This window comes from Oncorhynchus mykiss, chromosome Y, assembly GCF_013265735.2.
Source record: "Oncorhynchus mykiss isolate Arlee chromosome Y, USDA_OmykA_1.1, whole genome shotgun sequence".
NCBI classification, from domain to species: Eukaryota; Metazoa; Chordata; class Actinopteri; order Salmoniformes; family Salmonidae; genus Oncorhynchus; species Oncorhynchus mykiss.
Window position 1 is genome coordinate 6,962,922 of NC_048593.1, and position 121,896 is coordinate 7,084,817.

The 121,896-nt window shown below is 42.1% G+C and overlaps 1 protein-coding gene and 1 long non-coding RNA gene across 3 annotated transcripts; both read right to left on the reverse strand.

Moving 5' to 3' along the window:
* Positions 1–36,718: 36,718 nt before the first annotated feature.
* On the reverse strand, positions 36,719–109,694 carry LOC110509568 (electrogenic sodium bicarbonate cotransporter 1). 2 transcript variants are annotated; one of them, XM_036967513.1, is made up of 26 exons: positions 108,854–109,694; positions 92,541–92,614; positions 90,211–90,387; positions 84,678–84,813; positions 80,922–81,082; positions 80,535–80,717; positions 76,474–76,550; positions 75,246–75,403; positions 74,728–74,815; positions 70,361–70,515; positions 70,008–70,136; positions 69,334–69,508; positions 58,998–59,131; positions 57,126–57,400; positions 55,781–55,836; positions 55,247–55,432; positions 48,390–48,503; positions 47,214–47,375; positions 45,608–45,786; positions 45,168–45,240; positions 43,794–43,862; positions 43,402–43,575; positions 42,920–43,084; positions 42,229–42,331; positions 39,548–39,618; positions 36,719–39,359 (listed from the first exon to the last, which is right to left on the reverse strand). In XM_036967513.1, exons 1-25 carry the CDS (start codon positions 108,871–108,873, stop codon positions 39,578–39,580), a joined length of 3,264 nt encoding a protein of 1,087 aa, XP_036823408.1. In that variant the 5' UTR covers positions 108,874–109,694; the 3' UTR covers positions 36,719–39,359; positions 39,548–39,577. The 2 variants fall into 2 exon arrangements, with proteins under 2 accessions (XP_036823408.1, XP_036823409.1); XM_036967514.1 differs by having other exon boundaries at positions 39,540–39,618.
* Positions 109,695–118,229: 8,535 nt separating this feature from the next.
* LOC110509569 lies at positions 118,230–121,553 on the reverse strand. The gene is made up of 4 exons (XR_002471447.2): positions 119,858–121,553; positions 119,441–119,631; positions 119,044–119,142; positions 118,230–118,514 (listed from the first exon to the last, which is right to left on the reverse strand). It is a non-coding gene; the product is annotated as an uncharacterized LOC110509569 (long non-coding RNA).
* Positions 121,554–121,896: the final 343 nt, after the last annotated feature.

The following is a 121,896-nucleotide window of genomic DNA, read 5'->3' on the forward strand; positions in this document are numbered from 1 at the left end:
GATCTTTGTGGTCTATACTCGGCCTTGTCTCAGGATGGTAAGTTGGTGGTTGAAGGTATCCCTCTAGTCGTGTGGGGGCTGTGCTTTGGCAAAGTGGGTGGGGGTATAGCCTGCCTGTTTGGCCCTTTCCGGGGGTATCATCGGATGGGGCCAAAGTGTCTCCTGACCCTTCCTGTCTCAGCCTCCAGTATTTATGCTGCAGTAGTTTGTGTCGGGGGCTAGGGTCAGTCTGTTATATCTGGAGTATTTCTCCTGTCTTATCCGGTGTTCTGTGTGAATTTAAGTATGCTCTCTCTAATTCTCTCATTCTCTCTTTGTTCCTTTCTCTCTCTCGGAGGACCTGAGCCCTAGGACCATGTATTAGGACTACCTGACATGATGACTTCTTGCTGTCCCCAGTCCACCTGGCCGTGCTGCTGCTCCAGTTTCAACTCTTCTGCCTGCGGCTATGGAACACTGACCTGTTCACCGGACGTGCTACCTGTCCCAGACCTGCTGTTTTCAACTCTCTAGAGACATCAGGAGCGGTAGAGATACTCTCAATGATCGGCCATGAAAAGCCAACTGACATTTACTTCTGAGGTGCACCCTCGACAACTACTGTCATTATTATTATTTGACCCTGCTGGTCATTTATGAACATTTGAAGATCTTGGCCATGTTCTGTTATAATCTCCACTCGTCACAGCCAGAAGAGGACTGGCCACCCCTCATAGCCTGGTTCCTCTCTAGGTTTCTTCCTAGGTTTTAGCCTTTCTAGGGAGTTTTTCCTAGCCACCGTGCTTCTACACCTGCATTGCTTGCTGTTTGGGGTTTTAGGCTGGGTTTCTGTAAAAATAAATTAAACAAACCATTGGTGACAGAATATAACCTATAACATCAGTACATTGTTCCAGCGTTCATGACTTCGGTCATTTAATATGACCTCAGGAGAACCGTGGGTGTTGAAGATGTCCGCTATCGCCTTGGAAGTGGCCTCGCCAGTCTTGTCCTTGATGGGCATCATACAAAACAAAAATCATTTTTTGGTTCCAAGCACGCATTTTAATGGGTTACAGAAGGTAATTTAGAGTTTAACACTTCCTTTACTGACCTTAATGGGTATTGCCTCCACCCAGTGATTGGTCTCTGTCAGACACCAGCTGTTGCCATTCCTGGATTTCGTGAAGGGTCCGATGAGGTCCATCCCTAACATTTAAAGTGTTAGAGAGAAGATGACTTTATTCTTACCTATATCTGTGTCATACAGTATGCATATTTTCATATTTGTAAGGATACTGAAACACACACTCACATACCTCCTTGAACTCTGCTGTGGTCAAATAAAGTAACCATTACAAAACAACTTATCAGTGCAAAATTTGAATTGGGACACTTACTGATCATGTGCCATGGTGAAACAACTTTGATGGGCTTCAACTCCTGCGCCAGTCTTCACCGTCTCAAACTTCTGGCAGGCTTGACAGGTTACTGACCTTAAAGCAAAAAGTGACAAATGGAAACATTGTGTGCTCTCTGATATGACATTCACTGAAACCATAATCATTTCAGATATAAAAGAACATGATTGATAAACAAAAGGTTATTTAATTTGCCCAGTTGTCCACCTCCTAGACAATTCCCTGTCAGAAGAAGTGTAGGTTGATTTTGGCAATCATGCCAAAACTTGTCTGTATCATAGCCTAAGAGTGTATTGACACACCTGTGTGTCAGTCTAAGTAATATAATAGCATAATCTGCCAGTTTAAGATAGAGATATCAGGTTTTTTGCTCTACGACCCCCACAAGTGTCACGAGACTAATCAGAAGGTAACCCATACAAACTATTAGAAGTATGGAGGTAGTTTTGTGCCAGCAAGAATAAGGGGGTAAATATGTGTCCAAAGAAGGAAAAATATTTAAGTGTTCTCATATCACCTAGATATAGGACAGACACTTTAAAACCTTATTCCTTATGATTTATTTTTTTGCCACTTATGAATGTGTTAGTATAGGCCAAATTCAATATTCTGTCAGTTTCTAAATGTAAAATGTAAAATCAAGTAGCTAAATGATCCATGGTATGACCATCTTAAAACAATTCCATATGTTAGCTTAGTACCCCCACAACGGCTTTGACTTTTAGAGGCTAAAGCACATCACACCTTGCACACAGTGTTGGAGTGGTGCCTGGAGAAGTGGGTATACTCTAATACTGCTCAAAATTTCCCAAACGGCCCGCCCAGCGAAAGAAAGGCGCCCTGTCTGAAAAATGATATGTAAAAAAGTTGCTAACAAATACAACTTTTATATTACTGTGTAGTTTACCAATAAAATGATCTGACGGTGAAGTGGACATGCTAGATATTCATATCCTGGCAGAAAGAAATTCTCATTACAATACATTTGAATAGAAAGTTAGCAAAACAGGTAAGCTCTTATTTTTGGTCACAGGTTGAAGAATTACAACATTTACCTGGAGCTAACTCTGTAACATGGAAAGGAAAATACCCGTCTATTTGTGAAAAATCACACTGATTAACTCTTTAGGCATTTTCCAGTTTACCTATTTGCTTATGGCCCTGCCCACACCTAATGACTTATGGCCCTGCCTACACCTAATTACTTTTTAAAATTATATGAAGAAAATATATGCCATTTTATTTAGAACGTTAAGCCAGACAAAAGGAAACGGGCCTATTTATATAAGGAATATGAATTCGGAGGGCAGAAATGATTAAAAAAATAAAAAAATATACTTAAATTCAAACGGGTTCTCTACCAGATTAGTAAGAATGGCTCACCCCGTGTTCAAGAACGGCCTTTTCCCCTTTATTCTTATTATAACCTCTCACTTTAGGTTATTTGAAAATGAAATCATTTCCAAAATATTGTTATTTTTAAAAGAAGCCATAGAAAGTTGGTTGCTATTTCAGTTTAATCGACCAGAAAAAAAGAACAAATATTACAACAAATATTTTGGTTAAACTCAAATACACTGCTCAAAAAAATAAAGGGAACACTTAAACAACACAATGTAACTCCAAGTCAATCACACTTCTGTGAAATCAAACTGTCCACTAAGAAAGCAACACTGATTGACAATAAATTTCACATGCTGTTGTGCAAATGGAATAGATAACAGGTGGAAATTATAGCCAATTAGTAAGACACCCCCAATAAAGGAGTGGTTCTGCAGGTGGTGACCACAGACCACTTCTCAGTTCCTATGCTTGCTGGCTGATGTTTTGGTCACTTTTGAATGCTGGCGGTGCTTTCACTCTAGTGGTAGCATGAGACGGAGTCTACAACCCACACAAGTGGCTCAGGTAGTGCAGCTCATCCAGGAGGGCACATCAATGCGAGCTGTGGCAAGAAGGTTTGCTGTGTCTGTCAGCGTAGTGTCCAGAGCATGGAGGCGCTACCAGGAGACAGGCCAGTACATCAGGAGACGTGGAGGAGGCCGTAGGAGGGCAACAACCCAGCAGCAGGACCGCTACCTCCGCCTTTGTGCAAGGAGGAGCAGGAGGAGCACTGCCAGAGCCCTGCAAAATGACCTCCAACAGGCCACAAATGTGCATGTGTCTGCTCAAACGGTCAGAAACAGACTCCATGAGGGTGTTATGAGGGAACGACGTCCACAGGTGGGGGTTGTGCTTACAGCCCAACACCGTGCAGGACGTTTGGCATTTGCCAGAGAACACCAAGATTGGCAAATTCGCCACTGGCGCCCTGTGCTCTTCACAGATGAAAGCAGGTTCACACTGAGCACATGTGACAGAGTCTGGAGACGCCATGGAGAACGTTCTGCTGCCTGCAACATCCTCCAGCATGACCGGTTTGGCGGTGGGTCAGTCATGGTGTGGGGTGGCATTTCTTTGGGTGGCCGCACAGCTCTCCATGTGCTCGCCAGAGGTAACCTGACTGCCATTAGGTACCGAGATGAGATCCTCAGACCCCTTGTGAGACCATACGCATAATGCTAGACCTCATGTGGCTGGAGTGTGTCAGCAGTTCCTGCAAGAGGAAGGCATTGACGCTATGGACTGGCCCGCCCGTTCCCCAGACCTGAATCCAATTGAGCACATCTGGGACATCCTGTCTCGCTCCATCCACCAAGTCTGTTGCACCACAGACTGTCCAGGAGTTGGCGGATGCTTTAGTCCAGGTCTGGGAGGAGATCCCTCAGGAGACCATCCGCCACCTCATCAGGAGCATGCCCAGGCATTGTGGGGAGGTCATACAGGCACGTGGAGGCCACACACACTACTGAGCCTAATTTTGACTTGTTTTAAGGACATTACATCAAAGTTGGATCAGCTTGTAGTTTGGTTTTCCACTTTAATTTTGAGTGTGACTCCAAATCCAGACCTCCATGGGTTGATAAATTTGATTTCCATTGATAATTTTTGTGTGATTTTGTTGTCAGCACATTCAACTATATAAAGAAAAAAGTATTTAATAAGAATATTTCATTCATTCAGATCTAGGATGTGTTATTTTAGTGTTCCCTTTATTTTTTTGAGCAGTGTATATTATATATTATTTTACGGTATAACCTTTGTAAATTATCTTTTTATGGCTGCAGGGGCAGTATTGAGTAGTTTGGATGAAAGGTGCCCATATCAAAGGCCTGCTCCTCAGTCATAGTTGTTAATATTTGCATATTATTATTAGTATTGGATGGAAAACACTCTGAAGTTTCTAAAACTGTTTGAATTATGTCTGTGAGTATAACAGAACTAGCAGGCAAAAAGCTGAGAAATTCCACTTCCTGTTTTTTTTTCTGGAGGTGGCAGATTTTCAACCAAGGTCTCATTGAGATTACAGTGAGAAATTTATGAGTTTTCACTTCCTACGTCTTCCACTAGATGTCAGCAGTCAATAGAACTTTGTCTGTGAAGGGAGGTCAATTGACACAGGAAATAGTCTCCACAGCCATGAGTGGACCATGCTTTCACCAGGCACGTTCACAGATGAAGGACCTGCGTTCCATCGCTCATCTGAAGTCATTCCAATTCTCCGGTTGGAACGTTATTCAAGATATATGTAAACAACATTCTAAAGATTGATTCAGGACATCGTTTGACATGTTTCTACTGACTGTTACGGAACTTTTGGACATTTCGTCACGTTATAGTGGACATTTGGAATTGTTTACCAAACGCGCTAACCAAAGCCAACTCAGATTATTGCATGGGTTGCTTTTTCGGGAAACTTTAAAAAAAATCTGACACAGCAGTTGCATTAAGGAGAGGTATATCTATAATTCCATGTGTATAACTTGTATTATCATCTACATTTATGATGAGTATTTCTGTTGAAACAATGTGGAAAATCACTTGATGTTTTTGGAACTAGTGAATCTAACGCGCCAATGTAAACTCAGATTTTCTGAAATAAATATGAACTTGATCAAACAAAACATGCTATGAGTGTCACCTGATGAAGATAAGTCTAGGTTAGTGATTAATTTTATCTTTATTTCTGGTTTTTGTGAATGCTATATTTTGCTGGAAAATGGCTGTGCTTATTGTGGTTTGGTGGAGACCTAACATAATCGTTTGTAGTGCTTTCGCTGAAAAGCCTATTTGAAATCGGACACTTTGGTGGGATTAACAATGAGAATAGCTTTAAAATGATATAAGACACATGTATGTTTTAGGAATTGTAATTATGAGATTTCTGTGGTTTGAATTTGGCACCCTCTATTTTCGCTGGTAGTTGTCATATCGATCCCGATATCGGGATTGCAGCCATAATAGGTTATATCATAAATAGGACTGGTGGAGTTGTCACACATGCAGCTAACAAAAATATTTAGAAATGTCTGCTCTATTCAAAACTAACTAATGTTAGGGAAGATTCAGAATTTGTTGGTAACATATGTAAGATGTTTTTATATTCATCAAATGTGTGTAAGTTACTTCTCATCAAGAATGTTATTTTTGTATAATACTGTGGCAGGGTTGCAGTATCTGTTCTATGTCAAGACTAAGTTGCATGGGCCGCTGAGAGGGGAGAGGTCAAAGTATCATCATGTGTAAACATATCTTTTGCTCCACTGTGTGTGTGCCAGTTCACTCCCTAGTTTTCCCATCGGAGATGGCAGTGTCTGGAATCATTCTCATGCTCCCTTTTATCTTAACCTATAGCCTCACTCTCCTCTCCGTGAGTTTGTATTTAGAGTTGGTTGTATCTAAATGACAATTTGATATATGCCTGTTGATATGGAGGATTGGTTTATGGTTCTGGGGTTTGGGAAAGGAGACAAAGCTGAACGATGAATTATGTCTATGCTGTCTGACTATGTGTGATCTATGCTATAAAGGATCCCATTTTGCCATTGTGTGGGAACTCTCAACTTTTCATTAGAGATACTGAACTGTTGAAAGTCAAAATGCTATAGAGCTTATATAATTGAAGATGAACTCTGACTTGTGTGTGTGGTTTGCTCCCATGATTTGGTAAATAGAGGAAATTTCCACGACATTAATTAAAGCATTACCGCAAAAATGGAAGAGGCAAGTTGAAGGTGGAGAAGGTAAGGAACTTGTCTGTCAGCCCTGCATTAAAGACCAAAATTGGTTAAAAACAAATGTGATAAATACACAATTATAAACTGGGTGGTTCGAGCCCTGAATGCTAATTGGCTGACAGTCGTGGTATATCAGAGCTGGGTATACCACGGTACGGCAAAACATTCATTTTTACTGCTCTAATTACGTTGGTAACCAGTTTATAATAGCAATTAGGCACCTCAGGAATTTGTGGTAAATGGCCAATATACCATGGCTAAGGGCTGTGTCCAGGCACTCTGTGATGCGTCGTGCCTAAGAACAGCCCTTAGCCGTGGTATATTGGCCATATACCACACCCTCTCGTGCCTTATTGCTTAAGTATACCAGTTTCATTTAAGGACCAAAAAAATGACAGCTGTGCCATACAGATTGTAAAATAGTTGGGAAGATATTTTTGATGTACCGATTCCATGGCACATTTTTTATGAACTGATGCACAAAACAACGCCGGAATCAAAACTTAGAGTTTTTCAATTTAAATGATTATACAAAATTCTTGCAACCAATAGAATGTTATATATATATAGGGGAGACAACCATCCCAGCTCTGCGTATTTTGCTGCGGCGAGAAAGAATCATTAGATTACTTGTTTTGGTACTGCACATACGTAGATTGTTTTTGGTCACAGGTTGAAGAATTACAACATTTACCTGGAGCTAACTCTGTAAATAGCACTGCTGGGTGATTTGAAAAGTCATAATCAATCAATCAATAATATAATAATACTCTTAGAAAAACATTTATCTTTAAATTCTTAGGGCTAGGCCCCCTTTTTCTCCACTTCCTGTCTGAATGACGTGCCCAAAGTAAACTGCCAGTAGCTCATTTATATATGCATATAATTGGTAAGAAAACACTTTGAAGTTGGTAGAAAAAAATGTAATGTAGGAGAATATAACACAATAGATATGATAGCAGAACATCCAAAGAAAACCAACCAGAATAAATTATTTTGAGGGACCATCCTCTTAGAATTGCAAGAGAAAGAAAACATTTGCTCCCTGGATGCAATTCCTGTGGCTTCCACAGGGTGTCAACAGACTATGTTCAAGGTTTCAGGCTTGTAACTTCAAAAACAAATAAGAAATATCCGTTTTAGTAGAGGGACACAGTCTTGGAAATTCGTGTTTGCCCGCACCATGAAGACATTTACGCACCTGCTAAAATCGCTTTCCTATTGAACATACATCTTTCCGAACAAAATATTATAGTTTGATTGAGTAAATAGTAACATATTTTGACTTGTTGAAACAAAGTTTAGGGGTAGATTTTTGGATTCCTTTCTCTGCATGTTGAACGAGTGGATTACTCAAATCGATGGTGCCAACTATTTGGGATATAAAGACTGATTTTATCTAACAAAACGACACTACATGTTATAGCTGGGACCCTTTGGATGACAAACCAGAGGAAGATTTTCAAAAAGTAAGTGAATATTTAATCGTAATTTGTGAATGTATGAAACCTGTGCCGGTGGAAAAATATTTTGATGTGGTGCACCATCCTCAAACGATCGCATGGCATGTTTTCGCTGTAATAGCTACTGCAAATCGGACGAAATATCTAATGTAAAATATACTGTGTCCATAAAATGTAAATAGTAGGTATAAACTGGAAATGGAAGCCTTAGTATTGTTGTCCATTAGTTTACTCCAATTAGGGGAGGGATGATAGGCTTAGGAGAAATTAATAAAGAAGGAAAATATATATAAAAAATATATATACTGAACAAAAATATAAACTCAACATGTAAAGTGTTGGTCCCATTTTTTATGAGCTGAAATATAAGATCCCAGAAATGTTCCATACGCACAAAAAGTGTATTTCTCTCAAATTTTGTCCACAAATTTGTTTACATCCCTGTTAGTGAACATTTATCCTTTGCCAAGATAATCTATCCACCTGAAATGTGTGGCATATCAAGACGCTGATTAAACAGCATGAACATTAAACAGGTGCACCTTGTGCTGGGGACAATAAAAGGCCACTCTAAAATGTGTAGATTTGACACACAACACGATGCCTCAGATGTCTGAAGTTTTGAGGGAGCGTGCAATTGGCATGCTGACTGCAAGAATGTCCAACAGAGCTTTTATCATAGAATTGAATGTTAATTTATCTACCATAAGCCGGATCCAACGTAGTTTAGAGTATTTGGCAGTACATCCAACCGGCCTCACAACCACAGACCATCCATAGCTGCGCCCCTGATTTCATGCGATGTCCATAGATTAAGGCCTGATTAATTTATTTAAATTGACTGATTTCCTTCTAAAAACTGTAACTAAGTAAAATTGTTGCATGTTGCATTTATATTTTTGTTCAGTATATTTACCAAATAATATATATTGAAAATGACACAGACAATTACATTGATAGAAGCCACAATCTGCAATATTAAAGCTGATCTACCCCTTAAATTATTAAAATAAAATAATAATAATACAATAATAATACAAAAAAAAATACTTGGTACTATACACTGCGTGCACAATTATTAGGCAAATTGTATTCTTTAGGATTCCTTTTATTATTAAACAATGCTCTCTGTCAATCCAAAATGTTATTGAACCTCAAACCTGAATGTTTAACAAAGGACAAGTGAGTTTTGTGTTTCTCAGGGAAATATATAAGTGTGCACAATTATTAGGCAACTATTAGTGTGCAGAATTATTAGGCAACTAAATTACAAAAATAATTAAAATTTTTAGAGTAAGTGTAACAAATAAGTAATACAAAATGACAATTATTTAGCATTTTTGGCCTTTCAAAAATATTCAGTGACCAATATAGCCACCCTTATTTTCAATAACTGCCATGAGCCTTCCATCCAGGGAGTCTGTCAGTTTCTTGATCTGTTCACGATCAACTTTCGCTGAAGCAGCAACCACAGCCTCCCAAATGCTGTTCAAAGAGGTGTATTGTCTTCCCTCACTGTAAATCTCACGTTTGAGAAGGGCCCACAAGTTCTCAATAGGATTTAAGTCAGGTGAGGAAGGGGGCCAGGGCAGTATTCAAGCATCTTTGAGGCCCTTGCTGGCTAGTCAAGCAGTGGAGTACTTGGATGCATGTGATGGAGCATTGTCCTGCATAAAGATCATGGCCTTCTAGAATGCTGAGGACTTCTTCCTGTAACACTGCTTGACGAAAGAATCTTCCAGAAACTGGCAGTAGGTTTGAGAGTTGAGTCTCAGTCCATCTTCAACCCGAAAAGGTCCAACTACCTCATCCTCAATGATAGCGGCCCATACCAGTAACCCTCCTTCGTCTTGCTGGCGCCTGACTCAAAGTGGTGCCCTGTGTCCATTACTGATCCAGCCACGGGCCCTTCCATTTGGTCCATCAAGAGTCACTTTCATTTCATCTGTCCATAAAACCTTTGAAAAAATCTGTCTTCAGGTATTTCTTTGCCCAATCTTGACGCTTCAACTTGTGAATCTTATTCAGTGTTCGTCTTGTTTCAGTCTTCTTGACCATGGCCATGTCTCTGAGCACTTGACACCTTGTACTTCTGAACACTCCAGGTAGGTTGCAGTTCTGGAATATGGTGGCACTGGAGGATAATGGGATCCTGGTAGTTTGACGTTTAATTCTTCTAAAGTCTTTTGCAGTTAATTTGCGCCTTCCCCATGTGTTTTTTGCGCCCCAATTGACTATTGGCAACAAAACGTTTGACTGTCCGGTGGTCACGCCTCAATAATTTAGCTATTTAAAGAGTGTTGCATCCTTCTGAAAGGCATTTTACATTTTGGGCTTTTCAGTGTCAGTTAAAACTCTTTTGTGGCCCATTTTACCTGAGGTAATGAGGCTGCCTAATAATTATGGACACCTTGATATAGGGTGTATTAACTTTTGCCACACCCTTCCTCATTACACAAATACATATCACCTGAAAATGATTAAATCCAATAAGCATTCAAGTTTATATGGTTTGGAGTTTGAAAATGTGAATAGAAATAATGATAAGAACAGAATACTCACTTGCCTAATAATTGTGCACGCAGTGTATTAATTTAACAATAAATCTCCTCAAAATATGATGTCCAATACATTTATTATTGGGGCGGCAGGTAGCCTAGTGGTTCGAGCGTTGGGTCAGTAACCGGAAGGTTGCAAGATCGCATCCCTGAGCTGACTAGGTAAAAATCTGTCGTTCTGCTCCTGAACAAGGCAATTAACCCACTGTTCCTAGGCTGTCATTGTAAACAAGAATTTGCTCATAACTGACTTGCCTAGTTAAAAAATACACTATCCACAAGTCAGTAGGCACATCAAATTAATTGATTACTGTAGCCCCAACTACTGTCCTTAGTTCATCCTCTTTCATAGCATCTTAAATATGTTATTTTCCTGTTATCATTGATATGCCCTGAATTGCCCCCCCCGGAGTGCACATCGATGGAATTGATCAAAAGGGGATTTTTGAAGTATTTATAAGAATCTGAAAGATTCATAAGGATATGATGATAAGGATGTATAAGGGCATGATGATAAAGAACAGTGGGGGTGAGAGTGTGTGAATACTGTGCCCCAGTTTCACAGACACACTCATACACTATGCATTATGTAATGCATAATTATAGTGGAACTGTACTGTAGCAATCAACTGTATTGTGGAATAGCTCATGTTCAGCCATTAAAACTGCTTTGAAGGCCCAGTGCAGTCAGAAATGTGATTTTCCTGTGTTTTACAGTTGAAGTCGGAAGTTTACATACACCTTAGCCAAATACATTTAAACTCAGTTTTTCACAATTCCTGACATTTAATCCAAGTAAAAATTCCCTGTTTTAGGTCAGTAAGGATCACCACTTTATTTTAAGAATGTGAAATGCCAGAATAATAGTAGAGAGAATGATTTATTGCAGCTTTTATTTCTTTCATCACATTCCCAGTGGGTCAGAAGTTTATATATACTAATTGAGTGTTTGGTAGCCTGACCTGCAATTGTTTAACTTGGGTCAAATGTTTTGGGTAGCCTTCCACAAGCTTTCCACAATAAGTTGGGTGAATTTTGGCCCATTCCTCCCAACAGAGCTGGTGTAACTGAGTCATGTTTGTAGGCCTCCTTGCTCGCACATGCTTTTTCAGTTCTGCCCACAAATGTTCTATAGGAATGAGGTCAGGGCTTTGTGATGGCCACTCCAATACCTTGACTTTGTTGTCCTTGAGCCATTTTGCCACAACTTTGGAAGTATGCTTGGGGTCATTGTCCATTTGGAAGACCCATTTGCGACCAAGCTTTAACTTCCTGACTGATGTCCTGAGATGTTGCTTCAATATATCCACGTAATTTTCAATTCCTCATGATGCCATCTATTTTGTGAAGTGCACCAGTCCCTCCTGCAGCAAAGCACTGCCACAACATGATGCTGCCACCCCGTGCTTCACGTTTGGGATGGTGTTCTTCGGCTTGCAAGCCTCCCTTTTTCCTCCAAACATAACGATGGTCATTATGGCCAAACAGTTGTTTGTTTTGTTTCATCAGACCAAAGGACATTTCTCCAAATACTACAATCTTTGTGCTCATGTGCAGTTGCAATCCGTAGTCTGGATTTTTTAGGGCGGTTTTGGAGCAGTGGCTTCTTCCTTGCTGAGTGGCCTTTCAGGTTATGTCGATATAGTGGATTTTACTGTGGATAAAGATACTTTTGTACTTGTTTCTTCCAGCATCTTCACACGGTCCTTTGCTGTTGTTCTGGGATTGATTTGCACTTTTTGTACCAAAGTACGTTCATCTCTAGGAGACAGAATGCGTCTCCTTCCTGAGCGGGATGACGGCTGCGGGGTCCCATGGTGTTTATTCTTGTGTACTATTGTTTGTACAGATGAACGTGGTACCTTCATGAATTTGGAAATTTGTCCCAAGGTTGAACCATCAAAATCTTTGGATTTTCCCATGATGTCAAGTAAAGAGGCACTGAGTTTGAAGGTAGGCCTTGAAATACATCCACAGGTACACCTTCAATTTACACAATGATGTCAATTAGCCTCAGAAGCTTCTCAAGCCATGACATCATTTTCTGAAATTTTCCAAGCTGTTTAAAGGCAGTCTTCTTAGTGTATGTAAAATTCTGACCACTGGAATTGTGATACAGTGAATTATAAGTGAAATAATCTGTAAACAATTGTTGGAAATATGACTTGTGTCATCTAACTGACATGCCAAAACTATAGTTTGTTAACATGAAATATGTGGAGTGGTTGAAAAATGAGTTTTAATGACTCCAGTCTAAGTGTATGTAAACTTTAGACTTCAACTGTGTATCATATTGTACAACAGCTGATGAAACTAACATTGTAAATATGTGAGAAAATTTTATCAGTGATTTCCTGATATTTCCTGGTTGAAAATACTATCTACATACATCTTCTAATCAGCAGGTTTGCATGTGCGGGAGTTTCTTTTTTCCATGGTGACATCACCATGCGGTAAATTGGTTAATAGACCAACAACAAAGAGTTCCAAACTTCTCTGCCAATAACAGCTAGTTTTCAGTTTTCCCAGGCATAGAGCCCAAAGTGAATTATCCTTTTTATACCATGGCTATAATTTAACACATTTGCTGGTAGAAATGTGTTTATTTTCCATTAGAATTGTGTTCAACATCCACTGAAGTAGCTAGCAAGTTTACTAGATAGCTATAATAGTTGCCTTATTAACAAACATACTTGCTAGTTTATCTAACCAAACCAACAGTCCTAGTTTGCCATTATGAAAATTGAATTTGACAATGCCAATAACGTTTTCAATTTGACTTTTGCTTTCAATACCAGATCAAACATAGAACAAGTAAGAATGAACTATAGACATTGAATTTTACTGTGCGGATATACTGTGTGTTATAGAGAAATAATGCACGCTCTAGAATGCCCTTCAAGCCAGTATGAGTATTCAACACTGCAATGGTATAAAGTAAAGTATTTAATTGTACCCAGAAAGGATTTGATATTGATATCAAAATGACCTTTAACATATGGAGGAGGTCCATGAAAACACAACCATGTACACGACAAAAGTACAAGACAGTTTCTGTGTGGTAGCTCTGTGAAGTGTGTGACCCCAAAAGCCCACAAGATGTGTTCAAGTCTGTTGCATGATTTGTTTTCCTCAGCAGACTGCATGAGTTTAGAGGTCAAGTGAAAACTCCACCTTAAATAAATACATTGGATTCATGTGCAGATAGAAGCTTGAATCAGACATGGGTTACTTTCAAAGACATTTTAAAGTAAGTAGTTGAATATTGGATTCTATTTGGAAATACATCTGTAAAGTTTGCGGTTTTCTTCCGTCGAAGAAATGCAGCGTTTTTATTTCGATACATGTTTAATAAAATATAAACATGTACAATACAAAACGTGAAAACCTAAACAGCCTTATCTGGTGCAAACAAACACTGAGACAGGAACAATCCCCCACAAAACACTCAGAGAATATGGCTGCCTAAATATGGTTCCCAAGCAGAGACAACGATAAACACCTGCCTCTGATTGAGAGCCACTCCTGGAAACCATAGACTTTTCTAGACAACCCCACTAACCACAATCCCATACCTACAAAAAACCCTAGACAAAACACACCACATAAAATAACCCATGTCACACCCTGGCCTGATCAAAAATAATAAAGAAAACACAAAATACTAAGACCAGGGCGTGACAAATACACAAACAAGTGTATTTTCAAAGACAAATATTTAAATAATACATGCATTTGAACCCAGGTCTGTTTAGTCCTAGGGGTATTTGAAATAATGTATTTGAAAATCGTTTTGGCTATTTATAGGAAGTTATTTGAAAATAATTGTAAATAGTTCAAATAGAAGTAGCTGATTTGACCACATTATTTTAAAATACTCAAATACACAGAAAGCAAGTATTTAAATAACATAATGAAATACCCATGTATTTGAACCCAGTTCTGGCTTGAATACTGTCCAACTGCATGCATGCACAGGCCTATTGGGCACAGCAACATAGAGAAACAGACCAGATAGAATCTCAACTACTCACTGGTATGTGAAGATTATAGACCCGAGGCAGAGCTCTCAGTTTAAACAAAGAACAATAATTATGGGGCTCCTCTTACCCTAAAGAGAAAATAGATGCAGAACAGAACAATGTGAGATTGCTCGGCTGCATTTGTGATTCATTATTAAATAGTCTCAAGCGTCCTGCTTTTCCAACTCATTTCCATAATGCTTTACATATTGTTAGGAATGGGTTGGCTTTTGGCTGTCTATTATAGTATTTGGCCAAATGTCATCCTCAAATTCATATATCTTTCACATTCCCCAGCAATCATATGTTTTCTGTGACAGATGTATATTTCATTATTTACAGTGCCTTGCGAAAGTATTCGGCCCCCTTGAACTTTGTGACCTTTTGCCACATTTCAGGCTTCAAACATAAAGATATAAAACTGTATTTTTTTGTGAAGAATCAACAACAAGTGGGACACAATCATGAAGTGGAACGACATTTATTGGATATTTCAAACTTTTTTAACATTTCAAAAACTGAAAAATTGGGCGTGCAAAATTATTCAGCCCCCTTAAGTTAATACTTTGTAGCGCCACCTTTTGCTGCGATTACAGCTGTAAGTCGCTTGGGGTATGTCTCTATCAGTTTTGCACATCGAGAGACTGACATTTTTTCCCATTCCTCCTTGCAAAACAGCTTGAACTCAGTGAGTTTGGATGGAGAGCATTTGTGAACAGCAGTTTTCAGTTCTTTCCACAGATTCTCGATTGGATTCAGGTCTGGACTTTGACTTGGCCATTCTAACACCTGGATATGTTTATTTTTGAACCATTCCATTGTAGATTTTGCTTTATGTTTTGGATCATTGTCTTGTTGGAAGACAAATCTCCGTCCCAGTCTCAGGTCTTTTGCAGACTCCATCAGGTTTTCTTCCAGAATGGTCCTGTATTTGGCTCCACCCATCTTCCCATCAATTTTAACCATCTTCCCTGTCCCTGCTGAAGAAAAGCAGGCCCAAACCATGATGCTGCCACCACCATGTTTGACAGTGGGGATGGTGTGTTCAGCTGTGTTGCTTTTACGCCAAACGTAACGTTTTGCATTGTTGCCAAAAAGTTCAATTTTGGTTTCATCTGACCAGAGCACCTTCTTCCACATGTTTGGTGTGTCTCCCAGGTGGCTTGTGGCAAACTTTAAACGACACTTTTTATGGATATCTTTAAGAAATGGCTTTCTTCTTGCCACTCTTCCATAAAGGCCAGATTTGTGCAATATACGACTGATTGTTGTCCTATGGACAGAGTCTCCCACCTCAGCTGTAGATCTCTGCAGTTCATCCAGAGTGATCATGGGCCTCTTGGCTGCATCTCTGATCAGTCTTCTCCTTGTAGGAGCTGAAAGTCTAGAGGGACGGCCAGGTCTTGGTAGATTTGCAGTGGTCTGATACTCCTTCTATTTCAATATTATCGCTTCCACAGTGCTCCTTGGGATGTTTAAAGCTTGGGAAATCTTTTTGTATCCAAATCCGGCTTTAAACTTCTTCACAACAGTATCTCGGACCTGCCTGGTGCCTTGTTCTTCATGATGCTCTCTGCGCTTTTAACAGACCTCTGAGACTATCACAGTGCAGGTGCATTTATACGGAGACTTGATTACACACAGGTGGATTGTATTTATCATCATTAGTCATTTAGGTCAACATTGGATCATTCAGAGATCCTCACTGAACTTCTGGAGAGAGTTTGCTGCACTGAAAGTAAAGGGGCTGAATAATTTTGCACGCCCAATTTTTCAGTTTTTGATTTGTTAAAAAAGATTCAAATATCCAATAAATGTCGTTCCACTTCATGATTGTGTCCCACTTGTTGTTGATTCTTCACAAAAAAATACAGTTTTATATCTTTATGTTTGAAGCCTGAAATGTGGCAAAAGGTCGCAAAGTTCAAGGGGGCCGAATACTTTCGCAAGGCACTGTATATGAAATATACAGGTGTGCCAAGCTTATAGCGTCATACCCAAAAAGGCTCGAGGCTATAAGGCTGCCAAAGGTGATTCAACAAAGTACTGAATCAAGGGTCTGGATAAATATGTAAATGTGATATTTGACTTGCTTCCATTCAGCCACAAGAGCAAGTGAAGTCGGGCAGTGATTTGGTAAGATTAGGCCTGGCTCCCAGTTGGCGTTCCAATTCATCCCAAAGGTGTCCGATGGGGTTGAGGTCAGGGCTCTGTGTAAGCCAATCAAGTTCTTCTATGCCGAGCTCAACAAACCATTTCTGTATGGACCTCGCTTTGTGCACTGGGGAATTGTCATGCTGAAACAGAAAAAGGACCTTACCCAAACTGTTGCCACAAAGTTGGAAGCACAGAATCGTCTAGAATGTCTTGGTTTGTTGTAGCATTAAGATTTCCCTTCACTGGAACTAAGGGGCCTAGTCTGAACCATGAAAAACAGCCCCAGACTATTACTCCTCCTCCACCAAACTTTACAGTTGGCAGGCACGTTCTCCTGGCATCCGCCAAACCCAGATTAGTCCGTCAGACTTCCAGATGGTGAAGCATGATTCATCACTCCAGAGAATGCGTTTCCATTGCTCCAGATTCCAATGGGGGCGAGCTTTACACCACTCCAGTCGATGCTAGGCATTGCACATGGTGATCTTAGGCTTGTGTGCAGCTGCTCAGCCATGGAAACCCATTTCATGAAGCTCCCGACGAACAGTTATTGTGCTGACGTTGCTTCTAGAGGCAGTTTGAAACTCGGTAGTGAGTGTTGCAACCGAGGACAGACAATTTTTACACACTATGCGCTATGCACAAGCTCACAGAACGGTCCCGTTCTGTGAGCTTGTGTGGCCTACAACTTCGCGGCTGAGCTGTTGTTTCTCCTAGATGTTTCCACTTCACTATAACAACACTTACAGTTGACCGGGGCAGCTCTAGCAGGGCAGAAATATGCCGAACTGACTTATTGGAAAGGTGGCATCCTATGACGGTGCCACGTTGAAAGTCACTGAGCTCTTCAGTAAGGCCATTCTACTGCCAATGTTTGTCTATGGTGATTGCATGGCTGTCTGGTCAATTGTATGCACCTGTCAGCAACCCGTGTGGCTGAAATAGCCAAATCCACAAATTCTAGGCTGTCTCTGCCTGGCCGGTTCCCCTCTTTCCACTGGGATTCTCTGCCTCTAACCCTATTACAGGGGCTGAGTCAATTGGCTAACTAGGGCTCTTTCATACCGTCCCTAGGGAGGGGTGCGTCACTTGAGTTTGTTGAGTCACTGATGTGATCTTCCTGTCTGGGTTGGCGCCCCCGCTTGGGTTGTGCCGTGGCGGAGATCTTTGTGGGCTATACTCGGCCTTGTCTCAGGATGGTAAGTTGGTGGTTGAAGTATCCCTCTAGTGGTGTGGGGGCTGTGCTTTGGCAAAGTGGGTGGGGTTATATCCTTCCTGTTTGGCCCTGTCCGGGGGTGTCATCGGATGGGGCCACAGTGTCTCCTGACCCCTCCTGTCTCAGCCTCCAGGATTTATGCTGCAGTAATTTTTGTTGTGGGGGGCTAGGGTCAGTTTGTTATATTTGGAGTACTTCTCCTGTCCTATCCGGTGTCCTGTGTGAATTTAAGTATGCTCTCTCTAATTCTCTCTTTCTCTCTTTCTTTCTTTCTCTCTCTTGGAGGACCTGAGCCCTAGGACCATGCCTCAGGACTACCTGACATGATGACTCCTTGCTGTCCCCAGTCCACCTGGCCATGCTGCTGCTCCAGTTTCAACTGTTCTGCCTGTGATTATTATTATTTGACCATGCTGGTTATTTATGAACATTTCAACATCTTGACCATGTTCTGTTATAATCTCCACCCGGCACAGCCAGAAGAGGACTGGCCACCCCACATAGCCTGGTTCCTCTCTAGGTTTCTTCCTAGGTTTTGGCCTTTCTAGGGAGTTTTTCCTAGCCACCGTGCTTCTACACCTGCATTGCTTGCTGTTTGGGGTTTTAGTCTGGGTTTCTGTACAGCACTTTGAGATGTCAGCTGATGTACGAAGAGAAAACATTTTATTAGTGTATGTAAAGTGACTTTGGGTCATGAAAAAAGTCATTTCATGAAAAGAACTTAAAATTTAATGTATTTTTATTATTATTATTATATGCAGAGCACAATAAAATGGGATATGGGATAGAACAACAACTCAACACTCCAGTGATGCAGTCAGACATTGTTTTGGCTTTGTCTTCTCTCTCTCTCTTCATCGGAACAGTACAGCCACACTGTTTTGGAATAGAGTGCCTTACAACTCACTCCCTTACTGGATGACCTCACCACTTCATCAGTGTGGATTAAGTCAATTGTCTCCACCGTAGCTCTGTTCCAAGTTCCAGGAGGAGGGAGTTCAGGAAGGCTCTCTCCCTAAGAAAATACTGGCTGTCCCCTATGGGCCCTGGTAAAAAATAGTGCACTATAAAGGGACTTGGGTGCCATTTGTGACATAGACACTGTCTACCTTCCTACATCCTCACCACTCTAGTCTGCCAGTCTAACAAGAGAACGCACTGGGCTTGGGGGGAAAGACCGTGTGTAAGTAGAATTTGGAAGTTTCCACAGAGCAAATACTGATAAGCATCTGACAGATGACCAGGCTCAATTCAAGTGGGATTGGCTAACAAGGACTCTGTGTGAAGAGAGTGAGAGTGAGAGTTTGTGTTTGCGTGTGTGTATGCCTTGTTTGCCTGCCTGCCTGCCTGTCTACAAACAGCAGTATACTTTTTTATTTATTTTATTTATTTATCTATCGTCTGCTTCAGCCCTTATTGAGGACCCATCTCACAGCCTTACAGTCTCACCCTGACCTTTCAGCCTCAGTCTCAGCCTTCCTCCCTGCCCGTTTCAGACAAGCTCCAAGGACAATAAACTTGGACAAAGGCGAGAGGGGGGAGGTGTACAAAAGGCAAGAATCACACAGCGATGGCATATTTATCCAGTAAAAAGAAGAGGAAAGAGAGAATTAGAAGTAAAAACAGAACCAGATGAAGGAGAGAGAATATCTGAGGGCGACATCTGACCTGATTATAATCTGGTTCCTCTCCATACAGTTCAACGTAAAAGAGAGAAAGAAAAGAGAATAGAAAAAAAGACAGGTCTGGAAATAGACCCTGATTTACATGCAGATAAATACTCAGTCTCTCGTTCTGAATTTCTCTCATTTCTGTTGGCAGACATGCCAGAGTGTCTATCTGTGTGTCTATCTTGCCTGAAAAAGGTGGGTGGACGAAACTATAACCATACAGTAATGCAGCAGGACAACAAAATACATTTTTCTACAGATGTAGGATCTTAATTTGAGTTTGCTAAAGCAGGAAAATAGTCCTGCCGCAACAGGAAATGTGAATTATTATGTGGATTATAATTATGGCAAATCAAGTGGAAATTAGAAACTTTAGAAGCCTTTTTAAAATTCAAATACTCTACAAGTTTGCATTTTCTACCTTGCAGGAAAATTCTCAGCAACAAAAAGAGCAGCACAACACACTGTACCGCACACACTAACCCACACACAAAAAACATAAAACACAACACTCATATATTGTGCTTACACACACACACACACACACAATATAACACCCTGGCTTGATTAGGCCTTACAGAGCACACTGAACAGCATTCTCCTCACGACACTCTGTTATTACCACCATTCATCACAGGAAAAAAATCATTACAAATCGACCGCATGCCAAGTGTGTAAAACTTACATAAATAACTAATGGATAGTCAACTGACAATAGATAAAGAGGGAATGCGTTGTGTGTGTGTGTGTGTGTGTGTGTGTGTGTGTGTGTGTGTGTGTGTGTGTGTGTGTGTGTGTGTGTGTGTGTGTGTGTGTGTGTGTGTGTGTGTGTGTGTGTGTGTGTGTGTGTGTGTGTGTGTAATCAAGGCATGACTATGTATTCTGCATGTTCTACTGGACATGGCCCCCATGCCATGCCTCTTTTATGGCATGATCTTTCTTCTCTGGGCTCAGGGTGCCACCATGGTCCGCCGTAGGAGAATGACAGCATGACAGCTCAGTTCATTGATTATAGGGTAGATTGTACATTAGTTTGGGGCGGCAGGAAGCCTAGTGTTTAGAGCGTTGGGCCATTAACCGAAAGATGGCTGGATTGAATCCCCGAGCTGACAAGGTAAAAATCTGTCATTCTGCCCATGAACAAGGCAGTTAACCCACTGTTTCCCGGTAGGCCGTCATTGTAAATAAGAATTTGTTCTTAACTGACTTGCCTAGTTAAATAAGGGTTAAATAAATACATTTTTTTTATCAATTCTCCATCTAGGCTCACTCTATATCTATCTCTATCTCTTTCTCCCCATTCCCAATTTTTGGGGTTGCCATGACACCCGATAACGGGCTATATTTTAACAAACCTAATGCAATGGGAGATCTTAGTGCTGGCGGTAGCGCTATGCTGTCAAAATATTTTAGCTATTTTCATAATCGGAAATATGGGTGTAGTGGCTGGCGGTGGTGCAACAAAAATATGAAATTAACTATTGATGAGGCTTAAAAGAGAGTGAAACAATAGCTTGTTTTAAATAGGCTATACAGTTACATGCACCATCATTTCTCCCCGTGGGCATATAATATTGCAGTCTTTTGGAGCTGGAGTTGGACCCTGAAAGTGACGAATTCCACAGGTGTGAAGACTTCTTTGTTTTGCCATCAAAACAAAAGGCATACAGTACATTATGCATCTTAATTTGTTATATCATTGTTGTACTGTTTTCAATAGGTCACCAGAAGATGCAGGACCAGAACAGCCTGTTTGCATAGTGGACCAATAATGTTTGTGCTGCTACCATGTTGTGCTGCTGCCATGTTCTGTTGCTACTACCATGTTGTTGTCATGTTGTGTTGCTACCATGCTGTGTTGTCATGTGTTGCTGCCATGCTGTGTTGTTGTCTTACGTCTCTTTATATAGTGTTGTGTTGTCTCGCTTGTCATGATGTGTGTTTTGTCCTATATTTTTTTATTTTTTTTATTAATCCCAGCCCCCGTCCCCGCAGGAGGCCTTTTACCTTTGGTAGGCCGTCATTGTAAATAAGAATTTGTTCTTAACTGACTTGCCTAGTTAAATAAAGATTAAAGATTAAATAAAATGTACAAAATAAAACCATCTTGGCCTATACCCTGTCTGCCATCTAGTCATTGCAGAATGCCAAGATTATATACAGGGCTTCTGTGTCTCAGAGGCAAAACACATACTTAGTATTACTTTCTGTGTTATGCCTCTGAGACGCAATGGCCCATGGTATAATCTTCAGCACTATCACAAAGTCTATATTTCATAATTTTGTGAAATAGATTTTGAGATGATACTGGAGATTATAACTTATTTCAATCTATTGAGTAAACACTGTTGAAAGTAAATAAAGAAACCAGACTGCAATGAAATATTGTTGTCATTCTTCATACATTTTTGTCAGTTATTCACATAGCATAACAAACAGACGCACTGCAATTCGGTTTTCTTTATCGTTAACTGCCAAAGTGCTCCAATGTGGCACTTGCATTTGTGTAAATCGTATCAAAACGTATCAATCTCAGATCGTAAGGTTATAATCAAAGTCAAAATCATGGCATGTATTGTTACAAGTTATGGTTTTACAATGTATAACTAATTCACACTAAATGGTATATCTATTCTGATCCTTACAAAATAAGAAACACCTGTTTTAGTGACTGGTGGCACTTTATTGATAAAAAAAATTGTTATTCATCCCAACAATACAGAGAGAGAGGAAATAGAGAAATAATAGAAAAGTAATAATACGTAATAATAAAAGTTATAATAAATACACAATGAGTAACGATAACTTGGCTATATTTTCAGGGTACCAGTACTGAAATGATGTGCAGGGGTATGAGGTAATTTAGGTAGATACATATAACTAGGAATAAAGTGACTAGGCAACAGGATAGATAATCAACAGTAGCAGAAGCGTATGTGATGAGTCATAAAAGTTAGGGCAAATAGGGTCAATGCAGATAGTCCGGGTAGCTATTTAACAAACGTTTTAGCAGACTTATGGCTTGGGAGTAGAAGCTGTTCAGGGTCCTGTTGGTTCCGGACTTTCTGCATCGAAATCGCTTGCCGTGCGGTAGCAGAGGTAACAGCTTATAACTTGGGTGTCTGGAGTCTTTAAACATTTTTAGGGCCTTCCTCTGGTGTAGAGGTCCTGGATGGCAGGGAGCTCGGCCCCAGTGATGTACTGGGCCATATGCACTACCCTCTGTAGCGCCTTGCGGTTGGATGCCAAGCAGTTGCCATACCAAGCAGGGATGCAGCCAGTCAAGATGCTCTCAATGGTGCAGCTGTAGAACTTTTTGGGGATCTGAGGGCCTGTGCCAAATCTTTTCAGCCTCCTGAGAGGGAAGAGTCATTGTCGTGCCCTCTTCACAACTTTCTTTGTGAAACATGAAAGATCCTTAGTGATGTGGACACCGAGGAACTTGAAGCTCTCGTAGCGTGCGAGACGGAACGGCTCATAGGGTAGGAGCCTATCTCTTGTTTCTGTAGCATCAGGCAGCTTGATGTACAAGTACAACCCCCTGGACAGGACACTAGTCTATCGCAGGGCTTTACCCCCGATCTATCTCCTTAATGATGAGTGCCAAGCAAAGACCCATCAGGTCCCATTTTTCCAGTCTTTGGTATGACTCGGCCAGGAATGGAACTCACAACCTTCCAATCTCAGGGTGGACCCTAAACGCCACTGTAAGTAATGTGCTAAAAATATACATTTTTATAAGCGCGCAGGCATAGAAGTTGGTCGAATTTACCAGAAAGTCTACTAAACTTTGTCTTTGTCCTGTGTTTCTTGGCTATTTACATTGTTTTGTTCAACGTTAGTTTGAGCTCATTGCAACTGCTAGCGAAGAGAGACTTCTGCTACTAGACGAATATGCAAACCAACGTTCGCGTTTGACACTTGTGCCTCCTTATCGTCAGACCAGCGTCCATGGCCATCTTCCGAAAATGTCTGAAACCCCATCTCTTCAAAAAGTATCTTTGAAGAAAAAATGTAAATACATCTAACACCCTTGCCTTGTATGAACTAACACTCGCACTTGTCTTTTCTGATAGTTACTTTTATTGAGGAAAAATGTACTATGACTGTGAAATGAAGTTGTCTCACCTAACTATCTTAAGATGGATGCACTAACTGTAAGTCACTTTGGATAAATTACAAAAATGTAAATGTAAAATGTGTGAGTGGCACTAATGCCACAAAAGCCATGAGATGGACCCTTTTTCCACTACTCTCCTGCGCGAGCATGAATTTTAAGCCCGAGCCCTACTGCAACGTTTAGGTCCTACCTTACCCAAGCCCGATTGCTTCTGCCAAATTTAAGGCCCGACCCTGCCCGAAACCTGAAATCAGAAACAACTTCCTGTTAGTAAATCCATTAGCGGCTCCTCTATGTCTGTCACTTGATTGCTCTCTGAGCAGGCAGCTCGCTATGCATGCACTCTGCTCATGGCAGCTATGATTCTATGTATCCATACAAGCAAGTTATTTGCTTGGGGAGCTCTGCCAGAGATATTAGAGAAAGGAGATAGGAATCCCATTGGGCAATGAATGGAGGAACGTATAACACCCCACCCAGCAGACTATGGACCAATTGCATTCACGTTGTCATGCTGCGTCACGTGGTTTCTAAGCTAATCGTCACGCAATCCCTTCTCAAAGTCAGGGTATGAGTCGGGTCGGGTAGCAGAGCTCTAACTCTCCTTAGCCCACCTCAATGACCAGGCTCCAAACAATAGTCAATAATGTTTCTTTTCATTGTAGTACATGTTAATAGTTACGCCTCACGGAACAACATGGAGTGGCCCAGCCCTCTAACATTTAAGCACTTCGGGAATTTTATTGAAGACCACTCTTGGAGAAGACGCTTTAAAGGAGAAGACACTCCTCATCTAAACCCATCCCAGGTCAGGGATAGATTCTATAAGATCTCTGGTAGCTGATACCTACATAAATCAAATCAAATCAAATTTATTTATATAGCCCTTCGTACATCAGCTGATATCTCAAAGTGCTGTACAGAAACCCAGCCTAAAACCCCAAACAGCAAGCAATGCAGGTGTAGAAGCATGGTGGCTAGGAAAAACTCCCTAGAAAGGCCAAAACCTAGGAAGAAACCTAGAGAGGAACCAGGCTATGTGGGGTGGCCAGTCCTCTTCTGGCTGTGCCGGGTGGAGATTAAAACAGAACATGGTCAAGATGTTGAAATGTTCATAAATAACCAGCATGGTCAAATAATAATAATCACAGGCAGAACAGTTGAAACTGGAGCAGCAGCACGGCCAGGTAGACTGGGGACAGCAAGGAGTCATAATGTCAGGTAGTCCTGAGGCATGGTCCTAGGGCTCAGGTCCTCCAAGAGAGAGAAAGAAAGAAAGAGAGAAAAAGAGAATTAGAGAGAGCATACTTAAATTCACACAGGACACCGGATAGGACAGGAGAAGTACTCCAAATATAACAAACTGACCCTAGCCCCCCGACACATAAACTACTGCAGCATAAATACTGGAGGCTGAGACAGGAGGGGTCAGGAGACACTGTGGCCCCATCTGAGGACACCCCCGGACAGGGCCAAACAGGAAGGATATCTATATAACATAGAGGTTGATTTGGCGGTGTCAGAAGTGGACCTGCATTAGAGCTGTCAAATCCACAAGCGGCTCCCAGCATTATACATAAGGCGGACATTGCCATTGGCTGCACAGAGTTGCATTAAGATAAATTCCATACAGCCTTGTTTACAAGTTCAAACATTGCGGTGCGTTCATAAATTCACTCTGGCCATCTACTCCAATTTCAGAGCACTCTCGTCTGAGTGTGCCATAGCGCAGAATAACTGATGAATTTACGAACGCTCAACACCCTTTGAATATGGCCGGTGTCGGTAGACATCAGCAAAAAAAAAGTAATTAAATTGTTGCCAGCAGCACAGTTACAGTCACCAACGCTTTAGATAACATGAAAACAGCCTAACCAGCTCTGCAAGGGCGAGTAAAATGGTCAGAGTGAGATGTTCTCTCATTTGTGTCTGGAAGTAGCTAGCAAGCTAGCCAGTTAGCCAGTTAGCTTGGGTGCTTGACTGCCATTGTGAAGTCAGAATGCTTGGATCAACAGTACTCCTCAGCCAGAGGTGTGTGAGCTCTGTACGCTCCATGACAATGCTCTGAATTTAAAACACCCAGAGCGCACTCCAGATTGAATTTACGAACACCTAAATTAGGTTTAAAGAAATCCTCATTATTTTGTTTAATGATTTTCAATTTGAGTGTCATTGTTCCTATATAGCAGTGACATGCAGTCGGTGCTTACCCTGTGATCTTTTTGTTTTGTTTAAAGCTGTTATGAAAAGCACTGTAAAAAAAAATTAATCACATAAAATAAAATAAAATGTTATCTATTTTTCTGAATGTTTCTGGTGGTCTTTATGCTCCAAATCTCAAAATGTGATAAAACTGCATCCTAATGTAAGGTGCCAGGGTATGCATGCCTTCCTCACCATCCATTCAAATTTTTGATGCGCACGGCCGTTCCTGACTACAGTCACTGTAAATGGACAGGATCAATAGGCTTCGCTGCTTCCTAGCTAAAATTCATTGCATTGAGCCAATTTCACATTTTGTACATGGATATTGCTTACACATGTTGTGTGGGTAAATAATTTGGCTTGTTCATCCCTTAATACATATCATGATAACCAAATGCATCCTACTAACGGCTGAATATAGAGAGAAAGCATGCAAACTCATAGGCCCTGTGTCACGTTCTGATCTTAGTTCTGTTGTTATGTCTTTGTTTTAGTATGGTCAGGGCGTGAGTTGGGTTGGTTGTCTATGTTCCCTTTTCTATGTTTTGGGATTTCTGTGTTTGGCCTGGTATGTCTCAATCAGAGGCAGCTGTCAATCGTTGTCCCTGATTGAGAACCATACTTAGGTAGCCTGGTTTTACTTTTGAGTTGTGTGTTATTGTTTCCTGTTGGATGTTTGTTTCACATTTCAGGACTGTTTTCGTTTGTATCAGTCACTTTGTTATTTTGTGTTCAGTTTTAATAAACTAAAATGGACACTTACCACGCTGCACATTGGTCCGACATCTCTTACTCCTCGTCAGAAGAAGAGGAGAACCGTTACACCCTGCGTGACCCCAATGCATTTAATAACCACACCATGTCAGGGCTAGTAGAAATTCTGTTCGGGCCAGTAGATTTTTGCCTTTGAGAATAAAAGTTAACCTTGGACCCTGGCATGTTTCACTTGCAGCCACGAAGTGGTGGCGCATTGGCTATTTACTGTGCTTTGATTGACAAACAGCAAGCTTGACTAGTTTTATGAAAGGTGTCAAACTGAATGAATAAAGTCAATCTCATATAACTTGCCATTCATAAATCATACAACATAGTTATATGTCCATGTTATCACATTCGAACAAGTAAACTAAGATCCCGTTTGTATTTTTGATATGAAGTCCATCAGGACTTGCCAAACAGTAATGTTATAACGTAGGTGAGTCTACCGAGTAGCCTACTGAATTGCATCGTTAAGAAAGCTGTTCATTTGGCTGCCTACTTTGCATAATTGTAGGCTTTTTGGCTATTATCTGCAGATAAATTATGAAAACTGTCACGACTTCCGCAGTCGGTTCCTCTCCTTGTTCGGGCGGCGTTCGGCGGTCGGCATCGCCGGTCTTCTAGCCATCATCGATCCACTTTTCATTTTCAATTTTTTTTGTCTTCTCACACACCTGGTTTCAATTCCCTCATTACCTGTTGTGTATTTAACCCTCTGTTCACCCCATGTCCTTGTCTGGAATTGTTTATTGTAAGTGCTTGTGCACGGTTAGCTGGTGTGCGACGGGTTTTGTATCCATTGATTGTTTGTTCTGGATGCCGGTGGTTTTATGTATTAAACTGCTCCGTTGTAAACCCAGTTTTTGCTTTCCTGCGCCTGACTTCCCTGCCGCCAGTCCGCACCCCTGACAAAAACATTTTATGAAAATTGTGAATCCTCCTCACTGCAGGAACAATAGGTAGGCTAATGGAGAGCGAGTGTCACTCTGGTCCAAAATATTACAAAAGAAAACAGATTGAATTGTTTTTAAAGCTAATCATATTCATATGGCATTATTAAAGATATTGATTTAGGTCTACTGATTTAATCAAAGTGTTGACAATGGAGTAATAAACTGCTGCTTTCTGTGTCATAAAGCCCATGTTTAACACCTGCTTCATTGTACAATCATACCTGTTTTGCAGATAGCTGAGAAAATGGCTCTTAAAAAGAAGCTTAAAGCCTGTGGAAGTCAGCAGACTTACAGGACTTGTTAAAGGCCCAGTGCACTCAACATTACGTTTTCCTGTGTGCTTTATCATATTGTCACAGCTGATGAAACTAACACTGTAAAAGTGGGGGGAAAAAATGTGTCAGTGTTATTTCCTAGTAGTTGCTGGTTGAAAATACAATCTAGCATTAGAATGTACCAGAGGCCACCAAAATAGAGCTTTTGGAATAAATAAATATGATTTCCCTCCCTTCTTCCCGGGGGAGCCTGGCTGGCTACTATTTCTATTTGGCTGGCTATTCCATGTGCTTGTGGAAAACACTGAGACTTCCACCATGTTTTCAGGTACATCAAAACGAATACAGAATGATTTGATTGAAACAGTCAGTGATGTGATTCGAAAGGACAATGAGATGAATGCAGCCCCATTTGTTGCAGTAGAAGTAGATGAGACCACAGATGTTACAAATGAAGACCAGATCTCTATGAATTTGGCATTGTGTGGTTAAAAGCAAAGTCAATGTGGCAGTTTGGGGATTTAATGATTTGAGGGATGACAATGAGCTGTGGCTTTGGCGGATTATGTATTGGGAGTGTTGGGGAACTACAACTGAGTTGAAAAGCTGGAGCTCTAACCTATAATGGGGCCTCAGTGGGGTTTATTGTCGGACACAAAAGACTGTAACAAAACCAGTAAATCAGCTCCAGGTGATTTAAATGTTGGAAATCTGTTCCCATGTATTCCCACTTGATTATATACAAATGTAAGCAAGGTTTGAAATTATTATGTTTTAGGAAAATATTATATCTGTTTGGGCTTCTTGCGGTCAGTTTGCAGTCTACAAATGATTTGTAATTACAGTATGTTCCGGCCCCCCGACCATCCGCTCAAGAAGAAATTGTCCCACGGCTGAATGTAGTTGATGATCCCCGCTGTAGGATATCATATGATTTTCCTTTGTTGCTTATTTCCTCATTTTCATCATTGTCTGTACTTTAGTGGCTTTAATGTGTAATCCATTTCCTAAAGCAGTCTAGCTGTTTATGGTTTGGATTTATGAACAAGCATCACTTTGATCAGTGGTGTAAAGTACTTAAGTAAAAATACTTTAAAGTACTACTTAAGTAGTTTTTCAGGTATCTTTACCTTATTTACTATTTATAATTTTGACAACTTACTTCACTACATTCCTAAAGAAAATAATATACTTTTTACTCCATACATTTTACATGAAACCCAAAAGCACTTTAAATGCTCAGCAGGATAGGGAAATGATCCAATTCACACAATTATCAAGAGAACATCCCATGTCATCCCAACAACCTCTGATCTGGCCGATTATGTGTTGGAGTGTGCCCCTGGCAATGGTGAAATTAAAAAATGGTGCCATCTGATTTGATTTAGACTTCTACTTTCGAGACTTAAGTATAATTTAGCAATTACATATACTTTTGATGCTTAAGTATATTTAAAAACAAATACTTTTAGTAGTAATTTTATTTTTACTGGTTGACTTTCACTTTTACTTGAGTCATTTGTTTTGTTGATGGTGGTGGAAAACACTGTCTCAGGTGCTGCTCCAGAATCTCCCATAAGTGCTCAATTGGGTTGAGATCTGGTGACTGAGAATGCCATGGCATGTGGTTTACATCATTGTCATGCTCATCAAACCATTCAGTGACCACTTGCGCCCTATGGATGGGGGAATTGTTTGCTTATTGGGGCATAGCTGGGCGGCAGGGTAGCCTAGTGGTTAGAGCGTTGGGCTAGTTACCGAAAGGTTGCAAGTTTGAATCCCCGAGCTGACAAGGTACAAATCTGTCGTTCTGCCCCTGAACAAGGCAGTTAACCCACAGTTCCTAGGCCGTCATTGAAAATAAGAATTTGTTCTTAACTGACTTGCCTAGTTAAATGAAGGTAAAATGTTAAAAAAATGCCATGGTAGCCAAAATAATGACCTGCCCAGCATTTTATACATGATGGCATGTTAAATGCTTCATTAACAAAGAAACCACACCTGTGTGGAAGGACCTGCTTTCAATATACTTTGTATACCTCATTTACAGAATTGTTTCCATTATTTTGGCAGTTACCTGTATATGTGTATAATAATAGTATTATGCACGTGCGTGTGTACATACTAGCATGCTAGCAGATACCCATAGACTTTCAGTCATTGCGCTAATGCTAATCAGCATTAGCTCGCAAAACTAACTCTTCCTTCATACTGGACACAGAGACATAAAAATGGCATCCAAGAATTAATCTGACTCTGGGGAAGTGCCAAAATCCCAAAGTATCCCTTTAATCTGTGTCCTGACAGCAAGGTTACAGTGCCCCAGGAGTGGAGAACTCAAGATTGAACAAATTACACACACAGCAGGGTGCAGGCTTTCGGGTAATGCACAGCAGTGATTCCGCTGCAATCATTTAGCTGTGGCACTGGAAATATTCTGCTGAAGCGCACTTTGAAGATTCTTGTTTGTATTGTTGGGAATTGGGCAGGGGAAAAAATACATGTCATCTATCCACTTAAATAGCGAATGGAGGGTGCTTTTCCCATGGTTCATTTTTATGCCAACCAGGTAGGCTAAACTCCTGTTGTAAAGATAAGCAATGTGCTTAATATTAGGAAAGTTGAGAAATAAATATAGTAGGCCTAGCCTATAGAAAGCTGATGGGATCCTCCTCTTTTTAATAGAGGCCATCACTGTTTTAAACGCGCAATTGCGTAGCCAGTAGAAATGTTGCGCAACATGAGCTCATGGGCCCTCGTGAAGTGTTTCATTAGATTTTCTATCACATTTGCATTGATGTCAGAGTGATTAGAGGGACAAACGCGTGCTGAGTACCAGACAGTTAGCAAGTTTGGTAGGCTACTATTGACCATCAGCAGCGTCAGAACTTTGAGGAGCCTAATTACTGTGACTAAACGGTTACGTGGAATTTGACTGCCTTCATGACTCATGACCGCCGGTGTGGTGGTTATACGGTCACGTAACAGCCCCACTCTTAATGAACAACTTTCCTATACTGATTATATCGCTTACCCGCTCCATAACAATCTACTCTATCCACACTGATTGGTGAAGTAATTTGATTGTTGAGCTAAATGTATATATTTTTTTATGATTTCAGACTATTAAAAAGGAACAGAAAGGACCATTATAAACCATTTCGAATGGTTCAGAACTTTATTTTGATGGTCAGAATAGTAGAACGGAATGAAAAGAATAAGGGTTATGTTCAAACTGTAAGAATGATTGGAAAATAATTTAGGTTCCAACCCTGGTATAAACTAATGTATAGAATGTATTATACAAGAGACACAATTCACAAATCCTACAACACAATGACAGAGTCATGTCGTTAAGAATAAAACTAACAATTACTAAATAATCCATACCTTCTGGGAAGTCTATAAAGTCCAAAAATGATGCACAGAGTAAGAAAGCTGGCTGTCATAAGTATTACATTTAAAATGTACTTTAAATCGGTCTGTCTGCATATTTCAAGATGTCATGTGAGGGGGCAGTGAGTTACCCCGATGGGTTGGATGATTCTCTTCTCGTCAGTTGTCTTGACGAAATGTATACCTAACTGGAAATCAACCAATCATCCAACGTTAAGACAATAGAAAAATCATATGCTTCATTTTCTGAATATTGAAAGAGTGTGGGCGATGGAGAGGAACAAAATGGCACAATTTGAGTAGTGCAGGCACTGGAGATAGGGGTGAGAACGGGTGGGTCTCTATGTTGTTTGTGTGCGTCTGTCTTTTGTATATGTACAGTATGTTTCATATAATTTATTTTAGTCATTAATATATATATTTTTAATCAAACAACCCCATGGTAGAATAGTTTATCTATTTAACTAGTCTGCTTGTTGTGTGTTCTGTGCCAGATAAATATTATTCTCGAGGTACATTCATGTTACTAGTGCCATAGGGAGGAAAACATTCTGTCAAGCAGTCAATGTTAAAAAATTATTGCCATCGTGGGGAAAACAGCAGTTTTAATGGCCTTTGTTAAAAAAAACACCCTCTGTGACCTTTTCCCTAGACATTTTTCAACAGGAAACACTGATGCAGTTTGAGTACCGGTTTGGTGGGTTTGTTCTCTACATCAGGGGTCTTCAAACATCTCTTTCCAAGGGACCCCCACCCAGGCAAACTGGCGTCCCTTCTAAAATCAGCATAAGCTAATTTCCTGCAATTCTACACATTTTGCCATGATATCTTAGTGAGAGTGACTAACAGAATCAAGGGGGCCTCACTGGAGGTCAGGGCCCTTGTGCACGTGCCCTGCATTCCTGGTCGGTAAGCTATGATTACTACCACGTTTAGATTGCTAGGTAAGTTAGTCTAGCCAGCTGTCTAAAAATGTTAGCTGACATGAGCTAATTGAGTGACTGTCAGTGGCTGACATAATAATAGGAACAAGTAATTTTTTTGTTGGTCTGTAGCCCCCTAGCAGCCGTAGGGCCCTAAGCATTATATTGCATTTTGTCTGGGCCAGTCTTGCTCTCTCTCGGGTGCTTTTTCAAAAGCCCATGTCAGATACTCCAGTGAGTGTAATTTGCATTTGGAAATAAGAAATAAAGTTGGCATCATAAGAAAGACATTCTCCTCTTTTCTATGTATTTTTGTATGAGTATTTTTGCGGACCACTTGCATTACCTCAGTGATCCCCAGATTGAATATCCATGCTCTAGCGTCTAACCACTCTGTGAGAGTTTGATTGAAGAACACTCTTGGAGAAGACGCTTAAGACATCCACATCTAAACCCATCCCAGTTTAATCTCTGTCCTCACATTGAGGTAACAGGGCCCCAGGAGTGGAGAACTCCAGATCGAACAAATGACACACACAGCAGGGTGCAGGCCTTCGGGTAATGCACAGTTTGAGCACAGAACCAGAGAGAGACCAGAGAGACCAAAGAGCAGCCTCATTGAGGTTTGGTCGGGTTGATCTCTACAGGGCCCAATTCAGTTATGCCAATTATGCTTTTCCTATGGGTTTATATTATTTAGGATTAGGTACGCATTTAGGAATCTCCCTACATAAAACAAGTTTGGAGAGCCTTTACACACTACATATATTGTAGTGGGTGTCCCCCCTTCCTGCCATGCTACTGATAGGAAGCTAACGTAGATAGCTTTCTATCATACAAGCTTAATTGTTAATATACGGTTATTTTAACCTATTCGTTTACCAACGGTTCAGTTAATGTATAGTGCTTCTACGCCTGCATTGCTTGCTGTTTGGAGTTTTAGGCTGGGTTTCTGTACAGCACTTTGTGACATCCGCTGATGTAAGAAGGGCTTTATAAATACATTTGATTGAATGATTGATTGATTGATATTGGTGAATCAAAAATACAGTGGTTTGATTAATCCTGAAGGCCATTCAGTTGTTCAATCCGTTAAATATTGGAAGGGGAGAAAACTTTAACAATACGGGTTGACCAATAGTCCTATACATCTACCCCAATCCTCACTGATCATGAAACTGATATGTCAACGGTCCAGTTGTCATAAACCATGTGCCAGGCTCCAGGTTTAAACTTCCAGGCCTGGTCTGCGTTCCATGATGATTCCATGAAATGGGCTATGTGTTGAACAACTTAATAAGTGAAATGTTATCCACTATTGCTAAAGGATCAACTGAGGATCAACCACACGGACGTGACAGTGGAAAGAAAGGGAATGATGCCAAATATAGGCTACAAATTCAAGAGAGTTAACACTAAAGTGACAGGTAAAAATATTTGTTTGTTACTGAAGGTGGCTATCAATAGTTGCTAATATTTAACATGATACAAATTGTGAAATAAAAAACATAGTAAAGTCTAGAGCACACAAAGGTTACATTTGACCGACTGTTACTGGGCACGGATTTAGCTTACTATCACATTGGCTTGCGTCTCCAAGATTCATCCCTGCAAAGTCATAAAGTCCATACAATTTAAATTCTGCATTTCATATCCTTCACTGTGGGAAAAGGGCCCACATACTGTACCTGTCAAGTTGATATGCTTCTGTTTGTTGCCATATGAGTGGTTTCACATTTGTCTCCAGGTAAAATAGATCTAAAACAATTGTCATTTATATTTACAATCCCCTTATCCAAACAGCTTACTCATTTACCTAGCTCTTATCAATAGCTCTTTTCAATCTTTGAATACAGTGCATGGAGAATGGTGTTATTTATATTGGGGAAAATGAATTATATGTTCACAACAAGTTGCTCAACCTTATTCGCTGTTTCCTCACATGTAAAGCTGGTTGAATTAATTCTGCATTCATAAACAAGTGGGAAGGTGGTAATTAGCAGATGTGAAGTCATAAATACCAGTTGGATGCATTCACATGCTTTGAACTCGTTGAGAAACGGCTATTGGCTAACAGCGAACAAGCTGCGTCAACCATAAACTAAAAGTACAGCTATCATGCTTGTAAACAAATTCAAAAACCATATTAATTGACTGCTTTATATATAAAATACTGTTTTGTTGTTGCATTTAACTGCCGAAAATGCTGTTATCTAGGTAATTTCCTTTGTACGGTAGGTGACGTCATAGGTCTGCATGTGGGAGAAGTCGGAGTTCAGGGATGATAAATGAGTTTCCCTCTAGTAATTACCAGTCATATGTGGTAAATGCCAACTTCCCACTTGATTATGAACACAGCATAAGCCAAGGTCAGAATACGGTGTAGACACAGCTCCGCCACACATCTCTTTGACCACCACCCCAAAAGCGTGGCTTTTCCCCATGCGTAAGTTCAAGGACAGAATAGGCATAGAGAGAAAGTTGCATAAATGTACATGTACGTAACTCAGGTCAGAATTCCCCCCTACATGAATTCCCCCCCTACATGAATTCCCCCCCTTCAAGAGTTCAATGTTATTTCAAGGAATAATGACATTGTTTTCTCTCCAAGAGCACAAGAGATCTAGAATATGCTGGACAAACATAAATACCTGTATTAGGTCTCTGAACATCAGGGCAGAGGATACAAGAAGTTAAAACCCCCACTGCTGTCTTTGGTCAATAAAACTTTAGTTTTGCCTAGTGTCCATCCTTGTCTATACTGCCACTCAGTGGTCATCCCAGGGACTGGAGGCTCAAAGCCCTCTAGGTGTGTTTACACAGGCAGCTCAATTCAGATTTTCACATCAGATCTTTTCACATCAGATATTTTTAGAGCTTAACTGATTGGTCAACAAATATCATAATTTGGCTGCCTGTGTAAACACAGCCTAGGTGGCTCTCACAGGCCAGAATCGACTTCCCACTTCTCCTCTTATCGTATCTGATCTACCTTTGATGTTTTCAGTCAATATGAAATGTTGAAACAAGTCTTCAGGGTGCAGATTAACTCTAGCCTACTTCTAGTACTGGCCACTATTTAGGTCTCTTATCTCAGTTCTTTCAAGGCAATGAGGCATTGCAAATATGGATCTGACGTGAAAATGTTCTTTGTGCTCACGTCAATAATGTATCTTCAAAACATTGTATTGTCTCTATCAATTAAAACCAACATTCAGGTAGACCTATATGTCACACCCAATGGGAAGGCGTATGGACGACATAAGTAGTAACCTAGGGAGTAATATATTGTAATCCCCGTTTTGGCATAGCATCATCCTTCACCCTCCGTGAAAGAGACACCTGTAATCTCAAATCAGGTTTACGGATGCCTGAAATCCGTGGGAACATGCTATGGAAACCCCTATTTGAACCACCATGCTTTGGGCAGCACGTAGCCTCATGGTTACAGTGTTGGGCCAGTAACTGAAAAGTTGGTATGAACACCTGAGCCAACAAGTTGAAAAATCGGTTGATGTGCCCTTGAGCACGGCGCTTAACCCTATTTTTATCCAGGGGCGCCGTACTACTATGGCTGACCCTGTAAAAACTACACTTTTTAACTGCAACTGTATGTAACAATAAAAATATTTTTTATGTCACGTGGCCCTCAAGATCAAAGTAACGGGTAACCTCAAGTGATCGTCTTTTCCCCTGGAAACCATGACAATAGTGTCCGGCACACCATACAAGATAGTTACAGATTTGAGCTCATTAGGCGTTTGTTCCGTTCCCGTGATTCAGTTCGCTACGGCAATGGAAACTATGCAGCAGCCATCACTTGTGGTTATCTTTGCTGTTAGACTCAATGCTGTGACAGGAGGTCATTTTGATAATGCTTGAGCGGACGTCTTTATATTGGCCTGTTAGGTGGACACAAAACACAGCTTATCCACCTACAACATGTGTGGACGGAGACCTTGTGTGCCCTGCTCTAGGTCTTTCTATCGGACAGGAGATTGAGCTAGGCCTAATGGTCTTTAAGTAGCTCACTTTGATCGCATCAGCTCACTTTTCTCCAGGGTTATGTTTCTCATCCCAGTTAAATTGTTGACCCTATGGTTGACCCCTATAGATTGCTCTGGCTCATTCAACTTCAACATATTATGACGTCTATGGTAACGCAGTCTATCTGATAAGGTGGTCAATCTCACATCAGTTATTTTGCAAAGAGACCAGGAAAATGGCAGTTCAGAAGACATTTCTTAAGAAGGATTTGTAAATCCGGCCCCTGAATGTTTGGCAAGGTTATATTAGATCACATATAATTTCTTACATGGAGAGACTAACACAATCATTTTCAAAGTGAGTTTATTGCTGTCAATATACGTCATTTGAAAAATGTATATGCCAAATCAATCATTTTATAAGTAACATACTCATTCATGTTAGTCTATACAGATGAAGGACATACTGATGAAGTCTTACAAGTACTGTAGGCTTAATTGATCGTAATTATAGTTTTATTGCTTGAATATTTTGTTCTACCACGTTTTACAATAAACTGCTCGACACCTGTATCTAAGTGCTTATTTAATATGAACCATGTTTGTAGATAGAAATATTGCATCAAATGTGTCAACAATATTAAAAACATACGTTTTCATTCAATTAGCCCGCTGAATCAACACATTTTACAGCAAAACATAGACTCATCCTAAAATTAGAATCCCAGAAAATGAGCATACTGTACAGACGATTAACATTTGTCCCAAGACTGATTAAGATGGGATGCTGGCATTATTTGGGATAGAAAATATGACATCAAAAGTGACCCTGATTAAGAGTGTACCATCATTTCAACATCCGCTGCAGTCCTCTCACACTTCCGATACACCTACAAAACAATCTTGTTTGATTATACCTCTCAAGATTACAACAAATACAATGTTGGTATTTTATCACTACAGTATCTTTTATCATTTATAAACCCAGTAATCACTAAGACCACAAAATCAATTTTGCTCAAGTGAATAATTTAAGCCTTAATTTGTACACTGTATCTAAAAAATAATACATTCTATAAAGGGCTGCAATGTATCCGTTTATCAGTAAAATGGCAGCTCTGAAATTTTGAACAGCCTCATCCCCAGGTTCAACTGCTACTGAGCGAATCGGCTCGTGGAAGAGATTAAATAAATGTTTTTTGAATTCATATTTTCTCTTGGTATGGAACTTCGTGAAAAGCTGCAAACTATACACAGCATTAGTTTTTGCAGAAATGCAACTGCAAGACACGTCAACATTGCATTGTCTCACAGTGATTATTCAATGATTGATCAGTTCATAATCAGTTTAATATAATAAAAAAAACAACACTAAATCATCACTTTGTTAAAAAAAGGTAATAATACAAATGTCACTCCACAGACAACTGTAAAAATGCTGTCATCTCATTAACGGCTTAATAGTAAATACACTTAATTATTTTACTTATTCTCTCAGCAATATAATATACGTCACTGTTATTGCATTTTCATTTCATTTCAATATGATACAAATAAAAATCTTTGAATGAATTAGTTACAGAACAAAAGGAACTCAGAAAGTGATTAGATAGGATCTCTATGCTGTGCCCTTTCATAAAAATAATTCAGTATGATGACAGATAATTTCATATTAACAATGTGTTCATCATACTGTACTTACAAATACCTGGCGCCTACATTAATTAAGTCAGAGGTAGAGCCAAAAATACAAGTATATACATGTATTTCAATCCCTACTACAGATAAGTGTGGTTGAAGTCCTCCTGTCCCTTATAAAGCTGATAGAAACAACAGACATTCTTAGGAAAACAGTTCAATCAGAAAAGTTTCACACACAATGGGAAGGAAAATACTCAAATCAACATTTTGAATCATGAGCATTTATGTTTTTTTTTTTGCATAGATAGAGATTAAATAAATAATACAAGTGTGAAGGAATAAGATAAAAGACGGAAGAATATTAATATACATGAACAATAAAACTATAATAGGCCTATGCTGGACAGTAGGACATGAAAAAATAATGGGATTTGAAGGTTTGATCTGTTCTGGCCGGCAAAAATAGGACAGTCCAGTTTAATGTCACATCTCCATAAGATCTGTATAAGAAAGTATATTGAACTTAATGATCTAACAGGCATGTACTATGAATACATAAAGCATTGCATTAGTTTGTGAATGCTTTATAAATCATGAATACCTTACTCATGAATTAGCCATAAATGGCTAACAATGAACTTCAAAGTTTTCCTTGGTACAGAGCATTAGGGCGATTCCAAGCCAGCGGGAGCAGAAAATATTTTCAGGCTACGCTGCCGCGGAATCGGCCATTACTGTTTTCATACAGCAAATGAAGAATCACATCTCCCCTATCACAAGGGTCCCTCCTATACGTCTCACTCTCAAAACAAAGAATTCTGTCCGTTTTTTTAAATTACAAATATGTACTTATGCAGGACATTAAAAGTAGGAGTATACAACAGTGCTACAGTATAAAAGAGGCTGCTGTAGGAGTCTGTGGTTACATCCACAATGGCACCCTATTCCCTACCAGACCTGGGTTCAAATACATGTGTACTTGAGTATTTTCAAATACACAGCCCCAAACAAGTACTTTTATTTTTGTATTCAAATGGTTATGCAAAAAAAAAGGAAATAGTTGACCATATTGTATTTGAAAGTATATTTTCATATAGCTGGGTTAAATGCATGGGAGTGTATTTCAGTCCATGTATTTTAGTATTTTCAAATACTTACCAAGTGTGTTTCCAAATACATTCCAATATTCAACTGCTTGTTTTTTCAAATAAAGGTTTTCTGAATACATGTTTTGAATATTTGAACCCAGGTCTGTTCCCTATATAGTGCACTGCTTTTGACCAGGGCCCTATGGGATTTCAACACCCTGTGTTGTGCTGAGTAGTGGTGTGCAGGTAATGCTGCTGGTTCAGTTGGGTTGTTTGGACATTAGGACAGGTTGTTGTTAGACTAAAGGGACGTTTCAGAACCCGGAGCCTGTTTTTTCCAGAAGAAGCTTTTGTCCTCCTGCTCCAGTTCTATCCTAATCTGAGGCGCTGCTTTTTTTAATGGATTCAGACTGAAAGAGAAAGAGAGTGGAGGTGGAGACAGAGAGAAGTATGAGAGAGTGAACAACCAGGGACAGCAAACGTTCAACATTAATATGACAAGCTGTACTCTAGAATAGATTGTCACCACATGTGATATTGGTGTGAGTGTCTGTGGGTATAAAATAAGGCATGCAAGCAGGCACACTCACATAGTTACCTTGCAATAGTAGTGGGCTTAAAGTAGCCCTCAGCATGCTGAGTGTGGGTCAAGGAAAGACGGCGGGGGTCCTACGGGAGAAGACCAAATATGCACAACATTAACAAAATGTTTTAGCCACTTAAATATTCCCCCAAAATATTCTCCCAATTCAAGACGGGTATAGCAAAAGAGGAAAGTTAGCGCAAGCTTTGCAAAGCCAGGATGTTTCACAGTCGAAGTAGCTGTTAAAGACCGAGTGCAGTCAAAAAGTGATTTTCCTGTGTACATACACTACCGGTCAAAAGTTTTAGAACACCTACTCATTCAAGGGTTGTTCTTAATTTGTAAAATGTTCTACATTGTAAAATAATAGTGAAGACATCAAAACTATGAAATAACACATACAGAATCATGTTGTAACCAAAAAAAGTGTTAAACAAATCAAAATACCCTTTGCCTTTGACAGCTTTGCACACTCTTGGCATTCTCTCAACCAGCTTCATGAGGTAGTCACCTGGAATGCATTTCAATTAACAGGTGTGCCTTCTTAAAAGTTAATTTGTGGAATTTCTTTCCGTCTTAATGCGTTTGAGCCAATCAGCTGTATTGTGACAAGGTAGGGGTGGTATACAGAAGATAGCCCTATTTGGTAAAAGACCAAGTCCATATTATGGCAAGAACAGCTCAAATAAGCAAAGAGAAACAACAGTCCATCATTATTTTAAGACATGAAGGTCAGTCAATACGGAACATTTCTTCAAGAGCAATCGCAAAAACCATCAAGCGATGAAACTGGCTCTCATGAGGACCGCCACAGGAAAGGAAGTTCTCAGGAAAGAGTTCTCTCTGCTGCAGAGAATAAGTTCATTAGAGTTACCAGTCTCAGAAATTGCCGCCCAAATAAATGCTTCAGAGTTCAAGAAACAGACATCTCAACAGCAACTGTTCAGAGAAGACTGTGTGAATCAGGCCTTTGCGGTCAAATCGCTGCAAAGAAACCACTACTAAAGGACACCAATAAGAAGGAACAGACTTGCTTGGGCCAAGAAACACGAGCAATGGACATTAGACCGATGGAAATTTGTCCTTTGGCGTGGAGTCCAAATTGAAGATTTTTGGTTCCAACTGCCGTTTCTTTGTGAGACATGGTGTGGGTGAACGGATGATATCCACATGTGTATTTCCCACTGTTAAGCATGGAGGAAGTGTTATGGTGTGGGGGTGCTTTGCTGGTGACACTGTGATTTATTTAGAATTCAAAGGCACACTTAAACAGCATGGCTACCACAGCATTCTGCACCAATATGCGATCCCATCTGGTTTGTGCGTAGTGGGACTATCATTTGTTTTTCAACAGGACAATGACCCAACACACCTCCAGGCTGTGTTGGTTTGGGATGAGTCGAACTGCGGACTTAAGGAAAAGCAGCCAACAAGTGCTCAGCATTTGTGGGAACTCCTTCACAACAGTTGGAAAAGCATTCCAGGTGAAGCTGGTTGAGAGAATGCCAAGACTGTGCAAGTCTGATATCAAGGCAAAGGGTGGCTATTTGAAGATTACTACATGATTCCATGTGTGTTATTTCATAGTTTTGATGTCTTCACTATTATTCTACAATGTAGAAAATAGTAAAAATAAAGAAAAACCCTTTTGACCGGTAGTGTATATCACACTATGAGATTGAAATAATACTGTGAAATTGTGAACATTAAGAGCTGTTTGAAAAGATGGCCTGATTTGGTGGGATGGAGTTTTGGCCTTCCATGGTGACATCACCATGTGGTAAATTATTTAGTAGACCAATAAGAAAGAGAGTTCCAAACCTCTCTGCCAATAACAGCACATTTTCAGTTTCCCACTCAGACAGTCCTAGCAAAAATACTGCGAAATTCTTGTTTTTTTTATTTTCCTTGTTGACTTTTTTAATTGAAAACAATCACATTAAGGTGCTTAATCGTTACCCCAAAAATAATTTGATTCTGAGATTTTAAAAAATGGCTGCATTGGCCCTTTAATTAAGCATTCGAAAGCAGCTGAAAATAAAACAGTAAGAAAGAATTAGAAAAGTAAGGTCATCTGCATTAGTTTCTCAAAATGTGGATGTCTGCTAAATCAGAGAAAAGCATGGGATTTGATGAAGCCCCAAAGATGAGGTTACTGCTTTGTGGCGAGAGAGGGAGGGAGGGAAAGAGATTGATTTTCAAATGGGCATAATTCGTTAGTGTGCTGACCGGAGGAGTACGCTCCGTTACGCGATTACCTAGGTCGTTAGAGGATGCACAAGAGTATTCTCCTGGCAGCAAGTGCGGAAGTGTTTTTAAAATCCACCACATCCCCTTTGAAATCAGCTGTTCTTTTCTCAAAGAAGAAAAGCCTGCCAACATTTAAAAACCATACGCCACTTATCCTTTTTTCTATAAAATGTCTTGCACAACCAGCTAAATTTGTTTTTAGCACTTTACACATTGATGGTGGGATTTGTTGTGTTTCCATGTTTCCTCTCCTTGCCTCCACTCCCTCGATGGAAAACAGGACGCGAGGAGTCGAGCAAAACCAAATTAGATTCTCCCAGAGGAAAAGAAGGGAAGCGGGCAAGAAGGTAAGAGAGAAACAATTCCAAGGCATTCATTAGCAGCACTAAGTAGTAAGCCCAGTGCGGTTGTGGGTAAGAGACCCCACGCAATCCTGTTGTACTCACTGTCTGAGGTCTTATCCTTATTCCCCAACATGGGCTCCGTCTCCATTATATCCATGGAGATTTTAATACTGGGGATATTGTCATTGTAGGGGTACTCAGAGGGCTGGAGGGAGAGACAATAACAACGGCTATATTTTTTTGCATATTGGCAACTAATTAACTGGGTCGTATTAATTTGGGCACACAGTAGCAAAAAATCATTTTGCAATGGAAAACCAAAACGTGTGTTTCTCATTGAACAAGTTCAAGTAGTCCTTACCTGTTTCATTGCGTTTTACTTTGTTTGGTAAATAATGACTACGACACATGCGTTTACTGTGATGGTGTCTAGTGGCGCTCGTCTTAAAACAAAGTAATTCATACTGTCATTCTTGCTGTGTTATTAATGATTTTAACAATGTAGTTTCTATACAAATACCTGGTCATTTCTGTGCTCAGACAGACAGACAGTATTCATTTCAGAGAGATAGTATTGGACAGCGGGTGAACACAGGTGACAAAATTGAGGATTGGAGAAGTGAGGGACGACAGGTCATGAGTTAAGGGTGTCAGTGTTCTACAAAAAGTAACATAATTGTGCTACATGAGTACTATTACTACTTTTATCATCATCACGAGGTAGAACCTTTGGGAAAAACACATTAAATTAAACAAACTGTTCCGTTTCCAATAAAGCCTCAAAATAACGTACAAAATCGATTTCACTGTCGATGCTTCCTTTCTTCTGCTTCTTCTTCCTCTTCTCGTCCTCCTTCTTCTTCTTGTCTTTCTCCGGGATGACGTCGTCCAGGTAGCTGAGGTCGTGCTGGGAGAAGATGTAGTCCATGGCCCTTCTGACTGCCACCAGGGCCAAGATCTGGAGAGACGGACACAGACACACATCAATGGAGATAGATAATGGTTCTACTATATACTGTGTTGGTGGGTATGTGGCTGGATTCATTGTACGGTATATGTGTGTTTGTGTCAGCTAGTAATGGATTCCACACTGAGTGGATGTGTCACAACCATATTTTACCCATCTGTATGTGTAGGAATGGTTTATTATTGGTTAATTGGTACATTTCATCTTGTAGGTGTACTTACTTGTCTGACTGCTGCACACATACCTGGGAGTGCGTGTGTCTGTGCGTGCATTTGTATGTGCGTGTGTGTTGCATGCGTATGGCTCACCATGACAGGGAAGATGATGGCAGCGACAGTGGACTTAAGGACCCAGAGGAGGGCGAGACAGAGAGCCTGTATGAAGGTAAACAGGTGGATGCGACGCTGGGGAACGTGGCGCAGGTAGATCAGGTCAGGCTGGTGCTTGGCAGGCATCAGGAGAAGCTGCAGGCGATCCATGAACTGATGGACAGACAGTCGCACAGAAGTAAGGCTAGGATACATGGGCTGGGGGTGCGACTGGCATCACAGACACTATTGTTGATGGACTAATATAACTAACAGGCACAGAGTTTCAGATTCCATTTTGACTCGGTGTTCTCTGACTGACATTTGTACAGCGCTAAGGCCCAGATACATGGAAGCGACTGGTGTACCAGGTTTGGGTCAGAGCCACTCACCTGGACACCGTTGAGAGATGCCACGCCCATGTAGAGGAACACGCCATAGAGCACGGGCATAGGGATGAACTGGGGAGACAGAACAGGACTGGGTGAATGAGACAACGGTAGAGGCTGTTTTCCACAGAAATACAATCAAAAAACATATTCCTTCCTTTAAATTTTTTTTGTTTAGGGCTGATATGAAGATAACAACAGTGATAACTTTTGATTATATGTTGTTTTGTTCACTCTCAAATAAATAAATGTACTTTTTACCCCTTTTTCTCCCTAATTGGTAGTTCCAGTCTTGTCCCATCGCTGTAACTCCCATACAAACTCGGGAGAGGCGAAGGTCGAGAGCCATGCATCCTCCGAAACATGACTCTGCCAAGCTGCACTGCTCCTTGACACACTGCTCGCTTAACCCGGAAGCCAGCCGCACCAAAAAAACACAGTACAGCTGGTGACCGAAGTCAGCGTGCATGCCCGCCACAAGGAGTTGCTAGAGCACAATGGGACAAGCACATCTTGGCCGGCAAAACCCTCCCCTAACCCGGACGACGCTGGGCCAATTGTGTCCCGCCACATGGGCACCACACGGTCACGAACGACTGCGACACAGCCTGGGATCGAACCCGGGTCTGTAGTGACGCCTTAGACTGCTGCACCCCTCAGGAGGCCTCCACGTTAACCTTTTTTGCTGTCTTCAGCTCCTTCTTATTTAGAAGTTGTAGAACAAAACAAAACACTAATTTATTCTGAATAGAAGGAGATCAATGTGTTTAGAGTAAGACCACCCCTCCACACAAACACACTAAATGGCTCGGGGTGCTGAGGGATGTGAAGAGGCTACAGTAGACTACACTAGAAAAGACACCATCTCAGAGATGGAGATGTAACTACTCTAAACGGCCCACAAGGGGGAGGACCATTCCCACTCACAGCACTGTAAAGTCATTTATGATGGTCAGATTAACGAGAGAACAGGTAACCGGAGAAGTCATAGTCACTGAGCTGCAACCTGACCCTAAGCCCCGATGATGAACATGCTTATTTCACATCACATCACCTCAACTAGGCCCCTCACTAATTGGATGACCACAATAATTCACATTATTTACAATTGGAATGAGTGATGGGATTTCCCACTAAAAGGGGAGGACAGTAATCCAGTAATAGATTTAAATGAATGAACAGGTAGAACAGGCTCAGCTAGTGGCAGGATTGTGGGTTTGATTCCAGCTAAGGCCACTCATATGAAAAGTGTTTGCTAAATGGCATATATTATTGTAGATTTAAAGGGAATAAATTAGATGGATTTAGAGAATGGACAGGTACAGAGCCGGTAGATTTAAAGGGAATTGGGGAATGAACACGTGTATGAAGCGCTACCTTGAGGATGGGAGCCATGAAGACAGACAGTCCAGTCAGAATGAAGACAATGACACCGGTCACTCTCTGCTCCCTGCGGTAAGAAGGGACAGTTCATCCCACATCAAATCATACAAACACACACTGCACAGACACCACATCAACCACAGTCAATTTTCAAACTATTCTGTCCAAACTATTGACCACTGTTCTGATGTGACAATCAAATAACTTCATCATGTTCATGTACTGCTACGAGATTGTAAAATGTATTCTATTCAAACAAAAACAAAAATGTGACTGTGTGGGAATGGCGACAAAGTGAAACTCAAGTCCATTGTACTGTAGGCTACATGTAAAGGAGCCAGGAGTCTTTCTGCTCTGATAGCTCTCTTCGCTTCACTGACTCTTTCTCCATTCCTCCCTTCTCACCTCCCTCCCTTCCCTCCCTGCTCACCCACCTGACACCCAGGAACTTGGGCTGCTCCCCAGGAGCCGAGCACTGGGTCTCCATCTTCAGAGAGTCGATGTGGGCGATGGAGATGACAGTGGCAGCCACGTACCAGGGCAGGCCCATGAAGGAACACACAATGAGTAGTACTGCTACCCAGAACAAGTCCAAGTGGTAGCCTGCCCCTTTCTGTGTGGAGGAGGAAAGAGAGAAGAGAAGGAAATGGAGATGTGCGTGTCAGTAACCACTAACCAACCACAAGGAATCAAATGAGTTGCCATGGACTTAACATCCAATGCAAAGTGGAGCCGCCCCTCTGTTTTTTCCAGTTCATTATCCTTATCTTTAGATACACTACATCACCAAAAGTATGTGGATACACCTTCAAGTTAGTGGTTTCGGTTATTTCAGTCACACCCGTTGCTGACAGGTGTATAAAATTGAGCACACAGCCATGCAATCTACATAGACAAACATTGCCAGTAGAATGGCCCATAGTGAAGAGCTCAGTGAATTTTAATGTGGCACCGTCATAGGATGCCACCTTTCATACAAGTCAGTTCATCAAATTTCTGCCCTGCTCGAGCTGCCCCGGTCAACTGTAAGTGCTGTTATTGTGAAGTGGAAACATCTAGGAACATTAAGTGCCGAAGCAAATCGTCTGTCCTCGGTTGCAACACTTACTACCGAGTTCCAAACTGCCTCTGGAAGCAACGACAGCACAATAACTGTTTGTCGGGAGCTTCATGAAATGGGTTTCCATGGCCGAGCAGAAGCACACAAGCCTAAGATCACCATGCGCAATGCCAAGTGTCGGCTGGAGTGGTGTAAAGCTCGCTGCCATTGGACTCTGGAGCAGTGGAAACACGTTCTCTGGAGTGATGAATCCCGCTTCACCATCTGGCAGTCCAATGGATGAATCTGGGTTTGGCAGATGCCAGGAGAACACTACCTGCAATGCATAGTGCCAACTGTAAAGTTTGGTACAAGAGGAATAATTGTCTGGGACTGTTTTTCACAGTTCGGACTAGGCCTCTTAGTTCCAGTGAAGGGAAATCTTAACGCTACAGCATACAATATCATTCAAGATGATTCTGTGCTTCCAACTTTGTGGCAACAGTTTGGGGAAGGCCCTTTGCTGTTTCAGCATGACAATTCCCCCGTCACAAAGCAAGGTCCATACAGAAATGTTTTGTCAAGATCGGTGTGGAAGAACTTTACTTTCCTGCACAGACCCTGACCTCAAACCCATCGAACACCTTTGGGAGGAATTGGAACGCCGACTGCGAGCCAGGCCTAATCGTTCAACATCAGTGCCCGACCTCACTAATTATCTTGTGGTTGAATGGTAGCAAGTCCCCAACGTCTAGTGGAAAGCCTTCCCAGAGGAGTGGAGGCTGTTTATAGCAGCAAAGAGGGGACCAACTCCATATTAATGATAATGATTTTGGAATGAGATGTTCGACAAGCAGGTGTCCACATACATGTGGTGTATTTGTGATAAGTCATTATCTTATCTATTCTCTTTACCCCTCTGACCGAGTGCCCCTTCATCCCTCCACTTCTATTCCTCCGCCCCTCTCTCCCTTCCACCCTCCATCCCCTCCGCTCCTCACCTTGAGTTTGTGCTCCTTTCTGTTGACGATGACAGCGGTGATCTGCTGGTCCATGAACACCAGGATGGTGACCAGGAGAGCAGGGAGGGCTGCAGCCAGATACACCCACCACGGGTTCCCTCCAAACGGGGGCACGAACCAGCCACGGTTGGGGCTGGTGGGCTGGGGACCAGGAGCAGAGAGACACAGCCAGTCAGATAAATATTGTAGGCCAGGGTTGATTTAAAAAGACACAGGACAACAGACTCTCTCACACTTTATCCTTACCAAGCTAACATGGTCATGGTTTCAGGGTGTTCTTAGAAATGTAATTTTGTTGTTAGGAGTGTGTCATGACTCAATGTAAAATGTGATATGGTTGCCCTGACATTATATGAAACATTTCCTCTCATGGAAACAAAATGTCCTTATTCTGCTGTACTTTGAGTTAGAGTCTAAAAGTCCTGGAGAGGTACATCATTACACGACAAAGAAAACACTCTGAAATTAGTCTGCAGCCGCACAAAGCTGTGTCTGTACCTGCAACTATAAGGACCTCAGTGTTCTCCCCATGTCCTATAATCACCTTGCATTTCATGCACGCACCCTCCCCACACCCCCTCATACCCTTCCTCACCCAACCTCACATTTCCCCTCTTCCTTCACATCACCCTTGCCCCATTCAAACTCACCCCTCCCCAACCCCCACGCTCGATACTTCACCCTTCCTCACCCCCACCATTCGGGCCCCAGTGAGGTAAGGTAAACTGAGGTAAGCTAATAATCTTAGTGACTGGCTCTGTATCAGAGTTTCAGGTTCTATCTGCTCTCCCTCCTTGGCAGTAGTATACAACCAGGTAATGATTATACAAGACTTTAAGACAAGGATTACAAAGACCATGTCTGCCTAAGAAAATGCAGCATTGTTCAGGCGGAGATCTGATTGATACACCTGTCCCTGATAGAGTAACTCTAGAAAATGATATTGTTTCAATATATAAATCTAAATCTAGACCAGAGTGTACTATATACACCTATGCTTATACTTGAATATAAAGCATCATCACTAAAATGAATGCAGGTGTAAACCTGCACACTATACAAAACAAGAACAGGGGATATAGTGGACCATATACAAAGCCAACGTTTCTGCACAAGGCCTTTCTCAACACCACAGACATCCGCCCTGGTACTCACCTTGAATTCAGTTGGCACGATGAGCTTGGGTGTGTCCACTCCGACCAAGGCATCCACACCACAGAAGATGACAATAGCCAGGATGATGGCGAAATCACTGATCAGTTTCCTCACCTGCGGGTACAATAGGGAGGCACAACCGTGTTGAGTTTTGCAAGGCTTTTGGCTGAGACAATACAGTAAGACCTACCATTTTTCGTCACACAATAATACGTTCACGAAGGTGGAGCAGAATTTTTCCAACTAAGCCATTATGACCAATGTAGTTTCACTGAGTGCAGTTATTTAGCCAAATCTTTATTGGGGGGGGATGGTTACAATAAGGCTAACCAAAATATTCCAATTATCTCAGATTTCACATTCATCTTACTGTAGATATTGTATATTTAGATTACTGTTACTGTATTGCTCAATATACTTGAGCCATGTTTCCAAGCATTGAAACCCCTTACTGTAAATAGGCTACTGGACTCATGTTGTGAACAGTATGTAATGGAGGTGCCCCACCCTCCCTTCTCTCCCTCCGATCCCTCCCTCCTTCCCAGAGTGCGATAAATTAGTGGAAATGTTAACGTCTACAGCAGTGCTTGACTTGGTCTATAATAAGTGCCATTACTCATTTTGGGTGCCGGTTCTGTTTATATTTAGGTGCAGGAACTGCACAAAACTTTGGAGCTAATATTTTATGAGGTGCAGGAACTCAAGCAGTAGGAAATGAGTGGTGCAGTGGGGCGGCAGGGTAGCCTAGTGGTTAGAGCATTGGACTAGTAACCGGAAGGTACAAATCTGTCGTTCTGCCACTGAACAGGCAGTTAACCCACTGTTCCTAGGCCGTCATTGAAAATAAGAATTTGTTCTTAACTGACTTGCATAGTAAAATAAAAAATAAATAAAAACTCAGTACTGCTGAGCTCCTGCTCAAGTCAAGCACTGATCTACGGTCCTGCCTAGGGTCCGAGCCAGCAATGCAGGACAATGAGACAGATAAAACAGTTGCCAGAGAGAGTAGTGAGGAGCAGGGTAAAGTGAGCCTAGCTCTGGGCCTAATTTTTTAAAAAAAGTGCTGATCTAGGATCAGCCCCCTCCCCCCGCTCTTAATCATTATGAGCTGCCTATATAAACACTCCAACTAAGGCCCCAGAGTTTAGAGAGGACTCTTGGCTGGCTTAACACACACTACTAATGTAATGACTGTGTGTGAATGAGGACAAGAGGATGGGGCCCTCCTCCACTGGGAAATACAGAGATGAGTACTGCCCATACTGTATACCAGGCAGCTCATCCACTGGTGTTTTGTTTATATTTAAGGATACAGATACACTGAAGAGTAAGCGTAGTGTTAGTGTATGCCCACACTAACACATAGACTTACACTTTAGTACATCCCATTCCTTACAGCACAGCACCTTTCAGTGTCAGTGGTCGACATCTGACCTTCCTGCTAAGACTCTCATTGACATCTGAGCCTATAGACTAACCTGAGAATGTCACAGAAAGGAGGGGGAGCAAGGGGGTTTATAGTGATTTGTTGTACATCATGACAAGAGTGTGTGAAGGGAGCTGGAGCGGAGCGGGCCCAATTTGACTGGAGCGAGGAGCGAGATTCCCAAAGGCTGGAGCGTCTGCCTTCTTGCCCACCCCAATTTTGCTCCAGTAGAGCTCAGGGCATGCCTGGCCCAGCATCCATTTGTAGTCTACTTGTGTGCTGCTATAGCCCCTTGCTTTAGTCTTTGAGTCTTTGAGTTTGATAAATATTTTCATAAAGAAACTGATCAAACACAGGTGCAAAATCAAGGTGACTTACAAAGATGAGGATCAAGAGCAAGAAAGGGAGTACAGTGATGTAGTGTCCACAACTTAAGAACTATTGTGGAATCTGAAAAAAAAAACACATATCCCAAAAGCATGGTGGTGTACTTACTACGTGCACATGCTAAAAGAAAGGAACTAGGTGGGTAGCTATCTAAGTGTGTCATTGTAGCAAAGTATTTATAAATTAAAAATCAGATCTCTTAAAAAGTTATCTATACAATAATAGTTGGCTCAATATGCCTGGCATATTCCCACTTTAAAGAAGCTTTCCTTTTTGATTGGGTTATTTTGCCTAAAAACATTTGGGCCTACCTATAGAAAAATGTTTAAAAAAACAACTCTGCATCTCTGCAAGCACCGATAGGATATTCTCTGCTGCTGGCCTGCTCTCCAGGCACCATCGCATGAGCCTGAAGCCACAGACTCTGGCCAAACTCGTGTTTCTAAAAATGAATTCAAAGGCACTGTAGACTGAGCCTAAAAAGGAATGTTTCATTGAATTTGTATTTAAAATCTCAGTAAGTCACAGCCATTATGCACAATTGATAGATTTATAGACAACAAAATGTTGTTTAAATGCCGAGGCTTTATGTCCCTACCAGCCTAGTGTCGCACTCGCAAATGCTTCACAATGTATTTCTTTGTAGGTTATAGCCTTGAAATATTTGAAATAATATAGCCTAAATAATGCAATTCCATTCCTTATTGGGCTCCATGTCCATGCTCCTGACCTATTTCGAGTGTTTATTTATATGTTGTTTAATAATGTAACCTATTTGAAATGATGAGCACTTCTTACATTCACCTTTTCATGTTTCCCAAAAAATATTTGATTAAAATCATATGGTTTGGTTTCAATATTTCAAAACCAAATGGTAGATTCAGGTAGCTTACAAAAATTGATGGGTGTTGATTAACTTGTGATTTTAAAGAATGGAGCGAATTCGGCGCAGCCTTTATTTCTTGTGAGCGCGGAGCGGTTTATAGGCAGAGATGTTGGAACGGATGTGGAACACTGGAGTGGTGCGCCTGCACGGCTCCATGAGTGATGAGCAGGATTTCCGACTGCTCACATACTCTGATCATGACACATCGTTATGTACTCAAACCTGGAAGAACAGAAGCTCAGTGGATGCTAACTGGGTCAAAAGGGTCAGGGCTGTCGGGGGTTTGATTTGTTCAAATCAAATCAAAATCAAATTTTATTTGTCACATACACATGGTTAGCAGATGTTAATGCGAGTGTAGCGAAATGCTTGTGCTTCTAGTTCCGACAATGCAGTAATAACAAGTAATCTAACTAACAATTCCAAAACTACTGTCTTGTACACAGTGTAAGGGGATAAAGAATATGTACATAAGGATATATGAATGAGTGATGGTACAGAGCAGCATAGGCAAGATACAGTAGATGGTATCGGGTACAGTATGTACAAATGAGATGAGTATGTAAACAAAGTGGCATAGTATAGTATAAAGTGGCTAGTGATACATGTATTACATAAGGATACCGTCGATGATATAGAGTACAGTATATACGTATGCATATGAGATGAATAATGTAGGGTAAGTAACATTTATATAAGGTAGCATTGTTTAAAGTGGCTAGTGATATATTTACATCATTTCCCATCAATTCCCATTATTAAAGTGGCTGGAGTTGAGTCAGTGTCAGTGTGTTGGCAGCAGCCACTCAGTGTTAGTGGTGGCTGTTTAACAGTCTGATGGCCTTGAGATAGAAGCTGTTTTTCAGTCTCTCGGTCCCAGCTTTGATGCACCTGTACTGACCTCGCCTTCTGGATGATAGCGGGGTGAACAGGCAGTGGCTCGGGTGGTTGATGTCCTTGATGATCTTTATGGCCTTCCTGTGACATCGGGTGGTGTAGGTGTCCTGGAGGGCAGGTAGTTTGCCCCCGGTGATGCGTTGTGCAGACCTCACTACCCTCTGGAGAGCCTTACGGTTGAGGGCGGTGCAGTTGCCATACCAGGCGGTGATACAGCCCGCCAGGATGCTCTCGATTGTGCATCTGTAGAAGTTTGTGAGTGCTTTTGGTGACAAGCCGAATTTCTTCAGCCTCCTGAGGTTGAAGAGGCGCTGCTGCGCCTTCTTCACGATACTGTCTGTGTGAGTGGACCAATTCAGTTTGTCTGTGATGTGTATGCCGAGGAACTTAAAACTTGCTACCCTCTCCACTACTGTTCCATCGATGTGGATAGGGGGGTGTTCCCTCTGCTGTTTCCTGAAGTCCACAATCATCTCCTTAGTTTTGTTGACGTTGAGTGTGAGGTTGTTTTCCTGACACCACACTCCGAGGGCCCTCACCTCCTCCCTGTAGGCCGTCTCATCGTTGTTGGTAATCAAGCCTACCACTGTTGTGTCGTCCGCAAACTTGATGATTGAGTTGGAGGCGTGCGTGGCCACGCAGTCGTGGGTGAACAGGGAGTACAGGAGAGGGCTCAGAACGCACCCTTGTGGGGCCCCAGTGTTGAGGATCAGCGGGGAGGAGATGTTGTTGCCTACCCTCACCACCTGGGGGCGGCCCGTCAGGAAGTCCAGTACCCAGTTGCACAGGGCGGGGTCGAGACCCAGGGTCTCGAGCTTGATGACGAGCTTGGAGGGTACTATGGTGTTGAATGCCGAGCTGTAGTCGATGAACAGCATTCTCACATAGGTATTCCTTTTGTCCAGATGGGTTAGGGCAGTGTGCAGTGTGGTTGAGATTGCATCGTCTGTGGACCTATTTGGGCGGTAAGCAAATTGGAGTGGGTCTAGGGTGTCAGGTAGGGTGGAGGTGATATGGTCCTTGACTACTCTCTCAAAGCACTTCATGATGACGGATGTGAGTGCTACGGGGCGGTAGTCATTTAGCTCAGTTACCTTAGCTTTCTTGGGAACAGGAACAATGGTGGCCCTCTTGAAGCATGTGGGAACAGCAGACTGGTATAGGGATTGATTGAATATGTCCGTAAACACACCGGCCAGCTGGTCTGCGCATGCTCTGAGGGCGCGGCTGGGGATGCCATCTGGGCCTGCAGCCTTGCGAGGGTTAACACGTTTAAATGTCTTACTCACCTCGGCTGCAGTGAAGGAGAGACCGCATGTTTTCGTTGCAGGCCGTGTCAGTGGCACTGTATTGTCCTCAAAGCGGGCAAAAAAGTTATTTAGTCTGCCTGGGAGCAAGACATCCTGGTCCGTGACTGGGCTGGATTTCTTCCTGTAGTCCGTGATTGACTGTAGACCCTGCCACATGCCTCTTGTGTCTGAGCCGTTGAATTGAGATTCTACTTTGTCTCTGTACTGGCGCTTAGCTTGTTTGATAGCCTTGCGGAGGGAATAGCTGCACTGTTTGTATTCGGTCATGTTACCAGACACCTTGCCCTGATTAAAAGCAGTGGTTCGCGCTTTCAGTTTCACACGAATGCTGCCATCAATCCACGGTTTCTGGTTAGGGAATGTTTTAATCGTTGCTATGGGAACGACATCTTCAACGCACGTTCTAATGAACTCGCACACCGAATCAGCGTATTCGTCAATGTTGTTATCTGACGCAATACGAAACATCTCCCAGTCCACGTGATGGAAGCAGTCTTGGAGTGTGGAGTCAGCTTGGTCGGACCAGCGTTGGACAGACCTCAGCGTGGGAGCCTCTTGTTTTAGTTTCTGTCTGTAGGCAGGGATCAACAAAATGGAGTCGTGGTCAGCTTTTCCGAAAGGGGGGCGGGGCAGGGCCTTATATGCGTCGCGGAAGTTAGAGTAACAATGGTCCAAGGTCTTTCCTCCCCTGGTTGCGCAATCGATATGCTGATAAAATTTGGGGAGTCTTGTTTTCAGATTAGCCTTGTTAAAATCCCCAGCTACAATGAATGCAGCCTCCGGATAAATTGTTTCCAGTTTGCAGAGAGTTAAATAAAGTTTGTTCAGAGCCATCGATGTGTCTGCTTGGGGGGGGATATATACGGCTGTGATTATAATCTAAGAGAATTCTCTTGGTAGATAATGCGGTCTACATTTGATTGTGAGGAATTCTAAATCAGGTGAACAGAAGGATTTGAGTTCCTGTATGTTTCTTTCATCGCACCATGTCACGTTGGCCATGAGGCATACGCCCCCGCCCCTCTTCTTACCAGAAAGATGTTTGTTTCTGTCTGCGCGATGTGTGGAGAAACCCGTTGGCTGCACCGCTTCGGATAGCGTCTCTCCAGTGAGCCATGTTTCAGTGAAGCAAAGGACGTTACAGTCTCTGATGTCCCTCTGGAATGCTACCCTTGCTCGGATTTCATCAACCTTGTTGTCAAGAGACTGGACATTGGCAAGAAGAATGCTAGGGAGTGGTGCGCGCTGTGCCCGTCTCCGGAGTCTGACCAGAAGACCGCCTCGTTTCCCTCTCTTTCGGAGTCGTTTTTTTGGGTCGCTGCATAGGATCCACTCCGTTGTCCTGTTTGTAAGGCAGAACACAGGATCCGCGTCGCGAAAAACATATTCTTGGTCGTACTGATGGTGAGTTGATGCTGATCTTATATTCAGTAGTTCTTCTCGACTGTATGTAATGAAACCTAAGATGACCTGGGGTACTAATGTAAGAAATAACACGTAAAAAAAACAAAAAACTGCATAGTTTCCTAGGAACGCGAAGCGAGGCGGCCATCTCTGTCGGCACCAAAGATTTCACCACTAAACCCAGACATGGATCATGGAAATTTGCCAAGAATACATAGAAGGTAATGAAATCCTAGGAGTCATACAGTAGGTATATAGGCCTAACTATCATATGACTGCTGTAGAATCAATTCTATCTGTAAATATATAGAAAGTAACCTGATTGTATTGCCACTACCTGTTCACACCCCGTCCATGTAATATACAATGTTTTGACGTTTCAATTACATTCGCCCCTTTCCTTTCTTAAAAATTAACCAAACTGATCCTAAAACATGATTGGCCGGCGGGGCAGTGAAACGAAGACCCTGAAACATGATTGGCCGACTGGGCTGTCACAACTTTGATCCTGAAATGTGATTGGCGGTCAGGGATGTCAGTCACTCACAGTGGTGGGGAAGAAGCGGCTGAACTTGAACTTCTTGAGACACATGGAGCAAGTGTAGGTCCCCAGGAAAAGGATGAATGACATCAGAGTGACGTCGGGGACGAAGCCGCAGGCTGGACCAATCAGCTCACCACCATACTTCACACACTGTTCCTTATCGAGAGACGCCCACGTGGCATTTACCGGCTACGGGAGAAAGACAGACACACACACATACAAAACCATTACATCATGAGTCATGACTAAAGGATTAACGTACATGCAGAATCTCCTAAATCCTAGGAAAAACATTTCACGACATAAGTGAAAGAAAGACTATTTAAATGTTGATTTAATTGAAATCAGTTAATGACAGCATTGTCCATCAACAATTCACTGCATTGTTGATGGATAACACTGTCATAAGCTAATTAACCCACACCAGCTCAGACACATTCCTGTCTGAGACACACTCAGGAATATAGACTTCCTTCAGACCTCCGTGACTGAAGATGATATGGCTGTCAGAGAAGAAACACTCAAGTGGCTGCTTACCAGATCAGTATCATTTATCCAGGAAGAGACATCGCTATAGAGACCTGTCATATTTCCTGGATGGAAACAAACCACAACAAAAACAACGACAGTGAGGTCTCCACAAAACCACTTTACTTGTCAAACTATAACATGCATTTTCCTTTGAGTTTTAAGCACTAGCCTTTTGTCTGAATTGTCAAAGGAGAGAGATGATGGTTGACAGGCTCAGGCATATGCTGTGCTACTTAACTCCGAGCCCCTGAGGAACATATCTCCCACCAACCATATACAGTAGTGCAGAGCGATTAGTGCTTTTGAGGTCGGTTCGAATATAAAAAAATAATCACGTTTAAAAAAAAAAATGTTTTATTTAAATGTGTTATTAAATGCATTAGGTGTGTTGAATCCTGTAACAATACAGAACAAAAGTCCCATGACGGTAGTGACTGACCATTACTGCTTATCACTTATTAACCATAATTTATTGACATTACTTTAATAGAACATATTATATTTTTGTGTATATTACATTTGTTTTATTTTCTGACTTTATTATTTCATTCCAAGTCTTCATCTCATCTCTATAGAGCTGCTGCCTATGCACTATTTTAGTAGTTCTTCAAAGTAAATAAGGCATACTTTTCAGTTGGAGATACTTTGCGAAGCAATTACTCTCTATCCCTCTCGATCGTGTGTCTTCTGTCTCTTTTCTCCCTCTCTGTATCTGCTCCACACAGACCGAACAAGTAGGCTCGCAATTGATTATGGTCATTGTAGTTAATTAACATGTTTTCTGCACTAAACTATGTGGAATATTGGCCTGTGGGAAACTATAATTCCCTACTACATCGTAGAGTTCGGGCTTGATCTGATTTATCTCTAGAGAAACTGCGCATTGAGCTCACAGAAAAAAAGAACTAAATTGAATTCAAATAATTGAACCAATTAATTGTTTAAAAAAAGGAAAAATAACAGACATTTTGGTTAATCGCTCAGCACTACAACCATAGAAATCTGCCAAGTCACTCACTAAACAGGACCTGGTAAAACTGTTGAGCAAGTACACAGTGATATCTCTTGAGTAAATACATACTTGTACCATATAATTATAACCAGTTTAAATATTGTGAAAAATTGTTTTCTGAGCTATAGGGATGTCAATGGGACGTGAGATCACCGGCTCAAAGCTAGAGCAACACTGGCCAAACCACAGAACCAGAAAGGGATTATATATAAAATGGGTCAAACCCTCTTTGGTACACCCTTGTTGTCACCTGGATCATCATCATTAGCACATTCTGATCTGATTGGTTTAAACCACACAACAGCCAATGAGCTGTGAGCACAGTGCTGATCAGCATACCGTCGTCCGGTAGGGGCATGCAGCGGCAGTCGTACGTTGTGACGTAGTTAGGGTCGTAGTCAGCATTGATGGGGTTGTAGTGGGCCAGCTTCAGCATCTTCTTGAAGGCATCATAGATGAAGATGAAGGAGATGAGGGATGAAAAGCCCTCCTCCGTGAAGCGCGTGAAGTACTGGACCAGGAAGCTGGCGTCTGTGGCAACCAGCACCAGGCAAAAGAAAGCTGACCACAGGCCGATCCACAGCCGGAATTCCAGGTAGTCAAAGTCATTGTCTCTGGAGGGAGAGAGAGAGTGATGGTACAACCATGGTTAGTTAATGTAAGAGTAGGCCAATCCACAACCAGAACTCCAGGAAGTCAATGTCTCTGTAGAGGGAGGGACAGGTGGGAGAGATGGTAGCATATTAATATATTAACCTTTATCTAAAAAGGAAGTCCCTTCTAAGTCACTTGGCCATTCCTATCCCAAATCGATGCTTGCACAGCATGTACAGTATGTGTATTTTGTGTGTATCAGAGACAGACATAAAGATGGACAGAGGCTGTAAGGCCTGCAAACAACACCACTCAGGAGTCAGTGAACCCAGTCGTGAAAACAGTGGAAGGGCATGGCGGCTTCAACTCAGACCCGAGCCGTGGAAACATGGTGCCGTCAGCTCAGCTTTGATAGTCTCCATTCACGTTATGACATTGAATGAATGTGAATTATTCATAATGGAACATAACCACTCCAGTGTTCTCTGTAATGTAATGCTAGAAGATGGCCTTCTCTCTGGCATGGCAAGGAGGAGGGAAAAAAGAGAGAACGAGGAGAAGAGAATTCTGGTCTGGTCTGGACCGTGTGGGAGCAGGTCTAGACCGGGATCACATGACCCCATTTAGTGGAGGAAATAGGAAGTAGCGAGCAGGACGCAGCGGGAAATGAAAGGACAATCGGCCTGGCAACGGGACCGCAGGCAGTTTGTTTGTTATTGTGAATAAATCGAAGGACTGTTTGTTCCAGAGAATCAGATAGATACAAAAACTTGAGCCCAAAACAATGTGGCCAACCTCTGACTGGAGATGAATTTCATATTGTTTATGTCTATCGTGAGTATTATTTGTATTTTAGTTTTACTTGTTTTATATTGAAGGATACACAGAACCTGTATAAATAGAAAAGCAATATGCAGCTTTTGCCAGAAGGAGAACTAAACACATTCCCATGGTGAATTAGATTGGGGTTTGGGTTTTTAGTGGGCACCACAGTACCCTTGAGCCAGGACCACATACCACTGGTAATCCTCACAACAACAGTCCAGCTCTGAAAACAAATACTGGCGCAAAGTAAGACATCCCTAGGGCCATTATTGTTGCTAATTTGTTTTACTTCTATTGAATTCTCTCAGACATATTTCCACAGTCATAGGAGGTCATTTAAATATGAGAGAGAGAAACAAACGACTGGTGGTGGGTAAAGTTGCCAACTTACTTACTGAGGTAAAATATGAGTTGAATTCATTAGTTCCCAGTCTAGTGGATTTGTTTGTGGCCGAGTTACTACATCTTAATTCCTTTAATGATTTTGACAGCTTTTTGGGGTTATTTTTGTTTTCTGCAATGTAGTCAGTATAGTACCCCCTCTTGGCTCCCACAATCTTCTGAGCCTCATTCCTGAGCCCTTTAAATAATAGGAAGGCCTTGTTCCTTCATTCAATGGCTTCAAGGATTTCATGATTAAACGAAGGGTTGGCTCTCTGCTTTACTCTAACTTGCATAATGGGAGCCACAGCGTTAACAACCTGGAGGAACCTACTCTTGAAAGCCTCTCCGACGGAGTATCAATATCTGTGGTACTCATAATGCAAGAAAAATAGAGAGGGTGACACTTACTTGCTGAAGTTGAAGAGGAGCCTTTCAAACACCAGTACAGGACCGGTGCTGCTGAGGATGGTGAGAGGCTGGCCAGCCAGCAGACAGAATATGGCCCCTGTCACTGCCGTGCCCAGGAAACTTTCCAACACACCCTGGAGGACAGGAGAGGGACACAGAGGGGCTGGTGAGTCAAAGAAACACACAAACAGACAGAGATAGAAAAAAAAGAGGCAGATGGAGACGTTTGTCCCAAATCCAGAGAAAGATTAGTCTTCGGGTGGAGTTAGTTAAAGGTCCTAGGTCAAGAACACAGAGTAAACAGCGAGAGTGGCAAAATCCAAACCACTGTTAGATATGTTTAAACCGAGTGGGACTGGACAGGAGAGTGATTGGTGGAGGGCCGAAGGCAGGATTTGGTTCCAAACTACTGTTCTCGTACCCTACTCTCACAAAAAAACAAGAGAGCAAAGCTCTGGTCACACTTGGCTTGCCCGGTTACCCATCCGCATCGCTCCGGCCTAAAGCCACACTCACTGTTTCTTCTCTACAATGCGTCTGGATTTGCTTCCTCCCTGACGACTTCTCAAATGTGAACACATTCAAAACGTTCTGATTGGCTCAACCCATTTGGTTTCTGGGACCAGAGCCGGCCTACACAGATCCTGAATCATGTAATTGGGACATCAGCCCAAACGACTTCTAGGATAGGAGGTTCAGACTGACGCATGGAGAGATCGATAGCAAAATTAAATTCAGGATGAGATGTACAGGGCCATAAGCAAACAAGATAATGCACATCCAGAGGTGGCGCTCCTAGTGCCTGGTGATTTTAATGCAGGGAAAAGTCTAACCTAATTTTTACCAGCATGTCACCTGTGTAACAATAAGGGAAAACAACTCTAGATCACCTTAACTCCACACAAAGAAACACATACAAAGCTCTCCCTCGTCCTCCATTTGGCAAATCTGACCATAACTCATCCTCCTGATTCCTGCTGACAAGCAAAAACTCAAAACGGGAAGTACCAGTTACATGCTCAATAGGGTAGTGGTCCAATGAAGCTACAGGACTGTTTTGCTAGCATATTCCAGTCCATATGTTCGGGATTCATCCGATAACATTTACCACATCAGTCACCAGCTTCATTAATTAGTGCATCGACAATGTCGTCCCCACAGTGACAGTACATACAGTACATATCCAAACCAGAAGCCATGGATTACAGGCAAACATCGACACTGAGTTAAAGGCTAGAGCTGCAGCTTTCATGGAGAGGGACACTAATCTAGATGCTTATAAGAAATCCCGGTATCTCCGGCTTCGCGTTCCTAGGAAACTATGCAGTTTTTTGTTTTTTTACGTGTTATTTCTTACATTAGTACCCCAGGTCATCTTAGGTTTCATTACATACAGTCGAGAAGAACTACTGAATATAAGATCAGCGTCAACTCACCATCAGTACGACCAAGAATATGTTTTTCGCGACGCGGATCCTGTGTTCTGCCTTACAAACAGGACAACGGAGTGGATCCTATGCAGCGACCCAAAAAAACGACTCCGAAAGAGAGGGAAACGAGGCGGTCTTCTGGTCAGACTCCGGAGACGGGCACACCGTGCACCACTCCCTAGCATTCTTCTTGCCAATGTCCAGTCTCTTGACAACAAGGTTGATGAAATCCGAGCAAGGGTAGCATTCCAGAGGGACATCAGAGACTGTAACGTCCTTTGCTTCACTGAAACATGGCTCACTGGAGAGACTCTATCCGAAGCGGTGCAGCCAACGGGTTTCTCCACGCATCGCGCTGACAGAAACAAACATCTTTCTGGTAAGAAGAGGGGCGGGGGCGTATGCCTCATGGCCAACGTGACATGGTGTGATGAAAGAAACATACAGGAACTCAAATCCTTCTGTTCACCTGATTTAGAATTCCTCACAATCAAATGTAGACCGCATTATCTACCAAGAGAATTCTCTTCGATTATAATCACAGCCGTATATATCCCCCCCCAAGCAGACACATCGATGGCTCTGAACGAACTTTATTTAACTCTCTGCAAACTGGAAACGATTTATCCGGAGGCTGCATTCATTGTAGCTGGGGATTTTAACAAGGCTAATCTGAAAACAAGACTCCCTAAATTTTATCAGCATATCGATTGCGCAACCAGGGGTGGAAAGACCTTGGATCATTGTTACTCTAACTTCCGCGACGCATTTAAGGCCCTGCCCCGCCCCCCTTTCGGAAAAGCTGACCACGACTCCATTTTGTTGATCCCTGCCTACAGACAGAAACTAAAACAAGAGGCTCCCACGCTGAGGTCTGTCCAACGCTGGTCCGACCAAGCTGACTCCACACTCCAAGACTGCTTCCATCACGTGGACTGGGAGATGTTTCGTATTGCGTCAGATAACAACATTGACGAATACGCTGATTCGGTGTGCGAGTTCATTAGAACGTGCGTTGAAGATGTCGTTCCCATAGCAACGATTAAAACATTCCCTAACCAGAAACCGTGGATTGATGGCAGCATTCGTGTGAAACTGAAAGCGCGAACCACTGCTTTTAATCAGGGCAAGGTGTCTGGTAACATGACCGAATACAAATAGTGCAGCTATTCCCTCCGCAAGGCTATCAAACAAGCTAAGCGCCAGTACAGAGACAAAGTAGAATCTCAATTCAACGGCTCAGACACAAGAGGCATGTGGCAGGGTCTACAGTCAATCACGGACTACAGGAAGAAATCCAGCCCAGTCACGGACCAGGATGTCTTGCTCCCAGGCAGACTAAATAACTTTTTTGCCCGCTTTGAGGACAATACAGTGCCACTGACACGGCCTGCAACGAAAACATGCGGTCTCTCCTTCACTGTAGCCGAGGTGAGTAAGACATTTAAACGTGTTAACCCTCGCAAGGCTGCAGGCCCAGACGGCATCCCCAGCCGCGCCCTCAGAGCATGCGCAGACCAGCTGGCCGGTGTGTTTACGGACATATTCAATCAATCCCTATACCAGTCTGCTGTTCCCACATGCTTCAAGAGGGCCACCATTGTTCCTGTTCCCAAGAAAGCTAAGGTAACTGAGCTAAACGACTACCGCCCCGTAGCACTCACATCCGTCATCATGAAGTGCTTTGAGAGACTAGTCAAGGACCATATCACCTCCACCCTACCTGACACCCTAGACCCACTCCAATTTGCTTACCGCCCAAATAGGTCCACAGACGATGAAATCTCAACCACACTGCACACTGCCCTAACCCATCTGGACAAGAGGAATACCTATGTGAGAATGCTGTTCATCGACTACAGCTCGGCATTCAACACCATAGTACCCTCCAAGCTCGTCATCAAGCTCGAGACCCTGGGTCTCGACCCCGCCCTGTGCAACTGGGTACTGGACTTCCTGACGGGCCGCCCCCAGGTGGTGAGGGTAGGCAACAACATCTCCTCCCCGCTGATCCTCAACACTGGGGCCCCACAAGGGTGCGTTCTGAGCCCTCTCCTGTACTCCCTGTTCACCCACGACTGCGTGGCCACGCACGCCTCCAACTCAATCATCAAGTTTGCGGACGACACAACAGTGGTAGGCTTGATTACCAACAACGACGACGAGACGGCCTACAGGGAGGAGGTGAGGGCCCTCGGAGTGTGGTGTCAGGAAAATAACCTCACACTCAACGTCAACAAAACTAAGGAGATGATTGTGGACTTCAGGAAACAGCAGAGGGAACACCCCCCTATCCACATCGATGGAACAGTAGTGGAGAGGGTAGCAAGTTTTAAGTTCCTCGGCATACACATCACAGACAAACTGAATTGGTCCACTCACACAGACAGCATCGTGAAGAAGGCGCAGCAGCGCCTCTTCAACATCAGGAGGCTGAAGAAATTCGGCTTGTCACCAAAAGCACTCACAAACTTCTACAGATGCACAATCGAGAGCATCCTGGCGGGCTGTATCACCGCCTGGTATGGCAACTGCACCGCCCTCAACCGTAAGGCTCTCCAGAGGGTAGTGAGGTCTGCACAACGCATCACCGGGGGCAAACTACTTGCCCTCCAGGACACCTACACCACCCGATGTCACAGGAAGGCCATAAAGATCATCAAGGACATCAACCACCCGAGCCACTGCCTGTTCACCCCGCTATCATCCAGAAGGCGAGGTCAGTACAGGTGCATCAAAGCTGGGACCGAGAGACTGAAAAACAGCTTCTATCTCAAGGCCATCAGACTGTTAAACAGCCACCACTAACACTGAGTGGCTGCTGCCAACACACTGACACTGACTCAACTCCAGCCACTTTAATAATGGGAATTGATGTAAATATATCACTAGCCACTTTAAACAATGCTACCTTATATAATGTTACTTACCCTACATTATTCATCTCATATGCATACGTATATACTGTACTCTATATCATCGACTGTATCCTTATGTAATACATGTATCACTAGCCACTTTAAACTATGCCACTTTGTTTACATACTCATCTCATTTGTACATACTGTACTCGATACCATCTACTGTATCTTGCCTATGCTGCTCTGTACCATCACTCATTCATATATCCTTATGTACATATTCTTTATCCCCTTACACTGTGTACAAGACAGTAGTTTTGGAATTGTTAGTTAGATTACTTGTTATTACTGCATTGTCGGAACTAGAAGCACAAGCATTTCGCTACACTCGCATTAACATCTGCTAACCATGTGTATGTGACAAATAAAATTCGATTTGATTTGATTTGATTTGACCTCCACTCAGGAACTTTCACTGTCTTCTTGGTAAGCAACTCCAGTGTAGATGTGGTCTTGTGTTTTAGGTTATTGTTCAGCTGAAAGGTGAATTCAACTCCCAGTCTCCCAGGGGAACGCTGTTTGAACCAGGTTTTTCTGAAGGATTTTTCCTGTGCTTAGTTCCATTTCTTTTCTTTTTTTATTGTGAAAAACTCCCCAGTCCTTGACGATTACGAGAATACCCATAACATGATGCAGCCACCACTACGCTTGAAAATATGACGAGTGGGACTCAGTAATGTATTGTATTGTATTGTATTTAGGAGAAAAAGTGAATTGCTTTGCCACATTTTTTTGCAGTATTACTTTAGTGACGTGTTGCAAACAAGATGCATGTTTGGAATATTGTTATTCTTTACTGGCTTCCAAATGTTCACTCTGCCAATTAGGTTAGTTTTGCAGAATAACCACACTTTTGATGATCTATCCATCCATATTATGTGACTTGTTAAGCACATTTTTACTCCTGAACTCATTTAGGTTTGCAATAACAAATACTTTTTGACACAAAACATTTCAGCTTTTCCTTTTTAATTAATTTGTAAACATTGCTTAAAACATAAATTCCACTAACATTATGGGGTACTGTGTGTAGGCCAGTGACCAAAAAAATCTCAATTTAATAAATGTTTAATTCAGCTGTAACACAACAAAATGTGGAAGAAGATCAGGGGTGTGAATAGTTTCTGAAGGCACTGTAGTCCCCTCCAAGCTCATCACTAAGCTCAGGACCCTGAGACTGAACACCTCCCTCTACATCTGAATCCTGGACTTCCTGACGGGCTGCCCACAGATGTTGAGGGTAGGCAATAACACATCCGCCACGCTAACCCCCAGGACGGGGGCCCCTCAGGGGTGCATACTTAGTTCCCTCCTGTACTCTCTGTTCACCTATGACTGCATGGCCGCATGACTTCAACACCATCATTAAGTTTGCTGACGGCACGACGGTGGTTGGCCTGATCACCAACGACAATGAAACAGCTTATAATCGCCGAAAGCGATGACAATTGAGCTGATTGTGGACTACAGGAAAAGGAGAGCTGAGCACGTCTCACTCTTTATCAAAGGGGCTGTAGTGGAACGGGTTGAGAGTTTCAAGTTCCTCCGTGACCACATCACTAAGGATTCATCATTGTCCACACACACCCACACTGTTGTGAAGAAGGCACAACAATGCCTCTTCCCCTCAGGATGCTGAAAAGATTTGGCATGGCCCTCAGACCCTCAAAAAGTTAAACAGCTACACCAATGAGAGCATCTTGACTAGCTGCATCAACTCTTGGCATGGCAACTGCTTGGCATGCGACCGCAAGACACTACAGAGGGTAGTGTGTACAGCCCAGTACATCACTAGTGCCGAGTTCCCTGCAATCCAGGACCTCTATACCAGGCAGTGTCAGAGGAAGGCCCTACAAATTGTCAAATACTCCAGCCATCCATATCATAGACTGTTACCACTCTCTGCTACCACACGGAAAGCGGTACCAATGCACCAAGTTTGGAACCAACAGGACCCTGAACATCTATCTCCAAACCATAAGACTGCTAAATAGTTAGTTAAATAGTTAACCAACAGTTACCTGGATTATCTGCATTGACCCTTTTTGCACTAACTCTTTTGACTCATCACATACAATGAGAGCCAAGATGGCCGCCATCGATAAGAGACAATACTGTGCAGCTGTATGCATCGACCTGGCCAAGGCTTTCGACTCTGCCTATAAGAATGTGGTGATTGACAGACTCAACAGCCTTGGTTTCTCAAACTGACTGCCTCGCCTGGTTCACCAACTACTTCTCAGATAGAGTTCAGTGTGTCAAATCAGAAGGCCTGTTGTCCGGACCTCTGGCAGTCTCTATATGAGGGTGCCACAGGGTTCAATTCTCAGGCCGACTCTCTTCTCTGTATACATCAATGATTTCGCTCTTGCTGCTGGTGATTCTCTGATCCACCTCTATGCAGACGGCACCATTCTGTATACTTCTGGCCCTTCTTTGGACACTGTGTTAACTAACCTCAATGCCATACAACTCTCCTTCCATGGCCTCCAACTGCTCTTAAATGCTAGTAAAACTAAATGCATGCTTTTCAAACGATCGCTGCCCACACCTGCCCGCCCGTCCAGCATCACTACTCTGGACGGTTCTGACTTAGAATATGTGGGCAACTACCTAGGTGTCTGGTTAGACTATAAATTCTACTTCCAGACTCACATTAAGCATCTGCAATGCAAAATTAAATCTAGGATCGTCTTCCTATTTCGCAACAAAGCGTCCTTCACTCATGCTACCAAACATACCCTCGTAAAACTGACCATCCTACTGATCCTCGACTTCGGCGATGTCATTTATAAAATAGCCTCCAACACTCTACCCAACTAATTGGATGCAGTCTATCACAGTGCCATCCGTTTTGTCACCAAAGCCCCATATACTACTCACCTCTGTGACCTGTATGCTCTCGTTGGCTGGCCCTCGCATCATATTCGGCGCCAAACCCACTGGCTCCGGGTCATCTATAAGTCTTTGCTAGGTAAAGCCTCGCCTTATCTCAGCTCACTGGTCACCATAGCAGCACCCACCCCTAGAACGCTCTTCAGCAGGTATATTTCACTGGACACCCCCAAAGCCAATTCCTCCTTTGGCCGCCGTTCCTTCCAGTTCTCTGCTGCCAATGACTGGAACGAACTGCAAAAATCACTGAAGCTGGGGACTCATATCTCACTCACTAACTTTAAGCACCAGCTGTCAGAGCAGCTCACAGATCACTGCACCTGTACATAGCCCATCCGTAAATAGCCCATCCAACTACCTCATCCCCATATTGTTATTTACTTTATTTATTTTGCTCCTTTGCAGCCCAGTATCTCTACTTGCACATTCATCTTCTGCACATCTATCACTCCAGTATTTAATTGCTATATTATAATTATTTCACCACTAGGGCCTATTTATTGCCTTACCTCTCTTATCCTACCTCATTTGCACACGGTATATAGACTTTTTCTATTGTATTATTGACTGTATGTTGTTTATTCCATGTGTAACTCTGTGTTGTTGTATGTGTCGAACTGCTTTGCTTTATCTTGGCCAGGTCGCAGTTGTAAATGAGAACTTGTTCTCAACTAGTCTACCTGGTTAAATAAAAGGTGAAATAAAAATAAAACAATGCTGCTACTACCATTTATTATCTATCCTGTTGCCTAGTCACTTTATCCCTATATCTACCGCAATGACCGTGTACCCCTGCACATCGACTCTGTACTGGTACCCTGTGTATTCAGTGCATTAGGAAAGTATTCAGACGACTTGACTTTTTCCACATTTTACAATAAGGCTATAATGTATCAAATAGTTTTTAACTCAGGAGAGGCTTCTGTCTGGCCACTATCATTAAGGCCTGATTGGTGGAATGCTGCAGAAATGGTTGTCCTTCTAGAAGGTTCTCCCATCTCCACAGAAGAACTCTAGAGCTCTGTCAGAGTGACCATCGATTTCTTGGTCATATCTCGGACCAAGGCCCTTCTCCCCCGATTGCTCAGTTTTAAAGTCACCATTGATGATGAATGGAAACAGGATGCACATGAGCTCAATTTCAAGTCTCATAGCAAAGGGTCTGAATACTTATGTAAATAAGGTATTTGTTTTTTAGGTTTAATAAATTAGCAAAAAAATCTAAAAACCTGTTTTCGCTTTGTCATTATGGGGTATTGTGTGTAGATTGCAAAAAATATATATATTTTTTATCCATTTTAGAATAAGGCTGTAAAGTAACTAAATGTGGAAAGAGTCAAGGGGCCTGAAAACTTTCCAAAGGCAATGTATAGCCAAGTTATCGTTACTCATTGTGTATTTATTCCTCGTGTTATTATTTTTCATATTAATCATCTTTTTTTCTCTCTACATTTTTGGTAAGCGTTTTACAGTCTTCACCTGTTGTTTATGAAGCATGTGACAAATGTAATTTCTTTTGATTTTAAGCTTTCGACATCATGATATCAATCTGCCGATTCAGCGTTTGCTTTATTTCCCCCATCACACAGCTCCAGACATACAAAGAGCTGTTATACAGGTCAATCAGGACAGACAGCCCTGTTCAAGTTCACATTGTGCCATTGTGTGTTTATACTAGCTGTATTTTACACACCCTCACCAGGCCTGGGTAGGAGCCAACGGACAGATGGGATGCAGGATCAGAGCTACGCTGCCTGGAACGCTGTGCACCAATGCTTGGATAGCTATGGCTTCTTGGAAAGGTCAGAGGTCAGGAGAGGGATTCCCTTCCCCTCCTCCCACACAGTGGAGTGAGGTTGGGGGAGGACGGAGGAGATGGGGCAGTGACGAGGCTAGCTGAGTAATCTGGATCTTTAGTTATTTCTAGTGGAGCCAAATCCCCTGAGACCAGCTCTCCTCGGCTCACACATGCCTGCCTCGACTGACGTAGCTGAGTAAACTCAACCCCATATACATCTCAATACAGTTGAGTTGTCACTTAGACTACATCAAGTCAGCATCAGTGGATACTTGCAAAAATGTGCATTCTTGAATGCATACATATGTTTGTACTATATAACTATGTTATTTTTTGGGGTTCTGCAATCCATTGTTTTTGTTAATAACTTAATTATATTGGGCCGTGTAATCCACTGTTTCCCAATGGAGTATACGATACGATAGAAGTTGGGATCCGTAGTTTTTTATTAAAAAAAAATTGTATTCTATAAAAAAATCTGCCGTGCAATAAAGGGGCTGCTTACAAACAGCTTCCTTGGCAGAGGTTGTATAAAATGCTATTTTTATCCAAAACTACAGCACCCAAAGCAAACAACATAGCTATTACAGTCCAAACATAGGTACAAGGTACGCATACATTTTTTTTTTACATTTGAACAAGTTTCGACAGATACCGACTTGATATAGTCGGCGATGCACTCCGCCAAAACTCATCGCAGCTGAACTCCATTGAGATGTTGCAACTCAACTCCATTGAGATGTTCAGTATACGGAGTTACGTTTACTCAGCTACGACTGATGCAGCTTGCTGTGTGTGGTGGTAGTGGTGGGGGGGGGGGGGGGTGTAGTTGTACTCTCCCCAACTCTCCCACTTCATACTCTAACAGTCAACAAGCTGTCTGCATATCTACAGTAAACCAGATCATCCTAGCCAGCAATATACACACACCTGTCTTGGCATATGCCCTTAACACACAGTTAGTGGCAACTGCACAAGTAGGGTGGGGCGCTGTGTCCCAGGTCAGGTTAATTATATTATAGCCTACATTACAAGATGAGCTATAAGGAGATGTAAAGCAATTTAGATTTAGAAGTTGTCATAGTACAGTCATGGCAAATGCTCAAGGAGTCCCAGTTATATGCTACAACTGGGGCCCTGTTGAGGTCACAGGTCAATATCCTGTCCCTCATTACAAATTATTAATATAGTATTTGCCAATGCTTAAATCCAGTTATGCCTATGCAAAAAATATATATAATAAATATTTCAACTGAATCTGTTTCACAAAGACATAAACAGGTGTGGCTCACCTGCATGTTTTCCGTAGCGTCTCCTAGCAACCCTCCGAAGGTGATTGCATTGGTTACGGTGCCCAGATAGATGAATAAGATGGCGGACAGCGACTGGATGTGAATGGCGTCGTAGAAATCACTGGCGAAAAAAGGCAGCTTCCGCTTGATGTCCAGAATGAGGCCGCCGCAAAACCTTAACAATGAAAATGTGACAGTAAAATGTTACATTTATGCCACAAACTCTTTGTTATTGGCAAATGATTTAAAGACGTAGCCTCGTAAAAGGAGACGGATCGCTACGATCCCCATTCTGTTTTGGTCAGCGTAGCTACTGAATCGGTCTGGTTTACGAGATAACTAAAGATGCTGTCTCATCACAAATCAGTGTCTGGCACAAAGCGTAACTAAAAGGCAATGGTAAATAGTGTCTTGCTTTGGCCACACACATGAGGTGTAATTTCCTGGAATTCCGTAGTAAACATGCGTGGAGTTACAGTGTAAAAGTAAATAGTTTTGCATTCTGATTTCAGTGAGAGTTGAGGCCCTTGCTGAGTGACATTCTATCAATGTACTGGTATTGGTATTGGCAGTTGAAGACAGCTCTGTATTGACAGTTAAAGACTGCTCTGTTATTCAAGACTACACCATATCATATGGTTTAGGCTAGTAGTAATGAGCAGTGTCATCCTTACTTCCCAGTGTTCATGAGCTCTTCTCCGACATGTCCATGTCCCCCTCCTCCCTGACCCCCGTCATGTCCCGGTGTGTCCCCATTCATCTGGGGCCCATCCCCTCCACCCCCAGCATTATACTGGTTCTTCCTATACAGACAGACACAGTAGGTTAACCCACAGACATCACTCTCCGACACACATCTGATTGTTTGTGGTCCACCATGAGTACCAAGTTTGGAGGAAAGAGAGGGAATAGTCCGGGTCACTTTTAAAAAGAAACATGCGCAATTTAAGTAATTTCCTGGAACTAGGAACATTTACAGAATTGTTTAACCCTTCTAGGACCAGAGGTGTGTGGGACAGGGCTGTACCTCTTGTCAGACGAGGGCAGGGATTTGGGGGGTTCTATCCTGATGTCGGGGTCCCACTCCCCTGGGGGTAGGACAATGACCTCATCCAGGAACTCCTCGATGCCCGCCAGCAGGTCCTGTCTGTCCTTGGCCTTGTAGGCAATGTCATGGAACACCTGACCACAACACAACCGATGAGGAATCATATTAACATCAACAGCGGCACACAACCAAACATTTCTTGTTTCACACTTGCCTCTTCCTCATATTGTGACCTGAGTAATTGGATCCTAATCATTATCATCTATTTCTATGTAAAGACTTACCGTATCCAATCTATTTAAGCCATAATCTCTTAATAATAGTATACATATATATGCCAATTAGCAGACACTTTTATCCAAAGCAACTTACAGTCATGCATGCATACATTTTACGTACAGGGTTGCGAACTTACTATTCTGCCGTTGCAAGCACCATGCTCTACCAACTGAGCTACAGAGGACCACCAGGACCTCTTATTGCACTGAGAGTATCTCTGTAAATCTCAGGCACAGAGTATTGAGCCCCTCAGGCCAGGCCAGGGCAGATCACTACATACAGGATTTAACCAGGTGTTTAACCCAAAAGGCTCAGCCCTTTTCGTTTCCATCTACATGGGCCGGCACCCGTGTCTCACTGGGCCACGGCTCCGGCGGACCAGCTCTCACTTGGGGCCAAAGCCAGGCCACTGGTACTTTCAGCTTTAACAGCTTCTCAGAAAGCAACTGTTTTGATTGTGCGGGGGTTGTCGATTCTGCTCTTCACAAGTCCTCACTGTCAGCCCTAGCTAGGTAAACACAACTCCCCTAGTATAACTTGCCTGGTACAGTATACACTAAGTGAAACACTGGTGTTACAGTCAAAAAGCAGCATCAGAGCCACAGTCAGGTTTTAGTTAAACTGTAACTTGAGGAAATCTTGGGAAAAAAGGGGGTGTGGGGAATATGAGAGTCAGGTGCAATATGGGTAATCGGAGGGAGAGGAGTGTTTGTAAACATTTCGTGGGTCAGTGTGGGCAGTGCAGGAGAGGTTAGGAGTGTAAAATAAGAACTCTGATATCCACCAACACAGGATAAGAATATGGTGACAATCATGAGAGATTACAATCACAGAAACTCTAAAGCAGGAGCAGTGCTGGTCTTTATAACACCTTATATCCTACTATGAGGCTGGGAGACAATAGTCAGAGAATATGGCATTTCCCTGCAATAACACTAAACGATACAGCTGTCGTACAGTATGCGGCTGCTCCTTTTTACGATTGTCTTGTCATAATGTCTTGTCAATAGGCATGAGGGTCAACCTAGCCTTGCACTACCACACTGATCTCACAAGCTTACATACAGTGCCTTGCGAAAGTATTCGGCCCCCTTGAACTTTGCGACCTTTTGCCACATTTCAGGCTTCAAACATAAAGATATAAAACTTTATTTTTTTGTGAAGAATCAACAACAAGTGGGACACAATCATGAAGTGGAACGACATTTATTGGATATTTCAAACTTTTTTAACAAATCAAAAACTGAAAAATTGAGCGTGCAAAATTATTCAGCCCCTTTACTTTCAGTGCAGCAAACTCTCTCCAGAAGTTCAGTGAGGATCTCTGAATGATCCAATGTTGACCTAAATGACTAATGATGATAAATACAATCCACCTGTGTGTAATCAAGTCTCCGTATAAATGCACCTGCACTGTGATAGTCTCAGAGGTCCGTTAAAAGCGCAGAGAGCATCATGAAGAACAAGGAACACACCAGGCAGGTCCGAGATACTGTTGTGAAGAAGTTTAAAGCCGGATTTGGATACAAAAAGATTTCCCAAGCTTTAAACATCCCAAGGAGCACTGTGCAAGCGATAATATTGAAATGGAAGGAGTATCAGACCACTGCAAATCTACCAAGACCTGGCCGTCCCTCTAAACTTTCAGCTCATACAAGGAGAAGACTGATCAGAGATGCAGCCAAGAGGCCCATGATCACTCTGGATGAACTGCAGAGATCTACAGCTGAGGTGGGAGACTCTGTCCATAGGACAACAATCAGTCGTATATTGCACAAATCTGGCCTTTATGGAAGAGTGGCAAGAAGAAAGCCATTTCTTAAAGATATCCATAAAAAGTGTCGTTTAAAGTTAGCCACAAGCCACCTGGGAGACACACCAACCATGTGGAAGAAGGTGCTCTGGTCAGATGAAACCAAAATTGAACTTTTTGGCAACAATGCAAAACGTTACGTTTGGCGTAAAAGCAACACAGCTCATCACACTGAACACACCATCCCCACTGTCAAACATGGTGGTGGCAGCATCATGGTTTGGGCCTGCTTTTCTTCAGCAGGGACAGGGAAGATGGTTAAAATTGATGGGAAAATGGATGGAGCCAAATACAGGACCATTCTGAAAGAAAACCTGATGGAGTCTGCAAAAGACCTGAGACTTGGACGGAGATTTGTCTTCCAACAAGACAATGATCCAAAACATAAAGCAAAATCTACAATGGAATGGTTCAAAAATAAACATATCCAGGTGTTAGAATGGCCAAGTCAAAGTCCAGACCTGAATCCAATCGAGAATCTGTGGAAAGAACTGAAAACTGCTGTTCACAAATGCTCTCCATCCAACCTCACTGAGCTCGAGCTGTTTTGCAAGGAGGAATGGGAAAAAATTTCAGTCTCTCGATGTGCAAAACTGATAGAGACATACCCCAAGCGACTTACAGCTGCAATCGCAGCAAAAGGTGGCGCTACAAAGTATTAACTTAAGGGGGCTGAATAATTTTGCACGCCCAATTTTTCAGTTTTTGATTTGTTAAAAAAGTTTGAAATATCCAATAAATGTCGTTCCACTTCATGATTGTGTCCCACTTGTTGTCGATTCTTCACAAAAAAATACAGTTTTATATCTTTATGTTTGAAGCCTGAAATGTGGCAAAAGGTCGCAAAGTTCAAGGGGGCCGAATACTTTCGCAAGGCACTGTATATGATTTGCTACACGGATAATAAAATTATAAATATTGTATTTATTTATTTAATCTTTATTTAACTATAAACAGTCAGGTCCATAATTATTGGCATCCTTGATAAAGATGAGCAAAACATTTGCAAAAAAATAATCATACAATACAGCACAGTATTGTATTCTTTATTTTATACCATATTTTTTTGCTCACCTTTATCAAGGGTGCCAATAATTATGGACCTGACCGTCTGTAATCTCGCAAGATCAATTCCATATACCACCCACCACTGCGACATGTATGCTCACTTCGGCTGGCCCTCGCTACATATTCGTTCCACGACTCGTCTTTGCTAGGTAAAGCTCCGCCTTATCTCAGCTCACTGGTCACCATAACACCGACCCGTAGCACGCACTCCAGCAGGTATATCTCACTGGTCATCCCTAAAGCCAACACCCACTTTGGCCACCTTTCCTTCCAGTTCTCTGCTGCCAATGACTGGAACGAATTGTAAAAATCGCTGAAGTTGGAGACTTAAATCTCCCTCACTAACTTTAAGCATCAGCTATCTGAGCAGCTTACCGATCGCTGCAGCTGTACACAGCCCATCTGTAAATAGCCCATCCAATTACCTACCTCATCCTCATATTGTTTTTATTTACTTTTTTTGCTCTTTTGTACACCAGTATTTCTTCTGTCACATCATCATCTGCACATCTATCACTCCAGTGTTTATTTGCTAAATTGTAATTACTTCGCTACTATTGGCCTATTTATTGCCTTACCTCCTTACTCCATTTGCACACACTGTATATAGATTTTTCAATTGTGTTATTGACTGTACTTTGTTTATCCCATGTGTAACTGTTTTTGTCACAATGCTTTGCTTTATCTTGGCCAGGTTGCAGTTGTAAATGAGAACTTGTTCTCAACTGGCCTACCTGGTTAAATAAAGGTGAAATAAAAAACTTTAAAAAATAAAATGTGGAAGTATAAGGCTAAAATCAACTCTAACCGTACCATGACTTCAATCCCAGATCAACCTTGTAAGCCTTGCCAATTTCATAATTACAACTGTAGGATCCAGAAAGCCTTGTGTAAGACATGACATCTTAGTTTCCTAGACTACACCGTGTTGAGCCACATGCCACCTGGGTGCTATATATGGCCTGGAGTCCTCTTTCTGCCTATGTTAATCTCTTAATACTACAGCTGGCCAGACATTCACTAAACATAGGGCAAACATAGCAGCGCAGCAATAGACTCACACTCAGATTAACAAACAAAATATACATTCACACGGACCAAGTCCCTTGAACTCCAGGAAGACTGGACAGTATCAACTCCTTGGTAAATATACAATGTAAGCGGGCTGGACACAGTGGTCACGTACCTCATCAGACATGAGGGTGGCGATAGCGCGTCCGATCTCATGGTAAGAATTGGCTTTTCCTTTGGGCCCCAGCAGCACGAATAAAAACCTGAAAGGAAACGGAGAAAAAAGTAGAAGGATATTCAGAAATAGACAGTTAACAAAAAGCCAAAATTGGGTGAAACAGTGGTCACTAGTGGTTGAACTCTATAAATACAGTACCAATCATCCTCTACAGCAGGCCTGGGCAATTCCAGTCTTCGTGGGGGCCTGATTGGTGTCACACCTTTGCCCCATCCCTAGCAAACACCCCTGATTTAAACAAATTACATTTTTAACTGAAGATCATGATTATTCGATTATTGGAGTCAGGTGTGTTAGCTGGGGCTGGGGCAAAAGTATGACACCAATCAGGCCCCCCGAGGACTGGAATTGCCCAGGCCTGCTCTACAGGCTATGAGATATGTGGTATATTTGGTGGGTTTGTTTAGTTCTGGTGTGATTGTGATTGTAGTTGGTGTCAGAGGTCATTAGGTTACCTGGTAGGGACGGGGACCTCTGTCAGAGCTCCCAACATGACAGCCTGCTGCAGACGGACGAACGCCACGAAGGGCGTGTCCAGGAAGTCCACCTCTCCGACCAGGACGTTAGATGCCTCGGCATCACGAGGAAGCTTCTTCATAAACTTATTCCTCAGCTACAGATGGTGAGGGGGGGAAGATAAAGGGAGATTAAGAGAGAGGGGGGGACAAGAGATAAAGAGAAAGGGGAGAGAGAGAGAGTTGAACAAAGAGCAAGAGGAGAGAGCATGAGAAACAAAGATAGAGATGGAAAAAGAGAAAGAAAGCAATGAAATCCTAGCCTTGACCCACATTGACCTCCATTCAAAAGACACGGTGCTTGAAACGACTGTCCTTATCAGAGAAGAATGAGAAGAGCAGCAAAGGTACTGTAACAATGGACATTTCACATGCTCCAAAATTGTACATAGTTCCATGAATTAAATGGGGCCGCACAGTACAACTCGTCCCTGGCACATTGGCATTGCATGCTGATTTATGTGGCAACATTGCAGCTCGTCGCGTCTGTAGAAACAGATTAAAGCGTTTTTATCACTCTGTGACTCACTAACTCACAAGCCGTCTGAAAAAGGACACATAATGAAGTCCTTTCTGTTCATTGGTTATACACTTGAACAAGTCTCTAATAATGATATGTAATGAGAATGTAACACAGTAGCAACAGAAGAAAATATTCACCTCTGTGCAACTGTATACAGAATAACAGGCCAGGTGAATACCAGCCCTTCCCTTTAGGTCAATATGCCGCTAAATTCAAATTAAGGCCTAAGTGGGACACTGATGTACTACTTAGTCCCAGTGAAATGTTAAAAAAAACTAAACATCCAGAGACCTCGGGTGAGGAGATGATCAACTAAGCAAGGCCTTGGTTTTTTATCAAAAGCCAGAGCTATTTGACAAATGAGCTACTGTTGTCAGTGTAATTCCCGGAGTTAGTTACTGTGTCTGTGTACTGGTTTCAGCAGGCTTCAGGAGGAGTAGCAACATTGGCACTAAACACTTAAGAGAGAGTGTCAGGGCTCATCGGCTTTATCAGTCGAGCAAGGCCACACACCCCTAGGAACACACTCCATCACATACAACCACACACGCTGTGCCCAATCTTTGACCTTGCATAGTGTTAGAGCAGGAGTTGAAATTTAGAGTGCCCAAATAGATGCGCGCACACACACAATAATATCCTCACCTGGTCTCGATCTGGTTGGTCAGAGAAGTCGTTGAGGCTGTTAGAGGTCAGGTTCCGATGGGTCGTGGCTGGGCTACCTGTGGGGTCAGAGGTCAGAGTTCAAAGACCAGGACTGAGAGGGGTCACCGTGTTCATTAGAGCCCAAAACAGTCAAATGGTTTTTATAGCTTTCTGAAGTGGAGGTGAGTGTTTATTGGACCAGGTAGTCCCTCCCTGTTTCAGGCAGTTTTCTTCCGTTTGGTGCCTAATGAACACAACCCTGGGGTCCAACAAAGTCACTGAGATGAAAGATAAAGCACAAGTCACAGAAAAGACAAAAGGCCCAGTTAGATTAGACTGATCTCAGAGAAGGAGATGAAGAGAAACAGAAGAAAATAGGAACAGAAACTTCAGAAGGCCTAATATAAAAATCGGGAAGGCTGCCAGGGCTTAGTTAAGCTTTAGGGCCGATGCCAGCTGCAGTGGATCAGATCTTCTGACTGAAATCTCCCACTGCCGTGCCCTGTTCGTCTCTGATCTGATGCCAACTGGTCACTCACTGACACGGCAAAGCAGAGAGAGGGCACGGACACTCAGTCTTGTTTGTAGTCTATGGTGGGTTTGGTGGGCGAGTGGGAGAGATAGCCAGACTCAGTGAGAAGGCTGGCTTTGCATTGCAGTTCTGTTAACCTGACAAAGTTGTTCAAAAGTCAAGTAGGGCCTACATTAGCTAGTTGGTTGTTTACTAGTTCCCTGGGCATGACAGACTGACTTGGATGCTGTTTGATGCAGTCGTATAAAAAAATCCTCCAAAAATGGTGGACTGATTGTGATTTCCCATGAGAGTATTGTTTTCAGTCATCAATGCTATTATCAGCAATATGATTTTGGATCGCAAATTAGCACATATACTATTGTCAAGGTAGGTGTTATGACCTGTTATAGACTAATGTTATATGACTATTATAACCTGACTTACACAGGTATCCCACACTAGGGTGTTGTAATGCATTATAACCTGACTTACTGAAAAATGTCCATGTTTTAGAGTGTTTTATTGTTTTGTAACCCGACTTACAAAAGTATCCCACACAAGGGTATGTTATAATGCATTATAATGTTATAATCAGGGGTTGAAACCGGTTCAGGGAACAGAACTGAAAACCGGAAAATAATGACATTTTGTAAGGAACAGAAACGGAACCTGGAACGAAAGTTATCCATACTGTTTCTGAACAGATCCGTTATTTTAAAAACATGGGAACCAGTTAATAATATTACTTTTACGTTACAGGCATTTTTTCCTAGTCCCACAACAAAAGCGCCTATGCAAAGCCCTCACACTGTAAATCGAAACTTATTCCAGTGGCTGGCAGCAAGCTGATCATCTTTGCCTGTGTGTGTTTAAGCTACCTGCCCATCCCCACAACTGAAGAATGGCTACTGTACTGACGTTACAAACTTGATTTAGATGATAGAGATTTGTTATTAATTCACGTTTTTTTAAGGACACTATAGGCATAGTTATTACATTTCACATGGGATTTAATAACTACTTAAACTTAAACTTAAACTCTGGTACCGCTCTGCACACACAAGCTTGTTATCCACCTAACAAGCTGCCCAGCGCTTCAAGTTCAGAACTTTATTTTGCTAGTCGGAACAGTGGAACAAAAATAAGTGGTTCTGTTTAGAATGAAACAATAGGAAAATAACTTTGGTTCCAACCCCTGGTTATAATGTATTATAGCCTGACTTACACAGGCAAGTCTTGTGCCATATGTGTTATAACCTGACGTAATAAGGTATCAAATGTGTAATAAATGCATTATAACCTGACTTACTGATGTATTGCATGCTGGAGCTCCTTTGGACCTCCTCTATCGGTTCCTCAGAGCCGAGCGGGGTTGCATAAGGCACAAATTGGGACTGGGACTGGGGGTGGGAGTGGGGGAAGGGCTGGGGGTGTTCATGGGGACTGCGTGCTTTAGTGCAGACAGAGCATCCAGAGAGAGAGCGTAAATGAGTGAAGGGAGACAGGGAAAGGAAAGAAGTGAAAAGAAGAGAAAAGACAAGAACTTAGACTTTTCCTACAAAGCCAGTGTAGAGAATGTTAGTCTGCTAAGGAGAATAAAGAGCGCAGTTAGAGGTTAAAGAGAACAAGAACAATCTCACACACTTCAAAGTGCAGTACCATATTACTGTGAGTGGCTATCCAAGCAGTTACGGTTTTGATAAATAATTAAATCAGATGCTGTAAAGTCTGAATCCATTTCGGAGATAGTATTTAGAAGAAAAAAAAACAAGCATCAACACTCAGGGTTACAATAATCTTGCCAGGCACATTCACATGGTTAATAGTTCAGTCTATAGCCACCTAGATATACAGATGAAGTCGGAAGTTAACATACACGTAGGTTGGAGTCATTAAAACTTGGTTAGGACATCTACTTTGTGCATGACACTAGTAATTCTTCCAACAATTGTTCACAGACAGATTATTTCACTTATAATTCACTGTATCACAATTCCAGTGGGTCAGAAGTTAACATATGCTAAGTTGACTGTGCCTATAAACAGCTTGGAAAACTGCAGAAAATGATGTCGCGGCTTTAGAAGCTTCTGATAGGCTAATTGACATAATTTGAGTCAATTGGGGGTAGTGCCTCTTTGCTTGACATCATGGGAAAATCAAAAGAAATCAGACAAGACCTCAGAAAAAAAATAGTAGACCTCCACAAGTCTGGTTCATCCTTGGGAGCAATTTCCATATGCCTGAAGGTACCACGTTCATCTGTACAAACAATAGTACGCAAGTATAAACACCATGGGACCACGCAGCCGTCATACCACTCAGGAAGGAGACGCTTTCTGTCTCCTAGAAATTAATGTACTTTGGTGTGAAATGTGCAAATCAATCCCAGAACAACAGCAAAGGACCTTGTGAAGATGCTGGAGGAAACGGGTACAGAAGTATCTATATCCACAGTAAAACGAGTCCTATATCGACAAAACTTGAAAGGCCGCTCAGCAAGGAAGAAGCCACTGCTCCAAAACCGTCATAAAAAAGCCAGACTACTGTTTGCAACTGCACATGGGGACAAAGATCATACTATTTGGAGAAATGTCCTCTGGTCTGATGAAACAAAAATAGAACTGTTTGGCCATTATGACCATCATTATGTTTGGAGGAAAAAGGGGAGGCTTGCAAGCCAAAGAACACCATCCCAACCATGTAGCACGGGGGTGGCAGCATCATGTTGTGGGGGTGCATTGCTGCAGGAGGGACTGATGCACTTCACAAAATAGATGCCATCATGAGGGAGGAAAACTATGTGGATATATTGAAGCAATATCTCAAGACATCAGTCAGGAAGTTAAAGCTTGGACGCAAATGGGTCTTATAAATGGATATGACCCCAAGCATACTTCCAAAGTTGTGGCAAAATGGTTTAAGGACAACAAAGTCAAGGTATTGGAGTGGACATCACAAAGCCCTGACCTCAATCCTACGGAAATTTTGTGGGAGAAACGGAAAGTGTTTGCGAGCAAGGAGGCCTACAAACCTGACTCAGTTACACCAGTTCTGTCAAGTGGAATGGGCCAAAATTAACCCTACTTTTTGTGGGAAGCTTGTGAAAGGCTATCCGAAGGCAATGCTACCAAATACTAATTGAGTGTATGTAAACTTCTGACCAACTGGGAATGTGATGAAAGAAATAATAGCTTAAATAAATAATTCTCTCTACTATTATTCTGACATTTCACATTCTTAAAATAAAGTGGTGATCCTAATTTTTTTACTAGGATTTAATGTCAGGAATTGTGAAAAGCTGCGTTTAAATGGATTTGGCTAAGGTGTATGTAAACTTGTGAATTCAACTGTATGTAGCTATAACATCTTTAATGCAATCAAATGATGGCCCATAATGTTGAACATACACTACACCATATCCTATAGAATTGATGTTAAAGTCCACCAGAGGTAAAACATTTATCATTGTAGATGTGAATGGAATAAGGTAGGTAGGAGGAGGTAAGGACAAAAAATAAAGACTGCAACAAACTGGCCTCTGCATTACCATTCTGGTCTTGGTTGGAAAACAGCCTGCTTGCACTGGACACTGTCTTGCCGATGTCGGCAAGAGAGCGCAGGTTGGACTTCTTGGTCTGGTGACGATGTTTTCGTAGCAACGTGTACATGACTTGATCCTTCAGCTCGGCCTTCAGCTGACCAATCTCGATCTGGCTGTCAGTGATCAACTCTGAGAGAGGGAGGGGGGGGGGGGGGCAGAGAGGGGCAAAGGGAAATGAAGAGCATGTCAATATTGAGGACACTAGGTTTCAAAGAACACTGTTTTGCAATGTCCCAATTGTAAAAGCACTGTACAGTCAGACACACTGACTGATGATTTTGCGTGTCTGGTGCAGTGAGATGCCGGGGCTTATGTGAAGTGTAGTTGTCTTACCAACCACCTGTGGTAGAGTGGAGGCCTCCAGGTCCAGCAGGATGGTGCCTTTCTCGATACAGGTCTTCAGCTCAAACAGACTGTGAAGGGACAGGGTGGCCACGTGGGGCTTACTCCAACGCTCGCCTCCCTTTTCCACCTTCTCCTCAAACTTTATCCACCTAGAGAGAAATAGATTAAGACACAAAGAAAGAGAGGGTATGGGGTGAGTGAGTGAGTGAGTGAGTGAGTGAGTGAGTGAGTGTGAGAGTGTGAGAGAGAGAGAGAGAGAAGGGAATAACCTTGGTTAAGTCATTACGGGGGTGCAGGTTCTGCAAGGTAAGTTATAATCCCAACAAAGCCTTTCATATCATTTCACAGCCAAAAACGTGCCGAAGACAAAAGGAGACAAGGACAGTTCTTTTTTTAAAGTTTACAAAACAATGTTTAAGTTACTGACCTCTATGTCATGCTTTCATCACTGTTCACGGAAAATAGCAGGGGACGCGGGACGACCCAATACAAAAACTATACATTTACATGCTGAACGTGGTTCTTTCCATTGCCAAGTCGTGGTTCTTCCTTGAAAAGTTGCGGCGTACTGCAGCACAGTTTGCGGGGTGCCGCAGAATTCTATGGCACGTCATTTAAGTGGCAGCCATTGTTGCCAGAATGGCGCAATTTACCACAATCTGTCACCATCTACCAAACGGTTGCGGCGTAAGCTCCAAAACTTTTAAAGGTAGAACCACTGTAACCGTACACATCAAAGCATCTTAAAATAACAGCCTCTGAACTAAGACAAGGACCACACACACCCTCTGTGGCAGTCAGAACCTTGAGGGGGAGAGGTTCATCCCTTTAGAATTCTTCACATTTCTCCATAACAAAGAGCTATTCACCTGGTCCAGGAGAGGGTGAGGGGATGGGGTTTCCTAGGAGGATAGAGTGTCCCTATGGTCATAACTCATGCTCCATCGGGCCTCATCTAACCTCGGTCCCCCTGACTCACCTCCATTCAGGCCCCCGGAGGGGAGGGGAGAGGAGGGAGGGAGGGAGGGGTAGGGGACCCCTGGGACACTTACAGCCTTAGGGATTTACTTTCCCTCTAATGGGGAGGCAGGGATGAGGGAAGGGGGGGGGGGGGACAGGGAGCTGGAACCCACAGGGAGTTTGGGGGTGGACTGAAATCTTCTAACGCACAATTCAGACACCGAACATATGGCGAGGCGAACTGAATAGAAATTAAGAATGGGCTGGCATGGTTGAGAGCTTTGCTTGACATACTGATTGGTTTCATACAACCGTTGCAGACTTCCTCGTTGGTTTTGTGTCAAATTCAGGCATAACACCGACCTCTTGTTTTAAAGAAACCAAGTTATTGCACTAAAAATACAAATAAAGATGATTCACACACCTGTGCGTGCATTGCTGAAGTTAATGTTTGAAACTGTGAATATGATTGGTTTAATGTCCCAGTTAATGTAACGTGTCTTCAGATTTCATAACTTCCTTTTACTAAGGAATCAGGAAGAGTCTCCTCATCCCTATAATAGGCCATGAGATCTGTTAGAGATAGCGATATTATGCCTACTGTGCAACGTAAACATTCAATTTGTACGCTGATGTATTGCCCATCGGTTATGACTGTTTCAACCGCTGTGTTGAAAAGTCATGTTTTAACCGTCTTTTCTGGTTTCAAAGAACACCAAAAACGACGCTAACCATGAGCCTTAGCCTCAACTGAAAATCTGAGATCATGACTGTGCTTCCGTTGTGGGTGTGGTAGAAAGCAACCTTTATTTGCATTATCATATATTAATATGCATGACCATTTCTCCCGACAGTGGAAGAACTGCTCTGGCTCGCTGCATGAAACAGAGGCGTGCTTCACCTGCACCGCACCAAAAGAGAGTCAGAGGCTGCCGAACTATCGTCAAATGTCCGACGAGGCGCACTGTTTCAGACGGCACTCTACCCACGCTCTTCCAAAGAGTGGCATTTTTTTTCTGTTCAGAGTGGCGATGTTTGAACTAGGGCTAAGACACTCGATTCAAGTATTACAGCAGGGGTTTATTGGAGGTTGTAAGTGAATGGGTAAAGGAGCACGTATCTTTCAGTATGTGTGTACATGTCTCTGTCAGTGAGTGGTAAGGTGAGAAAGAAAGGGAGGAAACAGAGAGACAGAGAGAGAGAGAGAGAGGGTGGGGGCAAGAGAGAGAGAGAGAGGGTGGGGGCGAGAGAGGTGGAGAGGGGGGAGCGAGAAAATGATAGGGTGTGAGTATCAGTGTGTGGCTGTATGATAATAGATAAGCCTACTACTGAAACTCAGAGGTGTATAAAGCAGACATTTGTTTCCCTAAAGATAATGTCCATTGTCTTCCACCTGCAATGCTATTACTGTCTCCGTCCGTCCGTCTGTTCGTCTGCCCGTCTGTCACTTTGAGCCAACCAGGAACTGGTTCATTTCTATTTCATTACTGTGCTTGTTTTCCTAAGTGGCACTCTATTCCCTATTTAGTGCACTACTTTTGACCAGGGCCCTTAGGGTCGAAACTTTATATGTATTAAGCGCATCAGAGTATTAATACTGATGTTGGATCAGATCCCCCCCCCATCCGTCCGCTTAATCTTAAATCATCTACATATGTAGGATCTTAATTTGAGCCAGTTTGCACAGTTCAGGAAAAGAATCCTGCAGCAACAGGAAATGTGAATTATTATAATTAAATGGACAATTTTGTAGGGTTTGACATTTTCCATTAGGGCAAATCAAGTCTGAAATGTCAAAGTGGAAATGATAAACTTTAGAAGCCTTTTTAAAACTCAAATACACTACAAGTTTGCATTTCCTGCTTTGCAGAAAAATGACAGCAACAAAAGAGTGATCCAATTGAAATCCTACATCTGCAAAAGGCATAATGTATCCGAAATCAACACTGAGGCGCTGTCAGAAAGCCACCTGTCCAGAAAGAAGATCACATGGTAGGTAACTGAGGTTGTTGTGTTCTGGGTTCGCTGAGGGGACAGTGCAGTGTTGTTCATCCAGATAAGAGTGGGCAAGGAGTTCACTGGAGGACACACTATTCTCCTGTGCAGGAATTCATGTTAGTGATGGGGGGGGGGTGTATACCGTTACATATCGCAAAATTATTTTGAACGATAATATATTGATGCTTTGACTCCAAGTGTCACTAAAAAAATACTAAATAATACAAAAATATATAATTTGTTGGGGAGCGTTAGCGCTAGTCAGCTGTACCTGCAAGAAAACAATTTGTCTTCCTATAGCTTGTTCTCCATCTTCAAATGTGAGCCAAAATATTTTCAGCTTTTTTATTTTCATGACTGATGAAAACTAATTTTCTTGTGCTCTCTCTGCAGCAGACATACACTGAGTGTACAAAACATTAAGAACACCTTCCTAACATCAAATTGCAATACAAGCGCAGTATGGAATTGCACCTAAATATCGTGTTAATATAGTATCGTGAGGTCCCTGGCAATTCCCAGCCCTAATTGATGTACACACACACAAACACTCCCCTACATCTATACACACACCCGATACTGCAATATACCATAGCTGGGTGTGTGTTGTTGACAAGGGGTTAACATTACTAAGCCTTGATGGCCCAAGTTAAATGTGTAAAGCCATGACATTTGAACTGACGCACATGAGTGTGAGTGATTTACTGACCAACTCTCCAACTAAAGGAAAGAGTCAGTGTGTGTGTGTACGGTACACCATATTCATGTGTATAGATGACCGCTCACCTGGCTGTCTCCTTCCACTCCATCTCCTGTCCATCGACGGCCAGCAGTTCGTCCAACTCAGTAAAGAGCTGAGGGGGCGGGGGTCCGTCATCCTCCTCACCCAGGATGAACCTGATCCTCTCTGCTGCTGCGGAGACTGGATGGGGAGGAAAAGAGCGAGAGAGCGAGAGAGCAGGTGGAGAGAGAAAGAGAGGGAGCAAAGACGAGCGAAAGATCACATGAGGGTCTGAGGCTCAGTGGTTAAAGCAACAACAACAAAATCTCATGACTGAAATTTAAGTCATATTGAAGGGCCATATTGAAATTTTGAAATCGAGGGTTGCACAGATTGTTTTATGACCGATTCATTTGTCACAATCAATTTCGGGCAAGAAAAAGGACAGTTATTTGAAAATACTGTACAAAAGGTCTATTTTCATTTCTACATTCTTTATCTACAGTAGTTTTAGACATTCAAGTGTGTCCTGGAGTGGGGGGGGGGGGTTTACCCAAAATAATCAATCATTCTTACTCAAAACCTCTCATGTCACCCATATGACGGAAATCTGTCGCCGTGACGGATAACTTTAAACCCCTTGTCTGAGGTAGGCCTGTGTCAGTAATATTACTGATCACTACTATTGGCGGGCATGTTGTAGTGTGCTCACTGGCAGCTCCCATCTGTACGTCATCACATCATAACTCATTATATAAAGACGGGAATTCAGACAGAAATAAAATACCAGTCACAACATGTGCATGACCCGTAAATAAATGTTACGGTAAATACGTGTATGCTTAGCTCACTCTCCTCTGACCTCCCTACAGATCTCCCTACTTCCTAGGAGCAGGGCTTCCAGAATGAGACACTCACTAAGCCAGAGCTGATGGAATGCGTAGCGTAAGGGAAGGCAATCACACACCTGATGGACTGACAGAAATGTTCTGTGTGTATGTGTGTTTCAGGAAATGACTTCCTTCTAAGAAAAGGGGTTATGTCTACTTGTCACCAGGTGTGTGTGACTAATGAGTCATATTTTTAAATCTCTCATGGAGATTCACTCGTCTGTTACGCATAGTTTTGGGTTAGCCGGGATTGCGTTGAGAAAGGCCGTAAAATGCAACACAAATAACTTGGTGTATATAGAGATAGATAGACATAGAGAGACGTCGCTTCAGAGAACGTCCTTTTTCTTCTTTTTTTTTTTTTTAAGTTGGAGAAGCCGATAAGCTGACACCCGAGAGGCATTTCGTCACAAGTAGATTTGTGAGAATAGATAAGAGTTGTATTGACATCTGCTGTCACTTCTATGAATAGGAGAGGGAAAGGTTGTGCAACTCCTGTAGAGTCGATGTCACAAAGAGGATGTGAAGATGTCAATCACCAGGCTATTTCTGAAGGACGAGAGTTTCCTACGGAAGCCATTAATAAGCTCCAAAGACTAACTGACTTACTGACACCTAAGAAACACTCCCACACACCAAAGAGGGCTTAAAGGGGTCAATCTGCAGTTGCAACATCCATTTTTTGACTGATTAATTAATGATATGTTCCCATTGATAAATGCCCCATGAGCTTAGTTCAACTGTCGTACACCATTAGAACCCAAAATAGAATCTTGTTTACGCCAATGTTTAGAATTAAAGTTAATGTCACAAACCACTGTCTAGCCTCAAAACACAGTTAAAACTATCATTTTGATATCATAGATGATCAGTCCTTGCATCCCTAGCTCTGTTCATGAATTTGCTTACATTTCTCCAATCACACCCCTCAGCTTTTGACCAAAACAGGGGTGGGGATGCCCCGGTGTTATTGTTTCAGCTTCGGATTGCCCCTTTAAGAGTTGCTTTACATAGTTCACAAAATAATTGTGAAATAATTTGCAGTGGTAAAGTTTTTTTTTTTTAAGTAAGCTTTTAATCCATGGCTAATCACTTTGTGCTCTATAAATACAGTTTTCCATTGTTGCAGTTTATTATATGGATTTCATTTCTATGACAACTTTGTCCTGTTCCATTCGGAGATGCTCATATACAAAGTCATACTGCATAACTGCTCAAAATAAACAAAGAGGGAATAAATCACAGAGTGTAAACAAATATCACATGTTCCTGACAAGACAAGGGGAATACAGAGTTATATTTTCAGTCCTGTATATGGTACACCAGACTGTTAGGACTCCCTGACATAGACCATACAGACATAAGGGAAATGTTCACTAGACTAGAGCATATCAGCTCCCCAAAACAAAACAAAATAAAAACAAAAACAAACACGCACGCACGCACGCAACCTTTTGTCCCTCTGATGTCTGCAGCGTGTGTGTGTGTACATGCGTGCTAGCGCGAATAGGTGCGTGTGCCCTTCTGTCTGACTTTTAGAGCCTGACTTTTACAACGGAGTGTTTGTTAACGCCGTACAGAACATTATGCCATTCAACTCCTAAATCTACCAACTGGTATTATCAATAAAAAAAAAACGGGGCTTTGTTGCTGTTGCACACAACTCTCAGGTGGGCGGCTTCACACTGTTTGCCAAAATCAACAGGATTAAGGGGAATTAGCCAGAGGGCAAAACAGAGTTCGGAAAATCCTCAAAGTTAACATTTTTTGTGCTGTAGACTTGTAGGATAGGCGTCTGCGTGTGTTGTGATGCGATGGCACGTTGCCCATACTAAGGTTGTGTGGCGGGAACCTGGTTACTGGGATTTATCGCTCAAAACCTCTCCCTTTTCCTGGGATAAATACATGTGTGAAACCGGTCAAATCTAATAAATGATGTAGATGAACAGGATGGCGTGAAATGGAACTGTTCAATTATATGTGATGTCTAAATCTGGCTTCTCTACGGCCACTGAATGACGAATCAACGCTCAGGGTGGGGACAGACCGCCCATCTCAGTACGGAGCACACTTCACAATGCATGTCAACCCCTCATCTCATCATGGTAACTTTTTTTCTTGTGACAGGTAGGCTTACATTTGCTGGGGCATAGTCTATGCTACAGTAATATAAAGACCAAATGCACGTCTAATTTACCCATCTCCATCTGGCTTTCGGGGTTCACCTTGTTTTTTAAACCGTATCGTTCCTGTATCGTATCGGAGCCCATTTATCAAGATACGTCTTGAATCGTCTTGAAAGGGAAAGATGCACATCCCTAGTAGCTAACCAGGGTTGGTGACATGACCACACCCTTATCAATATCCCGCTATAGACCAAGAACAGGACCAGGTAAAGGCAATGTGTGTCAATGATATAATCCTCTTCAGTGTACTGACACTTGGCGTAATTGGCCATAGCTAAGTTCATCGTCAATACAGTGTGTCAGGGTATTTATGGTTTGGGGGGGTTCAAGACCGTGTGATAGTATTCCCTCTAGTTACCCTCTCAGTCAACCACAAAGAGCTGTTTACAGCAACATCATTTCGCAGACAGACAGAGAGGGTGGTTTATGGAAAAGTGTATACTACAGGTAGTGTCAGAGACAGGCAGACAGAGAGGGGATTATGGTTAAGTACACACTACAGGTACTGGCTGTCTGGCTGGCTGGGTGCCTTGTCACAGCCAAAAGAGTCCCCCATCCCTGAGTCCGCCTGGTTCTGTTCCAATGCATCCGAGCAGAGATAAGAACTTCATAAACAGCCGCTAACGCTTGGTTTTTATTTGTGTGCATGGCTCTGTGTGGATCATACAACATATAAATGTTACAGGGCAAATTAAGGACAGACACTGACAGAGATAAGATACCATGGAGCGCACATTTCAATCAAGAGTATCTCTATGGATCAGTGGAGGATGGTGGGAGTTGTTTTCAATACCGTTCCATATATACCTAACCCTAACCTTAGCAAGCAGTTGCTTTTCAACAGACAGTTTGTTGACCATCTACAGATGGAGAATCCGAACTATCCACATTAAGTGTGACCGTTCATTCTGTCCGTCAAAGTTACACAAGACCATAACTCTGATCTCTGTCTACCTCCGCTTTGCTTCCCTTTCAAGTGTGTGTACTGATGGTCACGTCCATGGGGTCAGCAGGATCTTTCAACCAGATCTAAACTCCATCAGTGACCCAAACAGAGGAGAATTAATCTCCTTCTGTCCCCTCTTTTCAATCATCAACTAGACATACTGCTGCTTGCCGCTGTATTTCTGCAGGGGGATATACTCTTTACTGCTGTTAGGCCATCAACTTTGAGCCCCGAAGTAATAAAACCAACATTAAGGGCTATCAACACGCTGGATTAAAGCAGTTGACTGCAAGGAGGGGTAACTGCACAGTCAAGAGAAACCCTGAATGTGTGAAAGTTGCTTGTTGTGGTTTGGATTATTATGGTTTTGACACATCTCTATTTGACGTGACACCAACGGAGTCACAGACAGAAGGTATGGCACGAGTCTATCATGAGCTTCGGTGTTAGTTTACATTTAGGACAAGCGTCCTGCCCATTTATTCTCTGGTTTAAGCCTGCAGTATGGAAATAGCATTCTTAGCATAAAAACAACTCCACCTGGATTTATTTGTTGAGTGGTCTAGTGTGAACCAACAGCTAAAAGTAACACATCCGTGAATACTGATGTAGTGAGGTTTGGTTAACAACGATGTGTTACTAGGCAATACTAGGCCAGGGGAATTAGGTAATAGTTTCTCAGTCAGCGATGCTGTCGATGAACAGTTTTCTAATGTCAACATACTGTAAGGTATCCCAAGGCTGACAGAGATCTACCAAATCTATCTAATTAAATGGTTATCAGGATATTCATCAGGATATTCATGAGTGAAACGTAAACTGGTTGGTTGATTATTCCCTATATTGGTTGTGATGGGTTCTGATTTTTTAACCTCTGAAATAATGAGAAATACTTATTTTTTACCTTTATTTAACTAGGAAAGTCAGTTCATAACAAATTCTTATTTTCAATGACGGCCCAGTGGGTTAACTGCCTTGTTCAGGGGAAGAACGACAGATTTTTACCTTGTCAGCTCGGGGATTCGATATTGCAACCTTTCGGTTACTAGTCCAATGCTCTAACCACTAGGCTACCCTGCCACCCTACTTATTAATTTCACTGAGGAAGAGACGGTAATGTATAACATTTACATTATATCAGGATATGTTATTGTTAGCCATTAGGGATCCTATGGGAGGAGAAGAGAAACAGTCTGGTACAAGTCACCATGACAGCCGTGAGTTGGAGAGGAGTGAGGAATTTGGGCAGAGGTCAAGTTAGATGAAGTGGGGAAGAATATATATCACTAATCTTCTGGATAGCAACAGAGGTGTATTGGCTGTTCAGATCTGTAAGGAGGGGCTCAGCATATGAGAAAGGGTTAATTATCAGTGATTGTGTGAATATATCCATTGTCTTATGCAGCTGTATGACCCAGTGGGTGAATAAACTTGGTTTGAGCTCGATTAAGCGTCTGAGTTTTTTACTCTGTTTATTTAGAACCTAACAGTTGAAAGATCCATAGATCTATTCACTCCTTGTTTTTACTAGTGGAGATGCACGCTGGGTAGTGTAGTCTCTCCTGTCATAACTCACTGAGAGGTTTGAGGATGTTGGGTGCTGCCTCATCAGCATTCTCTCCGTCCGTTTTGTCCCCCTCTACGTTCTCCACCGGCCTCTCCTTCCTCTCCTTGTGGCTGGACTTGCGTCGGTGGCGCCGCCTCCGCTGGTAGCTCTTGGGCACGTGTACGCCGATGTACACAGTGTGGTGACCTGAGGGAGGGAGAGGGGACAAAATGCAAAGGACGCAGGTTAGATTAGGAGGACTACGATTACTATGCCAAGGAAGTAACATTAATCCTGCCATGCTGATAATCCGCATCAAACGGAAGAAATGCACAAAATCAATGAGGATCAGTTCGGTAAGTAAAACTGTGGGATAGACAGGGATTGATTAGATTTGACAGGGGGAGGGTTGGATGTCAAATAATACATATAGATGTATGCCTACTGATCGATTTGGCTACCTGCCTTTAGGTATGAATTAGGCTGTTACCAAACAAAAGTTATCTGACAAAACAACCTTTGTTCGTCAAGCTGTTTCCCCTGGGCCAATCCGACTGGGATCTGTCCTCATCCTGACACATGCTGGGGATGTAAATAAATTTCAACCACTTCCCGTGCAGCAGCTCTGACAGGAAACTGCTAAACATCTCCAGGAAGTCATTTCAGAGAGAGAAAGAAACAGTCCCACAGAGCCAGATGCTCCAGCACACAGATTTCTGTATCCCAGCCTGGTCAAAGTTCTTTAGGATTGTATACACGATCCCAATGTACACTAATGTAGGTATTGGTTACTCTCTGTTATTATCTATACATAGTCAGTTTAACAACTCTAGCGACATGTACATATTACCTCAATTACCTCGACTAACCAGTGCCCCAGCACATTGACTCTGTACCGGTACTTAAAAAAATTTAAAAAATTAAAACAAGTTTTGGTTGTTAGGTTTGTTGTTTAGGTTAGGGCTTGTAAGCAAGCATTTCACTGTAAGGTCTACCTCCACCTCTTTATTTGGCATATGTGACAAATAACATTTGATTTGGTTGGCATGGGTAATCTATACAAAACAGAACTCACACCTCACTCCCTAGTGCAGGGGTCTCCAACCCTGTTCCTGGAGAGCTACCCTCGTCTTATCAACCAGCTAATTATTCAAATCAGATTAGGGTTGATTAGGTTTGGAGTGAAAACTGAATGGTAGCTCTCCAAGAACAGGGTTGGAAAGAACTGCCCTAGTGTGATCTCACACACATGCTAACATTCTAACATGCTACATTCTAATATGCTACGTGCTACATTCTAACATGCTACATTCTAACATGCTACATTCTAACATGCCTATATGTAGCATTCACAGTGGATTTAGGGAGTCAAGTGAAGACATTTTACAGGCTGCTTTTTAAATGTTGCTTATATATTTTCATCTTATCTGAAAGTAGTATTATGAATATTATATTATAAACTAGGCTTTACAAAGGTCACTTAAAATCAGAGCACTGACTACATGGCAGGACAGGCTGTCTTGGGATGTATAAAAAAAAGAGTTGAGATCAACCAGGGGTCATCCACCAAAAGGCGAAATCCATTCAAACATAAGGTTGGTCGTGACTGAGTAATGTGGCTTTGAGTGATTTCACATTCAGTTTGACTGTGGCTTTCTGGCTGTTTCTGGCTGTCTGGCTGATTATTTTCACTGTGTGACTCCATGTGAGGTGAACTCTGGATTTGGAGGTTCTTTGAACTGGGGGAAATTCTAAGACACAATCTCACAGAAAGGTGAGATAGCTGGCAGATATGGCTGTGTACACACTGCCTATCAAATCTTAAACTGTGGCATGATTGTCTCTCTGTGTGTGTGTGTGTGTGTGTGTGTGTGTGTGTGTGTGGTGTCAAAATTTGTAAGAATGTATGCGTTTGTGAAAACGCGTGTGTGTGTGTGCTGGCCATTGGGGAGATTAAAGGAGTAAACATCTTCATGTGGGGAGTAGGGCAGGCATTACATGGCTTGATAAACCTGTGTTATGCGCTCCACATCTTTATCTTCAATATTAATCCCTCCTATACGTCATCCTGATATTAGTGGGAAAACCACAACAATAGAGAACCAATAGAAAACACAAACCTGGAGAGAGAGTACTACGAAATAGGGTAGTGGAGAGTGACAGCTGGCAAAAAAGGATGGCGCAGGAGAGAAAGGGGTGGGAGAAGTGATGGAGAGAGGAAGTGCGAGGAAGGGAGAGGAGGGAGAAATAAAAGGGGTAGACTTGTGGAGTTGGTGGTTGAGAGGCATGAGAGAAGGAGACATTATATATTAACATTGTTAGCCAGCCATCATAGACGTCAGAGGCTCAGTGCTCTTTACCTTCCACTTCCTCCTCATCACAGACATGCTTGACGAAGGACGCACCTCTGTCCAACACCGCCTCATCCTCCACCCTGCAGGAACAACAGGAACACTGAGAACAGGGGAATAGATCTAGAACACTTGTAGAGCAGGTGAATCGACCTCCAACACTCATAGAGCAGGGGAATAATAATGGGAATTGATGGGAAATGTAAAATATATCACTAGCCACTTTAAACAATGCTACCTAATATAATGTTTACATACCCTACATTATTCATCTCATATGTATATACTGTACTCTATATCATCTACTGCATCTTTATGTAATACATGTATCACTAGCCACTTTAACTATGCCACTTTGTTTACATACTCATCTCATATGTATATACTGCACTCAATACCATCTACTGTATCTTGCCTATGCCACTCTGTACCATCACTCATTCATATATCTTTATGTACATATTCTTTATCCCCTTACACTTGTGTCTATAAGGTAGTAGTTTTGGAATTGTTAGCTAGATTACTTGTTGGTTATTACTGCATTGTCAGAACTAGAAGCACAAGCATTTCGCTACACTCGCATTAACATCTGCTAACCATGTGTATGTGACAAATAAAATTTGATTTGATTTGAATAAACCTAGAACACTCGTAGAGCAGGGGAATAAACCTAGAACACTCGTAGAGCAGGGGAATAAATTTAGAACACTTGTAGAGCAGGGGAATCGACCTAGAACACTAGTAGAACAGGGGAATCGACCTAGAACACTCGTAGAACAGGGGAATCAACCTAGAACACTCGTAGAGCAGGGGAATAGACCTAGAACACTCGTAGAACAGGGGAATATAACTAGAACACTCGTAGAACAGGGGAATCAACCTAGAACACTCGTAGAACAGGGGAATATAACTAGAACACTCGTAGAGCAGGGGAATATAACTAGAACACTTGTAGAACAGGGGAATCAACCTAGAACACTCGTAGAACAGGGGAATATAACTAGAACACTCGTAGAGCAGGGGAATATAACTAGAACACTCGTAGAACAGGGGAATATAACTAGAACACTCGTAGAGCAGGGGAATATAACTAGAACACTCGTAGAACAGGGGAATATAACTAGAACACTCGTAGAACAGGGGAATATAACTAGAACACTCGTAGAGCAGGGGAATATAACTAGAACACTCGTAGAGCAGGGGAATATAACTAGAACACTCGTAGAGCAGGGGAATAGACCTAGAACACTCGTAGAGCAGGGGAATAGACCTAGAACACTCGTAGAACAGGGGAATATAACTAGAACACTCGTAGAACAGGAGAATAGACCTACAACACTAGTGAACAGGGGAATATAACTAGAACACTAGTGAACAGAGGAATCAACCTAGAACACTCGTAGAGCAGGGGAATAGACCTAGAACACTCGTAGAGCAGGGGAATATAACTAGAACACTCGTAGAACAGGGGAATATAACTAGAACACTCGTAGAACAGGGGAATATAACTAGAACACTCGTAGAACAGGGGAATATAACTAGAACACTCGTAGAGCAGGGGAATATAACTAGAACACTCGTAGAACAGGGGAATATAACTAGAGCACTTGTAGAACAGGGGAATATAACTAGAACACTCGTAGAGCAGGGGAATAGACCTAGAACACTCGTAGAGCAGGGGAATAGACCTAGAACACTCGTAGAACAGGGGAATATAACTAGAGCACTTGTAGAACAGGGGAATATAACTAGAACACTTGTAGAACAAGAGGAATAGACCACTAGCAACATCAGTTTTTCCCAAACCCATCCTCATGACCACCAGCAGCCACTCCACATTTGTTAATTTCCAACACGAGTCCGCCTGATTCAACTTATCAAGGGCTTGCTGATAAGTTGACTAGTTGACCTGAATCAGTTCTGCTAGTACTGGAATAGGTAAGATAAGTGAAAAGTCAGTGTCAGGGTGTCTTGAGGACAGGGTTGGGAAACACCACCCATACGTATATATATGCATGCATGACTAAGTCACTTTGGATAAAAGCATCCGCTAAATAGCATATACATTATTATCATTATGATTATTTATTATTCTATTATTAGATCAATAGAGAGTCTGTAGCAGTGAGAGCAGGATGTGTGTCATTAACCTAACATCAGAGGCTCCTCTGAGCAGAGACTCCTGTGGTTATGAGGGTGACACAGACACACATGCCTTACTCCTCCAGCTGGCTTCTTACAATGATCTGCCCTGGCTGTCGGGATTAGCCAAGCTTTACTTAGAACACTAGTTGAACAGGGGAATGGACCTACAACACGTGTTGCACAAATACACACACAAAGCTTCTTTACTGCAGCTACCTGCACTAAGAGACAAGTTACTAGATCAAAGGCTCAGTGTTTATTTACATCAAGACTGTTATGAGCTCCGTTGTGAAATGTATAGTATGATCACACCACCTACCGTCTATTGTGTATCCAAATGCGTGCAGAGAAAAAAAAAAAAAAAAGAACACGAGCAGATTGATAAACAAGCAAATGGTAGAAAGACTCATTAGATGCCGTGTAGTAAAGGGTCTCAAAACTTGTTTTATGCTTATTTGTTCATTCTAGGGGCAACAAGTAGGAATAGAAAGAGTAAAATCTGCTGCTGTTCATTCAATGACGAAGTACTCTTGCTATAGCTAACCTCCCCCACTTCTACTGTATCAAACACACACACACACACACACACAGTTGTGCATTGTCAGACTAACTAATTATTTCCTTTATTATTCAGACCTGTCAAACAGTGTGCCAGAGGGCAGAGGATCCTGCTACTACAATGGAGAGATAGAACATCATTACTCCTCCCATTCAGTCTCTATTGCTCATCTTTTTCATGGGACGTCACTGAACCTGGCATGGACTATGGAACATCACGTAATAGAGCAAAGTTCTATGTTCTCGTTGTTGGATAGTAACTCTTCAGGTCTCGAGACACAATGCGACTCCATTGCATTGGTCAGATGCTCTTTCACGTTCCCATGACTGACCAGCACAACACGGTGTCTATGAGAGAGTGTGTGGCACTGCTCATACCGGCATGTGTGCTCCGATCTACCAGGCTGGAAAAGTAATGATTTGCATTTCCTTAGCAGGATTTCCAAACACTTGTTACACAGTGTTAAACGATTTGAGCATGTGCATGCATGTCCTGTCCTTTATCAGTGTCCATGCTATTATGTTTCCTGTGTGTGTATACTGGTATGTAGGACTAATTGTGTATTTTGCCTTTAGTCTTACGCCTGACAATGACCATACACCTGCTTCAAACGTGCCAGTCGTAGTAGAGAGAACAAAATAGTCTGTGCTAAAAGCCTGCTGCAGTATGAGGAAGTAAGGGCTCATGTTCAGTTCCCTGTCCCAGAGTCAGATCACTTTCTGGGGCTACATGGCTTACAAAATCTCCCCTGATCCCCCAGCCAGCTGGCTCTTCCAGGAGCAGGGAGGGCTAGGAATGTGGCTCCTCCAGTCCAGCAGAGACCAGCCAGCTTAGGAGACTTTAGAGACCAGATGTTCAGACCACATGGAGAGCCAGTCTCAGTCAGAACAAGACGGCACAACACAGGGAGAGGAGCAGGAAGGAGATAGTCAAATATTTCCACATTGTGAAGAACTCCCTGCTCCCTCAGACACGAACTGGGGTGTGAGGTCACCCCGGTGAGAGAGTCTGCACACAATTCTCTCCATCAGTTTCCAGCTCAATCACCAAAGGCAGTGGTCACTTACAGCTACAGCTGTCCCTCACAAACATTTAGCTGTGTTCTTTTCTAGTTCTGTGTGCCTGTGTAAGTAATCCTCCTAATGTTATAAAGTGTAAGGTATTATGTTTGTATTATATTGCCATAGCTACACAAGTTGTAACTTATAACTTCCACCATTTAAAAGTAGTCAACTGGGTGGGGATTGATCAGGGTTGGGAGTGATCAGCCAATGATCAGAGAGCAATGTCTTCATCAAATTGGGTTGCCTCGGGTTTGTAAACCAAAGACTACAGTGATATCCAGGAGCCAAGACCAAGATTTATACGAGGATGTTGATCCCAAGATCCAGACCCAAAGAGTTGAGACTGTGATAAGTGAAAGACAAAATGTATGTGGTCTTGAGCAGTCTCAAGACCAAAACAACTAGATCAAGAGTCCATGGGTCCTTTCTTCAAAATGTAAGAAACTCAAGTCGAGTAAACTCGAGTACAGTAGAGTAGAGCACAGTATAGTACAGTAGGGTACAGTACATTATTGCACATTATAGACATTTGTTTTGGCCAAAAATATGTCAATTTTGGGGCTCTTGAAGGGTTGGAGCCCCCCTGCTGGCTATACATATCAATATTCTACACTGTTTCCTGAAGTGTCCCCTACCCACATAGTGATCCTCTTTAGCTCATTTGGTATAGCATGGCGCATGCAACGTTAAAATAGAAATAGCCTCAATGGCACTGCCAGTGCTGCCACAGATACAGAGGAGACCTCTATATACAGTGCCTTCGGAAAGTATTCAGACCACTTGACTTTTACAAATATTGTTACGTTACAGCCTTATTCTAAAATTGATTACATTTTTAAAAATCTGCAGCAATCTAAACACAGTACCCCCTAATGACAAAGCGAAAACAGGTTTTTTTAAAAACAGAAATACCTTATTTACATACAGTAAGTATTCAAACCCCTTGTTATGAGACTCGAAATTGAGCTCAGGTGCATCCTGTTCCCATTGATCATCTTTGAGATGTTTCTACAACTTCATTGGAGTCCACCTGTGGGAAATTATATGATTTGAAAGGCACACATCTGTCTACATGAGCTCCAACAGTTGACAGTCCATGTCAGAGAAAAAACCAAGCCATGAGGTCGAAGGAATTGTCCGTAGAGCTCCGAGACAGAATTGTGACGAGGAACAGATCTGGGGAAGGGAACCAAAACATTTCTGCAGCATTGGCCAGTCAGAAGCCACTCCTCAGTAAAAGGCACATGAAGCCCGCTTGCAGTTTGCCAAAAGGCACCTAAAGACTCTCAGACCATGAGAAACTAAATTCTCTGGTCTGATGAAACCAAGATTGAAGTCTGGAGGAAGCCTGGCACCATACCAACGGTGAAGCATGGTGGTGGCAGCATCATGCTGTGGGGATGTTTTTCAGCAGCAGGGACTGGGAGACTAGTCAGGATCGAGGGAAAGATGAACGGAGCAAAGTACAGAGAGATCCTTGATGAAAACTTGCTCCAGAGTGCTCAGGACCTCAGACTGGGGGGTGAAGGTTCACCTTCCAACAGGACAACGACCCTAAGTACACAGCGCAAGAGTGGCTTCGGGACAAGTCTCTGAATGTCCTTGAGTGGTCCAGCGGAAACCCGGACTTGTACCCTATCGAACATCTCTGGAGAGACCTGAAAATAGCTTTGCAGCAATGCTCCCCATCCAACCTGACAGAGCTTGAGATGATCTGCAGAGAAGAATGGGAGAAACTACCCAAATACAGGTGTGCCAAGCTTGTAGCATCATACGCAAGAAGACTCGAGGCTGTAATTGCTGCCAATTGCCACTTCAACAAAGTGCTGAGTAAAAGTGTCTGAGTGAATACGAATACTTTCCGAAGGCACTATAAAGGTCCTGTATAATTCTATGATTAGACCCATGCAAAAATGTTGCGTGCAGACATATTAGGTCCTGTCCCGGTAAGAATGTCAATCTACTTTTGTCTTCTACTTTCCATCTTCTTTTTCTATGGTATTATGGCGGTCGGTAAACAATCGGTAGAGGTGGATGCCGCCACCTACTGTACAGGTGGTATACTATAGAAAAAATATCCATTGTAGGAAAGGGCAAAAAAAACGACATCCAACAAAATACAAAAATAGATACATAAACAACATCCCACTCCTTCCGTCACATTCCAATTCAAGTCACATCCCTACACAGGCTTAGGGGCCTGTGAGGGCAGAACATCCTTTTACAGGATTTCTTGCAATGCCTCGGCTGTAAACTCAGAGTCCAAAAAAGCGTTCTGCTGCCCTCACAATGATTTCTTCTTCTTTTGTGCTGTGCAGTTTATGACCACAGTAATAAATGATACAAAGTCCACCTTTTTCACATGTAATATATCAGGATCCATTGATTGCCGAGATAAATTCACTGGTGCAGGCATAAAAACATTGCGTCTTCAAAGCCACCAGCTCCTTCCACTGCCATGCAGATAGGAGACACGCTGGACAGCCCTTATTCTCTCCATCTCGGGAGCATGTTTGCCACCACAAATGCAGCATCTAACCTCCACTGGCATTCGATACTCTTCCCAATTGCACACACTTGACACATGTCCAAAACTTCTGCATTTACGGCACTGAAGGGGTTTGTACCCGAATGGTCTTACAGGGTATCGCATATAGCCTAACATCACATGAAATAACAAAAGTGTGGATGAAGTGAATTTCTTCACTCCATCAACCATACGGGTCAGTCGACGGGCGCGAACCAATCCACCTACTTCCTCGGGTATTTCGTCTGCACACACTTAATCCCCCACTCCAGAGATAACCCTCTCGATGGGCACTCTGTTTTGAAGATCCATACACAAAACATTCCACTCATATATATCCTTGAGGCACAATGCACGCCTCTAATGCTCTGCGGATGCCCCTTCACCCAACGCATCTATGACATTTACGGATCTCCCAGGTTACATTGGACTAAAACTTTCACTCTGACAAAAAACATTTATTTCTCAACTTTCCTAATATTAAGCACATTGCTTCTCTTTACAACAGGAGTATAGCCTACCTGGCTGGCATAAAAAAACATCCTCCATTCGCCATTTAAGTGCATAGTGCATAGATGTATTTTTCTTCCCTGCCTCTGTTTAGATACAGGTGCATGATAAAGGTAAATTCTAAATCAAAACAAATTTCACACATTTAGTATATGTAAAGACAAGATTAAATGAAAGAATACTTTAATCTGCTATACAACGGGTGTAGAGTCTAACTGGCATACATACGCAGGGCAAGAGTTTCTCGCACAGAATAGATCTACTTTTTTTTACTGTGGAAGATAGTAGATTGACATAGGCTAGTGCTTTTGCTGTACGTTAGGCCTACTCATCTGGTAGAAAAGTAAATGTGGACAGTTCTTCCAACATCTTCAATACGCACCTCAGAATATAGGAGGACCTGTAACTTTGTTAACTGCTTAACACAGAATAGCCGCATGTGTGCACACTCCCTCAAATCATTTGGAGAAAATATCCATTCTATATTATTCAGCTATGTTCAATTGTATTCTTAATACTATAAAATAGTATAAAATAACTAAGCAAATCTTGTCTGCTAAATTAAATGCACTAGTGTAGCCCACAGCCATTTGGCATAGACAGATCAGGACCTAACATAAGCAAAAATCAGTATGCTATTCTGTTCTTCTGAAAAAGACTACATTTCCTTCATATCATGTTTCTTTAGACCTGTCTAAAGTAAATAATGGATTTATTGTGAAGGTGTAGGCTATATTACATAGATTTTTGGGACTTCTTAAAATGTAGATGTTCTAAAGTTCTGCATCAGTGGCTTGTAGGCTATGCGTGGAAACCAGGAGATGCTAAACGTGTTTATGTTAATTAACGTTCAATTAATGTGAGACCAGCAGGCATTTGCTTGACAATCACCGGCTGACAAAATGTCATACCCGCCACAGTCCTATTACCACCATCAATTTACTTCATGTTTCCTTTCTTTTTCACCACTGTCACCCACTCATTCTCACTCTCTGTGCTATCATCTTCAACCGACTCGCCAACAGTTTTAAACCAAACGTACATTTCCGCCATCTTCCTTCGAAGTATCAATCACACGACTTCTCAATCTACTTTCACCCCTGGTTACAACAGGTTGTTGTTCACTAGCTCTACCCCTTCCGGCGTCTTCATGGTAGTCAGCCATTTAAAGCATTACATTGTTCTCCCACGCAGTTTATATTACAGCTAATATCCCAGGAAACAGGGGACATCCTGAGGACATTCAGCAACGTTCCCATTAGTTCCCTTAAGGGTTTCAGCACGACGTTATACCACTGATGTTCTGAGAGCGTTCTAAGAATGTTGCATGATGGTCCCAAGGGTATGTTCTCTGAGAGACCTTTGTGTAGTTCCCATCAATGGTCCCAAGGTAACGTTCTCTGGGGGATATTTTTATAGTTACAGGTTTGTCATGGCCCCCTGAAGGTCACCTGAACGTTCTTGGGACGTTGTGTCCTGGTCCCCTGGAGGTTTTGTCTAGTTCCCGGTTTGTCCCGGGGACGTCCTAAAAACATCCTCAGGGATGTCCCTGAGACTAACCGGGAACTAAACAAAGCCTCCAGGGGACCATGACACAACGTCCTGACCACTTTAGGCAGCCACTTCATGACTTCCCGGAGAGGTCCTAATAACTCGTTATTGTTTGCATTACTTATGTGTATTCCTGCAACGTATTATGTATGCATATTCCCTATAATGTTTACCATTATGTTTATGTGTACATTTCGTCATATTATTATGCGTATTTTTACCACTATGTTCATGAATATCCCAGCTTATTACCATTGTACTACTATGTTACACTACTGTGTCGATGAATCCTATCATTCCTATCTCTCCTGTAGAAACCACATTATACTTCTGTTTTCCTCATTACTCTTGGATTAAAATGTTCACAGTGGATCAACCGCTTAGAGCAGGGGTGTCAAACTCATTCCATGGAGAGCCTGGTGTCTGCTGGTTTTTGTTTTTTTCCTTTCAATTAAGACCTACACAACCAGATGAGGGGAGTTCCTTACTAATTAGTGACCTTAATTCATCAATCAAGTACAAGGGTGGAGCGAAAACCCGCAGACCCTTGGCCCTCCGTGGAACGAGTTTGACACGTGGCTTAGAGTGTCTATACTGAAGATACAGGGGCTAGGGTCGCACTCCCAGCACACAAGCGCACTTGGTATTCTACATACCTGCACAATGTTCTTAACCTGTAGACTTGGGTCACATCAGTAGAGAGAGTTTTCCATCTCTCTACCCCCGTTCTTCTTCTCACATCTCTGTTCCCCTTCTTATTCTCTCTCCATCTCTATCCCCCCTTTTTATGCTAACATAAAGAGACAGATTAAGGCACGGACAGAACGGTAGGATTGTCAAGCGTCTGCCGGCCGAGAGCAGTTAGCATCTCTGAACAGAGTGCCATCGTAATTTGTAAACCAAATGCAAATCGGCTCTACATGTAGAAACGGGGGAAAATGCCGGCTGTCAGTCGCCAATGGCAGGTGGTCCCCATAGCACACTGCGCTGACAGCAAGCGAATGAACGGCGAATAAACGGCCCCGTATTGTGCAGACTGACAATCGGTCTGGTAAGTTCTCCTTTAGTCAGTCAGTACTTTAAATGGAGAAAAAAAAGAGTCAGTGGTTCCGGCCTTGTGGAAGGGTGATGAGTGAAGGCGTTGGTAAGGGAATTAGCAGTTTGCTTCCACATGGTTTCCGTGTTCACCAGTGGGGTTGTAACATTAGAGGGTAGTGGAGAGGGGCTGTTGTTCATCGGTGGTTTGATGGCAGCAGCTATACATACTGAACATACCTACAGTACCTATTGTAAGCTATACTTCTTAAATCTACCCAACATATGGGTAATTGGGCACGCCAGTTTTCAATACAGATCATTAACAGGATAAGGGCAGAACTGTGACCATCCCCCTTTCTCACTGTCCTTAGATTTAAAAAATAACATATACGTTAACTCATCAATAATATGGTCCTGTAGACACATCGTCAACAGGTGATTTTTACTGAAGATAAAATGTGGTATTTCACATTCAACTTCCTTAATTCGAGCACCTTGGACAGCAAGGTAGGCTAGCAAATGTTTATTTTCTCCCTTTTCACTGCCCCAGGCTGGAATAACACTGCTACACAGTTTGAAAAAGAAATAATAAACAAAGACAGGAAGGATACAACTTGTTCCTGAGATAGATAGCACCAGCTAGCAAGCAGCTCATCTGCATTTCCCCAGTGGAGGGACAGCCTTATCACTCCATTATCTGGCCTTCAGATATGATTGGGGTCAGGCCATAACCATAAAGTTGAAGCAAAGCTCCCAACATCAAACACACAGGGGAGAGGCGTGGCCTGGGGGCCTGGCATTAGGCCATCCTGCCATGCGATGACAAAGCTTGGACTCAGACTCATGTACCCTCCTTTGGTTTTTCATTCTTAAAGGAAAGAATGGAGGAAAGAATGGGAAAAGGTTTAGTTACCACAGAGTTGTGTTTTGAGCGGGATCAAAGCAGCCTTGAGTTTCATTGTGTTTCTTTGTGAGGTAAAGGAGGGATCGAAATGTTGGGGGTGTTGTACTATACTCCATCTCTCACCATTATCTCCTTGGTTCTTCTTCTTCGGTCTTTCCAGGACAGCTTACGTGCCTTCCTGGTGCGAACAGTTATAGAGTCATATGTGTCACACAGAGGGCAGGCCATGGCCTCAGTCAATCCCTCCAAGATACTACGTGCCTTCGAGGCGAACAGCTACAGAGAATCATCTCCTATTTGTCAGAGCCAGCCATAGCTTCAGTCAGCCAGCCAGTCAGTAAGTCAGCCAGTCAATCTCTCAAGTCCCTGAGGTGTCATTGGTGATATGACAAGGCCAGCCCTTCCTCTGAGGAACTGAAGCTCTGTTTAAGGACAGAGAGAAATGTCTGTGCGGACAGCTGCAGGCACATAGGGAGAGTGAGCTTTGAGGTGTACAGGGTCAGAGGTCATTCCTATTCATATTAACTAAAAGGAGTAGGGAGTTCTGGTTGGTGGTTTAAGAGGGTTTATGAGACAGACAGCCAAACAGGCAGAGGTAATTGTAAGGCTGGCATAATTAATTCAGGTTTTCAATATTTAGCTAGTTAAATTAGACAGCTTTACAATTACCTCTGCCTGAATGGTGTCAGCAATTTTTTTTATCTACTATTCCTTTGAACTTAAGAACATGAATTTAGGTATTTAGAGTACTACAGTGCCTTGCGAAAGTATTCGGCCCCCTTGAACTTTGCGACCTTTTGCCACATTTCAGGCTTCAAACATAAAGATATAAAACTGTATTTTTTTTCACATATCTCTTCATTGATACATCGTTCTTGGACACATGGTTTCTCCCCTATATCAAATGGAAAAGTACGAGCAGCTGGCAATTGCGCACCGAATTCCACGCAGGACACCAGGCGGACACTTGGAAAATGTAGTCTCTTATGGTCAATCTTCCAATGATATGCCTACAAATACGTCACAATGCTGCTAAGACCTTGGGCGAACGACAGAAAGTGTAGGCTCATTCCTTGCGCAATCACAGCCATATAAGGAGACAATGGAAAACAGAGCTTCAGAAATTCTGCTAATTCCTGGTTGATGCATCATCTTGGTTTCGCCTGTAGAATGAGTTCTGGGGCACTTACAGACAAAATCTTTGCAGATTCTGAAACTTCAGAGTGTTTTCTTTCCAAAACTGTCAAGAATATGCATAGTCGAGCATCTTTTCGTGACAAAATATCGCGCTTAAAACGGGAACGTTTTTTATCCAAAAATGAAATAGCGCCCCTAGAGATCTAACAGGTTAAGGGGGCTGAATAATTTTGCACGCCCAAATTTTCAGTTCTTGATTTGTTAAAAAAGTTTGAAATATCCAATAAATGTCGTTCCACTTCATGATTGTGTCCCACTTGTTGTTGATTCTTCACAAAAAAATACAGTTTTATATCTTTATGTTTGAAGCCTGAAATGTGGCAAAAGGTCGCAAAGTTCAAGGGGGCCGAATACTTTCGCAAGGCACTGTATATAAAGTAGAGAACATTGAACAGAACAAGGCTCTGTCAAATGTGTATTTGTAAGTTGCAACTGCTAATTATTTTGCCAATTTCCCTGGAAAAAGTGAAGAGTGAATGAAGTTTACAGTGGCTTACCTTCATTATTTTATAAAGCCTTAGTATTACATTGTTGTGATATAGCATATTGGAAGGACATCAGAAACGTGATATGGAAGTACTGGCTGATAGTGCCCTTTCAGTCTATGATCTTCCAAGCAGACGGGGACAAACCCTTTAGCCGATCCACTCACGTAGAATTTAGCTTAGCCTTTACCATAGCCCTCTCAAGTAGCATTTAGCGTCGCATTCACCAGGTTAGCCTTCAGAGGGGGTGAAGGGGTGAGGCCGGGGGGGGGGGGGGGGGGGTGCAGCCAGGTCGAGTAACAGAGTGATAGGGCCTTCATTCTAGGCTTGCCCAAAAGGGGAAGAGGGGGAGAGAGTGAAAGAAAGAAAGCAGGGTCATGTTGCAGGCTCAATGATGGGGATGGATGAGGGTGGATAACGCTCCTACCACACTAGGGGCCCCATACGCCGCCCAGGACAGAAGCCAGTTAATCAGCCCATGATGCGGTTTCTGAAAGTGAGGGCCTTATGAGTAATGCACAGCACAGGACCGGAGGTAAACCCACAACAGCGACGCAGGACTAGATGTACACACACCAGGGGGGTGAAAAATATCTTCAGGATATATTTTTTGCCCCACTATTAGTGACACAATATTCTATACTCTATTTCTCTATACCAGCCTCATGATATGTAGTGTTCGTGGTCTCCATGTACATAAGGCCACAGCAGTGTACAAGAGGTTACCACTGGGGCATTTGGCCTAACACGATTTTTCACGCCTTGGTGTTGAGCTGATTTTTGTGTCAGGTGTAAGGTCAGCAAAGCTGTGGTTTGGCTTGTCTCTACAGGACTGGCTTCATTCCATACAACGGTTTTGCTAGTCACTCAACTCATTATTTGGAGATAGTGTGTCTTCCTAAGATCCAATGTTTGAGGGGATCAGTTTGAGCAAGGCAAGAGGAGCAGAATAGCTCATTGGAATCATATTTTATTTCATCTCAAAAAGCATGGGATCAACACTTTACATGTTGCGTTTATTTTTGTTCAATGTATTTCAGAGAATTTGTCTTTAATATATGGCAGACAAACAAGTTCCCTAACTTCTTTCCCTTCCACTTGCCTCCTCCATTTTTGCGTTAATGTTGCAATCAGTTGTTTATCAGTTTGAATAGCTGCATGTATGACATAACTCCACCATTCCTATTCATAATATAATTAATGACTATATTACCTTTTTGTCATTAAGATTTTTTTTTATCAATCAGTATACGAGTTTAAACATAATATTTGTTGTAATATGTGTTCTGTCTTTTCTGGAATATAAATGATTTATTGTAACTAGATTTGTATGGCTTGTTTAAGAAAGGGTGTTACTTTGACAGGTATTTACTTTTCCATGGTTGCAGGATCTTATCTGTTTTTGCTAACTTTCTATGGAAATTCGTTGTGGTAAATGAACTTATATCTTTAGGGATATGAATACCAAATATGTCTACTTCACAATCAGCCCATTTTATTGGTAAACTACATGGTAATGTAAAGGTTGTGTATTTTAACGATCCAATACGTAATATGGTACACTAATCATAACTTTTAGTCCAGAGGGGCAAGAGAAGTAATCTAGATCTTCAATGAGACCGTGCAGGTATCCAGATTGCAGACTTAAGGGGAAACTTGAGTTATCGGCATACATTGACACTTTTATTTTTCAGCCCAGGATTTATTATCCCTTGATGTTCCGTTCCCTTCTTTGTCAATTACACACGGCACTGTTCATCAGTCTCTTCATTCAGAAGACAATTGATATATAGTCACCCATCAGACTAATGTCAATTTAATAATTTATTATTACATGTGTGAAATTTGTTTCAATATAAATTAGGTGTAGTTTCGATGGGACATCGTCAGATCGGTAGCTATCTGTCGGGTGAAGGGCAGGGGGGAAAATGACATGTCCTCACAAAACTGCTTATAACAAAAACTCTGTTTGTGATATCGAAATTCTAAAGTCAGTTTGTTAAATTGATTTATTTAGGAAAAGTCAAGGACGGAAGGGAATTTTAGCGGCGGGGAAAGAATGTTTAGTCGCCAAGCCTCCGAATCCTCTCGGCACATGCCTTTCCATTGTTTATGTAAAAATAAAAGTTTATGTACATATTATGCAAATTAAAATATCATTCGGAAACCTTTGCTTCAACTCTCTTCAATCTGAATAGGCTGTTGATGCACCAGAGGGCAAAACCTCTCCACCAAGGACTTATTTCACCACAGAGTGTTAAAGTACAATCTTATCTTATCTACTACCAACATACCTCTTGCTAACTATACCTCTCAGCATATAGGTGACCTCTCTCTTGGGCTAGCCCAGATTAGTGTGTCAGTGCGTGAGGATGTGGGATCAGCAGGCCAGGGCCATAGGATCAGAAATCATCCCTGGACCCAGGCTCCTTACAGCATGACTCATTAAATCCCAATCCCACCACACTGTTCCTGGTCAGGTCCTCCACCCTGAAGAGGGTCCTTAAGCCTAGCCTCTGGCTGGGGTTTTAACCTTAATACAGTGTTGGCACAGAGCTAGTTACAAGGCTAATAACAGAAAGATAGTGACAGAGAGCTAGCTTCTCAGGGCTAGCAAAAAACTGTTGTGTCCTTTGGAGGGTAAGCTTGGTCTGGGCATGTGTGGTTCTTTGTAGTCTTGTTTGATTGGTATTCAACTTTGCATTCACTCTTACCTGCTTAGTTAAGGCATAGGCCTTCATCCCTGGTTCAGGGTGAAGTACTTTCCCCACCTGCGCTTCCCTAACATGTTAAGGTGGCTGTTTTTGCAGTGTGCTTGGAAAACGATCTTTGGGAAACTTGCTATCGGCTCTAAAGGATTGTGTAAACAGTGGCTGTATCTTTCCTAGTGACTGTGCACTTTTAAGTCTTAAGTCACTTTGGAATTTCCTCTAACAATACCTGTACAGGTGTGACGCCACTTGAAAGAAAAGAACAAGGAAGTAAGAGACGTTTTAAAAATCTAACCAGCATGTGCCATGCAGTCTGTGAAGTGTCTATCACTGGTTTGCTCTATGTGTTCTCTAAAGCGGAAACAAGAGGAAACAATACACTGATAGACAGTAAATAGATGATGAACATAGACAAAGAATGAGGAATCAATTATTTTTTATAAAGGTTCTTAGTAGGCAACTTCAGATTAACGGTGTGGCCAGAACTTTTAAAATGTGTTTCCTTGTTAAACTATGAAGCAATGAATGCACATTGAATGTGTGTGGAAATTATTCAGAAGGAGATCACAAATATATCCAAAGGTTCTCTTTGCTCTCTTTTTCAATGCATTTGACCAGCTGATTCCCCACCCCCCACTCCCTTACCCTCCGTTACTGCTTCAGACATATACCAGAATAAAATTTACAGAATGAATGGATTACATACTCTGTACAAATAACTGCGCAAAATAGTACAATGCCATCTGGAGGATTAGATATGAGGAGAATGAGTGGAGCGTAACAACCTATACAACCCAAACATTCAAACTTTCCACGTGGTTGCATGTTCCTGAGAAGCAAGCACAATTGGTTGGGTTTACTTTACAACAGAGGCCACACAGGCTCAAGGAGAAGTTCCACATGCTTTGTGGTGTTGTTTTATATACAGACATGTTTGTAACCATGGATTATTTTACCCCGACGAGCGATAACACTTGGCTCTAGTGTTTTTTTTAGACGCGTCCAATCTAATTGACTGTGACAGGATCTCGGGAAAAAGATTACCGTGCCCTCTCAAGCCGTCTCGAAGAAGCAACCGTAACATGAGGCTTATCCAGACCTCATTTACTTAGCCTATAAGATCCGTTAGCTACTGAGAATTGAGCAAATGTAGGCTGCTAAATAGTTAACACGTAGTTAATTCTCTTTACCACAAAGCTGAACATCCTTCCTCGAAAGGTGTTGTAATTTACACTTTAAGTAGTTCCCCCCTGCTTTTAAAATGGAATTCTCAAAAAAGGTACACAATGCCATGTCAGATTCAATGCAATGACAGAAAGATGTTCCATGATGGAACACTTTTGGCGACAAAAGGTCTATGCGTAATTACGCTTAGATTCTAGAAAAATGTATATAGCGTATGTTGAAATAGGAACTCTATCAAAGTCGTAGTATTAGGGACATCTGCTATTCAGTAGTAACGTGAAAATAAATTACCCCACTTCTGACTGGGGCAATATTTGAAGCGCAACATGCCCAGCCACAACAGACAACAGCCCCACTATATAGTGGACAATTCAAGTCCCAATTTTGGATAGGCTATGGTCATCGTAAAATAATTATTTTCAGATGTAAAACTGGTTCATACTCACTTGTTTTTATCCGTGCTCATTCTACCGGAGTTTTATGTCCAGCTTTTAGTCAGGGATGACTCCAGAGGCGCGCTGAAGCCGACGTCCCAGTTCTCTCGTTCAATAAAATCAAGAAAGTTGTTATTGAGTTTCAAACAACGAAATAACTTTGCAACACGGGTCTCACTCCATAGAGCAACTCTCCCGGATTTGAGAAGTAGCCTATTAATCTCCAAGAGGAGTAGCCTAATATCGTCTAGAAATGCTTATAGTGAAACTATCTGGCAGTAATCAATGTTATTTCGTCGGTCCTACAAACTATATAAAAACTGAGTTTCAGATTATTCATACCGCGACATATTCTATCACAGCATTCTAAGTAAATATTCGAGTTTTTGCGATCGTTGTGTATTTCGCTGCGCGCGTCTGAAGAAGCTCTTCGAGCGCGGAGTGTCTTTTTCAATTTTTAAAGTTCCATCCCTCTTTCAACGTCACGCCACGAGTGGGAGGGAGAGGTAAGAAAAAGTCAGAGAAATAATTAATGTCAGCAGCACGGTGTAGAAAAAAATCAAGGTGAAACTGACTTGTGCCTGTTTACTTTCTACATTAACAGGGAGTCTCACAATGCCTCGAAGAACCTGACTAGTAGGTAACATAGCGCATAACATAGTGGTCAGAATTATGACCAGCTGGCCTTATGGTTGTCAGAAAAATGTCATAGTCCTGTCAGTAAAAATAAGTTTAAAAAAAATGGCTTTAGTCAACCAGTTTGTGACTAGATCCAAAATTTCCCCAAAAAACGTTATTCCAAGAAAAAACATTATTCCCATCATGGAGGAACCCCTTTAGTTCCTCGATGCCCAACAGAAAAATGTGGATTTGAATTTGAGAAAACAGCAGGTGCAGGCACTTAACTGGAAAAATTGAAAGCTCTCCTCATGTAGAGGTAAAGGTTCTCCCTTGAATTACCTAAATTCATAATGTTTTATGATGATACCATCTATCTTTTCATATTTGTGCAAATGGCTGTGTTGTTTGACACTCATATTTAACATTATTTCTAAACAAGAAAATGTGCAATTCAATGGCTGTCAATCAACAAAGAGGTAAGAATATGTTAAAGAATTTACCCGCATTGGGTGCAGATGACTGAACTGCTAACTTATTTGTGTCTGTAGGTATACAGACAAGGAGGCACACACAGGTATGTACAATTGTTATTGGTTTGTCTCATAATGTTATGCAGATCACAAGTGTCATCTCATTTGAATCAATGGTTTCTCAAAAATCTTATAGGACCCAGAGGCCCCTACATTATAAACAAGGTATGTGTATGAAAACCGTTGTCAAATGTGATGTTTTTTCATACATTTTTACCACAAAAACCAAGGTATTGAATATGGTTCTATAATTTTTTGTATTTACAGACTTCACCCTCCTTATACCTCTGACTATAACAGGAAACCTATGTGATCACCATGCACTGCAAAATCATTCTGGCTATGGATAGCCTACAGAGGACATCAACTCCAAGATCGCATAGCAGTTCAGACGTCTTTTGTCCTCGTCTTGTCGTGTCCTGTATATATATATATATATATATATATATATATATATATATATATATATATATATATATATATATATATATATATATATATATATTTACAACTTTTTTCACATACATTTTATTTTTATTTTCCATCAACTCATCTTCAAAACACTCTCCTGCAACCCGCCTCACCAATTTATATTTATAAAAAAGTATTATTTACCTCAGATCTGTAATCCTCCAAGAAGCTAGCCAGAAACTCCAAGAAGCTAGCCAGAAACTAGCCAGAAGCTAGCCAGGAGCTAGCCCAGAAGCTAATCCAGAAGCTAGTTAGCTTCTTTACTGGCAAATCGTTAGTATTCAGCTAACCACGGTTTGTGGTCATCAGCTATCCTTTAGCTCGAAATTCTATCAAAAATCCATCGCCAGTTTTGTACGGCGCAGCGCGGTTCGGAACGGAACATACCGGACCAATTTTTCTCTCCATGTCCCTGGATTTCAACTGCTCTCTGGACATTCATACCCGGATCTCACAGCTAGCTAGCTGCTATCCGTGTGACAATCGGCTTTCGTCGATTCCGGAGCAAACATCAATTATTCCGGTGCTAGCCAGCTCCGTCAATCACTCCTGAGTTCCATCATTCACTCCTGGGCTGCAGTCACCTATCCGGACCCGTTTTACTGCCTACGCGGAGCCCCACCGGGCCTTCACAACTGGACTGCCGACGTTATCTACCTGAAGGAGATCCGGCTGGCTCCTCCGTCGCGACGTTACCTGAACGCCCATCTGCGGCCCGCTAACCGTTAGCTGTCTTACCGGCTGCTATCTGAATAGACAATCGGACAATTTATTTATTTTTATTATTATTATGTTTTCTTCTCGGGCCTCTATAACTATATCTATTGTTCTTATTTTTGTTGTTGTGTGATTTGGATTAATCCCCTCTACCACACGGAAACCCACTAATCTACTGACCGAACGCAAGAGGTGGCCAACAACATACCTCCATCCTATGCTAGCTTGCTACCGATGGCCTGGCTAGCTGTCTAAATCGCGTGAACCTCAACCAACCTCTCCACTCACTGGACCCTTTTGATCACTCGACTAAGCATGCCTCTCCTTAATGTCAATATGTCTTGTCCATTGCTGTTCTGGTTAATGTTTATTGGCTTATTTCACTGTAGAGCCTCTAGTCCTGCTCACTATACCTTATCCAACCTATTAGTTCCACCACCCACACATGCAATGACATCTCCTGGTTTCAATGATGTTTCTAGAGACAATATCTCTCTCTTCATCACTCAATACCTAGGTTTACCTCCACTGTATTCACATCCTACCTTACCTTTGTCTGTACATTATACCTTGATGCTATTTTATCGCCCCCAGAAACCTCCTTTTACTCTCTGTTCCAGACGTTCTAGACGACCAATTCTTATTGCTTTTAGCCGCACCCTTATTCTACTCCTCCTATGTTCCTCTGGCAATGTAGAGGTGAATCCAGGCCCTGCAGTGCCTAGCTCCACTCCTATTCCCCAGGCGCTCTCTTTTGACGACTTCTGTAACCATAATAGCCTTGGTTTCATGCATGTTAACATTAGAAGCCTCCTCCCTAAGTTTGTTCTATTCACGGCTTTAGCACACTCTGCCAACCCGGATGTTCTAGCTGTGTCTGAATCCTGGCTTAGGAAGACCACCAAAAATTCAGACATTTTAATTCCAAACTACAACATTTTCAGACAAGATAGAACTGCCAAAGGGGGCGGTGTTGCAATCTACTGCAAAGATAGCCTGCAGAGTTCTGTCCTACTATCCAGGTCTGTACCCAAACAATTTGAACTTCTACTTTTAAAAATCCACCTCTCTAAAAACAAGTCTCTCACCGTTGCCGCCTGCTATAGACCACCCTCTGCCCCCAGCTGTGCTCTGGACACCATATGTGAACTGATTGCCCCCCATCTATCTTCAGAGCTCGTGCTGCTAGGCGACCTAAACTGGAACATGCTTAACACCCCAGCCATCCTACAATCTAAACTCCTACAATCTAAACCTCAATCTCACACAAATTGTCAATGAACCTACCAGGTACCTCCCCAAAGCCTTAAACACGGGCACCCTCATAGATATCATCCTAACCAACTTCCCCTCTAAATACACCTCTGCTGTCTTCAACCAAGATCTCAGCGATCACTGCCTCATTGCCTGCATCCGTAATGGGTCAGCGGTCAAACGACCTCCTCTCATCACTGTAAAACGCTCCCTAAAACACTTCAGCGAGCAGACCTTTCTAATCGACCTGGCCGGGGTATCCTGGAAGGATATTGACCTCATCCCGTCAGTAGAGGATGCCTGGATATTTTTTAAAAATGCCTTCCTAACCATCTTAAATAAACATGCCCCATTCAAGAAATTTAGAACCAGGAATAGATATAGCCCTTGGTTCTCCCCAGACCTGACTGCCCTTAACCAACACAAAAACATCCTATGGCGTTCTGCATTAGCATCGAACAGCCCCCGTGATGTGCAGCTGTTCAGGGAAGCTAGAAACCATTATACACAGGCAGTTAGAAAAGCCAAGGCTAGCTTTTTCAAGCAGAAATTTGCTTCTTGCAACACTAACTCAAAAAAGTTCTGGGACACTGTAAAGTCCATGAGAACACCTCCTCCCAGCTGCCCACTGCACTGAAGATAGGAAACACTGTCACCACTGATAAATCCACCATAATTGAGAATTTCAATAAGCATTTTTCTACGGCTGGCCATGCTTTCCACCTGGCTACTCCTACCCCTGTCAACAGCACTGCACCCCCAACAGCAACTCGCCCAAGCCTTCCCCATTTCTCCTTCTCCCAAATCCATTCAGCTGATGTTCTGAAAGAGCTGCAAAATCTGGACCCCTACAAATCAGCCGGGCTAGACAATCTGGACCCTTTCTTCCTAAAATTATCTGCCGAAATTGTTGCCACCCCTATTACTAGCCTGTTCAACCTCTCTTTCTGTCTGAGATTCCCAAAGATTGGAAAGCAGCTGCGGTCATCCCCCTTTTCAAAGGGGGGGACACTCTTGACCCAAACTGCTACAGACCTATATCTATCCTACTATGCCTTTCTAAGGTCTTCGAAAGCCAAGTCAACAAACAGATTACCGACCATTTCGAATCTCACCATACCTTCTCTGCTATGCAATCTGGTTTCAGAGCTGGTCATGGGTGCACCTCAGCCACGCTCAAGGTCCTAAACGATATCTTAACCGCCATCGATAAGAAATATTACTGTGCAGCCGTATTCATTGATCTGGCCAAGGCTTTCGACTCTGTCAATCACCACATCCTCATCGGCAGACTCAACAGCCTTGGTTTCTCAAATGATTGCCTCGCCTGGTTCACCAACTACTTCTCTGATAGAGTTCAGTGTGTCAAATCGGAGGGTCTGTTGTCCGGACCTCTGGCAGTCTCTATGGGGGTGCCACAGGGTTCAATTCTTGGACCGACTCTCTTCTCTGTATACATCAATGAGGTCGCTCTTGCTGCTGGTGAGTCTCTGATCCACCTCTACGCAGACGACACCATTCTGTATACTTCCGGCCCTTCTTTGGACACTGTGTTAACAACCCTCCAGGCAAGCTTCAATGCCATACAACTCTCCTTCCGTGGCCTCCAATTGCTCTTAAATACAAGTAAAACAAGAAACACTTATCTCCCTCACTAGCTTTAAGCACCAACTGTCAGAGCAGCTCACATATTACTGCACCTGTACATAGCCCACCTATAATTTAGCCCAAACAACTACCTCTTTCCCAACTGTATTTAATTTATTTATTTATTTTGCTCCTTTGCACCCCATTATTTTTATTTCTACTTTGCACATTCTTCCATTGCAAAACTACCATTCCAGTGTTTTACTTGCTATATTGTATTTACCTTGCCACCATGGCCTTTTTTGCCTTTACCTCCCTTCTCACCTCATTTGATAATAAACATTTAAAACTTAAAGATTGTGTTATTGTACCAAATGGAACCTTTAAACTGCCTGCACTCAAAGCTCATCTATACACTGAGTGTACCAAACATTAGGAACACCTTTCTAATATTGAGTTGCAACTCCCAGTTTGCCCTCAGAACAGCCTCAATTCGTCGGGGCATGGACTCTACAAGGTGTCGAAAGCGTTCCACAGGGATGCTGGCCCATGTTGACTTCAATGTTTCTCACAGTTGTGTCAAGTTGGCTCAATGTCCTTTGGGTGGTGGACCATTCTTGATACACACGGGAAACTGTTGAATGTGAAAAACCCAGCAGCGTTGCAGTTCTGGACAAACCGGTGCGCCTGGCACCTACTGCCATACCCCGTTCAAAGGCACTTAAATATTTTGTCTTGCACATTCACCCTCTGAATGGCACACATACTCAATCCATGTCTTCTGTCCTACATCTACACTGATTGAAATGGATTTAACAAGTGACATCAATAAGAGATCACACACAGCTTTCACCTGGTCAGTCTATGTCATGGAAAGAGCAGGTGTTCTTAATGTTTTGGACACTGTGTTTTTATGCACATGAAAGGTCTATTTTACAGGTAGGCTACTGGGGTAATTATCCCCCCCTAAGAACAATGTCTAATTTCTGACACAAAAAATAAATGTTTGGAAAAACATTGGTATGTGAATGAAGGTCATGCTTAGACGAATGAACTCCAAAGGGAAATAATAGCTACAGTTTACAATTTTTTTTAGAAAAGTGGTGGTTTTTTTTAAGAACCGGGGTAACTGCCCCCCTCCCCATGGTGTAACTGGCCACCGAGGGTGCCAAATTACCCCGGTAGAAGATTATGGCATAGGGTTTCACACAGGTGTGTTAAAATCTATTTAATCTGTTTTATTTAGAAGTGATTTAGTAAGTAATACTTCAAATCTATGTCAAGATGTCTTATTTTAATTATTTAAATAAAATATGGGGAGTAAATGCTGTTGCACGTCACCATTAATATCCCCAATATGAGGAGATTTGATGTAAAGCTCCTCTTTTTATCTCACCTGCACATTAATTTTCTTTTTTCTTTCTTTCTTTGTTCCTTTTCCATGCAACCCATTATGTATAATTGCGCTAAATATTATTTGAATAACGCAAGATTGTAAATCCCAGCAGCCTTTCAAATGACATTCAGGAGCAAACGGTTTTCAAAGTTGTTTTTAATTCATTAAACAAATGTATTCATTGGAATGGAATATAACTAATAACATTGGAATATAACATTTAACAACAATAACTTCACTAATTAATTCGGTGTAACATTGACGTGGCAACTATCTTATGCTCTGCTATTGCCAATTCTAATTTGTACATACATTGTAGGTCACAAATAAAGCTATCCCCAGTAATGAGCCCACCGCCTGAACTGCTCAAACCTAATCCAGTCCCCACATGTGACTGAAAATGGGGAGAGATGCCAATTGAAAAACTCTCTCTTAAAAATGTAGCTAGCTATCTAGCTATACAGCTCCAGTGGCGCAGCAGTCTAAGGCACTGCCGCTCAGTGCTAGAGGTGTCACTACAGACACCCTTGTTCGAATCCAAGCTGTATCACAACAGGCCGTGATTGGGTGGCGCACAATTTGCCCAGCGTCGTCCGGGTTTGGCCGGTGTAGGCTGTCATTGTAAATAAGCATTTGTACTTAACTGACTTGCCTAGTTAAATAAAGGTTAAAAATATATATATATGACATAAAATGCTGTTTAAAATCACTAAAAGTCTATAAAGTCAAATTAATTGAAATACTATCAGTCACTAGTGGAAACATTTACAACTGCAGTTATGTTATGTATTTTACCTCAGACGATCTCATTGTAAGGTTGATAGCTAACCCTCCTATCTGCTTATGCTAACTAGCAAGCTGGCTAGCATTTACTATTAGTGAAGTTGCTAGATAGCAAGTTAGCATAAACTAGCGCTAACTGGGCTGGTCATTGTCTAAATGACAGGTAGAAAGACATTCATAACCATAAAACACTCATTCAACATAATATTACTTACTCAAAAATTATTGAAATATTTCTCTCTAAACAAGTGGATTATTTATTGTAAGGCTTTCCTACTTGTATATTTAAAAAACAATTATAGATCTTCATTGCAATATACAATATATCTAAAATTGCAAAAATAATTGATCAATTTACCACAAAGTCATTTTGTTGATATTGCCAAAAGTGATGACATAGAGGACATTTTTGTTGAGTAACAGCAGTGGCAGACAGGGAAAGTGTTGGGGAAATAATTTGGTGACATCTTGTGGTCTTAATGTGAATTACAGGGGAGGGGGCCATTTACCCCAGGGGGCTAGTTAGCCCTAGTACCCTACACATTTACATTTGTGACACAAACTTTTATTGTGTAGAATACCGGCAGTTTCTGTTTATTCACAGGGGCCAGCTTGATCAAGGCTTTTCACTGATGCTCTGATCATCAACTAATTTACAAGTACAGTAATTGTGTAATAACAGATTGGTTGGTGTGTAACCACGTTTCCATCCATAGTTTTTATGCGGGTAAAGTCATACCTTATATTTTTTAAATCCTGACAGCTGTGATGGAAACAGGAAGTTTCGGTACAATTTATACATGCCGACAGATAATTTGTTGGTTCGACATGGTGGGATCTTTTTGTGTAGGTAAAAGGTATTATGCGAGATAGCGCGGTGGAAACGTATATAGCTCAAATATTGATATAACCATCACATCGAAATTTGGGAGTCACGCAATGACATGGTGTATGGTCCTCCCACTACGACTCCGTAAACCATGCAGTTTATTAGGCTACAGATTAAATACATTATGAACTTCACAAGGTGGTGAAAGTGCACGATTATGAGTTTGAGGCTCCTTTCCAATAAATATACAGGGTCTTATTCTGGTGACATGATGGTCAATGCTTGACATAATATCATCATGTATATTAGCCTAACCGCCAGAGTATGTGAGCAGAGCGGAAGCGCAAACGCTAGAGCAGCCTTCGTGCCCACTCCAACTCCAATTCAGTAGCGCTTAATTCACGAATTCAGGGTATGCCTGGCAAATGTAAATCACAGTTTATATGCGCTATTTATAGACTAGAATTAGTTAATACAACAAAATGTTGTTTAAATGCCGAGGCTTTATGTCCCTACCAGCCTAGTGTCGCACTCGCAAATGCTTCACAATGTATTTCTTTGTAGGCTATAGCCTTGAAATAATTGAAATAATATAGCCTAAATAATACATTTGTATTCCTTATTAGGCTCTATTTCGAGTGTTTATATGTTGTTTAATAATGTAACCTATTTGAAATGATGAGCACGTCTTACATTCACCTTTTCATGTTTATTAAAACACGTTTCATTCAAATCATGTGGTTTGGTTTCTGCATTGTATCTGCGAGTTGTTGGCTATAGAGAGCATGTGCCAAGGCCAGAGTAGGACCATTTGCTATCTAAACATTTAAAATGCTTTTCATTCAACAATACCGACAGTTTTTGCGACAAAACTATTCGGTACATGAAAACTTAAGCGAAAAAGTACATTTTATTGTGCACTACCTCATCACGCACTGATTTTTATACTGCAACAAGTCAGTTTGGTGGAAACACCACTGGTGGGGAAAATATGAATATTTTGCATGAAAATCTGGATTGTGGACTGCCCGGCCAGGGCCTTGCTCAGACCATTGGGCTCAGACGGGTCATCTAGACATGTAGTTGAGTAGGCCTAGCTCCATTTTATGGGCATTTGCTGTTCACAGCACTTCAGGTAAACTTCTCAGAGACCTACGGGGAATTTTTGTTTGCTCAAGAATCACAGAAAACTTCCTTAGGTTCCTTTATACTGGTAGCCCTTTATTATTTTAGACGTTTATAAAAACAGCACAAATGATTTCTAATAAAGAAACACATATTCAGGTTTTTTCCCCTTCCAAGCTATACAAACGTATCATATTGTGTTTACCCATGCAGGTACCCATGCAGGTCGATACATTTCAAATGCTTTAAATATAATATAAAAAATAATTGACATCATTCATTTCAAAACAAGTTCCACATCCAGAGCAGGCTATGATGGTCATCTGCTGGTGTTTACAATGTACTGAGAAACTCTTTGACCTGGAAGAAAATCACATAACAAGCTGTTAGCACATAATGAATATGGATTGTAGTGTCAGTGTAAATTGTTTGTCAGGTCAGTGCAAGTGTTTGATGTGGACCCAATGTGGAGCTAAGCTTGGACGTGCCAAAGGATGACAGCGCTTCAACTGGACAGGAAGCAATAGGTGTGTGTGTTTTACTAATTGGCTTTATGATATCAGGCAAAGCATTGGTGTTTACCTTCAACGTGAAACAGCTACATTAGCAGTTCTTCAGGCCTCATTTCCATAAGTGAAACATGCGTGTGTGTGTGTCTTTATCAACATCCCTCTACTAATAACCTGGACTGTACTCAGTGATAACAGGATGTTTTTCACTACTACCGGTGTCCTCCAAACAGTATGTATTCATAAATCACCTTAACAAAATAACAGCTAAATATAGTCACATCTTTCTATTTCTGAAAGACACTGCTTCATTAAAAATATTAACCAATTTCCATTTAAAGACATTGTTTAAAACAAATGGGTTTGATACAACTTCTTACCTTTCCACCATGTCGGCACCCTTGACCTTGTCCCATTTAAAAATGTTGTTGATATCCAGCGTCAGAATGGGCGTGTCAATCAGATACTCCTATACCATGCTGTGCGTAAGGACCAGGAGGGAATAGAGACATACGTTTAGTGACTTCAACAACGCACATGCACGCACACACATAATGCTTATGCAATAAACATATTTTCTCAGGTCAGGCTATTTACTGGTTGTTTCCTTGTTATTTCAAGTACATTTCCATCTTTGTAAGGAAATTCACAGCTCAAAATAGACCTGAGGAACAAGCCTGTTTCCTGTCTCATACAGCTCTAAAACATGTTAGTAGTATAGAAATGTCAAAATGTAAGCTTTTTATTTAATGCTCCCACACACACGCACGTCCATACCTCAACCTACTCCCTTCCTTAACACTCCCTTCCTCGTTCACAATCCCATCAACACTTCCTTCCTCCCTCTCTCGCCACATGGTTTTGTGCTGCAGCCAGCTCTCGTGTTTGAAGTGGAGTTTCTCCATGTACTCCAGAGGAATGCCCTGCTCCTCCTCTCTGCCTCTCAGATGTAGCCTCTCCATGCATCTCTACACACAAACACACGAGAAGTATCATTTTAAATGCAGTGTTACTACACAGGTATAAGTGCACATTAATGTAAAATGTACATTTTTCTTTCTTTCTTTTTTGCATAAGGTGTATGGCAGTACTAGTAAAAAGCCAATAGGCTACATTATGTAATCTACTACAATGCAACTGATATGTTTTGCTACGATAGGTTTCTAACAAACATGTATCGAGGTTAAGTTAGACCTCTGGTGCGGCTTGAAGGTAGATGATGCCGTCCAGCGCGATGCATTTTTAAAAAACTGTTTGTGGAGCCAGCCGTGCCAGTCCTGGTAGATAGACCACTCTGTCTAGTTCAGACTCTCATTCTCATACAGGTTCGCTGCAAAGACGTATCTGGACACAGACAGAACAACAACATAGGACAAATGAGAGGGGTGTGCTTAGAGGCACTTGTGGAAGCTGTACAGATACTAACACATACTTACAGCAATGTTTTTGGAGGGGAGAATTATTTCCATTGTTATAGAATTCTAAACCCTATCCTTCGTATCATATTAAAGAAGACATGACTCTCCTGGTGAAATGTCTGGTTTGTCCATACCTGTTGCTGTAGACGGACATTTCGAAGAACTGCACAGGGTTCCCTGTCTCTCTGAGCTTCCTATTGGTGGCTTTCATCTGGGTTCAGACCCTGCTCATGCAGGCGTAGGTCTGGAAGGTATGGGCCCACCACCTGCCCCAGCTGCTGGGGAATCACAAGTCCTCGCTAAAGGCCTATGTGTTCATCATTGACCACAGTTTGGAGTTAGTGGTCTTCCTTAAGAAGCTGGAGAAGACATCAGAGCCATAAGCCCACAACATCGGCAACAAGTTGCAGAACCTACACGTCTTGGAGTATGGTAGCAAGGCAGAGGCAGATGACTGGCACCACCACTCAGCTGGAGGAACTTCCAGAGCAAGAGAGAGATGTGTGTGCAGAGCTCCTTAAGTTTGCCATGGAGAATGTGCCATTAAGCTACAGGCTGTGATGGAAAGGCACCAGGGACTAGCTTTCTTTACATATTCGATCCAGCACGAGTGGAAGGGTCCAGGAAAGAGAGGAAGGACTATGTGCACATCATCCCTGCTTTGAGTGAGGTTTCTGAAGAGGAGTGGCACAACTACATGTCAATAAACAAAACTGATGCCAGACAGGTGAGAGCAGTGGACTGGTGGGCAGGAGCTGAAAGACAGGCTGCAAACTGGGGCCCGCATTGCTTCTCTTTATTTGTGGCTCCCCACCACATCTGTGGATGTTGAGAAACTCTTCTCACAGTCCATGAATATGTTAAATCAGAACAGGAAAAGCTTATCTGAGAACGTTATGCTTTTTATTGTCAAGTTCAACGGCAGTGCTCAAGAATGAAGTCCCTCACACGGTCTCACTCCTCCCCCTGCCCTGCTCTAGACATTGGACAGCACACATCTCTCTCTCTCTTTCTCTCTCTGAATTGCTGTAGGTCATACTTACATCATATGCTTAGAGTGTATTGTATAGTATCTTGCTCACCTGGGAGGTGTGCCTTCTGAAGAACCATGGGTCAGTTCAACAGGTTGCAAAGTTATGGGCTGTTATAGCCAGAAATGTGTTGTGTTGAACAGGTATTTAGGAAATTATGTTGGTTTTGTTACATTCCTGTCTATGCCTCTCTAGGTTTCGTTTCGTTATCGGATTGACTCTTCAAACACAAGTGATTCAAGTGATTCAAACGCAGATGTAAGTGCTCAGGGTATTATACATTAAATTGTATTGGTCACATACTGTACACATATTAAGCAGATGTCATTCCTTGTGTAGCGAATTGCTTCATGTTACTAGCTCCAACAATACAGTAGTATCTAACAATTCACACAAATCTAAAAGTAAAATAATGGAATTAAGAAACAGATACACTGCCATTCAAAAGTTTGGGGTCACTTAGAAATGTCCTTGTTTTTGAAAAAAAAAGAAAAAAAATTGTCCATTACAATGACATCAAATTGATCAGAAATGCAGTGTATACATTGTTATTGTTGTAAATGACTATTGTAGCTGGAAACAGCTGTTTTTTATGGAATATCTACATAGGTGTCACACAAAATCCATCTCCAGCCTCTAGGTCATCAGGCTGCTGATTATCCCGCACACCTGTCACCATCGTCTTGCGCACCTGCCCCTCATGACATTCACCAGGACTCCATCACTTCCTTGATTATCTTCCCTATATTTGTCACTACCTTTGGTTCTTTCCGCAGGTGTTATT

What these genes read in the sequence shown, in the direction of transcription:
- LOC110509568 (XM_036967513.1), bottom strand. Translation starts at nt 108,873, where the DNA reads ATGAGCACGGATAAAAACAA. An exon ending in CAACATCCTCAAACCTCTCA is followed by an intron (nt 84,814 to 90,210) that starts GTGAGTTATGAC and finishes CTCCCCATCCAG; the next exon opens with TCTCCGCAGCAGCAGAGAGG. An exon ending in CTGCCCTCGTCTGACAAGAG is followed by an intron (nt 70,137 to 70,360) that starts GTACAGCCCTGT and finishes CTGTCTGTATAG; the next exon opens with GAAGAACCAGTATAATGCTG.